The sequence below is a fragment of the Amphiura filiformis genome, chromosome 15 (genome assembly GCF_039555335.1).
Source record: "Amphiura filiformis chromosome 15, Afil_fr2py, whole genome shotgun sequence".
Taxonomy (NCBI): Eukaryota; Metazoa; Echinodermata; class Ophiuroidea; order Amphilepidida; family Amphiuridae; genus Amphiura; species Amphiura filiformis.
In genome coordinates, this window is record NC_092642.1 from 50,273,697 (window position 1) to 50,417,875 (window position 144,179).

At 36.8% G+C, this 144,179-nt stretch overlaps 1 protein-coding gene across 1 annotated transcript; it reads left to right on the forward strand.

Moving 5' to 3' along the window:
- The first annotated feature begins 27,115 nt into the window (after positions 1-27,115).
- Positions 27,116-117,548, forward strand: LOC140171787 (ethylmalonyl-CoA/methylmalonyl-CoA epimerase-like). Its single transcript, XM_072195116.1, has 5 exons — positions 27,116-27,169; positions 30,300-30,393; positions 33,522-33,577; positions 36,173-36,319; positions 116,890-117,548. Exons 1-5 carry the CDS (start codon positions 27,122-27,124, stop codon positions 117,040-117,042), a joined length of 498 nt encoding a protein of 165 aa, XP_072051217.1. The 5' UTR covers positions 27,116-27,121; the 3' UTR covers positions 117,043-117,548.
- The last annotated feature ends 26,631 nt before the right edge of the window (positions 117,549-144,179 follow it).

Here is a 144,179-nt window from a genome sequence, read left to right on the forward strand (position 1 = left end):
TCGAACACGCGCGATTCCCACTATACTATACTAAACGCAGGTATACGGCCTTTTCGAATAGCTCTTATGTGACCCGGTACTATGAAATTACCTTGCCCGATTTAAGCTATACGCGTGCACCTGCAAAACGTGCATCGTATACCCGAATAGTATACTTCTATGCGATCGTAGCCTTATGTGACCCGGTACTATGAAATTGCCCTGCTCGATTTAAGCTATACGCGTGAAACTGCAAAACGTGCACCGTATACCCGAATAGTATACTTCTATGTGATCGCAGCCTAAGCCAATGTTTATGATAGCAAATCAGTGAATAACAGTGGAGTAGGCCTACATGTCGGCTTCAAAACATTAAATCTCCGATCGTCCCTGAAAAATCGTTTTTCAGTTTATAGCACCTTATGAAAAGGTTCAGTAAATCCAGTACATGTATAATGAGACCTAAGCAGTAGCATCTTAAACATCCCCATCTGACAGGGCACAGTTCCTTAACCCCAATATATTTCTACATTCATATAATGACCTTCCATGTTGGGTACAAAACCTCATCCTCCAAGACTGAGTCTGTAATATCGCTTTACACTTTTTGATGGGGACTGATATATTAGAAAGAAAAAAAATCGCCGCTGAATGATGAAGTGAAAATGTAGAGAAAATAATGTAAAACATTACTTCTAAAGTAGAAAGATGCAATTTTCAGTAGATATCGCTAAAAAATCCTATAACGCGCCCGTCTACGTCTGTGCTACGCAAATTTAAAAAAATTGGCATTAGACCAAATGCTGCGCTGTTAAAATAAAAAAGAAAGGGGGAAAAGAGGTAAAAACAGAGAAACATGCAGATGCGGAAAGTGATGAGTCTGTAATATCGCTTTAAATTTTCTGATGGAGACTGATGTATTAGAAAGAAAAAATTCGCCGCTACATGATGAAGTGAAAATGTAAAACATTACTTCTAGAGTAGAAAGATGCAATGAATCGGGATGAGATTCTATATAAATGCTATCAGTAGATATCGCGAAAAAAAATCCTAAAACGCGCCCGGCTGCGGTGCGCGAATTAAAAGATCGGCATTCGGCCTAATGCTGTTATTTAAATAAACAAACAAAAACAAAAAAAAAAAAAGTGGGGGGAGAAGAAATGCTAGAAGCTGACCAAAATTTAAAACAACACTTGTATGGCAGAGATTATCAGGAACACGAAGGAAAAAAATAAGAACTAAAACAAAAAACAAAACAAAAAATAATAATGATTCAGTGCGCAAGAAATCATAAACCCGCCGTAATTGCTATCTTCAGTAGATAGTCAAAATAATAATCATTAAAAAAATCATTAAACATAACGAAACAAAAATTATATGTTTTTAACAGATTCCGCTGGAGGTATTAATTATTTTCTTCATATGCCCTAAATGCTGTTTTCAGAAGATAGCAAGCAAAAAACATTTAAAAAAAAATGTTCCAAAAAACCTTGCCTGTAGATGATGATTCAGTACGGCGCGAAACAGCAAAACTGCATTGACCGGGGCTGCGCGCTTAGAAAAAAATTCGGCATTAGGCCGAATGCAAAGCTATAAAGAAATGCTAGAATGCCGAAGCTGACCAAAATTTAAAACGGCATTTATATAGCAGAGATTATCAGGAACATGAAGGAAAAAATAAGAAACAAAACAAAAAACAAAACAAAAACAAAACAAAACAAAAAATAATAGTGATTCAGTGCGCAAGAAATAATAAACCCGCCGTAAAACTAAAAGGGACAAAGAAAAAGAGGTAAAAACAGAGAAACACACAGATGCGGAAAGTGATGAGTCTGTAATATCGCTGTAAACTTTCTGATGGGGACTAATGTATTAGAAAGAAAAATTCGCCGCTACATGATGAAGTGAAAATGTAGAGAAAATAATGTAAAACCTTACTTCTAGAGTAGAAAGATGAAATGAATCGGGACGAGATTCTAAATGATTCAGTACGGCGCGAAACAGCAAAACTCCATTGACCGGGGCTGCGCGCTTAGAAAAAAAATCGGCATTGGGCCGAATGCAAAGCTATAAAGAAATGCTACAATGCCGAAGCTGACCAAAATTTAAAACCGCACTTATATAGCAGAGATTAGCAGGAACATGAAGGAAAAAAATCATAAACCCGCCGTAATTGCTATCTTCAGTAGATAGTCAAAATAATAATCATTAAAAAAACCCATTAAACATAAAGAAAGAAAAAAAATTATATGAAAAGATGTTTTTAGCAGATTCCCCTGGGGGTATTTAAAATAATTAAAATTATTTTCTTCATATGCCCTAAATGCTGTCTTCAGAAGATGGCAAGCAACAAACATAAAATAATAATGTTCCAAAAAAACATTGCCTAACACACGTTGTAGATGATGATTCAGTACGCGCGAAACGGCAAAACTGCATTGACCGGGGCTGCGCGCTTATAAAAAAAAAGCTATAAAGAAATGTTAGAATTACGAAGCTGACCAAAATTTAAAACGGCACTTATATAGCAGAGATTATTAGGAACATGAAGGAAAAAAAAAGAAACAAAACAAAAAATAAAAAATAATAATAGTGATTCAGTGCGCAAGAAATAATAAACCCGCCGTAAAAGGAACAAAAAAGAGGTCAAAACAGAGAAACACACAGATGCGGAAAGTGATGAGTCTGTAATATCGCTTTGAACTTTCTGATGGGGACTGATGTATTAGAAAGAAAAAATTCGCCGCTACATGATGAAGTGAAAATCTAGTGAAAATACTGTAAAACCTTACTTCTAGAGTAGAAAGATGCAATGAATCGGGATGAGATTCTAAATGCTATCTTCAGTAGATATCGCGAAAAAATCCTAAATCGCGCCCGGTTGAGGTGCGCGAATTAAAAAATCGGCATTCGGCCTAATGCCGTTATTAAAAATATAAAAAAAAGGGGGAGAAGAAATGCTAAAATGCCCAAGCTGACCAAAATTTAAAACAACATTTGTATAGCAGAGATTAACAGAAACACGAAGGAAAAAAAATAAGAATAAAACAAAAAACAAAACAAAAAATAATAATGATTCAGTGCGCAAGAAATCATAAACCCGCAGTAATTGCTATCTTCAGTAGATAGTCAAAATAATAATCATTAAAAAACCCATTAAACATAAAGAAAGAAAAAAAATCATTTGAAAAGATGTTTTTAACAGATTCACCTGGAGGTATTAATTATTTTCTTCGTAGGCCCCAAATGCTGTCTTCAGCAGATAACAAGCAAAAAAACATAAAAAATAATAATGTTCCAAAAAAAACATTACCTAACACACGTTGTATGATGATTCAGTACGGCGCGAAACGGCAAAACTGCATTGACCGGGGCTGCGCGCGTAGAAAAAAAATCGGCATTGGGCCGAATGCAAAGCTATAAAGAAATGTTAGAATTACGAAGCTGACCAAAATTTAAAACGGCACTTATATAGCAGAGATTATCAGGAACATGAAGGAAAAAAATCAGAAACAAAATAAAAAACAAACAAAAACAAAACAAAACAAAAAATAATAGTGATTCAGTGCGCAAGAAATAATAAACCCGCCGTAAAACTAAAAGGGACAAAAAAAGAGGTAAAAACAGAGAAACACACAGATGCGGAAAGTGATGAGTCTGTAATATCGCTTTAAACTTGTAAGCTGTGGAAAACGTTGAAAAATATTCTTCCATCTAAACCATCCACAAACCGTTCGTCTATTGTTGTTAATGATAATGTTTTAACAAGTGATAATGACATTTCAAATGGTTTTAACGAGTATTTTGCTAATGTTGCAAACAAATTAATTGAGTGTGTTGATGAGAGTAATGACTGTATTCCTAATGTTATCACCCATGGTATCGATGTGAAGCCACAATTGAATTTACCTTGTATTTCGCATGATTTTGTAAATAATGATATTCTTAACATGAGTCCAGCGAAAGCTATTGGGCTTGATGATATAAGTTGTAAGCTCCTCAAAATTGCTAGACCTGTCATTGTTGATAGTTTAACATATATTATGAATATGTCTTTGTATACAGGTGTTTTTCCAAACGTATGGAAAGTAGCTAGAGTTGTTCCCCTTCACAAAGGTGGCGATTTAAACAGCACTAATAATTATAGGCCAATTTCCATTCTTTCCTGTGTAAGTAAGATCATCGAAAAGGCTGTTCATAAACATGTTTATACATTTCTCAGTAACCACAATTTGATTAACCAACATCAGTCAGGTTTTCGTCCATTTCATTCAACAGAGACGGCGCTAACTGAAATGACAGATCACTGGTTGAGTAATATGAATTCAGGTAAAATGACTGGCGTAGCCTTTGTTGATTTGCGTAAGGCGTTTGATACAGTCAATCATGATATGTTGTTGAATAAATTACAGGAAATGGGCGCAACTGACCACACAGTTAAATGGTTTCGTTCTTATTTACATGATAGAACACAACGAGTGTCTTTTAAGGAGCTTTATCAAATGAACTTCCTGTAAATTCAGGTGTTCCTCAAGGTAGCATACTTGGGCCACTATTATTCATCATTTTTATTAATAGCATGTGTAAAGTAATTGAGCATGGTTATATTTCAATGTATGCTGATGATACCACACTGTCTGTTAGTGGGGATGATGCTCGTGATATTGCAAGTAAATTAAGGTGTGATCTTGAAAAGCTTATGATTTGGATGCGTACGAATAAGATGTTCCTTAACTCTGATAAGACAAAAATCATGCTAGTTGGTACTAGTGCTAGACTTAATAATGTGCATGCAAATGATTTTTCTGTTATAATTGATGGTAATGATCTTGAATGTGTTGATAATTTTAAATGCTTGGGTGTTGTAATTGATAATCAATTAAAATGGCATAAGCAAGTTAATAATGTTGTTCGAAATGTTTTTTGTAAACTTGCTTTGTTACGTCGTGTTAAACCATATCTTAATGTTGATACTTTAAATGTTCTTTATAAAAGTATGGTTCAACCTCACTTTGATTATTGTAGCTTAGCATGGTATGGTCGTTTTAAAGAAGATTGTCATAGACTTGATGTAATTCAAAAGCGATGTGCGCGAGTGATCTTGGGTGTTAATTACTACACTCCATCTAATTATATGTTTCAAGAGCTAAGGTGGTCACGGCTATCAGATCGTAATGATTATTTCAAAGCTCTAATGATTTATAAATGTCTTAATGGTCTTGCTCCACAGAATTTAAATAATATGTTCAATTATGTGCGTGACAATCACGATCGTGTTACGAGGCAAGCTGCAGCTGATTTGCTAGCTCTTCCACCCATTGTTCATGGTACTGACATTGAGTCTTTTAAATTTTCGTTTAGCTATAGTGGCGTTAAGTTGTGGAATAATATTGACCCGCCTACTAGAAATGCTATTAATGTTCAGTCGTTTAAGACAATGTATAAAAGTAGCCATCTGAAGTAGATTGCATATTCACATGGTTTGATGTTTTTAAAAGTTGTATATACCTATGATTATATGAAATTACGTGCCATAATTGTTTGTATATCTAAATGTGTTTTTATGTATAATTACTATAATTTATATGAGTGTCTTTTAATATTGTTGTAACTTAATTGTATATTGCAGGGCCCCGGTTAGAACAGCTATAAGCTGATTCGGGCATACCCTGGGTAAAGATAATAAATAATAATAATAATAATAACTTTCTGATGGGGACTAACGTATTAAAAAGAATAAATTGGCCGCTACATGATGAAGTGAACATTTAGAGAAAATAATGTAAAACTTTAATTCTAGAGTACAAAGATGAAATGAATCGGGATGAGATTCTAAATGCTATCTTCAGTAGATATCGCAAAAAAAAAAAAATCCTAAAATTCGCCCGGCTGCGGTGCGCGAATTAAAAATCGGCATTCGGCCTAATGCCAAGTTAAAAAAAAAAAAAAAAAAGGGAGGGGGGGAGAAGAAATGCTGGAATGGCGAAGCTGACCAAAATTTAAAATAACACTTGTATAGCAGAGATTATCAGGAACACGAAGGGAAAAAATAAGAACTAAAACAAAAACAAAAAACAAAAACAAAACAAAAATAATAATGATTCAGTGCGCAAGAAATCATAAACCCGTTGTAATTGCTATCTTCAGTAGATAGTGAAGGCAAGAATGTGTTTAGAAACGCTGTGTTTAGAATATGGATGTCAGATATTTAGAAATTGAACACCATCACTGACCAATGTTGGCCTAATGTTCAGAAATTTGACACATGATGTTTAGCTTCTAAACGTGTTTACAAAGTGAAGACAAAATTGTGTTTAGAAAAGTGTTTAATTTCTAAACACTGTTTTTGCAGTGTAGTTATCACGAGTAAAACAGCTATGAGAGGCAGAGAAAATCAACCATGCAGGCTTTGATCGTGCCCAGAAGAGGTATAAAGATTTTCCTGGCTACTCTACTATTACGTTGGAATCTTTGAGGCAGAAAAAGTTAAAAAGCCGAATTTTGGCATTGAAAATATCTACCTGGTGAATTGGTGATCAATGAGGCAGAAAAAGTTGTCAACGTATTTTTGGGAAATTTTCGGGATTTTTGGCCCTTTAAAAATTACCTTGCCCTCTTCACCCCCCCTCCCTCCCCGTCCTGGCTACTCCACTATTACGTTGGAATCTTCGAGACTGATACAGTTGAAAAGCCGAAATTTGGCATTGAAAAATATCTACGTGGTGAATTGGTGATCAATGAGGCAGAAAAAGTTTAAAAGTCGAATTTTGGCATTGAAAATATCTACGTGGTGAATTGGTGATCAATGAGACAGAAAAAGTGGTCAAAGTATTTTTGGGCAATTTTCGAGGTTTTTGGCCCCTTAAAAATTACCTTGACCCTTCACCCCCTCCTTCCCCGTCCGAGAAAGTCCTGGCTACTCCACTATTACATTGAAATCTTCGAGGCTGAAAAAGTTGAAAACGCCGATTTTTGGCATTGAAAATATCTACGTGGTGAATTGGAGATCAATGAGGCAGAAAAAGTTGAAAAGCCGAATTTTGGCATTGAAAATATCTACTTAGTGAACTGATGATTAATGAGGCAGAAAAAGTTGAAAAAGCCAAATTTTGGCATTGAAAATATCTACGTGGTGAATTGGTGATCAATGAGGCAGAAAAAGTTGTCAAAGTTTTTTTTGGCAATTTTCGAGGTTTTTGGCCCCTTAATAATTACCTTGACCCTTCACCCCCTTCCCTCCCCGCCCGAGAAAGTCCTGGCTACTCCACTATTACATTGAAATCTTCGAGGCTGAAAAAGTTGAAAAAGACGCATTTTGGCATTGAAAATATCTACGTGATGAACTGATGATCAATGAGGCAGAAAAAGTTGAAAAAGCCGCATTTTGGCATTGAAAATATCTACGTGGTGAATTGGTGATCAATGAGGCAGAAAAAGTTGTCGAAGTATTTTTAGGCTTTTATCGTGAATTTTAGCCATTGTCCCTTAACCCCCCCGTCAGAGAAAGTCCTGGCTACGCCACTACTAGTTGAAAAGGCCGATTTTTGGCATTGAAAATATCCAGGTGGTGAATTGATGATCAATGAGGCAGAAAAAGTTGTCAAAGTATTTTTGGGCAATTTTCGAGGTTTTTGGCCACTTAAAATTACCTTGACCCTTCACCCTCACCCCCCGTCAGAGAAAGTCCTGGCTACGCCACTATTACGTTGGAATCTTCGAAGTTGAAAAAGCCGATTTTTGGCATTGAAAATATCTACGTGGTGAATTGGAGATCAATGAGGCAGAAAAAGTTGAAAAAGCCGAATTTTGGCATTGAAAATATCTACGTGGTGAACTGATGATCAATGAGGCAGAAAAAGATGTCAAAGTATTTTTGGGCAATTTTCGAGGTTTTTGGCCCTTAAAAAGTACCTTGACCCTTCACCCCCCTCCCCGTCCGAGAAAGTCCTGGCTACTCTACTATTACGTTGGAATCTTTGAGGCAAAACAAGTTTAAAAGCCGAATTTTGGCATTGAAAATAACTACCTGGTGAACTGATGATCAATGAGGCAGAAAAAGGTAAAAAGCCGAATTTTGGCATTGAAAAATATCTACGTGATGAACTAATGATCAATGAGGCAGAAAAAGTTGAAAAAGCCGCATTTTGACATTGAAAATATCTACGTGGTGAATTGGTGATCAATGAGGCAGAAAAAGTTAAAAAGCCGAATTTTGGCATTGAAAATATCTACGTGGTCAACTGGTGATCAATGAGGCAGAAAAAGTTGTCAAAGTATTTTTGGGCAATTTTCGAGATTTTTGGCCCCTTAAGATTACCTTGACCCTTCACCCCCCTTCCCTCCCCGTCCGAGAAAGTCCTGGCTACTCCACTATTACATTGAAATCTTCGAGGCTGAAAAAGTTGAAAAAGCCGAATTTTGGCATTGAAAATATCTACGTGGTGAACTGGTGATCAATGAGGCAGAAAAAGTTGTCAAAGTATTTTTGGGCAATTTTCGAGATGTTTGGCCCCTTAAAATTACCTTGACCCTTCACCCCCCCTCCCCCGTCCGAGAAAGTCCTGGCTACGCCACTATTACGTTGGCATCTGCGAAGCTGAAAAAGTTGACAAACCCGAATTTTGGCATTGAAAATATCTACGTGGTGAACTGATCTGAATTTTGGCATTGAAATATCTACGTGGTGAATTGATGATTAATGAGGCAGAAAAAGTTGAAAAGCCGAATTTTGGCATTTAAAATATCTACGTGGTGAACTGATAATCAATGAGGCAGAAAAAGTTGAAAAAGCTGAATTTTGGCATTGAAATATCTACGTGGTGAATTGGTGATCAATAAGGCAGAAAAAGTTAAAAAGCCGAATTTTGACATTGAAAATATCTACGTGGTGAACTGATGATCAATGAGGCAGAAAAAGCTGAAAAGCCGACTTTTGGCATTGAAAATATTTTCGTGGTGAACTGATGATCAATGAGGCAGAAAAAGTTGAAAAAGCTGAATTTTGGCATTGAAATATCTACGTGGTGAACTGATGATCAATGAGGCAGAAAAAGTTGAAAAGCCGAATATTGGCATTGAAAATATTTTCGTGGTGAACTGATGATCAATGAGGCAGGAAAAGTTGAAAAAAGCCGAATTTTGGCATTGAAAATATCTACGTGGTGAACTGATGATCCATGAGGCAGAAAAAGCTGAATTTTGGCATTGATATATCTACGTGGTGAATTGGTGATCAATAAGGCAGAAAAAGTTAAAAAGCCGAATTTTGGCATTGAAAATATCTACGTGGTGAACTGATGATCAATGAGGCAGAAAAAGTTAAAAAGCCGAATTTTGGCATTGAAAATATCTACGTGGTGAACTGATGATCAATGAGGGGCAGAAAAAGTTGAAAAGCCGACTTTTGGCATTGAAAATATTTTCGTGGTGAACTGATGATCAATGAGGCAGGAAAAGTTGAAAATGCCGAATTTTGGCATTGAAATATCTACGTGGTGAACTGATGATCAATGAGGCAGAAAAAGCTGAATTTTGGCATTGATATATCTACGTGGTGAATTGGTGATCAATAAGGCAGAAAAAGTTAAATAGCCGAATTTTGGCATTGAAAATATCTACGTGGTGAACTGATGATCAATGAGGCAGAAAAGTTGAAAAAGCCGAATTTTGGCATTGAAAATATCTACTTAGTGAACTGATGATCAATGAGGCAGAAAAAGTTAAAAAGCCGAATTTTGGCATTGAAAATATCTGCGTGGTGAATTGATGATCAATGAGGCAGAAAAAAGTTGAAAAAGCCGAATTTTGGCATTGAAAATATCTACTTAGTGAACTGATGATCAATGAGGCAGAACTAGTTAAAAAGCCGAATTTTGGCATTTAAAATATCTACGTGGTGAATTGATGATCAATGAGGCAGAAAAAGTTGAAAAGCCGAATTTTGGCATTGAAAATATCTACGTGGTGAATTGATGATCAATGAGGCAGAAAAAGTTATAAACCCGAATTTTGGCATTGAAAATATCTACGTGGTGAATTGGTGATCAATGAGGCAGAAAAAGTTGAAAAAGCTGAATTTTGGCATTGAAATATCTACGTGGTGAATTGATGATCAATGAGGCAGAAAAATTGAAATGCCGAATTTTGGCATTGAAAATATCTACGTGGCGAATTGATGATCAATGAGACAGAAAAAGTTAAAAAGCTGAATTTTGGCATTGAAATATCTACGTGGTGAATTGGTGATCAATAAGGCAGAAAAAGTTAAAAGCCGAATTTTGACATTGAAAATATCTACGTGGTGAACTGATGATAAATGAGGCAGAAAAGTTGAAAAGCCGAATATTGGCATTGAAAATATTTTCGTGGTGAACTGATGATCAATGAGGCAGGAAAAGTTGAAAAAGCCGAATTTTGGCATTGAAAATATCTACGTGGTGAACTGATGATCAATGAGGCAGAAAAAGTTGAAAAAGCCGAATTTTGGCATTGATATATCTACGTGGTAAATTGGTGATCAATAAGGCAGAAAAAGTTAAAAAGCCGAATTTTGGCATTGAAAATATCTACGTGGTGAACTGATGATCAATGAGGCAGAAAAATTAAAAAGCCGAATTTTGGTATTGAAAATATCTACGTGGTGAACTGATGATCAATGAGGCAGAAAAGGTTGAAAAAGCCGAATTTTGGCATTGAAAATATCTACTTAGTGAACTGATGATCAATGAGGCAGACCATGTTAAAGTGCCGAATTTTGGCATTGAAATATCTACGTGGTGAATTGGTGATCAATAAGGCAGAAAAAGTTAAAAAGCCGAATTTTGACATTGAAAATATCTACGTGGTGAACTGATGATCAATGAGGCAGAAAAAGTTGAAAAGCCGAATTTTGGCATTGAAAATTTCTTCGTGGTGAACTGATGATCAATGAGGCAGGAAAAGTTGAAAAAGCCGAATTTTGGCATTGAAATATCTACGTGGTGAACTGATGATCAATGAGGCAGAAAAAGCTGAATTTTGGCATTGATATATCTACGTGGTGAATTGGTGATCAATAAGGCAGAAAAAGTTAAAAAGCCGAATTTTGGCATTGAAAATATCTACGTGGTGAACTGATGATCAATGAGGCAGAAAAAGTTGAAAAAGCCGAATTTTGGCATTGAAAATATCTACTTAGTGAACTGATGATCAATGAGGCAGAACAAGTTAAAAAGCCGAATTTTGGCATTGAAAATATCTGCGTGGTGAATTGATGATCAATGAGGCAGAAAAAGTTGAAAAGCCGAATTTTGACATTGAAAATATCTACTTAGTGAATTGATGATCAATGAGGCAGAAAAAGTTGAAAAGCCGAATTTTGGCATTGAAAAATATCTACGTGGTGAATTGATGATCAATGAGGCAGAAAAAGTTATAAACCCGAATTTTGGCATTGAAAATAGCTACGTGGTGAATTGGTGATCAATGAGGCAGAAAAAGTTGAAAAGCCGAATTTTGGCATTGAAAATATCTACGTGGTGAATTGATGATCAATGAGACAGAAAAAGTTGAAAAGCCGAATTTTGGCATTTAAAATATCTACGTGGTGAACTGATGATCAATGAGGCAGAAAAAGTTGAAAAAGCTGAATTTTGGCATTGAAATATCTACGTGGTGAATTGGTGATCAATAAGGCAGAAAAAGTTAAAAAGCCGAATTTTGGCATTGAAAATATCTACGTGGTGAACTGATGATCAATGAGGCAGAAAAAGTTGAAAAAAGCCGAATTTTGGCATTGAAAATATCTACTTAGTGAACTGATGATCAATGAGGCAGAACTAGTTAAAAAGCCGAATTTTGGCATTTAAAATATCTGCGTGGTGAATTGATGATCAATGAGGCAGAAAAAGTTGAAAAAAACGAATTTTGGCATTGAAAATATCTACTTAGTGAACTGATGATCAATGAGGCAGAACTAGTTAAAAAGCCGAATTTTGGCATTTAAAATATCTACGTGGTGAATTGATGATCAATGAGGCAGAAAAAGTTGAAAAGCCGAATTTTGGCATTGAAAATATCTACGTGGTGAACTGATGATCAATGAGGCAGAAAAAGTTGAAAAGCCGAATATTGGCATTGAAAAATATCTACGTGGTGAATTGATGATCAATGAGGCAGAAAAAGTTATAAACCCGAATTTTGGCATTGAAAATATCTACGTGGTGAATTGGTGATCAATGAGGCAGAAAAAGTTGAAAAAGCTGAATTTTGGCATTGAAATATCTACGTGGTGAATTGATGATCAATGAGGCATAAAAAATTGAAATGCCGAATTTTGGCATTGAAAATATCTACGTGGCGAATTGATGATAAATGAGGCAGAAAAAGTTGAAAAGCCGAATATTGGCATTGAAAATATCTACGTGGTGAACTGATGATCAATGAGGCAGAAAAAGTTGAAAAAGCCGAATTTTGGCATTGAAAATATCTACTTAGTGAACTGATGATCAATGAGGCAGAACAAGTTAAAAAGCCGAATTTTGGCATTGAAAATATCTGCGTGGTGAATTGATGATCAATGAGGCAGAAAAAGTTGAAAAAGCCGAATTTTGGCATTGAAAATATCTACTTAGTGAACTGATGATCAATGAGGCAGAACTAGTTAAAAAGCCGAATTTTGGCATTTAAAATATCTACGTGGTGAATTGATGATCAATGAGGCAGAAAAAGTTGAAAAGCCGAATTTTGGCATTGAAAATATCTACGTGGTGAACTGATGATCAATGAGGCAGAAAAAGTTGAAAAGCCGAATATTGGCATTGAAAAATATCTACGTGGTGAATTGATGATCAATGAGGCAGAAAAGTTATAAACCCGAATTTTGGCATTGAAAATATCTACGTGGTGAATTGGTGATCAATGAGGCAGAAAAAGTTGAAAAAGCTGAATTTTGGCATTGAAATATCTACGTGGTGAATTGATGATCAATGAGGCAGAAAAATTGAAATGCCGAATTTTGGCATTGAAAATATCTACGTGGCGAATTGATGATCAATGAGACAGAAAAAGTTAAAAAGCTGAATTTTGGCATTGAAATATCTACGTGGTGAATTGGTGATCAATAAGGCAGAAAAAGTTAAAAAGCCGAATTTTGACATTGAAAATATCTACGTGGTGAACTGATGATCAATGAGGCAGAAAAAGTTGAAAAGCCGAATATTGGCATTGAAAATATTTTCGTGGTGAACTGATGATCAATGAGGCAGGAAAAGTTGAAAAAGCCGAATTTTGGCATTGAAAATATCTACGTGGTGAACTGATGATCAATGAGGCAGAAAAAGTTGAAAAAGCCGAATTTTGGCATTGATATATCTACGTGGTAAATTGGTGATCAATAAGGCAGAAAAAGTTAAAAAGCCGAATTTTGGCATTGAAAATATCTACGTGGTGAACTGATGATCAATGAGGCAGAAAAAATTAAAAAGCCGAATTTTGGTATTGAAAATATCTACGTGGTGAACTGATGATCAATGAGGCAGAAAAGGTTGAAAAAGCCGAATTTTGGCATTGAAAATATCTACTTAGTGAACTGATGATCAATGAGGCAGAACAAGTTAAAAAGCCGAATTTTGGCATTGAAATATCTACGTGGTGAATTGGTGATCAATAAGGCAGAAAAAGTTAAAAAGCCGAATTTTGACATTGAAAATATCTACGTGGTGAACTGATGATCAATGAGGCAGAAAAAGTTGAAAAGCCGACTTTTGGCATTGAAAATAACTACGTGGCGAAGTGATGATCAATGAGGCAGGAAAAGTTGAAAAAGCCGAATTTTGGCATTGAAATATCTACGTGGTGAACTGATGATCAATGAGGCAGAAAAAGCTGAATTTTGGCATTGATATATCTACGTGGTGAATTGGTGATCAATAAGGCAGAAAAAGTTAAAAAGCCGAATTTTGGCATTGAAAATATCTACGTGGTGAACTGATGATCAATGAGGCAGAAAAAGTTGAAAAAGCCGAATTTTGGCATTGAAAATATCTACTTAGTGAACTGATGATCAATGAGGCAGAACAAGTTAAAAGCCGAATTTTGGCATTGAAAATATCTGCGTGGTGAATTGATGATCAATGAGGCAGAAAAAGTTGAAAAGCCGAATTTTGACATTGAAAATATCTACTTAGTGAATTGATGATCAATGAGGCAGAAAAGTTGAAAAGCCGAATTTTGGCATTGAAAATATCTACGTGGTGAATTGATGATCAATGAGGCAGAAAAGTTATAAACCCGAATTTTGGCATTGAAAATAGCTACGTGGTGAATTGGTGATCAATGAGGCAGAAAAAGTTGAAAAGCCGAATTTTGGCATTGAAAATATCTACGTGGTGAATTGATGATCAATGAGACAGAAAAAGTTGAAAAGCCGAATTTTGGCATTTAAAATATCTACGTGGTGAACTGATAATCAATGAGGCAGAAAAAGTTGAAAAAGCTGAATTTTGGCATTGAAATATCTACGTGGTGAATTGGTGATCAATAAGGCAGAAAAAGTTAAAAAGCCGAATTTTGACATTGAAAATATCTACGTGGTGAACTGATGATCAATGAGGCAGAAAAAGCTGAAAAGCCGACTTTTGGCATTGAAAATATTTTCGTGGTGAACTGATGATCAATGAGGCAGAAAAAGTTGAAAAAGCTGAATTTTGGCATTGAAATATCTACGTGGTGAACTGATGATCAATGAGGCAGAAAAAGTTGAAAAGCCGAATATTGGCATTGAAAATATTTTCGTGGTGAACTGATGATCAATGAGGCAGGAAAAGTTGAAAAAGCCGAATTTTGGCATTGAAAATATCTACGTGGTGAACTGATGATCCATGAGGCAGAAAAAGCTGAATTTTGGCATTGATATATCTACGTGGTGAATTGGTGATCAATAAGGCAGAAAAAGTTAAAAAGCCGAATTTTGGCATTGAAAATATCTACGTGGTGAACTGATGATCAATGAGGCAGAAAAAGTTAAAAAGCCGAATTTTGGCATTGAAAATATCTACGTGGTGAACTGATGATCAATGAGGGGCAGAAAAAGTTGAAAAGCCGACTTTTGGCATTGAAAATATTTTCGTGGTGAACTGATGATCAATGAGGCAGGAAAAGTTGAAAATGCCGAATTTTGGCATTGAAATATCTACGTGGTGAACTGATGATCAATGAGGCAGAAAAAGCTGAATTTTGGCATTGATATATCTACGTGGTGAATTGGTGATCAATAAGGCAGAAAAAGTTAAATAGCCGAATTTTGGCATTGAAAATATCTACGTGGTGAACTGATGATCAATGAGGCAGAAAAAGTTGAAAAAGCCGAATTTTGGCATTGAAAATATCTACTTAGTGAACTGATGATCAATGAGGCAGAACAAGTTAAAAAGCCGAATTTTGGCATTGAAAATATCTGCGTGGTGAATTGATGATCAATGAGGCAGAAAAAGTTGAAAAAGCCGAATTTTGGCATTGAAAATATCTACTTAGTGAACTGATGATCAATGAGGCAGAACAAGTTAAAAAGCCGAATTTTGGCATTTAAAATATCTACGTGGTGAATTGATGATCAATGAGGCAGAAAAAGTTGAAAAGCCGAATTTTGGCATTGAAAATATCTACGTGGTGAACTGATGATCAATGAGGCAGAAAAAGTTGAAAAGCCGAATATTGGCATTGAAAAATATCTACGTGGTGAATTGATGATCAATGAGGCAGAAAAGTTATAAACCCGAATTTTGGCATTGAAAATATCTACGTGGTGAATTGGTGATCAATGAGGCAGAAAAAGTTGAAAAAGCTGAATTTTGGCATTGAAATATCTACGTGGTGAATTGATGATCAATGAGGCAGAAAAAATTGAAATGCCGAATTTTGGCATTGAAAATATCTACGTGGCGAATTGATGATCAATGAGACAGAAAAAGTTAAAAAGCTGAATTTTGGCATTGAAATATCTACGTGGTGAATTGGTGATCAATAAGGCAGAAAAAGTTAAAAAGCCGAATTTTGACATTGAAAATATCTACGTGGTGAACTGATGATCAATGAGGCAGAAAAAGTTGAAAAGCCGAATATTGGCATTGAAAATATTTTCGTGGTGAACTGATGATCAATGAGGCAGGAAAAGTTGAAAAAGCCGAATTTTGGCATTGAAAATATCTACGTGGTGAACTGATGATCAATGAGGCAGAAAAGTTGAAAAAGCCGAATTTTGGCATTGATATATCTACGTGGTAAATTGGTGATCAATAAGGCAGAAAAAGTTAAAAAGCCGAATTTTGGCATTGAAAATATCTACGTGGTGAACTGATGATCAATGAGGCAGAAAAAATTAAAAAGCCGAATTTTGCATTGAAAATATCTACGTGGTGAACTGATGATCAATGAGGCAGAAAAGGTTGAAAAAGCCGAATTTTGGCATTGAAAATATCTACTTAGTGAACTGATGATCAATGAGGCAGAACAAGTTAAAAAGCCGAATTTTGGCATTGAAATATCTACGTGGTGAATTGGTGATCAATAAGGCAGAAAAAGTTAAAAAGCCGAATTTTGACATTGAAAATATCTACGTGGTGAACTGATGATCAATGAGGCAGAAAAAGTTGAAAAGCCGACTTTTGGCATTGAAAATTTTTTCGTGGTGAACTGATGATCAATGAGGCAGGAAAAGTTGAAAAAGCCGAATTTTGGCATTGAAATATCTACGTGGTGAACTGATGATCAATGAGGCAGAAAAAGCTGAATTTTGGCATTGATATATCTACGTGGTGAATTGGTGATCAATAAGGCAGAAAAAGTTAAAAAGCCGAATTTTGGCATTGAAAATATCTACGTGGTGAACTGATGATCAATGAGGCAGAAAAAGTTGAAAAAGCCGAATTTTGGCATTGAAAATATCTACTTAGTGAACTGATGATCAATGAGGCAGAACAAGTTAAAAAGCCGAATTTTGGCATTGAAAATATCTGCGTGGTGAATTGATGATCAATGAGGCAGAAAAAGTTGAAAAGCCGAATTTTGACATTGAAAATATCTACTTAGTGAATTGAATGATCAATGAGGCAGAAAAAGTTGAAAAGCCGAATTTTGGCATTGAAAAATATCTACGTGGTGAATTGATGATCAATGAGGCAGAAAAAGTTATAAACCCGAATTTTGGCATTGAAAATAGCTACGTGGTGAATTGGTGATCAATGAGGCAGAAAAAGTTGAAAAGCCGAATTTTGGCATTGAAAATATCTACGTGGTGAATTGATGATCAATGAGACAGAAAAAGTTGAAAAGCCGAATTTTGGCATTTAAAATATCTACGTGGTGAACTGATGATCAATGAGGCAGAAAAAGTTGAAAAAGCTGAATTTTGGCATTGAAATATCTACGTGGTGAATTGGTGATCAATAAGGCAGAAAAAGGTTAAAAAGCCGAATTTTGGCATTGAAAATATCTACGTGGTGAACTGATGATCAATGAGGCAGAAAAAGTTGAAAAAGCCGAATTTTGGCATTGAAAATATCTACTTAGTGAACTGATGATCAATGAGGCAGAACTAGTTAAAAAGCCGAATTTTGGCATTTAAAATATCTGCGTGGTGAATTGATGATCAATGAGGCAGAAAAAGTTGAAAAAACCGAATTTTGGCATTGAAAATATCTACTTAGTGAACTGATGATCAATGAGGCAGAACTAGTTAAAAAGCCGAATTTTGGCATTTAAAATATCTACGTGGTGAATTGATGATCAATGAGGCAGAAAAAGTTGAAAAGCCGAATTTTGGCATTGAAAATATCTACGTGGTGAACTGATGATCAATGAGGCAGAAAAAGTTGAAAAGCCGAATATTGGCATTGAAAAATATCTACGTGGTGAATTGATGATCAATGAGGCAGAAAAAGTTATAAACCCGAATTTTGGCATTGAAAATATCTACGTGGTGAATTGGTGATCAATGAGGCAGAAAAAGTTGAAAAAGCTGAATTTTGGCATTGAAATATCTACGTGGTGAATTGATGATCAATGAGGCATAAAAAATTGAAATGCCGAATTTTGGCATTGAAAATATCTACGTGGCGAATTGATGATAAATGAGGCAGAAAAAGTTGAAAAGCCGAATTTTGGCATTGAAAATATCTACTTAGTGAACTGATGATCAATGAGGCAGAACAAGTTAAAAAGCCGAATTTTGGCATTGAAAATATCTGCGTGGTGAATTGATGATCAATGAGGCAGAAAAAGTTGAAAAAGCCGAATTTTGGCATTGAAAATATCTACTTAGTGAACTGATGATCAATGAGGCAGAACTAGTTAAAAAGCCGAATTTTGGCATTTAAAATATCTACGTGGTGAATTGATGATCAATGAGGCAGAAAAAGTTGAAAAGCCGAATTTTGGCATTGAAAATATCTACGTGGTGAACTGATGATCAATGAGGCAGAAAAAGTTGAAAAGCCGAATATTGGCATTGAAAAATATCTACGTGGTGAATTGATGATCAATGAGGCAGAAAAAGTTATAAACCCGAATTTTGGCATTGAAAATATCTACGTGGTGAATTGGTGATCAATGAGGCAGAAAAAGTTGAAAAAGCTGAATTTTGGCATTGAAATATCTACGTGGTGAATTGATGATCAATGAGGCAGAAAAATTGAAATGCCGAATTTTGGCATTGAAAATATCTACGTGGCGAATTGATGATCAATGAGACAGAAAAAGTTAAAAAGCTGAATTTTGGCATTGAAATATCTACGTGGTGAATTGGTGATCAATAAGGCAGAAAAGTTAAAAAGCCGAATTTTGACATTGAAAATATCTACGTGGTGAACTGATGATCAATGAGGCAGAAAAAGTTGAAAAGCCGAATATTGGCATTGAAAATATTTTCGTGGTGAACTGATGATCAATGAGGCAGGAAAAGTTGAAAAAGCCGAATTTTGGCATTGAAAATATCTACGTGGTGAACTGATGATCAATGAGGCAGAAAAAGTTGAAAAAGCCGAATTTTGGCATTGATATATCTACGTGGTAAATTGGTGATCAATAAGGCAGAAAAAGTTAAAAAAGCCGAATTTTGGCATTGAAAATATCTACGTGGTGAACTGATGATCAATGAGGCAGAAAAAATTAAAAAGCCGAATTTTGGTATTGAAAATATCTACGTGGTGAACTGATGATCAATGAGGCAGAAAAGGTTGAAAAAGCCGAATTTTGGCATTGAAAATATCTACTTAGTGAACTGATGATCAATGAGGCAGAACAAGTTAAAAAGCCGAATTTTGGCATTGAAATATCTACGTGGTGAATTGGTGATCAATAAGGCAGAAAAAGTTAAAAAGCCGAATTTTGACATTGAAAATATCTACGTGGTGAACTGATGATCAATGAGGCAGAAAAAGTTGAAAAGCCGACTTTTGGCATTGAAAATTTTTTCGTGGTGAACTGATGATCAATGAGGCAGGAAAAGTTGAAAAAGCCGAATTTTGGCATTGAAATATCTACGTGGTGAACTGATGATCAATGAGGCAGAAAAAGCTGAATTTTGGCATTGATATATCTACGTGGTGAATTGGTGATCAATAAGGCAGAAAAAGTTAAAAAGCCGAATTTTGGCATTGAAAATATCTACGTGGTGAACTGATGATCAATGAGGCAGAAAAAGTTGAAAAAGCCGAATTTTGGCATTGAAAATATCTACTTAGTGAACTGATGATCAATGAGGCAGAACAAGTTAAAAAGCCGAATTTTGGCATTGAAAATATCTGCGTGGTGAATTGATGATCAATGAGGCAGAAAAAGTTGAAAAGCCGAATTTTGACATTGAAAATATCTACTTAGTGAATTGATGATCAATGAGGCAGAAAAAGTTGAAAAGCCGAATTTTGGCATTGAAAAATATCTACGTGGTGAATTGATGATCAATGAGGCAGAAAAAGTTATAAACCCGAATTTTGGCATTGAAAATAGCTACGTGGTGAATTGGTGATCAATGAGGCAGAAAAGTTGAAAAGCCGAATTTTGGCATTGAAAATATCTACGTGGTGAATTGATGATCAATGAGACAGAAAAAGTTGAAAAGCCGAATTTTGGCATTTAAAATATCTACGTGGTGAACTGATGATCAATGAGGCAGAAAAAGTTGAAAAAGCTGAATTTTGGCATTGAAATATCTACGTGGTGAATTGGTGATCAATAAGGCAGAAAAAGTTAAAAAGCCGAATTTTGGCATTGAAAATATCTACGTGGTGAACTGATGATCAATGAGGCAGAAAAAAGTTGAAAAAGCCGAATTTTGGCATTGAAAATATCTACTTAGTGAACTGATGATCAATGAGGCAGAACAAGTTAAAAAGCCGAATTTTGGCATTGAAAATATCTGCGTGGTGAATTGATGATCAATGAGGCAGAAAAAAAGTTGAAAAAGCCGAATTTTGGCATTGAAAATATCTACTTAGTGAACTGATGATCAATGAGGCAGAACTAGTTAAAAAGCCGAATTTTGGCATTTAAAATATCTACGTGGTGAATTGATGATCAATGAGGCAGAAAAGTTGAAAAGCCGAATTTTGGCATTGAAAATATCTACGTGGTGAACTGATGATCAATGAGGCAGAAAAAGTTGAAAAGCCGAATATTGGCATTGAAAAATATCTACGTGGTGAATTGATGATCAATGAGGCAGAAAAAGTTATAAACCCGAATTTTGGCATTGAAAATATCTACGTGGTGAATTGGTGATCAATGAGGCAGAAAAAGTTGAAAAAGCTGAATTTTGGCATTGAAATATCTACGTGGTGAATTGATGATCAATGAGGCATAAAAAATTGAAATGCCGAATTTTGGCATTGAAAATATCTACGTGGCGAATTGATGATCAATGAGACAGAAAAAGTTAAAAAGCTGAATTTTGGCATTGAAATATCTACGTGGTGAATTGGTGATCAATAAGGCAGAAAAATTTAAAAAGCCGAATTTTGACATTGAAAATATCTACGTGGTGAACTGATGATCAATGAGGCAGAAAAGGTTGAAAAAGCCGAATTTTGGCATTGAAAATATCTACTTAGTGAACTGATGATCAATGAGGCAGAACAAGTTAAAAAGCCGAATTTTGGCATTGAAATATCTACGTGGTGAATTGGTGATCAATAAGGCAGAAAAAGTTAAAAAGCCGAATTTTGACATTGAAAATATCTACGTGGTGAACTGATGATCAATGAGGCAGAAAAAGTTGAAAAGCCGACTTTTGGCATTGAAAATTTTTCGTGGTGAACTGATGATCAATGAGGCAGGAAAAGTTGAAAAAGCCGAATTTTGGCATTGAAATATCTACGTGGTGAACTGATGATCAATGAGGCAGAAAAAGCTGAATTTTGGCATTGATATATCTACGTGGTGAATTGGTGATCAATAAGGCAGAAAAAGTTAAAAGCCGAATTTTGGCATTGAAAATATCTACGTGGTGAACTGATGATCAATGAGGCAGAAAAAGTTGAAAAAGCCGAATTTTGGCATTGAAAATATCTACTTAGTGAACTGATGATCAATGAGGCAGAACAAGTTAAAAAGCCGAATTTTGGCATTGAAAATATCTGCGTGGTGAATTGATGATCAATGAGGCAGAAAAAGTTGAAAAGCCGAATTTTGACATTGAAAATATCTACTTAGTGAATTGATGATCAATGAGGCAGAAAAAGTTGAAAAGCCGAATTTTGGCATTGAAAAATATCTACGTGGTGAATTGATGATCAATGAGGCAGAAAAAGTTATAAACCCGAATTTTGGCATTGAAAATAGCTACGTGGTGAATTGGTGATCAATGAGGCAGAAAAAGTTGAAAAGCCGAATTTTGGCATTGAAAATATCTACGTGGTGAATTGATGATCAATGAGACAGAAAAAGTTGAAAAGCCGAATTTTGGCATTTAAAATATCTACGTGGTGAACTGATGATCAATGAGGCAGAAAAAGTTGAAAAAGCTGAATTTTGGCATTGAAATATCTACGTGGTGAATTGGTGATCAATAAGGCAGAAAAAGTTAAAAAGCCGAATTTTGGCATTGAAAATATCTACGTGGTGAACTGATGATCAATGAGGCAGAAAAAGTTGAAAAAGCCGAATTTTGGCATTGAAAATATCTACTTAGTGAACTGATGATCAATGAGGCAGAACAAGTTAAAAAGCCGAATTTTGGCATTGAAAATATCTGCGTGGTGAATTGATGATCAATGAGGCAGAAAAAGTTGAAAAAGCCGAATTTTGGCATTGAAAATATCTACTTAGTGAACTGATGATCAATGAGGCAGAACTAGTTAAAAAGCCGAATTTTGGCATTTAAAATATCTACGTGGTGAATTGATGATCAATGAGGCAGAAAAAGTTGAAAAGCCGAATTTTGGCATTGAAAATATCTACGTGGTGAACTGATGATCAATGAGGCAGAAAAAGTTGAAAAGCCGAATATTGGCATTGAAAAATATCTACGTGGTGAATTGATGATCAATGAGGCAGAAAAAGTTATAAACCCGAATTTTGGCATTGAAAATATCTACGTGGTGAATTGGTGATCAATGAGGCAGAAAAAGTTGAAAAAGCTGAATTTTGGCATTGAAATATCTACGTGGTGAATTGATGATCAATGAGGCATAAAAATTGAAATGCCGAATTTTGGCATTGAAAATATCTACGTGGCGAATTGATGATCAATGAGACAGAAAAAGTTAAAAAGCTGAATTTTGGCATTGAAATATCTACGTGGTGAATTGGTGATCAATAAGGCAGAAAAATTTAAAAAGCCGAATTTTGACATTGAAAATATCTACGTGGTGAACTGATGATCAATGAGGCAGAAAAAGTTGAAAAGCCGAATATTGGCATTGAAAATATTTTCGTGGTGAACTGATGATCAATGAGGCAGGAAAAGTTGATAAAGCCGAATTTTGGCATTGAAAATATCTACGTGGTGAACTGATGATCAATGAGGCAGAAAAAAGTTGAAAAAGCCGAATTTTGGCATTGATATATCTACGTGGTAAATTGGTGATCAATAAGGCAGAAAAAGTTAAAAAGCCGAATTTTGGCATTGAAAATATCTACGTGGTGAACTGATGATCAATGAGGCAGAAAAAATTAAAAAGCCGAATTTTGGTATTGAAAATATCTACGTGGTGAACTGATGATCAATGAGGCAGAAAAGGTTGAAAAAGCCGAATTTTGGCATTGAAAATATCTACTTAGTGAACTGATGATCAATGAGGCAGAACAAGTTAAAAAGCCGAATTTTGGCATTGAAATATCTACGTGGTGAATTGGTGATCAATAAGGCAGAAAAAGTTAAAAAGCCGAATTTTGACATTGAAAATATCTACGTGGTGAACTGATGATCAATGAGGCAGAAAAAGTTGAAAAGCCGACTTTTGGCATTGAAATTTTTTTCGTGGTGAACTGATGATCAATGAGGCAGGAAAAGTTGAAAAAGCCGAATTTTGGCATTGAAATATCTACGTGGTGAACTGATGATCAATGAGGCAGAAAAAGCTGAATTTTGGCATTGATATATCTACGTGGTGAATTGGTGATCAATAAGGCAGAACAAGTTAAAAAGCCGAATTTTGGCATTGAAAATATCTACGTGGTGAACTGATGATCAATGAGGCAGAAAAAGTTGAAAAAGCCGAATTTTGGCATTGAAAATATCTACTTAGTGAACTGATGATCAATAAGGCAGAACTAGTTAAAAAGCCGAATTTTGGCATTTAAAATATCTACGTGGTGAATTGATGATCAATGAGGCAGAAAAAGTTGAAAAGCCGAATTTTGGCATTGAAAAATATCTACGTGGTGAATTGATGATCAATGAGGCAGAAAAAGTTAAAAACCCGAATTTTGGCATTGAAAATAGCTACGTGGTGAATTGGTGATCAATGAGGCAGAAAAAGTTGAAAAGCCGAATTTTGGCATTGAAAATATCTACGTGGTGAATTGATGATCAATGAGACAGAAAAAGTTGAAAAGCCGAATTTTGGCATTTAAAATATCTACGTGGTGAACTGATGATCAATGAGGCAGAAAAAGTTGAAAAAGCTGAATTTTGGCATTGAAATATCTACGTGGTGAATTGGTGATCAATAAGGCAGAAAAAGTTAAAAAGCCGAATTGTGACATTGAAAATATCTACGTGGTGAACTGATGATAAATGAGGCAGAAAAAGTTGAAAAGCCGAATATTGGCATTGAAAATATTTTCGTGGTGAACTGATGATCAATGAGGCAGGAAAAGTTAAAAAAGCCGAATTTTGGCATTGAAAATATCTACGTGGTGAACTGATGATCAATGAGGCAGAAAAAGCTGAATTTTGGCATTGATATATCTACGTGGTGAATTGGTGATCAATAAGGCAGAAAAAGTTAAAAAGCCGAATTTTGGCATTGAAAATATCTACGTGGTGAACTGATGATCAATGAGGCAGAAAAAGTTAGAAGCCGAATTTTGGCATTGAAAATATCTACGTGGTGAACTGATGATCAATGAGGCAGAAAAAGTTGAAAAAGCCGAATTTTAGCATTGAAAATATCTACTTAGTGAACTGATGATCAATGAGGCAGAACAAGTTAAAAAGCCGAATTTTGGCATTGAAAATATCTACGTGGTGAATTGATGATCAATGAGGCAGAAAAGTTTAAAAGCCGAATTTTGGCGTTGAAAATACGTGGTGAATTGGTGAGGAAAAAGTTGTCAAAGTATTATAGGCATTTTTTCGTGAATTTTGGCCCCTTAAAAATTACCTTGCCCTTTCACCCACCCCCTCCCCATCTGAGAAAGTCACTATTACGTTGGAATCTTCGAGGCTGAAAAAGTTGAAAAAGCTGAATTTTTGCATTGAAAAATATCTACGTGGTGAACTGGTGATCAATGAGGCAGAAAGAGTTGTCAAAGTATTTTAGGCATTTTTTCGTGAATTTTGGCCCCTTAAAATATACCTTGCCCCTGTCTACGCCACTACTATGTTAGAGTTTTTGAGGATGAACAGTTGAAAAGCCGAATTGTGGCATTTAAAAATCTTTCTGTTGAATTAGTGATCAATGAGGCAGAAAAAGTTGTCAAAGTATTTTCAGGCATTTTTCGTGAATTTTGGCCCCTTAAAATATACCTTGCCCCTTCACCCCCTCCCGTCAGAGAAAGTCCTGTCTACGCCACTACTATGTTAGAGTTTTCGACGATGAACAGTTGAAAAGCCGAATTTTGGCATTAAAAATATCTTTGTTTTGAATTAGTGATCAATGAGGCAAAAAAAAGTTATTTTTAGGCATTTTTCGTGAATTTTGGCCCCTTAAAAATTACCTTTCCCCTTCAATACTTGTAGATAATATAGAAAAACATCTCTATCTCTGGGATACATAAATGTCACTCTAAGATTCTTGTCATTGCATGCTAAAGTTGACAAAAAGTTCACACACAAAACCAATGGATGACGTCATAACCGTGGCAGATTTCGATTCCACCTCCCTCATCTCCATGGACTTCCCATGTGAAATGGAAGGCCCACTACAAAATAACCACATACATACAAGTTTGATTTTTGTAATAAAATTTGCACACAATCATGATAATGCTAATGCATAAGTATGTATACAAGACACTAGTTTTTGCTTTTTATATATTTCAAAAATAAAATCTCCATCTGAAATAAAGGTGCACTATACATTTAATGCCTCCTTTGTTTTTCAAACATCTGCCTCTTGTTCCAAATTTCATGTTTTAATTTGCACAGAAAAGCAAAATTATTTGGTAACTTCCCATCAGCCGGCCAACCCCCCCCCTATTACCCCCACCCCACCACCACCCAAAGAGCTTGAGACGCACATTCAGACAAGCAGTATTTAGTTTGGCTTTGTTTATGCATGTAATTTGGATTAATGCCAGGCGGTCCTTGGATGACACACCCCCTTTTATCTTTATTTTGGAACATGATTCTCTCACCAAATGCCCGAATAAAAAGTTGGAAAAAAAATGACTCAGTAACAGAATTAAGCTATCAGTGATTTGCTTTGGTTGCTATCAAGATGGCAAGACGATTTGTTTTTACAAAATGTAAGATACTCATTGACCAATGTTGACCCCCACATTTGTACCCTTTTCTGAATGTCACTGATAGCTACTGATTGACCCATAGTATTTTGAAAGTCATTGACTGATCATCCATGGCACTTCATGGTGATCCAAATATGATATACAGGACTGCTGCAACTCAGCATATCATGCATGATGAGAGGCAATGATATAAAATTGGATCGATTGAGCCCATATTTATTGGTCGAGCTATGAGTTTTAAAATATTGGACGAGACGTAGTTGAGTCCAATATTTTTAAACTCATAGCGAGACCAATAAATATTGGGCGTAAAGCATCCAATTTTATCATTATTATGTGTTGGATCCAATATTTTCACACACTTGGATTCATCAAAACATAATAATGGGCAAAGCTGTTCAGTGGAAAATACATGTATGTACCAAACAAGATTAATTCATGATAAAGAAAAGACACATCAACTCATGTAGAATTGTTCCGCAACATTTTCGTTTCATGTTTATATATTTATTAAAAATTCATTAGGACAAATTAAATAACAAAAATTAATGTACAAGATATAAACGTATCATTTTAAAGCAAATTAACACACAATACATAACAACAATATTATAAAGTAGTGGAAAAACATTAATCACAATTATATAAAAGCAAATTACGATGAAATTTGGCAATGCTCATCAGAAATAGGTAAACTGTCACCAAGAAATGGTACACAGTCACATTAGGTGACTGTGTACCATTGCGTCTTGTTCCTACGAGGGATGTTGCATAGTATCCAAAAAGAAGAAGAAAAAAAAGAAGAAATGGGATGGGACTTCAATAAAACAAAAACAGTTATGTATTGCACTGGAAGAAACTAAGACCGAGAGAAGTTTACCAATTTGCCCCTTTTTCTCATACTAGGGGCCTATACTTATTAGTGTACTAGTATTCATGCTGAACATGTAAAATATAATGTTAATGTACACTGTCACTTCCGGGTTCAGTCGACGGAATTCCCTTAGCCTCGTTCTGGTTTGTTTGGGATATCCCCAAAATGGCGGCTTGCATCAGTCGTGATATTTTCAAAACACTCGGCAATTTAGTAAGTTTTCTGTGTGATTTAAAGAAATGACAAAGCAGAATTGCAGCAGTAATCAAAAATTGGAAGTTTGCGCCTTCTCCACATACAACTTTGAGCTTGTTTAGTTTTAAATACGGTGAAATATCGTACATGAAAATTTGGTTGATAAATATTTGCCAAATTTTGGGTTGTCGAATTTGGAACCATATCAATAATCAAATGTACATGTATTTTTGCAGGTGGTGGTCGCCGTGCATTCTCTAAATTCAGTAAATTTTCATCGTCAACCATGTAATTGAATGGGATTATGTTGAAATTTTAAAACGCTTGAAATATCACAAACAAATATATAGGCTTATGATAAATAAATAATATAAATACAAACTAAAACCGTTGGGGTTCGATAATGAACCCCACAAAACTAACGTCCGAGTATATGGAAAATGCCATACGGCCGAGCGGTTTTGCCGGCTCTCTCCGACCATCATGCCACCCGCCGCCTGTATTTTTGTCAGAATGAAAAATGAAATGGTCTATCGCCAACAGGTTTATATGATAGTGACATACATGTACATTTTTTGTTATCATGGATAGAGGTGTGAAATCTGTGAAACAGAGCGAAAGTAGACTACAGTATTTTGCAAAGACCTTTCCCAGACTGAGTAGTATAGCTCGAGATACTCTATCTAAAATACAGGTTTACATTTTACTATCTTACATTATCTTGCTGTATTTCAGCTAGAGCGCCATATATGTAGAAAACCTGTTTTTTTTCTGAGAACAATACACACACGTAATCTTTTCATGACTTCAGTGACGCGACCTCGATGGCTATCATTTCAACCGATAGCTTGGTTGCCATACAGGGCCCAATGTCATGTATGAATAAAAACTTCTTCCTCAAGTTAATTATTGTCTCAAAAATATGAGGATATTGTTATTGACATATTAGTGACACATGTGCTATATTTCTTCATCAATTCATCATGACTGTACTCACAAAAAACATCATTTTGTGTCAATTTTTCTCGAGTGATCGTCAGACATCACACGGTCCCCATTGTAATGGGTGATCAACAGGTGTAGTGCTGGGCTCACATGTTCAAAAACCGGAAGGGTATCACCATCAGTTTGCAATGACAAGTCGACCTTTGCAAATCGGGAGATGGATTGATTTGCCCAGCACTGGATTTTCCCATTAGTATTTAATGAGTGGCGCTGGTCGGTCGTCAAAACAACTTTGATGAAGCAAGGTTGCAAAATTAAACGGAATCATAATATGGTCGGAATTTGTACTTCAGCACTTGTGTTTCCGGTTAAAAGCAAGCAAATACTTCAGCTAAGATATATAAATGTTAGCCTAGCTAAATTGTAGACAAATTGGACAATCTAAAAAAATATTTTGATGCATTTTAAAACTGAAGACGATATGATGACTGAACGTGTTTATACTACTACCCTCTATCTTCTATCCACACAGTAACTATCGTGTCGTTGTGGATAGTAGATAGATTTCTCGATCAAAGTGAAGTAAGAGAGAATTGAATAGATGCGTGTTCGTCACAAAAGAAATCAACACAACAGAAATTAGCATCTCATGAATGCGCAACAAATCTTTAGAAATAAGAAAACCCACTTTTATGCAGAATTGGCTCATGTCTGGAGTAGTACCACGTCAGTTCCAATAATTACTGGGCGCGACAACATGATCGGCCCCCAGGATCTATGGATGGTACAAATGCGCTAAACACACACATTTTTTTCCCCTGTTGAAGCTAAAAAGGTTAATTCCCGGGTTGATTATGGTTGAAATTTTAAAAAATTTGTCTTTAAAAGCGTATTAAAATTATCACTTTTCAAGCTAACATGGTCATATATGAGACTAATTTGGTCAAAATAATACACACAGGCATCAATTTTGGTTTGGCCCCCTCTAGATTGTGACCCCTACAATGTATGTGCGGGCCCACTTGCCCCTGTGGTAAATCTGACCCTGTCAGATTAGATCATTCTGTTGAAGAAGGCTGTAGTGAATTTAGGAGGTTATTTTTAAGAAAGTTTAATTTTCCATATTATCAGTATTGGTCCGAGTATAGTCCCACCCGCTTTTTAGGGTGAAATTTTTCACAATTGGGGGTGGGATTATACTCAATTTAAAAAACTCAAAAAACCAACCTAGATGCTAGATCATTCATGGTTGACCTAATAAAAAAATAAAAAAATTTCAAGATGTTTTGTATTTTTAATATGAAAATTGATAATTTGTATTCATGTCATAGGGCCTACTCTATTAATGATTTCAAAATCCATTGAATTTGAATGCATTTTGAAATCATTAATAGAGTATGACATGAATACAAATTATCAATTTTCATATTAAAAATACAAAACATCTTGGAATTTTTTTTTTTAGGTCAACCATGAATGATCCTAGCATCTAGGTATAGGTCCAGGGACACTCCAAAACCGAAAAAAAAAACACCTTTTGGGCTGGTTATCAATTTTGAGGTTTTTACATATCTTAATTATAAAGATATTTTGCTCCACAACACCGTTTTCCCCAATGAAATTGGACATGTTCCTAAGCGAAGATATTGAGTTCGTAAGTTATGGTAAATTATAAAATTGGAAATTGAGATATTGGCCTATAAAAATATTAATGACAATGTTGAGAGTAGGAATTACCTTGAAAATCTCTCAAAAAATACAAGTTCCAGTTATATTCCGGTCTGAAACTATCAGACAATATTTTTAACATTAATAACATCACCAATTCACAACAAACCCAAATTGTGAAAAAATCACCCCAGGCAGATTTTTGGCTATTTCTCCATTTACGATCCTGCCTAAAGTGTCTCCTTTTGACAGGACACGTCACATATATATGGTATTTTTATTCTGCAGAATATTTCCTATGAAGTACCTTGCTGCGGGCCTTGCTGCCTTTATTTATGTGACAAGCTTTGGCAGCAGCAATTAGTGCCAAAAAGGCATTTACACTGCAGAAAAATAAAATTGATTCTTTTGCCCTGATCAGTCTGTGATGAATTGGATGCTAAGGGGCAGTTTTAATATGTATGTATGTGTCACTATGATTTGAAAAACACAATGATATGATTTCAATATTTCTGAACGTTTGTTTTTATTTCAGAGGAGGCCGTTATTATTTTGTAGAAGCTATGGTTCAGGGAAGCCTTGGAATCTAGGTAAACTCAACCATGTAGCGATTGCTGTGCCCAGTCTTGGTAAGTTTAGGTAAACTCAACCATGTAGCAATTGCTGTGTCCAGTCTTGGTAAGTTTATGTAAACTCAACCATTAGGAATTACTGTGCCCAGTCTTGGTAAGTTTAGGTAAACTCAACCATGTAGGAATTACTGTGCCCAGTCTTGGTAAGTTTAGGTAAACTTAACCATGTATACTAAAATGCAGAAAACCTTTGACGAGCGCGTATTGTAAGGATACATCGTGTATATACTGCGTTGCACGCACTTGTCTCTGATTGGCTGCTAAGGCGATATGTTGTTGCTGAGTGGAAATTTATGAATGAACTGTGCGCCGTACGCGTTGTTAGCGCCGAATTTGCAACATCACGGTAGTCGCGCTTGTAAAAGGTTTGCTGCATTTTAGTATAACAATTACTGTGTCCAGTCTTGGTAAGTTTAGGTAAACTCAACCATGTAGCAAGTGCTGTGCCCAGTCTTGGCAAGTTTATGTAAACTCAACCATGTAGCAATTACTGTGCCCAGTCTTGGTAAGTTTAGGTAAACTCAACCATGTAGCAAGTGCTGTGCCCAGTCTTGGTAAGTTTAGGTAAACTCAACCATGTAGTAATTACTGTGCCCAGTCTTGGTAAGTTTAGGTAAACTCAACCATGTAGCGATTGCTGTGCCCAGTCTTGGCAAATTTAGGTAAACTCAACCGTGTAGCAATTGCTGTGCCCAGTCTTGGCAAGTTTAGGTAAACTCAACCATGTAGCAATTACTGTGTCCAGTCTTGGTAAGTTTAGATAAACTGAACCATGTAGCAATTGCTGTGTCCAGTCTTGGTAAGTTTAGATAAACTCAGCCATGTAGCAATTGCTGTGTCCAGTCTTGGCAAGTTTAGGTAAACTCAACCATGTAGCAATTGCTGTGGCTAGTCTTGGTAAGTTTATGTAAACTCAACCATATAGCAATTGCTGTGCCCAGTCTTGGTAAGTTTATATAAACTCAACCATGTAGCAATTGCTGTACCTAGTCTTGGTAAGTTTATATAAACTCAACCATGTAGCAATTGTTGTGCCCAGTCTTGGTAAGTTTGTGTAAATTCAACCATGTATCAATTGCTGTGTCCAGTCTTGGTAAGTTTGTGTAAACTCAACCATGTAGCAATTGCTGTGTCCAGTCTTGGTAGGTTTATGTAAACTCAACCATGTAGCAATTGCTGTGTCCAGTCTGGGTAAGTTTAGGTAAACTCAACCATGTAGCAATTGCTGCCCCCAGTCTTGGCAAGTTTATGTAAACTCAACCATGTAGCAATTGTTGTGTCCAGTCTTGGTAAGTTTAGGTAAACTCAACTATGTAGCAATTGCTGTGCCCAGTCTTGGTAAGTTTATATAAACCCAACCATGTAGCAATTGCTGTGCCCAGTCTTGGTAAGTGTATGTAAACTCAACCATGTAGCAATTGATGTGTCCAGTCTTGGTAAGTTTATGTAAACTCAACCATGTAGCAATTGCTGTGCTCAGTCTTGGTAAGTTTATATAAACTCAACCATGTAGCAATTGCTGTGCCCAGTCTTGATAAGTTTATGTAAACTCAACCATGTAGCAATTGATGTGCCCAGTCTTGGTAGGTTTATGTAAACTTAACCATGTAGCAATTGCTGTACTCAGTCTTGGTAAGTTTATATAAACTCAACCATGTAGCAATTGCTGTGCCCAGTCTTGGTAAGTTTAGGTAAACTCAACCATGTAGCAATTGCTGTGCCCAGTCTTGGTAAGTTTAGGTAAACTCAACCATGTAGCAATTGCTGTGCCCAGTGTTGGTAAGTTTAGGTAAACTCTACCATGTAGCAATTGCTGTACCCAGTCTTGGTAAGTTTATATAAACTCAACCATGTAGCAATTGCTGTGCCCAGTGTTGGCAAGTTTATGTAAACTCAACCATGTAGCAATTGCTGTGCTCAGTCTTGGTAAGTTTATATAAACTCAACCATGTAGCAATTGCTGTGCCTAGTCTTGGTAAGTTTATATAAACTCAACCATTTAGCAATTGCTGTGCCCAGTCTTTGTAAGTTTATGTAAACTCAACCATGTAGCAATTGCTGTGCTCAGTCTTGGTAAGTTTATATAAACTCAACCATGTAGCAATTGCTGTGCCCAGTCTTGGTAAGTTTAGGTAAACTCAACCATGTAGCTATTGATGTGCCCAACCTTGGTACATGTAGTGCAGTACTGCCAAACCCAAACACACACAAATACACCTTGGCATCTATAGCTGTGGACCTTTTTTTCTTAATTTTTTAAAATTTTGGATTTATAAAGCGCCTTTCTCCAGATCTTAGAGGACTCAAAGCGCTGTAATTTCGCTGCAATGGTGAATCCTCACAATCAGATCGCATCAACTAGGCCAGTTATGGCGAACTACACACACCTATCCGCATTTAGATTGTAACATCCACCAATTATCTGTGCAGCTCCCCAAATTCCATTGGGTGAAGGAAGTTTTGATAACCAAACAACTAATCACCGATTTTTGCGATACAGGAGGAAACCGGAGATCCCGGAGAAAACCTGCGAGAGCGAGCATGGAATCGGGATAAACCAAGTGCACATGAGTCCTTGGGCGCGCCGGGCTTGAACCCGGGACCTCAGTGGTGCAAAGCGAGGGAACTACCGCTGCGCTAACTTGCCCTCCCTACATTGTACTTGAAGCTTGACATTTAATTGGCAACATGGTCAAACACATTTTTGCATAAGTTTAGCTACCCTTTCCAAGTAACATCTGCAATTAAGGTACCCTTTTCCCCATATTTGTTGGTTTTGATACCCTAAGCGAGATAGTCACGTATCTCGCCCGCAGTGGCGGCACCAAGATTTTTTTGCTGCAAAAATTGCTGCAAAAAGTTGAAATTTTCGTAATTTTGGGTTTTTACTGGGGCATCTGGGAGGGCAAGAGTTCTGACTGGGAGGCATTTTTGATAGCGATGTCATACCATCAACTGTGTCACAGGTCAATAGGTCAGTGCCTGATCAGTGAGCCTGATGATGTGTCTTGGATGAGACATGATGCACGATACTGTTGCTAATAAAAAAAGTAAGTCCAGATGAACAGATTTAATATTAATTTTATTATGTTAAATCCCACTGTTTGTTTACTTTGTTTCTACAGAAGGGCAGACAAAATTATATAGAGATGTTCTAGGTGCTAAAGTCAGTGAACCAATGGTGAGTAAGCTTTATCCCCTATCACTAATTGTCTCCCTGGTATTTATCACCAATTCTTGAAATACATTTTTAAAGGATGTCTTCAGCAATCACAACATTACGCCTTATAAAAATAATTATCAAGCACAAATCATGTGGTTTTATTTCAAACAAACTCATGTTGACCATAAAAATGAATAAAAACAGCTGGCTCTCAACACACGATATGCAAAATTCCCACGTTGAAATTGTCTAGTGCAATGACCTCATGGTTACTTGTGCTCAATTGTTGTCAGCCTTCATTGTATTACTGGAACGTCATTGCACTGGACAATTTTGGTGCCCGGGAACTTTGAATATCACATGTTGAGAGACGGCTGTATTAATTCGTTTTTTATGGTCAATATGAGTTGGTTTCAAATAAAACCGCATGATTCATGCTTAATAATCTTATTTTCAATCATATAAGACACAATGTTGTGATTGCTGGAGACATATTTGCAATTGTTTACACATGTCTTAACTTACAAAAAAAATGGAATCGGGGAAATTAGTTGTGTTCGTCAGGTCAACAGAGCAAATTTTGACATAATGTCATATTCAGACATTAAAAGTCCACTATAGAACTCCATGTTAAATGGCCAAAATAGCCAGTGAGGTTTTTTTTTTTGGTTACCATGTTATTTTGCCTTAAAATGGACAGAAACTTTTCCTGACAGTGTTACTAATATTACTATTCAGCATCTGGAGTAAAGAATAACAAAATTAAAATTTGAGGGAAATCATATATTATGGCTTCATGTTTTCTGTGTGCAGTGGATGGATGCATATCTTGCAATAGAGAGGGTGGGCCATTTTAAGTGTACCATTTTGAGTATTCTAATTGAATTCTTTTAAGGGGCTGGAAAGTCTCAGAAATGCATTATATTAGGTAAAAGTGCTGTAGTTTCTTTTCAAGACAACTAAAATTGATTCACACATGATACAAGTATAGATTTTTGAAAAGGGAAAGAAGAGTCAAAGGATCTAAATAATAAACACAGATTTGGTGAAAAAATAATTTTTTGGAAAAAGTCTCAAAACATATTTTGGCCCATTTTTTTGCAACCAAATTATTAAAATGAACTCATTCAGAATTTAGCCTTTTTCTTAATCTTTAGACTATATTTTTGGATGGTTTCCATTGTCTTAGTTTTGGAATTATTAAGGAGTTTTGGCACTTTAAATCATTTCCGAAACTTGACACCCTCCTTAAAAAGATTATGGTCTGGAAACTCAATAGTTTGTTCTAATGTTAAAGGTGAAACACATTAAAGTAAAGTTATATGTGACATTAAGGGGAATGAGTCACTTGTCTGCAATTTTCAATTAGAAGTTTTTTGCATCATTTTCTGGCAGTTTGCAAATGCTACATTTTGATGCATCTGGTTACCGAGTTAGGAGCAATTTTTCAATGGCTGAAAACAATATAAAGCAAAAGAATTTGAACACTGTTTTTGGCAATATCTCAAAAACAATATTAGCAACATCCGACTCATTCCCTTGATCATGTCACATATATCAATGGAAAGCTTATGATTTCAGGATATTAAAAAACAATTTTCCCAATATTTTTGAAGCTCTCTTGTACAATAAGATCCTTTCCAGGGTCTATGGTCAAACTTGGGGGTACTATTATAACCCTGGAGAGCCCAAATGTGCACATTTATTTAAATGCTCATACTTTTAAACAAATGCATCTCAATAATTAACAATGAAGTGCCTGTTAACGCGGCTGTGTACTCTAGCCATTGTTTCATTCTCAAAATTGAGTTTTTATGATATGTTTGTACCTTGTTATGTTTTTATAAATACAAGGAATGAAAATCCAGATTTGTAAACTCCAACTGCAATATTTTAAGGATTTTATTTCACTATTCCACTCGTGTTTGAAATTGAAAAGGAAAGAAAAACTCAATCAATACAGCATCTATAGGTAAGCAAATATGATCATCGTAAAAAGCATGATCGACTCAAGAAACGGTTTTCTCATTTTTTATATTTTGGTCTATTTCCGATTTTGGGCATCATTTTGTGCAAATAGGCGTTTTGAATTTTAAAAAGTTCATTTTGATGCCTTATATGGTCAATATCTCAAAAAATAAGGCCAATATCAAAAAATAAAAAATATCGTTTTGGAATGGAGCCTCAAGATTGAGCTAAAAACAAAATAAAATATTTTGGAAAGAGTGTTTTTTGTTATGATGTACCTAACAAATATTGCCAAAAACTCACTTTTTGTGATTTTCTTCAAAATTGTTGTTTTTACCCCAAATCTGTATTTATATTAAGATTTATTGATGTCTTGCCTTCATAAAAATGTATACTTTTATATGTTTTATGCGAATAATTACAAAGTTATTGCACTTTTACTACATGCATGTCTGAGAGTACACAGCCACCTTAAAATGTTGATCATTACAGTAGCCTTTTGTGAATACGCTCAATCATCTGGGAATCGTAAAACGAGAGAATAAATTGTAATCTGGTTGACTAGATTGAATTTATTCTCTCATTATAGTAACTTGTGATATTTAAGTGTATGACCAGTATTGAATTGTTATGTGTATTTCGTAGGACTTGCCAGAGCATGGTGTAACAGTGGTGTTTATAGAACTTGGTGAAACCAAACTAGAATTACTTCAACCCCTTGGTGAGAAGAGTCCAATAGCGGGATACCTAAAGAAGAAACCTGCTGGAGGAATGCATCATATATGTATAGAGGTAGGGTACAGTAAGAGAACAATATTGGCTTGGCGCTTTTGAATACCCTCTGAATAGGGTTGCACAACTTCAGTTTTTTTGTAGTCAACTAGTTGGCACCAACTTAGTCATGACTAGTTGAGGTATAGCAGTATTATAGTGGTATGGTACAGTAACAGAACAGTAACTGGCTCAGTGCTTTTGAATACCTCTGAAATAGGGATGCACAATTTCAGCCTTTTTTGTAGTCAATCAGTTTGCACCAACTTAGTCATGACTAGTCAGCTCCAACTAGTCATGACTAGTCTAATTTTGAATAAAGCCTTGAGTTACCTTTCATACCCAAAATGTAACAAGCAACTGAGGGGCTGAGGGATACTGCTGGCAAATGTGGCATTGTAACCATGGTAACTGACAATCATGAGACATGGTAAATACAATTAGCCTTTTCAAGATACATGTATGGCGGGCACAATAGGATGGCGCTGCACGAAATGGGTAAAGTCTTTTGAAGATTGAAGATTGCCCTCCTTTTGTGTACGCCATACTTCGAAAAGGCTAATACGACTCTATGAATATAAAAAAATGTCAGCAACATTTTTATGTTACAAACTCTTTGCATCATCATTGTCTTACACTACAAGATTCCTATATTGGGGCCGCCTGTACAGGTACACCATCATCAAGGTACTGGTCTGGTACTGTGCAGTACCAGTGTAGTACCAGTGCAGTCCCACTGTTGGTGGGTCCTGTGCAGTAACAACATTGGTCATTTATGTAGGTACTTTGTGTGCACCAGTCAGGTACATTTGTACCTTGGCGACTGTGTACCTGTGTAGGCGACTGCAATAAGAATCTTGCAGTGTACTAAATGCATCTTGAGGACACAATGGATATTCATCATTAGTTGAAGTCATAGTCATAGTAGAAAGTTGCAATTACTGCAAATAGTTGCGACTATGACTATTGGCGATATAGTCATGCAACCCTACTCTTAGCCTCAAATGTGTAGCTACTGGTGTTTCTTGCTTTCTATCTGAAGAACTGAGCCAGTTGTACAACATAGTTATTTAAAGATGTGTGACCAATGTAAGTGAAGTTATCATGGTCATGTGTCATCAACTTTCATTTGCAAAGTGATGAAAGTGATACAATTAGTGGTAGGCTGTACAGCCTCCCCCCAAGCATTTTGACACCTTTAAAAATTTGTTGAAAAATGAGACAGCGCCGGCCAAAAAAACTACGCATAAGGGGTTACTTGTGACTCCCCCCCCCCTCTTTTTCACTCTTTTGACAATTATGGGCATTTTCTTTGGTGTTGGTTGGATTCTAATGATTATTTACATGGTTTTGGGACCCCTGGATATATTTATGCAGTTTTTACAAGAATTGTATGTTTTGATGTAAGTTTTAAAGCTAATGCAGCGCTGTTCAGCCTAAAAGCTGTTACGTATCCTGAAATTTCATCATTTCTTATTATCAAATTATAAGTTATTATAAATTACAGCATCTGTCCAGCTTTGAACTCTCATGCTTATTTCAATTGTATATGCGTAGTACCCATTTGCAAATGTGTATAAATAGACGCTTCCATTGAATTGCATGTGATCCAAAGTTTGTTGACCCCTGTATAATCCTATGGACAAGTCACCCCTATATTAAGATGTAGTGCTACTGCCACACCGAATGTGATAAAAGGCTGAAAATGTCAAAATATGGTTAAACAAAAATGGTTGCTAAAGGGGTTGTTAAAGGTAAAGCACCCTCACAGCCATATTTTACCTAAAACTGCACATTTTAAGGACACCAAAAAGTTTCAGTTCATAAAGTGCATAAATGGCTTTCCTAGACCTAAAACTATGTAAGTATATAGATACAAAAAATGCATTTACATAATTCTTGATGTGACAAAAATCTAGAAAATAAAGGTTAAATCTGCCCCCCCCCCTCCCCTTGGATTTTGTTTTCAGGATCAAATTTTGGACAGGGTGTTTTGGAGAAAATGATGGGCACTTGTCAAATCCTGGGGGGGGGGGTGGTTGGTCATGTATAGGAGCAGGTTAAATGGAGCATCTTTTGCTCACAGAATGACTTTCCAGGAATGTGAAGCATGCAAAATATTACTATTTTTAAAATTTATTTGGTCAAATATGAGGATAATTGGAATACTGGAAGTATTGAAAACTAATTCTGCCTTTTGTTACAATGCTCCTGATTGGTTAATTACACAATATAATCATTAAAAGTAACCAATTAAAATACAGCTCTTAGATCTCTTGGCAATTTTAAGCTTAATCCCCTTCAGCCCTACTGACTCTTCTTACCATATATCTGATTGGCTCAATACATGCTATAACCCTCTTTGTAACCAATCAAAATTGTTCTTACAGGCTGATAATTCATCTGGTATTGCCCATGGGGTTAATCAGGGGTCTTGCAAAAAAAGCACATCAAAGTCAGTAATCATTGGACATATCAAAATTTCCTTTATTACTATTAAGTTTATTACTGAGTGTAATGACCTCACATCACTATACATTACTATAGGAAATAGCCAGTTATACTATGAATTGGATGCTTAATTGGTTATAGTATGGATGTATACTATAGGAAATACATATTTAGTTTTATCAGTGTAAGGATGTTGTCTATTCATGGTCTTCTGGTGACTGGTCCTTCATCAGGAGTCACAAGGGCAGAGACCTTTTAAAGCAATAATGTGTGATTTGCATAAAGAATAGATTCCTATTTAAATGTTTGTTTTTATTGATCACATTATCCCCTTTTAATTTCGAGCCAAACAAATAAGCAGGGGTAGCGCGAGCACAAAAAATCAACCGGTCCAATTTAATTTTTCTGGACCCTTTGGTACCTGCAAAACCAACATTTAAGGGGTCCAATGAGAATTTAAGGAGTCAACCTGTCTGACATTCTAAACTTTGGAACTTGTCAAATATTCCAGTGAAATTATTAGTGTTGTTGGCCTATGGTGATTTGGAAGATTTCAAGTACTGATCTTTTTATTTTTTTACTTTTGATCGACGATTAATTATTCTTATACTGATTTGCGCCTCCTTGCATTGTAAAACTAAGGAGTACATACAGTTTTTATCGGACCCTTTGGTCACTTTCAACTTGTGATTTAAGGAGTCCAAAATGGCCAAAATCAGAAAATACGGAGTCCCTGGACGCGCAAACTCCTTAAATGCGACCCCTGCAAATAAGGTATAACAAAGAAAATTGCGATTTCATTCCAGCGCCTATGTTGCGTGTACCGCTCGCCGATCATATTACATGTAATATTGCACGGAGCATCGCGCTTGACATGTATACACATAAGCTGACATCCACGGGACATGTTAGCAAGTATTCGATCGGCGAACTCTGAATAAAACCGGGTCTCCCCGGTTTGAATATAAAAACTTAAATTTTACTGTTATTAAAGCACTTCAGGCTTAGTCTTTTACGTAGTATTTTAGTACACCACTGGACATTATAATTATGCAAAAAGTAGAAATCCAAGTAAAATTGATGGCGTCGCTGTGAAGCAAATCACACATTATGGCTTTAACACCTCCTTTATCAGCCTTTTTTACTTTGGCTTTTGTTCAGGCCCCTGAACCCTTGGGCCCCTAGACTATCCACCCTGTCCATCGCTTGCTATGCCCCTAATTTTGAAATGTTGCTTTCTTTAGTGATCAGTGAGTCCATCTTGGTTTTCCTCCCATAATGTAGACAGACAGGTTTCAAAATGATTGGTGACCAAAAATGCAGAGATCGCCGTGCTCTCCATATTCTCAACACTTACCAGTTGCACATACATAAGCATAGGGAAAATGTGCATTTTTTTAGAGCAAAATGCGTGTGCTAGTTTTCAAAAATGCGCAATTTGCTCTCTTTTTCCAAAATGTGTGAATTTTCTCCCCAAAAAGTTTGGATTTGCAATATTTAAAAATATTTTTTTTTAATTATACTTTTTTCTTCTTTAATTTCTTGCTATTTTTTGCGACGGCCTATTTCCTATATTTTTCCAACATGGATAATTGTGTTGCAGATCATTATGGATTCTTTGATATTAGTGAAAACTTGCAAATGGTTATTTTAGGAAAATCTTAAAATTTGCAGTCGGATCTATAATGCGCGATTATACCCAAAATGCGCAAATTTCGGCACTTTTTGCGCATCACACATTTTCCCTGACCTTACACATACATAATGATTATTTATACCACTGCAATAAATGAACTTGAAATAATGAAAGGTCAAAATACATGTATTTCTTAAAATTTGTTAAATTTTTTGTTGTTTGTGATGAAGATTTGTGCTAAATGTCAACGAGGTAGGGGAATCTTAGCATGAGGTATATTAGCAAACATCGCGCTCTTCTAGGAATTTATACTTGTGCTAATTTATGAAAAAGCATGAGCTACTGTGATCAAAATAAGAGATAGTAATCAGTGGTGTAGCCAGGTTTTCGGAATCGAGGGGGTTGGGGAGGAGCACAAACTAGTTTTAACCGATGGAAATATTTTTTTCATGATGGAAGTTGTGAATTGTTGACCCCATTGTTTTTTGCCCAGTGCACTCAAGAATCTTCCAAAGTGGGGGTGGTGCAGAGCAGAATTTCAATGCACGTTTATATTACGTGGCAATGTAAACAGGGAGATTGGGGGAACTGAGAGCAGGCCCCAGTGGCTACACCACTAATAGTATTTATGCTAAATCATTCTTATTATTTATTAATCATTAAAAATTAACACAAAATACCACAATAACTGTACTTAATTTAGACATGTACAAAGGTCTATTCTGCTTAAATATGATATTATTTTGTACAGTATCATTGCATGCCCCTTCAAGAGGAATGGGTCTTTAAGCAATTTATCCCGGGCAATTTATGTAACCTCAAAGTGTTGCAACATATATTACATACCTATATACATGTATTAAACTGTGGCTACATCTAGAACATTGCCCTAAAAATGAGGACATAAAATTCAGGGAAAGAACAGAAAAACCAACAGCATACAGAGTTCTATGCAGTATGGAACTATAAGAGTAAATGGCTGCAGAAAATAGCATATGTGTGTAAATGTGCGATTTAAGAACCTCTTTATATACATGTAGATAATGAGTTTGATCCCATGATGCTAGTCAGTAACCTGTTCCAGGTGCTAGGCATCACATAGCAGAAGGTCCTGCATTCTGCAGACTTGATGGCTTTTTGATAGTAACATACTTAAGCAAGAGGGTGATAGGCCTATCATACATAGAGCAGGCTTTCTCTAGCAGGGTATCGAAAGGAGATACAATCAGAACTGGCGAATTCTTAAAATGGTCTGCCAAAAATCACTTGCCCCCCTTTCAACATGCCAACAAATCTTCCCTCCCTTATTGTGCCAAAAAATCTTTGCCTCACTCCCCCTCTACCAGTCTTACTGCCATGCATTTACACACGACAGATTTTTGGGAACCCAAATTTAAAACCTATAGACTGAATCATGATACGACAAGCAGGAAAGTTTGCTTATTAGGCCATTTTTCTACATGTTTTTAGGGTGTAATGTCAAAGGTGTGACCACAATCTGTGCTAAAAATTGCTTTCCCCACTTTTCACCTGCTAATAAATGATCTTGCTCCCTTCCCACATGCGTGAAAAAAAAATCCCACATGAACCATCCAGAATCAGACAAAACTTTGGGTACACATAATTTTTGCACCCCCCTTATTGCATAGCACATGCAGCTGCATATCCCTGTTGGTACCAGCTATAAATCATATAAAGACTGTGTCATTGACATACAAACATTAATTTTTTTCTTTAAATCATGTTAACAAAAACACACTTTTCAGCAGTTGCTTAGTGTGCATGTTTGAATATCTATGAGCTAATCGCTTCAGGCTAATTTCTTGTGAGTGAGCCCTCTGCTGGCCAACAACTCACCAGCAAATTCATATGCATGTACTTTATAGACAATTTCCTGTTTATGGCATAGGAAACCAGCTCAGTGGCCTAGACAAGGACGTTAAGTTTGCAATCTAGTTAGAAAATGCGCACCAGGCCTTAATGAGTTTCATATCTAATTGAAAAGTCAATGACAACTCATATGAACAAAGCGTTCCATCAGTCAAGGCTAAATTCTATATGTTAATATGTTTAACTCTATACTCACTATGGACCACTATGGTCTCAACCCTATGGCATAGTCCAGTAACCTCAATTAAACAATCATAGTGCAAAATTTGACCTCAAGTTGAAGAGTATGATTTTTTGTACCCAAATTTTCAAAGGTCATTCAATGAATGTGCAAATGTATTGGGGTTCAAGAACTGTGCCCCTGATAGATGAGCATGTTGTGAATCCTAGTGACTGAAACGTGATCTGCTTATTTGTTTGTTTTTTTTGTCTTAAAATTCCATTTTGTTATCTCTAGAATTTCTAAACTACAGTTATATTTATTTAAATGCATGTTTCATGCAGAATTCATAATTTATCTTAATAAGGGGAGATTTTGACATTTGTGGCAAAGATTGTAAAAATATTGACTTTTGTACATGCGATGATAAGGGTTAGTTAAAACAACGTTATGTCCTGTTTTATGTAGTAATCAAATTGGAATTATTTCCACAAAAACTAAAATGTCATGGAGGAATTTGATAAATGGATGTACTGTTGGAAATTATATTATTAAAGTGAAGTTGAGAAGCAATTATTTTCATATTATTATTAATGTTAGTGTATTTTGGTCTTGTGGTCTTTCCCCTCATTTGTGTTGTTTTCAAAAGTTTGTCCCTTTTCTCCTTCACACATTATGACATATACTGCCAAAATTAGAAAGTCAATATCGACTGCTCATTGCCAGAAGTGAGTAAGTAATAGCTGCCATGTGTAGATAAAGAGAATATACTGTGTGTAAATTGCCAATTGTTCACAGGGCAGCTATTGCACTTACTGACTTCTGGCACTGAGCAGTCGTAATATTCCTCAGTTACCAGCTTATAATCAAGCTTGCTTGGGTACCCATCTGCTAAAGCCAAAAACAAGGTTCGTCTCTTAAACCTGTGCACATAAGTAGGTGAAAGCTTTCCTGGCACATAGCCCTGCGCTGAGTCTTTTTTACAGGCTTATTTTTTAGCTAGAAAGTAAAAAATGGCAGCATAGCGGCCAAAAGAAAAAAACGGGCTAAAAATTATCCCGCGTAGCACTTAGCTTGTAGAAAATTTGTAATGAATAATAAAATAAATAAATGAGAGTTGTCTAGTTAGATTTGTAGTTAGCTAGACTATGTTTAGGATCTAGTGTTGGGTTACAAAAAAAGGTTAGGTACATGTATGTATAGTGAAAATCTTACATCAGTGATGCTTCTCCATTTAGGTTAGTTTAATGATCTTCTCACTTACTCCTCACCACTGCGGCCCGGGTTCAATTCCCCTTGGTACCACATGTGAGTTTGGTTGCCGCTCCATGCTCGTTCTCGCAGGTCTTTCTCCAGGTGCTCCGGTTTTCCTCAGCTCCTTTATCTAAAATCGGACTTCTTCCCATATCCCTGTCCCGTAATATCCTGTTAGCATCCCTTGAATTTAGTAGCCTCTGAGTACTATTGGGTTTTGCCTGGCTTCGGTTGAATGTTTAAAATAAATTTTAAAATATTGTCATTTCTGTGATGTCACAAAAACATGAGCTTTTCAGCAATCAGCATGTTACTGGTGGAAATCGATGTATTTAGGTTTGAAGCATCAGGCAGGCTGTACAGCTTTAAAATTGTTTAAATGGTAGCTAGTGTTGGTGGAATGCCATCAGTCCGTTCAGGTATCATTTAATTAGTAATTTAATGGAGGATTGATGAAATGAGTGATTATAAGAGTAATATAATTTTTATGAGTTTGTAGAGCTGCAATATAGGATTGGTTTACCGGGGTATTGGTTGTTAGTTTGATTCGTACGCTCATTGTTTCTGTCATCCGCAATCACTAGGATATGTTCATCTATCAGGGCACAGTTCTTTAACCCCAATACATTTGTACATTCATTGAATGACCTTTGAAAATTTGGGTACAAAAACTCATACTCTGCAATTTGAGGTCAAATTTTGCACTATGATTATGTAATTGAGGTTATTGGACTATGCCATTGGGATGAGGCTCTTGTGGTCCATAGTGTTAGTTTGATTCATACGTTCATTGTTTCTGTCATCCACAATGGAAAAACAAAACAAAATGAAATGAAAGCACATAATTATTGTGGAATGTGATCATTATTGAAATAAATTCTTTGAGATTTAAGGTTTTTTGAGGTATAGATATTGTTGTCCCTGCGGATGAGTGCAAAACGTGGATAATAAAATGAGCACGGTCTGTATGTAGGGGTGCATGTGTAATTACCTGCAAACGTGGACCTACATTAGGATACACACAACCGTGGGCACACCTGCAACTGTGGATGTCTGTGGTTGCTGGCTATAACCAGGACAAAGCAAATAAAAATGCATTTAACTTAGAAATGTTTTTACTTTTCTGACTTTATTCTTGTATTTTTATAATATTTGCTATTTACTGTTTTCATTGTAGTGCTAGAGTATAGTACTCTAGTACCGTATTCTAACAAGTATGACGGGCATATTACTTTACTTATCTACTTGTTAATGTTGAAATTAAGACTATAGCTCTGATTTTCCTTCTGTTGGGATATTTTTATCCAATATTTCTCAACTTTATATGTCATGCAAACATTTTATCATAAAGCAAATTCAGAAGCATTGAGGTATTCAGAAACTTTATTTTGAGGACATTGTTTTTTCTGTACGTTTTACTTTTTACTTATAAGTTCCTCATTGAACTAAGCAGATGAAATAATATATAAAGGATTTGTACTTGAGTGTCCTTCTGAAGGTATTAGTTAGTGTAAAAGTGCAAATTGTGTGTTTTATATATAGCAGTCCAATTAGTTAATGGGCGAGGTGCTTGACTATTATGTGTGACGGTTTTAGTTTAGCCTTGGCTGTATCAAATACTGTTCTTGTTTAAAAATTGAGCCAGCTTGAAATTCCCCTGTCCAAGGAACTTACAGCTATTTGTCCCATTCTATCTGTACACAATTCAGGGCCTGGTTCTGGCTGCGATGGTTTATGTACATGTAGGTCGATTAGGGCTTGCACTGATCTCTTGAATGGTTTATGAAGTGTGCAGCTTTGTGAGTCTGGCAGCACACTATAAAGATCATCGTCATGAGGTTGGGTCACAGTATAGTAGGGCAATAAATAAGTCCAATTATTTATTTATAGCAAGCCTAAGTTGTAGATATTATACCCGTACTCTTTGCAACAGATTACTGCTAATATAGATATCATCTACAGAAAAAATGTCATTTGAATGAACATAGCCTTGTCAACATCAAGATAGACTGCCTGATGCCTGTGTGCGACTGTGCGTGCGTACACATCCACACCGATGGAGGTGAATCCAATTCACTCTGATTCACTCTGATTGGCTGGTATTTTCGATAATGTCTTTGATTGGTTTGATTGATCAGTATTTTCGATCACCTACATTTTGTGTTTTGAAATTGTTATATAGTGTAGGCCTATACAGTCTGAATATTCACCAAAGTGTTTAGACTAGGAGAGCCTGGACTCCCACCATATTTATTTTGCATGTATAGCTCTGGATATTTTTTCACCATATGCCCATCAAACCTTGAATTGTGCATGTATATCTATGTGTAAAAGCACTGTAAAAGCACTGTCCGTTATAGCCCTTTTTGTTAAGGTGCAAAGTCTTATCTCATTTCAAGATGTGCACTTTTTTTGGTACCCATGGGTGACAACCCAATATGGTGGCTTTCCCTGTAGCATTATGACTATCTGCACTCTCCCATTATAACCTCCTTGATCTTCTCTCAAACCCAATTTTCAGTTAAGAAGTGACCAGCATCACTATGGACCACAATGGCCTCATCCCAATGGCATAGTTCAATAACCTCAATTAAACACTCATAGTGCAAAATTTGACCTGAAGTTGCAGAGTATGAGTTTTTGTACCCAAATTTTCTAAAGTCATTCAATGAATGTACTAATGTATTGGGGTTAAAGAACTGTGCCCTGCTGATAGATGAACATGTTGTGGATCCTAGTGTATGGCTTCTTGGACCTCTCTGTTAGGCCAAGGAAAGTCGATTTTGAGTTTCCCGTCACCCGTCCTCACTTCATTTTCTGACCCTCACTTGAATTCATTATTGTGATTTTCCAAAAAATACTGATAAAAATTGGTTATATTTGCAAAAAAATTATGAATATCCCTTTATTTTTTGTGGAAAAATCAAAATCAAAACATGCATTTTGTTGTCAACCTTGCAGACTCTTTTTAATATACTTTTGAATCTCATTTGGGCTAAACATCCATCTTCAAGTGAGTGAGCGGCAAGTAACAACACATTTTACATGCGTGATGGTCATATAATGAAAGGCAGAAAAATAATGAATAATGAAAAAGTTACCTCACTTGTTTTCAGAACTTATGTGACGGGAAACTCAAAATTGACTGTTAGGGGTCTTATGTTTAAGTTTACAGCACAAATGTTATCCTCATATTATAAGGATACGGTGGCTCAGTGGTTACGGCCTTGGACTCATAATCTGAGAGCTTGCGTGGGTTGGAGTCCCTGTCCCACCACCGTGTTGCGCCCTTGGGCAAGGCACTTTACCTCGCTTGCCTCACCCCACCCAGATGCAATGGGAAGCTGTTAAGGGGTAGTCACAGTCGTTGTACTGATGAACCCTACGCCATTTGTAGGCTGCAAACGTGGTTCCGACATATTCTAATGACGGCGGAATAATTGTAAAGCACTTTGAGGCTGTTTACGGCATAAAGCGCTTTATAAATATCTACATTTTATAAACAACGATATAGACTAACACGTAGCATAGAAATTCAAATCAAAGTAGAACAAGTTGCAACTTGTATTTTGATTTATGCTGGTACTACACATCCTTATGTATAATTCATTCAATATTCATTGGGAAAGGTCAGTGCCATGTTAGTCAGTGTAATAAAAAGACTAACTCATCCAATGTGACAGGCTCACATTCAGAAAATCCTGGGCCTGTAATTTGGTATAATTGACCATGACACAAGACTGATGTGTAATTAGCTACTCAGTCAAAATGCTCATTCTATTTTCATTTTTGGCCATTGGGCGATTCAATTTAAAATACATTCTCCCCCTGTGGAAGAATTTGGAAATATCTTCCACAGGGGGAGAATGAATTTCAAATGGAATGAACACATTAAGCAGCTCCATTTGAATTTCATACACTCTCTAAGAAAGATTCAACCTAAATCTTCTACAGAGGGAGAGTGAGTTTCAAATGGAGCTGCATAATATGTTCATTCCATCTGAAATTCATACTCCCACTGTGGAAGATATTTCCAAAATCTTTCACAGGGGTAGTGTGGATTTTAAACGGAATAGACAAATTGACCATGACACAACACTGACTGTATAATTAGTTTTTCAGTTAAAAGGCCAATTGTATTTTCATTTTGGCGATTTTGCTTTTTCTGATTTCAATTCTTGTTACAAGTTTGATAAAGCAATGGACGCCTTCTGTATACACTATGGACCACAATGGCCTCATCCCAATGGCATAGTTCTGTAACCCCAATTTAACAATCATAGTGCAAAATTTGACCTCAAGTTGCAGAGTATGAGTTTTTGTACCCAAATTGTCAAAGGTCATTCAATGAATGTGCAAATGTATTGGGGTTAAAGAACTGTGCCTTGATAGATGAGCATGTTGTGGATCCTAGTGATAGCATTTTAAGATTGGACAACTATGAAGAAAGTAATCACTTTCATTTATAATTCATTGGAATGATAATATTTCAAAATTGTAATTGAAAGAAAGGTAATATAGTGACAGGAATACAATAGATAGAGGACAAACTAGAAAAATTTAAGACTGCATAACTATATGTTCTTGACCTTATAATCAAGCATTATCAGGCTGTCACTCCTTAGTCTTTAAGGGTTTAGTGTTAAGGCATTTGTGGCTTCGTGTTGATTAATCATCTAGAAAGCTTAAAAAGTAACCATTATTATTTCCAAATGGATCATTAGCATGTGTAGCTATACCTAGTCTCAGGCCATTAACTTTGCCCTGGGTAAAATTACTCGCCATCTTTGATGTGTTAAGGAAATTATGTAAAAATATGCGACCTTGATTACAATGGACTATTCCTGTTGAAATTCACACTCCCCCTGTGGACGATTTTGGAAATTTCTTCCACAGGGGGAGTATGTTTTTCAAATGTAATTGGTCAGGGTACATCCTTTTGAAACCCAAACTCCCCCTGTATTATGGCTTTACCTATATCTTCCACAACGGGAGTGAGTTTTTCGAAAGGAAGTTACCCAACCATCTGTTTTATTTGAAACTTATACTCCCTCTGTGGAAGACTTTAGCTAAATCTTCCACAGGGGTAGTGTGGATTTTAAATAGAATAGCCCAATCCATGGCATGTTAGTGCTTTCACTATCTTGTTGTATTTTGATATGAACTTGCAATAAACTCTCTGCCTAGAAACAGATGTAGAAAAAACAGCATAATTGTTATATTTAAGGTCATTGTGTGTTGTACACCATTGCACTGGCTATAGAATTACTACATTTTCGTTCTCTCCGTATCTTTGTGTAGCGAGCTAATTTGCAATCAAAAAAGCAGATGACAGCGCAAGATTGATTACCAAGGACACGGGGTAAATGGTAGGCCGCGTAACTGCGCATGAGCGGAGTCATTTAGCCAACGATCGTCGTCATCGTTTTGCTTCTTTAATCACTGTTACTAATCTCCAATAGAATTGTGTTTATTGTGTAGGTTTGTATTGTGGCCTAAGGGCATATGGGTCCTACATGCTTGAGGCAAAGTTCACAGACCTAACAAGACACAAATAAGCAAGTCATTAGCTGGGTGCTCAATTATCATACCCACATTTGATTAGGTCAGTATGTTTGAAGAGACTTTGTGTATAAGTCAATGAACAGAGACTCTTGGGGATGATGTCAATAGGGGGATAGGCATGATGAAAAAAATGAATTGAAAAGCTTATAATATATGTTGAGACTATAAAATATATTGTATATTAGGCTGTGCATGGTCCTGTTGGTCATGTTAGTCATAACCGTTACTGCAATATTTATGATGAATTGAATAATTTGAATGTTTTATTGGAGAATACCAAAGTATGTATTATTGTTGTCTCTGATCTTAGGATTGAAGTTGGAGATTAAACATATTTTGAGTCATTCTGGATTAGCTGCAAAATTTGTCAATGTTGATTTATATCGATGGCAATATTGAATTTTTTGAAATTTATTTGTATTTTAGAGTCCAACAATAATTAAAGTAATCATAAGAACCAGAATTTCAGGACCAAAACGGGCATATAGCAAATACAAAGTCCATCTTCTTTTACTTAGAAACCATCACTCCACTGAATGCAGAGCATATGAAAAATAACCAAGAGACCCAAAACTTCAAGAAACATACATAAATAAAAAGACCATCAACAAATAATGACAAAGGTAGCTAAATATTTTGGATGCTTGTTATAAGTCATTCATAGGCTTTGTAGCAAGGATGTACCTCAACACCAGTGGCAGGTGCCTACAAGTCATAGTCTGAAAACCCAATATAACATTACATGCTACATTATGTGAATGATACTTTGTGCCACCTGTCTCAATCAATTGTTAGTTATGTTGCTATCTACAGAAGATAACTCGCATATAACATTTAATTACATGCTATTTACAGTAGATAGCTCATATTAGAATATAATAACATGCTGCATTATGCATTATGTTGCTTTCTACAGAAGATGGCTCATATTTTAATAAAAAATATTAGCTTCTACTATCTGCATTGTGTGAATACTACTGTCTGCTTTTTGCAATTAAACAATTATGTTTAGAACAATACATGCTACATTGAGTGAATGCTACTGTGTGCTCGTAACCTACCTCCATTGATTGTTACAATTATGATGCTATCTGCAGAAGATAGCTCACTTAGAACACTACATGCTGCATTGTGTGAATGATACTTTGTGCTACCTTCCTCCATGGATTGTGACAGTTATGTTGCTATCTACAGAAGATAACTCACATAGAACAGTTACATGCTACATAAAGTGAATGCTACGGTGTGCTGCCGGCATCCATTGATTGTGACAGTTATGTTGCTATCTTCAGAAGATAGCTCACATAAAACATTGCATGCTACTGTGTGCTAACTGCCTCCATCGGTTGTGACAGTTATGTTGCTATCTACAGAAGATAACTCACATAGAACAGTTACATGCTACATAGAGTGAATGCTACGGTGTGCTGCCGGCATCCATTGATTGTGACAGTTATGTTGCTATCTTCAGAAGATAGCTCACATAAAACATTGCATGCTACTGTGTGCTAACTGCCTCCATCGGTTGTGACAGTTATGTTGCTATCTACAGAAGATAACTCACATAGAACAGTTACATGCTACATAGAGTGAATGCTACGGTGTGCTACTGGCATCCATTGATTGTGACAGTTATGTTGCTATCTTCAGAAGATAGCTAACATAAAACATTGCATGCTACTGTGTGGTCCATCGGTTGTGACAGTTATGTTGCTATCTACAGAAGATAACTCACATAGAACAGTTACATGCTACATAGAGTGAATGCTACGGTGTGCTACCGGCATCCTTTGATTGTGACAGTTATGTTGCTATCTTCAGAAGATAGCTAACATAAAACATTGCATGCTACTGTGTGCTAACTGCCTCCATCGGTTGTGACAGTTATGTTGCTATCTACAGAAGATAGCTCACATAGAACAGTTACATGCTACATAGAGTGAATGCTACGGTGTGCTGCCGGCATCCATTGATTGTGACAGTTATGTTGCTATCTTCAGAAGATAGCTCACATAAAACATTGCATGCTACTGTGTGCTAACTGCCTCCATCGGTTGTGACAGTTATGTTGCTATCTACAGAAGATAACTCACATAGAACAGTTACATGGTACATAGAGTAAATGCTACGGTATGCTACCGGCATCCATGGATTGTGACAGTTATGTTGCTATCTACAGAAGATAACTCACATAGAACAGTTACATGCTACATAGAGTGAATGCTACGGTGTGCTACCGGCATCCATTGATTGTGACAGTTATGTTGCTATCTTCAGAAGATAGCTCACATAAAACATTGCATGCTACTGTGTGCTAACTGCCTCCATCGGTTGTGACAGTTATGTTGCTATCTACAGAAGATAGCTCACATAGAACATTACATGCTACATAACGTATTACTATGTGCTACCTGCCTCCATCGATTGTTACAAATGTTGCTATCTACAGAAGATAGCTCACATATAAGAACATTACATGGTACATTATGTTGCTATCTACAGGAGGTAGCTCACATGCTATATTTTCTGGGACACCCTGTAGAACATTGCATGCTTCATTATGTGTGCCAGTTATGTTGCTATCTACAGAAGATAGCTCACATAGCTCACTACATGCTACATTATGTTGCTATCTACAGAAGATAGCTCAGAAAGAACATTGTATGCTTTATTATGTGAATGATACTTTGTGCTACCTGCCTCCATTGATTGTGATAGTTATGTTGCTATCTACAGAAGATAGCTCAAATAGAACATTACATGTTACTATGTGCTAACTGCCTCCATCGGTTGTGACAGTTATGGGAGCGATTACCAAATAGGGTGCGACTCTACTAGTCTCATTACAAGACTACCCAATCCCAACCCTAATCCCTAACCCTAAACTGTGTAAACCAGGACTGAACTCAAGTCTAGCAAGTTGTACCCGGTTTGGTAATTGTACCCAGTTATGTTACTATCTATAGAAGATAGCTCACATAGAACATTACATGGTACATTGAGTGCATGCTACTGTGTGCTACCTGCCTCCATTGATTGTGAAAGTAATGTTGCTATCTACAGAAGATAGCTCATATTCGAATATTGCGTGTTACAATTATAGTTATTGTAGTTGAAATTCATACACCCCAATGGAAGACATGACCTTAATCTCCCACATAGGGGTGTAGATTTCAAATGGAGTCACTCATTCAGGTAACCCATTCTCCATTTACACTCCCTGTGTGGAAGATTAAGGTCATGTCTTCCATAGGGGGTGTATGGATTTCAACTGGAATATCCCATTATCACTTCCAATTTGACACATTGCTGTTCTTGTCTTTAAAAAAATGCTTATTACTTAGCAAAATAAAATAGAATAAAAAATGCAAATTACTTAATTCTTGAGAAATCAGGGACCTCCTGATTTTCCTCATTATTTCACACTGTGATATTGGGTTGTTGGCTCATCGAGTGGAGTGGGAATTAATTCCAAGTTGCATACAAATTTCCCACTATTTATATGTTATGTTACCTTGGCAACAATAAAACAGGTGTTAGAAATGGTATAATTTTATTGTATGTATTGTATGCTAGGTCAGCAGAGGAAAAATTTGTTAAACATTCATTCTAACTCTCATATATTTTAATGAATAAATTCATGAATGAATTCATGCAGCTTCTATGGAACCATGGGCGTCAATCCTGGGGGGGGGGGGGACAGGAGGAGACATGTCCCCTTCACCTTTTCCCCTCAAACACCTAAAAAGTGTAGATCTTTGGGGGAGTGAAATGTATATCTTCAATACAAAAGTTAACATTTTCATATGTTGGATGGCTTTTCATCCAAGCTACATACACTTTAAGTACATATCATTAGATTTATGAGATTTACTTCAAGGACTTTTAAACGTCAAAAATATAATCTGTTAATAATTTGTGATAAAATTTGTATTATATCGCATATTTAAAATTGATATCAGAAGGACTATCATCGTATTCAGAATGCAATTTGGTATGTCTGTTGTGCTCTCAGGTCCCACAAAAATATGTGTAAACGTTGCTATCCGAGCCCTTAAGAAGTTTTTTCTAGCATTTGTATACCATGAATGATATGAATAGTTAAATCAATGAGTAAATAAAAAATAAAGAAAAATGACACCTGATGAATTTATTCATAAAAGGAAATATCATAAATTTGCTGGAGTTGCAGTTTTGGTAAAGAGATAAATTTGTGTTTGGAAGGATTTTATGATCAGTATTAAAAAGTATATCTGGATCACTAAGAGGAGCCCTTAAACCTAAATTAGCAAAGTTCTGGAAACAATGGGGGTGGTGTGATTGGATAGGCTAAAAACAGGGACTGCTTTTTGAGGAGAGTGAGAGCAATCACTCTCTACTGCTCTCCTTAAATCTGATGTAGGAGAGTGATTTTTCGCTCTCCTTAGTTGACCATTCTCTCTTTACATTCTGTTGTATAAATGCTCTAAATAGCTCTCCTTGAAGGCTCCAGAAGAGCTATTTCATTCTCTCCTGCAAATTCCAAAAGACATTCCCTGGATAGGCTGAAATACACTGTTTGTGCAACCCCACATAGGCTGATTTAGCAGGTTAGTTATGGGAGCGCCATGTGACCATAGACTGTAGAGATGATGCTGTGTGACCAACCCTAGCCCTGCATATTTTATTAACTCAAAATGGTTAAGGGGGTACTACACCCCCTGGTCAATTTTGTACCTATTTTCGCATTTTTCTCAAAAATTATATCGCATTGGTGACAAGTAAGATATGTATATTATAGGGGCAAGGACTACAACTACTGCACAATTGTTTTCTGTGCTAAAATAAAATTGCGCTATAATTTTTCAGAAAAATGCAAAAATAGGCATAAAATTGGGCACGGGTGTAGTACCCCCTTAATTTCTTTATTACCATATTTACCTGTAAATATATGTACCTGTAACAATTAAGAACCTAAATCAAAATAAAATTAATTTATGCAGGAAATTTTTTATGCAAGCATACGACACAAGATGGCGCCTTTGTGTCGTGGTCGTCATTTTATCACCAAGCTTCATTTAGATTATGCATTTTATTGTTCAATCTTGCCTGTATGAAAAATGACATGTCATTAGGGCCATTTTGTACTTGATATCGTTTCACTAGGATCCACAACATGCTCATCTATCAGGACAAAGTTCTTTAACCCCAATACATTTGTACATTCATTGAATGACCTTAGAAAATTTGGGTACAAAAACTCATACTCGGCAACTTGAGGTCAAATTTTGCACTATTATTGTTTAATTGAGGTTATTGAACTACGCCATTGGGATGAGGCTATTGTGGTCCATTGGTGCGACACAATGCCTGTGTCTCGGGCATATAACAATAGGATTCACTTGATTGGTATAGATTTGTGTAGGCCTAGTCCGTTGGTTTTGTTATCAAGGTCATAGATCGCATGCAACGACTTGCATATATGCAAGTAAAAGGCACAATACGTTTGGTACAAACCGTGACTTGGTATATGAACCTGAACGCACATAATACTGGTTGTGTTTAAGGTTTTTATTCATGGATTAAGCTAGATTCCTGCAGAGGTTATCTTTTGTTTTATGTGCCCAAAAATCCAATAGATATTTTCTGACATTTGTTCTTCAAGTCAGCATTGGTGTGTAAACTACAACCCTGATATGGGTGCTGAAACATATCACATTCATTTAACTGAAAACATTTTAATGTTAAAAATGTAAAAGAAGTTGAACACTTCATTAATGTGTCCATATGTTTCATAGGTTTGCTCTGCATGACTGATGATTGCTTGATCTCTTGAGATTTGCATTTTAAGTCTATGTTGGGGATACTCAGTTTGGTTTGGGTAGAGTGGTACCCCTGAGAATCAAAGAAGAAACTTTCACTCATCAGTATACCTAAAGCCCAAATTTCTGACAAATTTAAAACTAATTAGCACAGTTTTGTCAAATTTCCAAAAATGTCAAATTTTGAATATATATATGTTGGCTGCAATAAGTTAAATTTGGGCTATTGTCTGCAAATTTGTGAAATATGCATGTATACATATACCAAAAATAGACCTCAGAAAAGGGGTTATGCCCCGGAGGGGGGGGGTACTCAAGTTTGCTTTGGGTAGAGGTGTGGCGTTGACAATTTGAAAGTGGACCCATCAATATATCAATTTTTCAAGAAATGTCGACCCATTGATATACCAAGATTCAAAATTTTCAGCCAAATTTAACACAAATTGTCATAATTTTTACACCTTTTCCCCCAAATGTTTTAGGAAATTTCAAACATTTTGGCTACAGTGAGGCAAAAATGGACTATTTTCTGCAAAAAGTGAGAAGATCTGGAAAAAAGGACCCATCCATATACCAAAATTGGCATAGAAGAAGAGGTCATTGATATACCAAAAGGCCAAAAATGCTACCCATGTTTGCGGCATGTCTCTGTATGGTCATTTCTTGTGAGTCTATACTTCTGATTATATTATGTTGTTATATTTTATTTGAAATAAATTTGATAATTGTCAACGTAATTGAGTTCTTCAATTGTAGTTATGTTTTGAACCATTGCAAGTTAATCCCCAAAAGACAGAATGAGGCATAAATAAAACTGTGTTTCCACAATATTGACTTTTTCCTGTTGTTTAAAATCAGAGGATCAAGAAATTTCAAACTAAAATCTCAAACAGGTAAAACATGTCAACTTAATATGGCCGGGTAATATCATGAAAATGACTGCTCAGTGCCCGAAGTTGGTAAGTGTAATAGCTGCCATGTGCACATGCCATGTATATAGATGAGTACAATATATTGTGTGTAAATTGCCAAATGTTCACAAGGCAGCTATTACACTTGCTCACTTCTGGCACTGAGCAGTCGATAAGTTCAAAGGTGATTAGCCGCTAGGTAGCCCATGACTCGGTGAAAAAATGCATAGTAAATTGGCAGTAAAGTTGGATGTATTTGATAAGCTTAATATCTGGAGACCCAATTCTGTGGCAGAAGAAGGAATGGTTACAACTGATAATTGTAAATATTTAAGCTTACTGAAATTGAAATGTCCTTCTGTTGTTGACTGATCATATCCTGCTATATTGGTATGAATAAGGTTATCTACCCCGCTTCATGCCCCCTGTGGACTACTTGTTCGGAATGTTAAGCTGAAAGAGCCAAGTAATGGCAAGGTCTGGCAAGTGGGCTCAACTAGTATACTAGCTCAGTTTGCCGATTGTGACGCCCTCTATCCTGACCGCTATATGCTCGCGGGAAGTGCAAGCTTTGGCTATCTCGAATAGGGCATTATGTTGCCGCTATGCTAAACCATATTATAGGCCAAACACTCACTTGTATAACCAAAAGAAAGGACATAGAGATTGGGCTATTCCATATTTCCATTTAAAATCCACACTACCCCTGTAGAAGTTTAGCTAAAGTCTTCCACAGAAGGAGTATCAATTTCAAATAAAACAGACAGTTGGGTAACTTCCATTCGAAATACTCACTCCAGTTGTGGAAGATATAAGTAAAGCCATAATACAGGGGGAGTATGGGTTTTAAAATGATGTACCCTGACCAATTACATTTGAAAAGCATACTCCCCCATGGAAGATATTTCCAAAATCTTCCACAGGGGTAGTGTGGATTTCAACTGGAATAGCCCATTAGAGGTGCCTTTGGTAATGACCCCTTTCTTGAATAGACTCTTACAGACAGGTGGATCCAGGAGTTTAAGGATACTAGCGATCATGCTTCTCAAAATTTCATGAATCGGAATGCAATCATCCATTATGAAAAGAAAAACAGCTTCAATGGGACTTGAACCAGCAATCTGTTACTTCCATTCTCCATTGAATACAGTCGTGACACCTTACTGACTGTGCCAACTAGGCAGTTGAAAAGGAGAAATAGAATATAAAACATAACCCTAAAAATGTTGTGTTTATTCCTTTGTTTACATAAAAATAACAAATTTTGTAAAAATTGAATGGCCACTTTAAATAGTATGAATGTTAGAGAAGACATCAAACAAATAATGTAGGCATTATAATATGATGACGTTGCATAAAACACGGATATCTCTGTGTCGCACAGGTTTTTTTTGCAAGTTGCGTTCAAGTTGACCGAATACACAAATCGGTAACATTATCATTTGGATCAACAAATGATATTTCAACAACATATGATCACATTCTTTCTTTGGAGTGTTTGGACACTGTCACAGACTATTCTAACTAGGCTACTTGTTTTCTATAATTCCTTACAATTCTATCTAATGATGTCACTGGTAGAATTATTTTCTCAAATTTGGAGGTAGTAATATTGTACAAAACAGGTTTTTTCCTGTGTCATGCTGCCTCATCTTTATGTCCTTAATACCAAAGCCCACATTCTCATCACACAGATGCAGGGAAATGATGCATGAAGCTTCCATAAATGCCTTCATCTTCATCTTCTTGTGATGGAGAAGAAGATGATGATGATGATTTGCCTTTTTCTTCTTCATCTTCTTGTGATGAAGATGACGATGAAGATGACGATGAAAATGATGAAGAAGAAAATGAAGATGATGATTAAGATGAAGATATAGAAAAAGATGAAGAAGATGATGACGATGAAGAGCACAGCATGACGGAACTACATCATAGACACCAGACACTGACTATATGGACATATTTTAATATTTTAAAAGTATCCCATTATGCCAGATTTGATACACTATCTCACTACGTTTTATAGAACATGTATGTTTAGCACACGGTTGTTTGATGTATAGATGGCTTCATTATTAACTAAATGCAAACTATAGATGGTGCTATTTATCCTGAATCATATTTCTTTATTTGCAAGGGGTAGGTGATTAATACTGCCATTAAAACAGCTGGAATAGGTGAAACAACCAACAAGGAAATTTTATAAACATATTTTATCAAACAATAAAAGGAGTTGTTTGTATTAAAAGCTTGAAAGAGTAATTTCCAGTAAATAAATAGCGCCACCAATTTTGTCATTAATAGATATATATAACACCCAAAAAAAGGTAAAAAAATGCTATAAAAGTGAATAATTTTGTAAAAGAGGAAAATTAAAGTTGATAATGACTCAAAAGGAGAGGAGAGGAGAGCGTGGCCTAGCGGTTAAGGCATAGGACTGTGAACCCAAGGGTCAAGGGTTCGAATCCCAGGTCCGGCTCTTTGTGTCCTTGAGCAAAACACTTCACTCTACTTGCTTAGTGCTTCGGAGGGCACTTTAAGCTGTCGGTCCCGTGTACATGCATATTTTCTCACATTAATGTAGTGTGCACGTTAAAGAACGTCCCAGGCTATTCGAAAAGAGCAGGGGATCATCCCGGTCATGTTGACTGTACTTCAAAATACACTCATCTACTCTAGGTTCCAGAGTAAAAAATAAGTACAGCTTGTCTGTACGCAGTGCAACAATACTCATACATATGAGGGAGGCACTTATAAGGAAGAAGAAGAAGAAAAGCGTCTGTATACATTAGCATGATATCACATTTAGCTGTTCAGGCCTAAGATTTGGTTGTACATGATGTTTTGTTTGAAAAACTAATAAATGATCCCATCAAACAACCGTGAGCAGCATCTCCAAAAACATAATTGTCATGAATGACTTACTATTCCGAACTAATGTGATTCATAAGATATGTTTGTTTGATTATTCAACTTTGAGCTTTATCCTTCACTTCTGAAATCAAAATGAACATTTTCTTTTCATTGTCACATTTCCTTTAGGATAAAAGCCACAATCAATATTTCATTGTCTTTGACATTCTACAACTTCGCAATCTGTTACAAAAGATTTGAAATTAATGTTGTTGAATATTTTGGTGTTAAGCATAATGAACAGTTTTGACAATGCCATCCATATTTTTTGACATTTTCAGAGCAACCAGTATCCATCATCATTTGCCATCCCCTTATGTTGAAGAACTAGAATAGATACTTATAGCAGTGAAATATGCACATAAAACATGAGAGTTTGCAAACAAATGTTTGAAATGAAGACACGTTTTAAATATAATCATTCAAATCAAAAATCTCCACTTAAAGGAGTATTTTGTGACTCCAGCATCCTTTTTTTATGGTATATCCACAAAAAGTTTATACCCAGTTGATTCAGAATTATTATTTGCAAGTTTGCATGATTATGTATAATATTACTTGTTCTATAGGCCACTGTGCTATCATGTTGCTCGTTAAAAGAAAACAGAACTTATACAAATTTGAAGATATTTTTGCTAAGTGAATGAATCTGCAAGATATTTTTTACATGCAAATATTATGTAGCTAGAGGTTTAATTCCGGTGGTATAAAAATCTCTACTTTTTTTGAAAAATGTGGGGGATGAGGCTATGGATCACAAAATGCCCCTTTAATATGATTCTATAGTGAAGATCAGTTTTTGGATTATTTATTTCTACATTAATTTCCCTCAAAATAATTACAGGAGCATTGAGAAAAGAAACACATTGATGTTTAAAATGTTAACTCTTTCCACGCGGGTGTCGACTGCAGGCGACAAGTATCCAAAAAAAAAAATTCAAAATTCAAAAATTTCAGAATTCCACATTTGGAATCAGCATGAAAAATGCATTAAAATGAGTACAAACAAGCATAGTATTGGTTCAGTGGTTCTTAAGATAGCTCTTGATATTTCGACAAAATATCTCAAAACTTGGACGTTGAAGCTTATGGCTAGCACGCAGAGCATTAAGATTCTAAGGAATTCAAATGATATCTGGGTATAATGTATTATTTTAATGCATATTATACTGAATGAAGTTACCAAAGACCTTTACAGAAATGAGCCAATTTCTTCAGAACATGTTTCACACCAGTCGAAAGTTATCATTGGTTAAAATACAAAGGTGATGCTAAAGTATGTCCTGTAGTATATATTTATTACTCATTGTAAAGCGCTGTGTTCTTTGTAGATCGCTTATAAATGCTTGTTAATAGAATAGAATAGAATAGAATAGAATAGAATAGAATAGAATAGAATAGAATAGAAAGATAAATGTGGTAAGAAAACGGGTTTTCAAAATTTCTGTCAATTATGATGCCTAATGGCTCACTTGAACATGTTCATTCTAAATATAATCTCATAGGTGTGACTCTCTGGCACAGTGCACTGCACCCATACCTACTTTTGAATCTGCCAAATCAGCCTGATTAGGTGGTTTGGGCATTTCCATTTCACCAAGTTCATCCTCAGTCCTTATTTAAGGTTACTATCTTCCTTTGTGTTGTATAATAAATTATATAAATAATAAATCTTGGATTTGAATAGCACCTTTTTCCAGATCTTATAGGACTTAAAGCACTGTAATTTTGCTGCCATGGTGAATCATCACAATCAGATCGCATCAACTAGGTCATGGCCTGTTGCAGTACAAACCTATCCGCACTTAGATTGTAGCATCCACCAATTATCTGTGCAGCTCCCCAAATTCCATTGGGTGAAGGAAGTTTTGATAGCCAAACAACTAATCACCAATTTTTTGAAAGCAGGAGGAAACCGGAGATCCCGGAGAAAACCTGCGAGTGAGCATGGAATCGGGATAAACCAAATGCACATACAGTCCTTGGCCACGGCCGGGGCTTGAGCCTCAGTGGTGTAAAGCAAGGGGACTACCGCTGTGGCAGCGCGCGCTCCCTACAGTTATATAGTTATACAGAGGGCCAGAGAATTCACGTTATCATAATAAAAAAACTATATTTAAACTAGAAATCAAAGACATCTTTGAGTATAATTGTAGTGTAATGAATGACTGACGTTTTTAACCAATGATTTTTTTCGGTGATCCATCAAAAACAAACCTTAATATCAATTTTAAATTTAGCCCAAAGTGTGTTAAAATATGGATAAAAAACCCTTCCTCTTTAAGTGACCGTACAGACTTTTTATTCAGCGTAAAATATTTGATGTAACATATCTACGTTATTTAATCTAGTCCCATTCTATTTCCAGTAATGTTTAAGTTCTTATGAATGTTTGTTTAAAATTAATAATATATTTCTACCAGATATTTATATACACAACATATTATCGATTTTACGTCATCAAACATTCGTTAGAACTTCAGCATTACTGGAAATAGAATGGGACTTGATTAAATAACGTAGATATGTTACATCAAATATTCTATGTCAAATACACGGAGTCTGTAGCGGCACTTGTAGTCAAAATCGTTTTTACTATGAACCTGCTAACCATTGTTGATGCCATTTCAGATACATGTGCCTTAATTCTAGCCGCAATTTGTGGCCCTCACAGACTTAGCAAGCGCGTATCGCGAGCAATTGAATGCATAGCGTTCAACCGAGAGCGTAGCGTGCAACCTCTCTGGATAGTACTGTAAAACACTTCGCAGGTACTTCATTTCGCGAATTGAGAAAAAGCAGGATTTTTTGAGGGTTTTAAATTTGCGAATCTAGAAGATTTGCTGTTAGTTTCAATGTAAAATTATATATTTTGCAGGGATTTAATTTAGTGAAATTCGTGAAATTAAATACCTCACAAAATTTAAGTGTTTTACAGTATACTAATAGCAACAGCCCGAAAGTAGTGCTACCTTAATTCATGAAATGTTAAAATGGTGTCACCTGAACTCCTTGTATTAGAATCAAAAAGGCCCATTAAGAAAATTGCCTAATTTACATGAAAATATCTGATTTTGTGTACAGGTTTGGATTGTAGCAAAAGAAAATAAACATATGATTGAAGAGATATATTTGAAACAATTATACTAAAACACATCGTTTCATGCCACAACATTTTTTTGTGATTTCAATAGAACCACCATTTTATGGCATGTAATTTTTGAGAAATTGATACATTTACTTGTGAGGCCTAATGGGAAAAGAAATAATTGTCAGCATGAAATGTTAGTGATTCCATGTCATTCTTGAAATTTGTGAAATTTTCATTTGCGTGAACATTTCATGTTCTACAGTAACATATTGGTGTATTTTATGTATAAGAAAGAAAACTAGATTTGTTTGTTTGTTTAAACGGACGCTTCATGTGGAGACACGCTTGGGCCCTGATGGGACCAGGCTCAAACAAAATGCTCAAGCCAGACTAAATTTAAGCATGCTGGCTTGTATGGAAAGAGAAGTGAGAAACAGATTTGAAGACAACGAACAAGGAAAAGAAGGCCACTCCAACAATCAAGTTAACAATTTTAATGTCAGCCTTTGGGTCAAGAGAAAGGAAGTGCCTAATCCAATCTCAACTGCCTTAGTGGTTACCATAGGGAAAAGAAAGGATCAATATTTATGGAATAGTTCACCAAAACTGTGACCCACACCCTTGCCATTTGCAGTAGAAAGTAGGAAAATGTAAAAGAATAAATTACAAATCAGTTGAATCATATATTGCATGACATCTTAGAATGGCAGTAATGGGTTATTCAGTTGAAATACACCCCTATGGAAGACATGATCTTAATCGCCCACACTGTAGGAGGGGGTGTAAATTTCAAATAGAGCCACCCATTCAGGTAACCTGTTTTCCATAGGGAGTGTATGGATTTTAGCTGGAATAGCCCAATTCGGTGGTTTTACACAAAGATTTTGAACCTGGAATTTGATAACATATATTTTAGTTTCCTTAACCTTATGTTTTTTGTCCCAGGTTACGGTATTTTATCTAAATTTCATAGAACTATTTCATGCAAATCTATGGCTGCATTGTACACATCAGACATTGAACTGAACCAAGGCCAAATTGTCTTGGCATTGTACATGTAGTACTAGTTTTGATAAATATCTGCGGAAAGACGGAAGAGCTGCCTTTTGTACAATATTTTTTGTGGTGATCTACATGTATCGTTCTACGTACTCTGCATCACAAGCAATAATTGCAAAAGCAATTATTGTACTCTAAACTTGTCTGATCTTAATACTTTGCTAACCATATTCAGGGTCAGATTTACCATTGGGCCAGATGGGCCAGGGCCCCAAAATTTCCATGTAAATTATGGGCCAGAATATGGTAAAATTGCAAAATATTGCACGCTTCTTGTGCATGTAGGCCTACTAGCCCCTTATATAGAAAAATTCACCTGACCCATTCCATGTCAACTCCAGGGATGTGCACCGCAGCACCTCTTCAATTTTTTTCTTTTTCTGTGTGGTGGTAGATATTGATGAAAAGTAAAATTCGAAAATTTGAGCTTCATACTCCATTTAATTTTCCGTGGCATCAATTTGAAATTTAGGGGGTCAGCGTAAAAAATGTTAAAGGTACTAGCGAACAACGTTTTGGAGGTCCATAAATGTATAAAGTGAACCATTTACAACTTTGAAAAATGTATTCTGATGGTACTTATTTGTGTCCCAAAATTCAAATCTGGCATCAGAAACTTGTAACTCCTTTACTTTAAAAGATATGGGGCCCTCAAAATGCAACTGTCATCCAGGACCAACTTTGGGGGGGGTCAAAACTCCAAAAGTAAAAATAATTTGTTTGTCCATTTTTCTCCCAGCTCAAAATATTTGGTAGGACATTACTCTTATCAATATTAAGCCTACCAAATACTTTTAGCTGAGCAAAAAAATGGACCCATACAAAACCCCAATTGTACATTTTTGTAGTTTTGACCCCCTGAAGTTGGTCCAATGTCAGACATTTTGAGGGCCCATATCAACTTCAGGTATGTTGAAGATATGTCCTACAACATTTCTGATGATATTGATTTGGGAATTTCTACACAAATAAGTACAGGATACATACTTTTCAAAGTTGTAAATGGTTCCTTTATACATTTATGGACCTCCAACATCGCTCTAGCATGTACACATTTTTACGCTGACCTCTAAATTTCAAATTGATACCACGGAAAACGAAATGGAGTATGAATCTCAAATTTTCGGGATTTTACTTTCTCATCAATATCTACCACCACACAGAAAAAGAAGAAAATTGAAGAGGTGCTGCGGTGCACATCCCTGGAGTTGACATGGAATGGGCCACCTTCATTTTGGGCTAAAATAGTCTGAAGCTGATGCAGTCTAAAAACAATAGTCTGAAAAATTTTTTGTGTGCAAATGTCCTAGTAAAAACTATGCAGGTCTCCCTTCTTAAATGCACCCGCCGACACCGTCGATCTTATACCTAAACCAAAACTTGGCCACTTAAGTGCACATGCCTTCCTAATGAAGAGTTTGGGGCCTCCGAATTTTGGCATGGCCCAGCCCCCCCAAAGGTAAATCCGGCCCTGGCCATATTTTCTCATAGGGGATGTGAAATGTATTTTGTACCCTAGGGAGTAAATATCACATGCCAGATTTTTGGAACACAAATTTCTAACCTTGCAATTTTTCAATATGCAGTGAGCAAGAAAGTTTGCCTAATACTTTTTAGTTGTTTTTGTGTTTTGATTCAAAGTAAAGCATATCAGAAGGCAGCTTTGGTATTTCTTTATGAATACATAAAGTTTTGCATTCACAATATAATTATGCAAGAAGAAATGCTTTGTTATATACAAACTGGTGAACAACATGCGAAATAGTTGTTGCCAGGTTAACTTTTTCTTCATTTTTGTGGGGGACGTGCCTGGATGGTTAGCTGCCATTATCTACGTGTCAATGTTGCTGCTGGCAAAATTAATCTTTAGGAATTTAGGATAATTACAAATGTGTAAGTTAAAAAGTTAACCTTGTAACACTTTTTTTTTTTTTTAACTTGTTTGTTTCCATGGGCTACCAAACACAGTAATACATTTAATTTGCACATCAACTTCATTGCATTTATGACTGTGGAAAAGACCTTTCTTTTGTATAGAACAAGAAATTTTGCTTTTTTTTTGCTTGTTGTATCACACATTTTTAAGGACCAAGCATTACTTAAAGCAATAATGTGCAATATCCACAAAGAATATTATTTTCCTCAAAATGTTAGTTTTTCGCTGATTGCATTTCATTCCAGCAAAGTGGTATTACAAAAAACAAAACAAAATCATGCGTAGCTTTTTTCACAACTAAGAATCACAAAATCAAATATATCATAGCTTTAGCTCTTAATGTCTCTGTATCAACCTTTTTTCCTTTTTTTTTTTGTAATAGGTACCGTTTAACATTAAGTGCCCCTGCGGTCAGATGTTAATTAATGTTGACTCGTTAATCTAAATTCATCTATGATTCACATGGTGATTTTGACCTATTTACAAGCATGAATACCTTAATCCATTTACCAATCCCTTAGTCTCACTGACTAACTAAATCAATCAGGGAGGCAAGCTTTTAATCAAGATAAAAGTATCGTAGTGCTATCTTACCTAACTTCAGTCAGTGTATGCTGTCTCGAGGGATACTTCAGATCCCTATCACAGTCATATCTACACAGGCTAAGTTCAGTACTGTGCTGGGTTGTGTTGTGTGCATTTGACGTTCCATGCTATACTGACATAGTGTACGGTAATTAAAGGCACATTTCTACATTTCGAATTCATTTTTTAGTACCAGGGGTGTAGCGAGGGAGCGATTGCCGAATAGGGTGCAACTGTACTTATTACAAGACTGCCCTATCCCAACCCTAAACCCTAACCCTAAACTCCGTAAACGAGGACTGGACTCATGTCTAGCAAGTTGCACCCTATAGTGTAATTGTACTGTAGCGAGAGGGTGGGGCCACCCCCGTCACCAAAAGCCCAAAAGGTCCACTTTTCAAGCATAGCAAGTGAAAAAATATAGGTTTCTATGCTTTTATGTCAAAAAAAGTTGAAATTTGCCCGAACATAGCGAGCGAATATATTAGGTTCTTAATGCTTTCTTGATCAAAAAGTCCATAATTTGGGGAAATGGTCCACCGTTGGGGGAAACAGGTCCACTTTTCAAAATCAGCACCCCCCCAAAAAAAAAATCCTGGCTATGTCCCTGTGGGGTACATGCCTATTTAACATGAAATACCAAATGAGGGTTCCAATAAATGACATGCTTATTTTGATAGAACAGAAAATTGTGAGATCGTACACACAACTCAAACCGGGAAGGTATGTTGGTCTGTGACGGGGTTTGGCCCTCTTTTATGTTAACACAGTGTTGTGTCAAACTCTTTCTGATGTGCCCCAACCCCAATAAAAGGTATAATTGCAATTGTGATCCCAGCTGGGGGGGTCTGTGAATGCACTAAATGACAATGTGATCCATGTGACAAGCCCAGTGGGGGGCCCAGGTTGTTCAGTTCCCCTGAATGGAGTCTGATTAGGAGCAAATTTGGATGTTTTTAACTTTTTCCCCCCGAATCCCCTGTGACGAACAAAAGTGGGGGCCATGGCCCCCTGCCCCCCCCCTTTGCGCACGCCACTGGACAAGCCAACATGATTTCTCCTTCTCTAAATTTTGTGTATGTAGGGTCTCTGTAAAATACCGGGTAAAATACAATTTGTGAAGAAAAATCTCTGAATGTCCCTTAAGTCAACACTTTTCTCTTCTCGACCTAGTCTTCTAGATTTGTTGGATAGAATAATGTTTGATGTTGATATCTTGTGGGGCAATAAACTTTGGAAGTGACGGGTATGTGCCTACCCGACATGACATTAGGAAATAAGGGCTATCCGCTATCGGTATGAAATGTTGTTTTAAAAAGGGCGGTCATTGGGTATAGCAAAATTAAAAATGGGGTCATTGGGTATAAAATGTTGAAAAAAAGGGGTCATTTGGTATAGAATTTTGAAAAAGGGGGTCATCTGGTAAAGAGTAGTGATGTCAATGCTTTTTACCGGTTGTGCTGCAAGCTCTGTGCAATTAACTTGACGCACACCATTTGATACTGTTACCAGCAAAATACGCACCTATGTCACTACCGAACTTGAGGTGAACCAATGCATAGTGAGGTTGGATTGTACGGGAATGGCCCATTAGTCCGAATATATTTTATGATACCTATGTTTATTGTTTAACTACAGCAGTGCCTTGCCGTTGTTATGGAAATTGAATATGAGTAAACCATATTACTTGCTGATTGTATACAGTTAGTGAATATGATTGAGACCCAAGTATCTGATTGCTCATCAAATATACAGATGTCTGCTAAAACCGGAAACAATTAAAATTTTGGTAACTTTTTATATATATATATTGTTTTTGGAAAATGAACTATCATGTGGAGAATAACGCCTTGCATGTTGGATTCGGCAGTATCATGTTTATAGGGTATGTGTTAGGATTAGAGTTATGGTTAGGTATTGGGTTAGGGTTAGGGTTATGTTCAGGGCTAGGATTAGGGCATAAGTTAGGGTTAGGTGAAGTTTAGGTTTAGGGTTAGGATATAGATTATAGTGTTAGGGTTTGTCTCTGTTATTGGATTTTCGGACTAACAATCCTTCCGAGAAATCCGACTATCGACCTGTATCCAAACTGTACACCTGTTATAATTAGAAAGTCGTGTTTGGGATACTAACATCATACCCAAGATGTCAACAATAGCAATTAACAGCTATATAGGCTAAAGAACTTTGTAAATACAAGTGAGATAGTTAAGGTGAACAAGATGTCCTTAACCTTTGTGGAAGAGTGTATCATAAGGTTTAATTGATAAGGAACTGTAATTAGTCCCCAAGGAATTGTGGGTACTGACAAGTGTTAAGCCCCTTAAGTTGGTTACAGGAAAGTTTCAATCAGGCAAGGAAAACCCACAAGTTAAGTTTAGAGACCTCAGAGGAACTATTTAATACTGTAATGTCCTCCAGTGTATGGAGCAATTCCTTCTATGATTAACTGAATTAGTGTATAGAGGGTTGAATACATAGGCTCAATGTGAAAATGATGTATGCAGGTGATGAGTAGGCTGGCAGGCAGGGATATATTGCGGTAAAAAGATAGGAAGAATTTTTTTTTGATGTAGTGTTCTTGCGTTCAGAGATTGAAATTTTCAAATATTTCTCACCAAGGCTTGATTTTGGTTTAGGTGTAGCTGGCATTCTGGAAACTGACCCGAAAGTCCGGTGGGAGGGTCTCAACTTTGGTTTGGGTGGGGATGTGAAGCCGAAACTCCAAAAATCTAACTGACTTTAAACCAAATTTGATGAAAATCAGACCCAAAATGATAATACAAATTTTTGGAAAATTTTCGCAAGAAACAGGTGGTATGCGCAGTGCATTCTCTAAATTCAGTAAATTTCCATCGTCAACCGTGTAATTGAATGGGATTAGGCCCCTAACAGTCAATTTTGAGTTTCCCGTCACATTATTTCTGAAAACAAGTGAGGTAACTTTTTCATTATTCATTATTCATTATTTATCTGCCTTTCATTATATGACCAACACACATGTAAAATGTGTTGTTACTTGCCGCTCACTCACTTGAAGATGGATGTTTAGCCCAAATGAGATTCAAAAGTATATTAAAAAGAGTCTGCAAGGTTGACAGCAAAATACATGTTTTGATTTTGATTTTGACACAAAAAATAAAGGGATATTCATAATTTTTTTGTGCAAATAAAACCAGTTTTTATCAGTATTTTTTGTAAAATCACAATAATGAATTCAAGTGAGGGTCAGAAAATGAAGTGAGGGCGGGTGACGGGAAACTCAAAATCGACTTTCCTTGGCCTTATTTTGAAATTTTAAAACGCTTGAAATATCACAAACACATAGGCCTATGTTAATAAATAACATAAATACAAGCTAAAACCGTTGGGGTTCGATAATGAACCCCACAAAATTAACCGAGTATATGGAAAATGCCATACGGCCGAGCAGTTTTGCCAGCTCTCTCCGACCATCATGCCACTCGCCGCCTGGCAAGAAAAACACTTTATTTTGACTGTTCGCAGCTCCAAAAGACTCCCTTTCTTTTACTTGTTCGCAGCTCCAAAAAACCCTCTTTTACCGGTACAGCGTCAGCTCCAAAGAAACCTCCATTTCATTACATGTACATAAAAAATAACAGAAATACATGCAGAGAATATAAGCAACTTTCAAAAATATTAAATACTCACTATATAATTATAATAACCTGTTTCTGTATCAAGTTTGTGTATTTTGTGCAAGAGTATATTTATCATGCATACAATATGCATAACTGCAAATCACTGTTTAAGCCGTACTCTTCCACTGATTAAAAAAAATGATCGGCTCATCTGTCAAAAAGTAAAATCTTCCCGAAAATAGATTCACCCAAGAGTTTAAAGAGAAAAGAAAGTATTTTCTTTTTGTAACAGAAAAGAATCTGATTCACAGTTCTCTTTTCGTATCCCTTCTGTTCATAGTCCGGTCTGACTGCCTGCTGAGGCATATTGCCAGGCCAGGCAGAATGTTGCCTGCGCAGGCAACATGGACTTTGGTAACTCTTCAGAATTTGGCAGACTAAGCCCTAAATTGTTCATGGTGATTTTATAAAATATTGGGGGCAATTTTACTTTCACACACATGAGCTTCATATAATTTGACAATTTTTCACTGGGCGGGAGGAAAATAATCTAAATAACAAAACAATTTCTTACAGTTTTGTGAGGAATAGTGCCAGGCCAGGAGCATGTTGCCTGCGCAGGCAACATGGACTTTGGTAACTCTTCCGAATTTGGCAGACTAAGCCCTAAATTGTTCATGGTGATTTTATAAAATATTGGGGGAAATTTTACTTATACTTTCACACACATGAGCTTCATATAATTTGACAATTTTTCACCGGGCAGGAGAAAAATAATCTAAATAACAAAACAGTTTCCAACATTTTTTTGAAAATTAATTAAAATTGATGACAAAATACCACTGTTTGTTCATTATCTGATAATGGCATGGAAACATGGCATGTTGCCTCAGGGGATCGACGCTAAGTCAGGTACCGCGTGAGCAAACTCAAAAATAGCGCACTCTTGTGACGTACCTAAAAGAAACTTGTAGCGTAAAGATAAGCGATGTCGCCAGGTCTGTACGCTGTACCGGCGTCAGCTGAATTCAAGTACGCTTAGAGAGCACAGGCATGGAAAATTCCAATCTGTGTATTAATAATCTAAGGTTAGATGTTACATATTTTACCTACTTCTTTACTCTAAACTAAGAAATAACGGCCTATTAAAGGATGCTCATTTCAATTATAGCATTGCATTGTGGGATACCATGTTGCCTGCACAGGCAACATGCTGCCTTATCAGAATAACCATGTTGTTTAATTTCTAATCATGATTGTTCTGCATGTAGTCACACTAAAAATATTAGTGATTCTTCATAAAAAATCATTGTAATATATATATATATTTTTAATTTAATTTAAATCTCAAAATTGATCATCCATGACAATGACCATATTTGTGTTATCTATGCCATACATTTACTATAAAAAATAGAAATTATTGTATGGAATATATTTTATGATACATATTTTTATTGTTTAACTACAGCAGTGCCTTGCCGTTGTTATGGAAATTGAATATAAGTAAACCATATTACTTGCTGATTACAGTTAGTGAATATGAATGAGACCCAAGTATCTGATTCCTCATCAAATATACAGTTGTCTGCTAAAACCGGAAACAATTTAAATTTTGGTAACTTTTTTTTATATATTGTATTGTTTTGGGAAAAGGACAAGTCTGTTTCGTCTCATGTGGAGAATAACGCCTTTCATTTTAGATTTTACAGTATCAGGTTCGAATTGTGCATGTTAAATCCCGCGGAACGCATATACACACATTGAAGGGTGATTTATGCGTCACGACCGCATAAACACCCTGATTCGAATCTGCCACTACGAAATCCAACATGGCACTACTCTTAACTTGAGACAACACACACTATAGCTGTACCGCTCCGGGGGGTGTTTAGGTGGAGTTTCCCTGTGTTACTCTATCCTGTTACAGCACCCACACACACTATTACAGTGTGAAATTTATGTGACAGTCACTACGCATATCGACTGCTCGGTGCTAGAAGTGGGTAAGTGCAATAGCTGCCATGTGTAGATGAGTACAATATATATGTGTAATTTGCCAAATGTTCACAGGGCAGCTATTGCACTTACCCACTTTTGGCACTGAGCAGTCGATATCTGCATTACGGAAGGATTTTTTATTAGCTTCTTCCAATAACATGATATATAAACTGAATATATTAAAATCAGGCCTTGTGGTTCAAGAACCGCCCTTCTGGCAGGGACACTATGGGCTATTCCAGTTGATAACCACACTCCCCCTGTGGAAAATTTTGGAAATATCTTCCACCACAGGGGGAGTATGTTTTTCAAATGTAATTGGTCAGGGTTAATCATTTTGAAACCCTTACTTCCCCTGTATTATGGCTTTACCTATATTTTCCACAACTGGAGTGAGTTTTTCAAATGGGAGTTACCCAATTGTCTATTCTATTCAAAATTCATACTCCCTCTGTGGAAGATGTTAGCTAAATCTTCCACAGGGGTAGTGTGGATTTTAAATGGAATAGCCTAATTTATGCACCATTACATGTAGTTTACTAATCTAATTGCTTCAAGCTATACCCTCTTCACACCCCTGGATGTGCAGAATTCTAAACAAGAAGGCAAAGACTATTTTCTATTCATGACATTTTGCCTGTCCAGGGTTTTAATGTAAATTATTTTAATATAAAAGTGATTGTCAATGTATTAATAATAGTTTCAAGTATTGGCTGTTGTTTCTGCAAATGTTCAATAACTACTCATGAAAATAGTTGACATTTAGGAAGTTGTTTTTTCTTGTCTGATATTATAATACACTTGATTCAATTATTTCCGTGCGATTTATTTTCACCTGTGCGGAGTTTAAATATTTCACTTGTGAAGGCTCCAGTTAAGGACTTTGAAACTAACTTTTCAATAGTTTGAATTATTTATTCATCTGTTTGGGTTTTCTTGTTGTCATCTCACTCTGATTTGGAGGGCTCCTGTAAGTGTGAATATAAATGACCTATGGAAATTATCACTTCAGTATAGTAGTAAATTCTGCTTCCGTGTGTTTATATTTTGTTGTTTATTGAAGAAAGGTATTGTATTAAGGCGAATGGGATGCAGGAGCCATATTTTGCAAGTTTTTACCATTTTACTAGAAATACTTAATACATAGATCTTATAGCTGAGTTGACCTCAATGTTTATCAACAAAGGCAAGGGACTGGTATATCGATGTGCTTGAGTGAACTGCATACAACCACTGCACTGTTCAATAGCCGTATTATGATGTGGCTGGAGTTTTAAAAGTTTTTAAAAGCACAGGCCCTGAACAAAATATGATGCACGCATACTGCCAGGCAAGGAACAATGGGAATTGTGATGATGCACGCACATACTGTCAGGCAATGACGTCAGAAGTCAACTCATCTATAGAAAATGAGTCAAGGATGCTAATTATCACATTCATATTTCCATAGGTTATTGCGGTTCTTGAGTTAAGGCCAATAATATATCAAAACGAAAGTTTTTGACATTTTCTACTTCCAAAGTCAAGCATATAGGGTGAAAATGACCCCCCCCCCCCTTATATCATGCTTTGGGATTTCCTTTATACCATTCCTCTTGTGTGTCAGCTTTATTTGTCTCAATATTTGAGTTCAAACACTGCTAGGTCCTACTCCACTCCAACCTGCCTTAATGGTGGCCTTGATATGAGGAAGACCAGTGTTTACTCTATTGCACTTGAAGATGCTGTTAACAATACTTGTTGGCAAATAACGTAAAGACTTGTTAGAATATTAGCGTGATTACGGCTAATGCATTTGATAATACAGGATGTAGTACTGTATACGTGGTAATTTTCGCGAGGGTTTTATTTTCGCGAATTTCGCGATTAGAGCTCCAATCACGAAAATAACACCTTGCGAATATATGCAATAATGTAGTAGACGTATAGGGAAGGACTAGCCAATCGCGAAAATAACATTCGTGAAAATGTGTCTCTCACTCCAAATCGCGAAAATATCTGTACGCGAAAATTACCACTTATACAGTATATACAACACAAGGAATATTTTATCCTACTGTGGATTTTGTTCATTTTGAACAATGTGTGACACGATCATGGGAAATGAGTCGGATGTCGCTAATATTGATTTTGAGATATTGGTAAAGAAAGTGTTAAAATTCCTTTATTTTATATTGTTTTCAGCGATTGATAAATTGACGTAACTTCACAAAAAAAATGTCGTATCAACAAGGGATTTTCAGTTTCTGGAAACTCTAAAATGTCCTCTTTAGAAACATAAGTAAAACTCATTTGCGACCAGGGTCGACATGTGACTCATTCCCCTTGATCATGTTACAATTACAAGTAAAAGTGAAGATGTTTTACTCAACCACTCGTGTAGTGGTGAAACATCACTAAAATGTGAGTAAAACACCTTCTTTTTTACTCAACCACTTGTGTAGTGGTGAAACATCGCTTAAATGTGAGTAAAACGCCTTCTTTTTTTTTACTTGGAATTGTTCAAAATTAACAAAATCCACAGTTAAAATTAATAACCCTAATGAACTTGTTCAAAGATTTCTAACCTATTCTTTTTGCGATTAAAATATTTTTTAAAGGGACATGCTAGGATACAGGGTGTATCAAAATGATTGGTACCGAGACATGTGACATTTTCAAAAATATATCAAAAATATAAGATTGCTAACTAATATTGTTTTTGTACTATAAATAGAAAGGGGCATATGTTAACTTATTGATCTAATAATCTGAAGATGAAAGGTTGATGCATCTGGGAGATATTGTCAATTAAACGAAGATCGGCGTAATCATGGTTTTACTTATACACAACAAGATCAATATGTTCACTGCTTGAAATGTATATTGCATACATGCTCTTAATTCAAGTCAATAAGGTATTACGGCTTTGACATTACTCTCAACCAATTAATATTGATTAGAACACATCTTGAATGAAGAAATAGGCAAGGAAAAAATAAAATATTTCCAAGATCTTCAACATAAATATCATTTTCGACAGGTATTTGTAATAAAATAGAGCGCAACAGCTTGAAAATGGTGCGCTACGGATCCAGCGTTACGATGAAAAGTGTAAAACACCTACTTTCCTTAATAATCATGTAACTTCTGAACCGAATGTGCTATCTTTAAGATCTAAAATTCTTAGAGAAGATAAAACTACTATCATTTCAAATATGTAAACAATTAACCCCAAACTGGTACAAAACATAGTAAAAAAAATCTGCAAAAATGAAAAGTTGTCGGTACCAATCATTTTGATACACTCTGTATTACAGGCTGTCTCTTGGTTCTCTCTAATATTTGATAAATCGTGACATCATGGAAAAAGGTCTATATCGTTCACTGTGTGTATCAATGCGTTGGTGAATAAAACTGGGATTCCAGGTTTTTTTTTACTGTAATTTAACCATTTTAGGTTTAGTCGTGCACAGGGTATTAGTACACCATTGGGTTTTACAATCGTGCAAAAAGTAGAAACTTGAGAAAAATTTATGATGTCGCTGTGAGAAAATCCCACATTATAACTGTAACTGAGGTTCGAGTTGCAATAGAGGTTACTAGTATTCCTCCTTTTGCCAGCTTTTGGGTACAAATCAATTTTCAGTTTTTTGCATTTGCGCATCAAGGATCAAATACTAAAAGCACCCAAATATGGCCTTAATCTACAAGATGCGGACATGTGAACGTCACAGAAATAACCTCTATATGCATGTGGGAGCATGTGTGGCCGAGTGGATAAGGCGCCCGACTCATAATACATAGGTTGTGAGTTCGAGCCCGCTTTCGTGCCAACGTGTTGTGTCCTTGGGCAAGGCACTTTATCCTCATTGCCTACTGGGGGGATTGGGTTGGGTTGGATTGGATGTTTGTATAGTTGTTTGTTTCAATGTTGCAATATTGGCGCTGATTAAGCTGCTGCCTGCAAATTGCATTGTGTCTGTTTAGTTGTGTTTACTGTACAATTCTAGCAATTTGACCTGCGGGTCACCATTAGAGTTTGAAATAAAACCTTCCTTTTTTTTTTTTTATGTTAGCTTTATTGATGGTCCATAAACAATGACCATGCTATGAAGTATATATATAGCAAGGTTCAATGCATGATAGTACAATACTCGCACCATTGGAAAGCGTGATTTTAAGTTGTGGGTGTGTTCTTTTAAAGTAGGAGGATCAAGGCTGTTAAGTATACTGAAAAATTAAAGTTGGTCCTAGCATTTCTGCCAAAAGTTGCATTCATAGGTATTTAATTAACATTTGTCAGGGTTTATTGTTATCTACTGAAGATAGCATGTTGCTATCTACTGAAGATAGCATATTGCTATCTACTGAAGATAGCATATTGCTATCTACTGAAGATAGTATATTGCTATCTACTGAAGATGACATATTGCTATTTACTGAAGATAGCATGTTGCTATCTACTGAAGATAGCAATATAAAACAAACTTATGTTCTACTAATCATTATGCTAGAAGTACTATCTACTGAAGATAGCAGTAATACTTGTGTCTTGTTGAATGCCGAGTTGGCCGAGCGGTTACGGCATTGCTCTGTTGGCCGGGAGAATATGATCTACGAGAGTTTGAGCATTGGCCTTGCCTTGGGTGAAAAATTTCTTTTCTCAAAATGTTCCTATGGTTGCGGGAATCCTACAACTGTTCAGTTTCTTTGCAGAATAAAATTGTAGAATTTCTTCCTACCCCTATACACTGCTTAGCACATGCAAATAAATGAAGTGTGTGTGTGTGTGTCCAACGCCTCGTGGTTCGGAATTCACATAAAGCAGTTGGACCCATGTACAGGAAGAGCCATCCCTGTGCATGTTAAGTGTCAGAACTTTTCGAAAATAGAAGGGGGACCATCCAGATGCTGATACCTGTAATCAATCCTAGGTTCCAGAATCGTGCATAGGTACACTATGCATGTGAAACATGTGCAATAATACCACAGAATTAGAGAAGGAGAACCGGGACTCCCTATACCGCCACGTACAATCGCGCTGTCAGCTATGGGGAGAAAATTGGGGTATTCGGGTCCTTGCCGACGGTCTTGGAGACGAACGAAAACAATTCTGCGTCTCATCTGAAGCGTCCTGGTACTTTCGCGTGCAGGTCGCATCAAGTGCGTCTCTCAAATGCGCCCATCATCCATGTCGCTTGCATGACAACGAATGCCTCGAGTGCATTCCGAGGGAAACCGAATACCCCCAATTTTTGCTCCATGCCTGTATCAAGATGGCGGTCGAGTCCTGGTTCTCTGGTTTTAATTCTGTGAATAATACTCAAAATTGATGTACAGCACATTTATAGGAAGAAGTAGAAATAACTGAAATTAATGTTTTGTTAACTTTTAAACTAGAAATTCTAATATATTTGATAGGACATAGAAGTCATTTAATCAATATCAAACTGATTGTAACGCTTGGTGCGTTCTGTCTCACATTGTTTGAGCTCCATTAACCAAACATTTTTATTCCAAGTTTTGAGTCTGGGGTGATGAGAAAATATGAGCTTTCATCTGATACCAAAATCTGCATTTTGATGGGGTAAAATGGGAAGGGGCTACCTTTAATCAGAAATTGCTATCTACTTGAAATATTGCTGATAGAAACATTTAGTGATGAAATCCAAATTCAACCGGCAGTTGACCGCTGGTTCTGCCCAGTCCGGCCGGTTTTCATTGTTCAGAACAATAAAAATCGGACGGAATCGGGTGGAACCGGCTGTCAATCGCCGGTCGAGTTTTGATTTCATCCCTTACTGACATCTAAATTAAAATTGCTATCTACTGAAGATAGCACTAATAATCATTATATAGCCATTTAAATTAGACGGCCATCTATTATAATTACCACAGTGACTTTAATTGACATATTATTATCGACTGATGATAGATATTATAGCAAAATGTAACATTGTTTAAAAAAAATAATGCTAAGATTTTCCATTAATATTACATTAAACTAAAGACTCTCAAACTGATTAAAGATACATCAAAATTCTAAAACAATGGCTCGATGTTACTTTAAAACCTCTTAACTACAAACACACATTGAATGGAGGTACCTTGTGTCACAAACCTGTATGGGTTCTGCAGCGTACAGTGTTGCCTATTTATTTCTAGCTGTGGCTCGGCAGAAAGCATATGGACATACTTACAGATGGTGCATGAACAGACCAAGTTTCCAATGCCAGGGAAGAGGCACCCACATTACCAGTTCGTGTACATTCCTATAGTACAGGTATATCACTTCGGACAGTAAACAGTCAGCAACATCAACTTTGTAAAATCATATTTTAAAATTTGTTTGCAAACCACCATGTGACAGGTGATGGAACATACATGTACACACAAAATAAAAGAATGGAGGTTACTTATGAGGTAGAAAATAAAGTGCGTCAACATTTAATGTAGAAAATGTTGCCTTACAGCAAACTGAATCAGGATGTGTAGAAAGTAGAAAATAAACTGAGGTGACATGTAGAAAATATTGCAGTACAGAAAACTGAATCGGAAAAGTAGAAAATAAACTGCGTCAACATTAAATGTAGAAAATATTGCAGGTTACTTATAACATGTATAACTTACAAGGGCATTTCGTGATCCACAGCCTCATCCCCTCACTTTTCTCCTAAAAAGTTGAGATTTTTATACCACTGGAAACCTCTGGCTACATAATGTTTATGTACCAAAAATTTCTTGCAGATTAATTCGTTTAGCAAAAATATCGTCAAATTTGAATTTCGTTCTGGTATACCAAAACGAAATTACAACAGTGGCCTATGGAGCAGTATAATACACATAATCATGCATAATTCGCTAACGGAAAATCAGAATCAACTGAAATTTTGGGAATAAGCTTTTGTCGTGGATATCTATTGATAAATGTCATAAAAAGAGGATCACAAAATCCTCCTTAAAATCTATTAAGTCTATTAAGTTTATTATACACTGTGCAGAGGCCCTTAATGTTTGGCTTTACACAGTATACATCACTCATGATTTTAATCATTCACAACTACAAGAGGAAGTGCACCTTACCCTAAGAAAAAGAAAAAACGGTTATTTTGGTGCAACCCAAAACTACTATAGTCTGTGTAACTTCCTTGAGTCAGTAATTTAGATTTTGTTTTTTTATTGTATCTCTAAATGTAATGATAACATAACATAACATAGAAAACTTTTGGTGCGCTGTTCTTTATGACAAGCTTGTAGCGCTTACAAAGAAGTACACCAGGCACAAAAAGAAACTCGTCAGTTATATTCTTCCTTGCTGTTCAATAACTTGATAATTTTGGATTATTCTGAAATAATACATTTTGTTAATTGGACTTTGCTTTCTCATTTGACACCCTGTTCGTGAAAAACGAACAAGAATTGACCAAGATATGCGCCTCCAAGGCCTCAAACCCCAAAATCAAAAGTTGCATTTTCAATGATTTTTAATGGGAACACACAAGCACCACGGGCCAATCAATAAAGCACACAGTGTAACAGGCACAATTGAATTGCTAAAATTGCAACTTTTCATTTTGGGGTTTGAGAGTTTGAGGCGCATATCTTGGTCAATTCTTGCTCAATGTTCACGAACAGGGTGTCAAATGAGAAAGAAAAGTCCAATTAACAAAATGTATATTTCAGAATATTCCAAAATTATCAAGTTATTGAACAGCAAGGATGAATATAACTGACAAGTTTCTTTTTGTGCCTGGTGTATATAAAAGTATATAATTTCAGAAAGGAAATGATGCCAGGAAGCCAACTAGCATAACAGATATCTGCACAAATTAACTGTTTTTGAGAATTTTTTTAAAGTTTTGTTTTACTTTATTGACTTGAGGAAGCTATATGGACAATACATTGTGGGCCAAAAACAACTTTACCCAATTTCAGAGGGTGGTTGCTCGAATTGTAGAAGAGCTGTTCATGATATTGTTACATATTCTAAATGTATATCTTTCTAAAAGTATGTGATGAAGAAATGAAAGCAAAAGAAGCTAAATTAACAAAATGGTGCTAGTTTTACGTCCGATGGTAAAAAATGACTTTGTCCACACGTAATTCAATGGGATGTGTCCGATTGCTAAGAATAAGGCATGCATATGCGTTAGGCATACATGTAATTGGTAAACATGTTTGGCTTGTCTTTGAAAAGTGATAATTGTTTTACATGTATGAACGAAATACAATCGATTTTAATCCCCATTTACTTGTTATGTACTCGAACTTCGCTCCTGTCATTGACCAACAATTTGCATAAAAATGACACAATTACAAAGAGTTCACCTGGCGCAATTTTTGAATTTTAAATAGCCTTCGTGCATTTTGTGACTGCGTGGCGTATTTCTAAATAGGTTTGCAAGCTGTCAGATAAGGCAATTCACAACACAAGAGAGGAATTTTATGGCAGAGGTATACTTAAGAACAGAAAGCTTTTTGGAAGGGCAGCGTCAATTTCGGATTTGTTTCCCGAATGTAAGAGTCCAGCTAAAACCTACCATAACTCTATATGCGAACAACTTTCACAACTTCGGAAGTGTGATGAATAGATGCAAAGCATGAAACGGACGCCCAAGAACAGACCGTTCAGCTGCAAATATTGCAGCGGTTCAAAGGGAACTTGCAGCTAACCCCAGAGTCAGGTCTCGACGCAACAATTTGCGGAACATACCACAAACGCAATAAGTGTAATAACTTCTTTCTTAGACATATTGTAGATAGCATTTTGTAATGACAAAAAGTGAGGTCTGACGTTACAATAATGCTTTGCGCATAATTGAAGAGAATTGTTTTTATATCTTTGCGGCATGAAAGTTGCATATCATGACGAAATATCGTAGCTTGACATTCAAATTGTTCATGTTTGATTTATTTGATTGTGTTATATAAAATTGCTGAACAAATATGTGCGTATAGTGAGTGGTTCTCATTCTCTATCGAACTCGCTATTGCAGTGATGCGACCGCGACAGCCAGTAGGCCTTCAAGCGTGGACAAAGTTAATTTTGACCCTTTGATTTAAAACTAGCGTCACGCTTTTTATTCTAATACATTTTGAATAGTTTTTCACCAAATACTCTTAAGAAGATGTTTTTTACGAATATGTGAAAACAATTTTAAACAGACTTTTCAATTTTGAGATATGAACCTTTTAAATTGGGTAAAGTTGTTTTTGGCCCACACTGTACTAGTATCTTTTTTGTTGGGAAAAGTAATTAGGTTTGGAAAAGCACACAATTTAAGGTGTTGTTTTTATTTGAAATTGTGTAAAAACAATTTTCAGGCCAACCTACCATATTTTTGGCAAAGATAACAACAATGTAACAATTTTTCTGTATATGCTCATATATATAGCAAGGTGCTTTATCTTGCTTGTCTCACTGCACACAATGAGGACAAGGCAAGTTAAGGGGGTAATTGTAACACACCACAGCAAACTTTGTTCGATTTGGGATCAAATGTAAATACTTCTTCAATACTTATACTAGTTAATGCTAGTTAATCGCTTGTTGAGAGAGAAGTTGGACTCAATGCGGGGTGTGCATTGGATGCATTAGCAACATTCAGCGCAATTGCATTATTGTATCTAATCTCTCTAAAGTAACAAGGGATCTACATTTATTAACCTGTATTATGCACAACAAAAGAATTTCTGCTATTTTTTATATCAAACAAAATACTAAAAATTTCGGAAAATTTGACCAAGATCAATGTACCCACCTCCAAGAAAATAAAGCAATCATGCAAGGCACGAACACACACCATGTACATGTAGTACACTAAACTGCATTAGACTTTTCGAGATATGACGAACACAATAGGATGGCGCTGCATGAAGTGGGTAAAGTCTTTTGAATTTGACGGGTTTTACCCAGATAGAAGACTGCCCTCCTTTTGTGTACGCCATACTTCGAAAAGGCTAATGCTAGTGAATTATACAATATTTATGCACTGACCATATTTTTCTAATGGCTTTTCTGATTGGCTATGTGGTTGAGAGTGACTATGAATTGTAATTAATGAACTATTTTATCAGAATTAATCGACTAATTTACCAGAATTAATGGTAAAATGTTATTAGTTAACCATTTTCATAATTTACAACAATTAATAAGGTTCGGCCAAGCATCTACCGATAATTATAAGATCAAATAAATTTGCCTAAACTAAGAGCTAAAAGAAGGACATTATGTGAACCTGGCTGGTTGTGGGCCTAAGGCTGTGATCACATAGAAGTATACGGTATACGGTATTCGCTATACGATATACGCTCATTCGATCAGGCTGAGTTCACATAGCAGTATACTATGTGAACTCCGCCTGATCGAATGAGCGTATTTCTTATAGCGAATACCGTATACAGTATACTTCTATGTGATCGCAGCCTTATGGATACCAAATTCCCGGTGGGGTCACTCCCTGGCAGGGGGGACACGTAGGACCGTTACCACAAGTACAAATTACCCCCTTTCGCAGTCGATTTCAAGGACAAATCATGAAATTTTACCCCTTTTTACTCCAAAACAAGGACAAAATGGTACTCTGAAACACCCCTATTTTTTAGATTCCGAGGACACATTTCCTATTTTGACCCTATTTCAACATTTCAAGGACAAGGCTTTTATGAATGTTTTTTTCAGTAATTAACAGGGCATCACTGAATTCAAGTACATGTAGTACCCCTTGCATATAAATTGCCTATTGCAAAATTTCTGTGAATCTATGCTAAGGCTACGCACAAACCGAGAACAATATTGATCATGGGATGAGTACGAAGTAGGAAACCAAATTTATTCCTTATTTATCTGGCCAGCTATCCACGGGATCGGGAGAAAATAATAACCCCTTTTTTCAATTTCGTGGACATTTGTGCGATAAAACATCCCTATTTTTCCAATTTCACAGACAATTTTGTCCACGGACAAGCCCTAAAAATTACCCCTTTTTCCGCGATTTTGGTAACGATCGTGCGGTCAGTATTGCAAGTTGAGTGACCCCACCGGGACCAAATTGGTGAATCAATGCATTATCGACATACTTGATACCCTAAATACTATGCTCTCAACCAAAGGAGTTATTTCTAGCAGCCCAATTGGGCTTATAAAGTGGGCATTTGGCAACCATGCCCATAAATTCCCTGCTCTTTGATGTGTAATCAACATGAGTGATACGTTGACATTTGATATCATAACTTTGCCATGCTCCATCAATCACAATACATTAACTCTCTTCACGCGGGTGTCGACTGCAGACGACAAGTTTCAAAAAAAATTTAGAAATTCAAAAATTTCAAAAATGTTAATTTTCATGACCATATTTGGAATCAGCATGAAAAATGCATTAAAATGAGTACAAACAAGCCTTGTATTGTTTCAGTAGTTCTTAAGATAGCTCTTGATATTTTGAGAAAATATTTCAAAACTTCAACTTTTTCTGTTGAAGCGCATGGCTAGCACGCAGAGCATTAACATGCAAACCATCAGTGTACTATCCTTCCCGTTTCTAAAATCCATCTCAAATTCCAAGAGTGACTTTAAGAACCACTAAACCAATACTGGGCATGTTGATACTTTAAAATTTTTTCATGCAGTTGTCAAACACGATCCTAATGCTCTGCGTGCTAGCCATGCGCTTCAACGGAAAAAATTTAAGTTTTGAAATATTTTCTCAAAATATCAAGAACTATCTTAAGAACTACTGAACCAATACTAGGCTTGTTTGTACTCATTTTAATGCATTTTTCATGCTGATTCCAAATATGGTCATGAGATTTTAAATTTCTGACATTTTTGAATTTTTAAAAAAAATTTGAAACATGTCGTCTGCAGTCGAGACCCACGTGAAGAGAGTTAAAAATGTACCATGAACTTTTTTAAAAGAAATGACCTGCTCCTTGCTAACTGGCTAGTGTTAATGCAGTACATGCTGGCCATAGGCTTCAACATAAAAAGTCAAGTTTTCTCAAAATATCAAGCATTATCTTAAGAACCACTGAACCAATACTAGGCTTGTTTGTGCCCATTTTAATGCATTTTTTATGCTGATTCCAAATATAGTCATGACAATTTACAATTCTGACATTTTTGAATAAAATTGTTGTCTGCAGTTGACACCCGCATGGAGAGAGTTAATGTCGTTGTTTGTTTATGGCATGCACAAAATAGTCCAATGCTAGTCATGTTTGTACTTATGTGAATGTCCTGTCTCAGGAAAAATGCACATTTTGGCATTTGTGAGGGCAGCAAGGCCTGCTAGGGCACCAAGGCAATCACATGCCAAAGAATACGTTCAAAGTTACACATTTTGAGGGGCAAAGGCAAAGGCATGGGGCACCCAAGGCAATTGCCTTCGGTGCCTCTGGTTATTCCCTGCAGTGTCTATGTTAAACATATTTAATTTATGGAAAATGGTGCAATTTTAACTTTTTAAAATTGATCATGTTACCTGCAGTATCTATATCCACATATCTAAATGCTATAACGTATCTTAAACAAAATATGAGAAGAAAAAAAATATAATTTTATCAGCTTTAAAAATGAAGGCAGTAAATAAGAAAGCTTTTTTTGTACTGAACATAGTGTATACATCAGTAATTAGAAAACCATACAATCATAAGAAAATATGGCCTTGCCAGTGTATAGAGTGTCCCAGTAAAAATAGGTTGTAACAGTAGTGAAGCAAGCATGACACTCTTATCATGGACAGATGAAATATCACCTAGGTTTCATTTATCATTGAGGTATAGGACATTTTATTTTTTTTGGAGAAGAGCAGGTAGGGCAACTACTTGATCATATTTCTACATTTTCATACTACATACTCTCAAAATTTCAGACAAATATCATCGGACATTTTTTAAAAATTGCATTTTTATTACCAAAATGGAGGTTATAGCGCCCTCAATGGGCATGCTCTCCATAGAACTTCATGTAAAGGGGCGCAGCACTAATTCAGCGCCCATAGGATAACGTGTGATTTCGCCTACTTCAAGCGCCATTTCTGGCGTCCCTGCAATACTTGGGAAAATAAATTTGGTATCAAATTAAAGCTCTATTTCTCTAGATTCCAAAACTTTTGTCGGCATATATCGATGACCATTGACTTTTTTCGCTAATTTGCGGTGCAAAAAAAAGAGCTAAAAATATACTAAACTCACCACTCACATTTCAAAATCGGGTTTTCTCTTAATCCGCCACAGAGAATTGCTTTTGAGATCAATTGTCCAGTTTTTATCTGCATGTTATCATTAAAGACACTTGTCGAATTCATATGAGCCGATATTGAGTGATTTAAAGTGAACATGTCGGTAGATATGGTCGCTACAATCTCATATTCACTATGGACTATATTAGCGAATTTCGTTGTTACATAAAATGCGGAGTGATTTAGTGTTGCGCCTCTTATAAGGTGTTTAAAGTTTTCAAAATCCACATTTATTACTCGTTAAGTAAACTAGAGAAAATTTGAAGCAAAACACCGAAGATTTCATGTCACTGCGACATTCCGTTCAAGAGAAATGATGTTTTAAAGATCAGCGCCGAAATGCCGAAAATCGATTATTTCGACTTTTCCTCCAATATGCGAAAGTTTATACAAAACTCACAAAATTAGTGACAGACGACAATTTGAGCACGTCTTTGAACCAAGATTAATTTCTTTTCTAGATTATCAGTGTTGCCATTTTCTTTTGGAAATCATTTATTACTGAGTCTCAAGTATAAATACCCCCCGCTCCAGTGGTAACAATTATGATCTTTTTGCGGCGGCCTACTGAATATTCAGCAAAACGGCTTCATGCAGATTAACAATGTCTATTAACCTTAAAATCCATTTATGAGCCTTTTGAGGATTTTTGGACGCATTTCTAGACTTTGAAGGCGCCTACTCGACCAATAAAGTGTTTTTTTCCAATAATTTTTCATGAGGATGACTTTTTGTAATCTTTGTTTATCATCATGATGGAAATAGAACACATTTTGTGAAGCGCGTCTCTTATTTTGCGCGAAGAATGTAAAAGGAACGCGTTCATAATGACGGCCGTTACAAGGTGTTTAAAGTTTTCAAAATCCACATTTATTACTCGTTAAGTAAACTAGAGAAAATTTGAAGCAAAACACCGAAGATTTCATGTCACTGCGACATTCCGTTCAAGAGAAATGATGTTTTAAAGATCAGCGCCGAAATGCCGAAAATCGATTATTTCGACTTTTCCTCCAATATGCGAAAGTTTATACAAAACTCACAAAATTAGTGACAGATGACAATTTGAGCACGTCTTTGAACCAAGATTAATTTCTTTTCTAGATTATCAGTGTTGCCATTTTCTTTTGGAAATCATTTATTACTGAGGCTCAAGTATAAATACCCTCCCCCGCTCCAGTGGTAACAATTGCGATTTTTTTATGTAGGCCTACTGAATATTCAGCAAAACGGCTTCATGCAGATTAACAATGTCTATTAACCTTAAAAGCCATTTATGAGCCTTTTTGAGGATTTTTGGACGCATTTCTAGACTTTGAAGGCGCCTACTCGACCAATAAAGTGTTTTTTTCCAATAATTTTTCATGAGGATGACTTTTTGTAATCTTTGTTTATCATCATGATGGAAATAGAACACATTTTGTGAAGCGCGTCTCTTATTTTGCGCGAAGAATGTAAAAGGAACGCGCTCATAATGACGGCCGTTACAAGGTGTTTAAAGTTTTCAAAATCCACATTTATTACTCGTTAAGTAAACTAGAGAAAATTTGAAGCAAAGCACCGAAGATTTCATGTCACTGCGACATTCCGTTCAAGAGAAATGATGTTTTAAAGATCAGCGCCGAAATGCCGAAAATCGATTATTTCGACTTTTCCTCCAATATGCGAAAGTTTATACAAAACTCACAAAATTAGTGACAGACGACAATTTGAGCACGTCTTTGAACCAAGATTAATTTCTTTTCTAGATTATCAGTGTTGCCATTTTCTTTTGGAAATCATTTATTACTGAGTCTCAAGTATAAATACCCCCCGCTCCAGTGGTAACAATTGCGATCTTTTTATGTGGCCTACTGAATATTCAGCAAAACGGCTTCATGCAGATTAACAATGTCTATTAACCTTAAAATCCATTTATGAGCCTTTTGAGGATTTTTGGACGCATTTCTAGACTTTGAAGGCGCCTACTCGACCAATAAAGTGTTTTTTTCCAATAATTTTTCATGAGGATGACTTTTTGTAATCTTTGTTTATCATCATGATGGAAATAGAACACATTTTGTGAAGCGCTATTGCAGGGACGCCAGAAATGGCGCTTGAAGTAGGCCGAAATCACACGTTATCCTAGGGGGCGCAGCACTAATTCAGCGCCCCATAGGATAACGTGTGATTTCGGCCTACTTCAAGCGCCATTTCTGGCGTCCCTGCAATACTTGGGAAAATAAATTTGGTATCAAATTAAAGCTCTATTTCTCTAGATTCCAAAACTTTTGTCGGCATATATCGATGACCATTGACTTTTTTTCGCTAATTTGCGGTGCAAAAAAAAAAGAGCTAAAAATATACTAAACTCACCACTCACATTTCAAAATCGGGTTTTCTCTTAATCCGCCACAGAGAATTGCTTTTGAGATCAATTGTCCAGTTTTTATCTGCATGTTATCATTAAAGACACTTGTCGAATTCATATGAGCCGATATTGAGTGATTTAAAGTGAACATGTCGGTAGATATGGTCGCTACAATCTCATATTCACTATGGACTATATTAGCCGAATTTCGTTGTTACATAAAATGCGGAGTGATTTAGTGTTGCGCCTCTAAAGACCAGAATAGAAAAATGGCCCTAAAATAGAAACGCCCAATCTTTTTTCCCTCAAATTTAGTATATGATGTATATTAATGCAAGTGGTGTCGTTGTTGCTTTTCTGAATTTATTTATATAATGTCCACTCCAAACCAAGGTGTATACTTTGACTTTGAAGTAACACATTATAATAATTTAATTTCAAACAAATGAGGATAATATATTAACTGCCAGCAGTTTACAGTTTTGTATTCAATTTTGAAAAACATTGAAGCTACAAACCTCATGTGCAGGTGGTGTCATGTAAGTGCTGTCTTCAGTAGATAGCAGTTTTTGTTTGAGAGCCAAATGTACAGTGGTGGCACCATTATTTTTTTTGGGGGGGGGGTGAGGGTAAAGGATTATATTTGCACACCATGTTATAAGTAAAATTGATACATTTGTTGTACTTTCTGTGGATAATTACACTTTTATCTGCAGCAAACAGTAATTGTGATTTTAGTGAAAAACATACGAGTGTTATTACTGTCTCCAATAGACATAACTTGTGGTATTCATCAATAAAATAGACATTTCACTTTTGTTTTCATTTTCATTTTATTTCTTAATTCTGCAGTACACAATTTGCCATTATTTAATGTGAAGAATGTGAATTGTGTGAATGTTAGAATGTTCTGATTGGCTGATTGAATCACAGCTACCGTATCTAAGTATGCTGATTTGGTATACACGCTCATGTATATTAATGTAACCTCTAATAATATTTAACATGCCAGTGATTACTGTGATGGTATATACATTAGTGAAGTACTTGGTAAAGCACTGTACACTTGATGGCATATCTAGTTTAATGATAGGGATGTGGCATTAGTTCTATCTTTAGTAGGTAGTGATTTTGATTTTAATGGCAAATTTGTAACTTCAATTTGTAGCAGATGTTAGCACCAATTTAATGTGAATAGTAATAGTATACAAATACTACATGGTTTAAGGTGGTACTACACCCTTGGCCAATTTTGTGCCTATTTTTGCATTTTTCTCAAAAATTATAGCGTATTGGTAACAAGTAAGATATGTATATTATAGGGGTAAGGACTACAACTTCTGCACTGAAAATGTGTATTTCAGCACAGACAACAGTTGTGGAATTACAATCAAAAATGAGGGAAAACCAATATTTGATCAATAAATCAATAACTACTTGTCTTGAGTCACTGAAATTCCAGTGTACTAACTGGATTCCTTGCCCCTATAATATACACAACTTTTGTTACCAGTGTTTTATTGGTTTTTGAGAATAATGCAAAAATAGTCACAAATTTATCAAGGGGTGTAGTACCACCTTAAAGGCAATAGGGGCAACTATTTTCCCTAGGTACTGGCTACAGACCTACCACCCTAAACCCAAAGGGTGAGGGGTGGTAGCTCTGTAGCCAGTGCAGAGTGAAAAATAGTGACCCTTTTCCCCTGAAAATACCATGTAGAATTTGTTTTATGACACCTCATGCATATTTATGAGAAAATGACACCAATTCATAACATTTTTATAAGAAACTAGGCCCACTTGTGCTACGGACTTACATGTACCTTTCATGTTTTTTTAACTTGAAGTTAAGCTTCGGATTCGAAAGCTCCTCCTGTTGTGCATATGCGATTCCCTTCTCAAAATACGTCTTGAACATCTTCACAAGCTTTCACAGCTTTATGAATCATACATTGGGTGTTTTGAGCTTCCTTTTACGGAATTACCAGAGTAATTCGGCAATATCTGATTTACTGATGTTCAGACCATTTTCTGGGAATTCTTGTTGGATTTCCACACTGGCAATTTGATGCAGGATAAATGCCGAGTCAGTTTGACTGTGGTACAAGTATATTCACTTACTCACTGCCAGCCTTGTCATTAGCTTCAACTTTATGGCTGTGTGCACATTATAGATTGTCCCAATAAAATGGAACCCTCACATTGTCAAGCATAAACATTAGTTAATCCACAGTGTCTTAGTAAGAGGGGTCCACATTGATCCAGTGCCAGGGGAAAGGCCTCCTTTTCTCTTAAAAAAGGGGGGGAAGAAAGGCAAAAATAAATGATACCAACAAAATTGCCAGGTGCCAGGAAATAAAGCCAATTTTTTCAGCCTCCACTTACAAACCTGGATCTTATCTCCAGAAGATAGCACTGTAAGTCATGTGAAAGTATTGCCCTTATTAACGATAACACAGAACTGAGACGTCAAGGGATCTTTTGGACAGCAGAACTGTAGGCCCCGCCAAGTTCTGTGACCCTGTCATGGGTCACTAACCAATCGCCGCCGAAAAAAAGAGCAAAAATCAGACGGCTTGAGGAAGCATCCAGGTTATGATGTGAAACGTCACCAATCAAAAAATAGTAAGTCCAGTTGACTAGATTTTAATTATCAATTTGATATTTTATATACCTGGATAACTGAGAATATACACAAATACACCTACTGAAGATAAAGATTGCTATCTACAGAAGATAGCACCGGAGTCATGTCAAAGTATTACACCTACTGAAGATTACAAATAACGATTTACTATCTACTGAAGATAGCATTGTAGTCATGTGAAAGTATTACACCTACTGAAGATAACAAATAAAGATTTGCTATCTACTGAAGATAGCATTGTAGTCATGTGAAAGTGTTATGCCTACTGAAGATAACACATTAAGATTGCTATCTTCAGAAGATAGCACTATAGCCATGTCAAAGTGTTATGCCTACTAAAGATAACACATAAATATTGCTATCTTCAGAAGATAGCACTATAGTCATGTCAAAGTGTTATGCCTACTAAAGATAACACATTAAGATTGCTATCTACAGAAGATAGCACTATAGTCATGTCAAAGTGTTATGCCTACTAAAGATAACACATTAAGATTGCTATCTACAGAAGATAGCACCGGAGTCATGTCAAAGTATTACGCCTACTGAAGATTACAAATAACGATTTACTATCTACTGAAGATAGCACTGTAGTCATGTGAAAGTTAACACCTACTGAAGATAACAAATAAAGATTTGCTATCTACAGAAGATAGCACTGTAGTCATGTGAAAGTATTACACCTACAAAAGATAACAAATAAAGATTTTCTATCTACAGAAGATAGCACTGTGGTTATGTCAGAGTATTACACTTACCAAATATAACCCATTAAGATTGCTATCTACAGAAGATAGCACTGTAGTCCTGTGAAAGTATTACATCTACTGAAGATAACACATTAAGATTGCTATCTACAGAAGATAGCACTGTAGTCATGTGACAGTATTGCCCATACTGAAGATAACACATTGGGAATGATTGCTATCTACAGCAGAAGATAACACTTGTAGTCATGTGAAAGTGTTATGCCTACTGAAGATAACACATTAAGATTGCTATCTTCAGAAGATAGCACTATAGTCATGTCAAAGTGTTATGCCTACTAAAGATAACACATAAAGATTGCTATCTTCAGAAGATAGCGCTATAGCCATGTCAAAGTGTTATGCCTACTAAAGATAACACATAAATATTGCTATCTTCAGAAGATAGCACTATAGTCATGTCAAAGTGTTATGCCTACTAAAGATAACACATTAAGATTGCTATCTACAGAAGATAGCACTATAGTCATGTCAAAGTGTTATGCCTACTAAAGATAACACATAAAGATTGCTATCTTCAGAAGATAGCGCTATAGTCATGTCAAAGTGTTATGCCTACTAAAGATAACACATAAATATTGCTATCTTCAGAAGATAGCACTATAGTCATGTCAAAGTGTTATGCCTACTAAAGATAACACATTAAGATTGCTATCTACAGAAGATAGCACTATAGTCATGTCAAAGTGTTATGCCTACTAAAGATAACACATTAAGATTGCTATCTACAGAAGATAGCACTATAGTCATGTCAAAGTGTTATGCCTACTAAAGATAACACATTAAGATTGCTATCTACAGAAGATAGCACCGGAGTCATGTCAAAGTATTACGCCTACTGAAGATTACAAATAACGATTTGCTATCTACAGAAGATAGCACTGTAGTTATGTGAAAGTGTTATGCCTACTAAAGATAACACATAAAGATTGCTATCTTCAGAAGATAGCGCTATAGTCATGTCAAAGTGTTATGCCTACTAAAGATAACACATAAAAGATTGCTATCTTCAGAAGATAGCACTATAGTCATGTCAAAGTGTTATGCCTACTAAAGATAACACATAAAGATTGCTATCTACAGAAGATAGCACTGTAGTCATGTGACAGTATTACATACTGAAGATAACACATCTACAGAAGATAGCACTGTAATCATGTCAAAGTGTTATGCTTACTGAAGATAACACATTAAAATTGTTATCTGAAGAAGATAGGACTGTAGTCATGTGAAAGTGCTATGCCTACTGAAAATAACACATTAAGGGGGTACTACACCCATTGCATTTTTGTGTTTTTTTTTGCATTTTGTGAAGAAACGAGAAAAAAATTGGACAAAGTGGTATGCAACATGAAGGGGCAAATCTTCTCGTTCTATTGGTGGCATCGTTCTATTCGTTCTATTGGTGGCATCGGTAGAGTTGTTTAGCGTGGCAACACTGGTGATATACCAGATTCAGGCGTGCTTGCCTTTATAATTCAGCAATTTTTGGATAAAAACAATGGTATACTGGGAAATTTAATGCGTTTCAATACATGATTTGTTCAACTTTGTGTATTTATACAGCACCCAAACCGGGACCCAAACCTGCTTCACAGATTTGGCGCGCAGGGCACTCTATCCTTTCTACCTCATTGGCCCATACTGAAGATAACACATTAGGAATGCTTGCTATCTACAGAAGATAGCACTGTAGTCATGTGACAGTATTACCCATACTGAAGATAACACATTAGGAATGCTTGCTATCTACAGAAGATAACACTGTAGTCATATGACAGTATTGCCCATACTGAAGATAACACATTAGGAATGCTTGCTATCTACAGAAGATAGCACTGTAGTCATGTGACAGTATTACCCATACTGAAGATAACACATTAGGAATGCTTGCTATCTACAGAAGATAGCACTGTAGTCATGTGACAGTATTGCCCATACTGAAGATAACACATTAGGAATGCTTGCTATCTACAGAAGATAGCACTGTAGTCATGTGACAGTATTACCCATACTGAAGATAACACATTAGGAATGCTTGCTATCTACAGAAGATAGCACTGTAGTCATGTGACAGTATTGCCCATACTGAAGATAACACATTAGGAATGCTTGCTATCTACAGAAGATAGCACTGTAGTCATGTGACAGTATTGCCCATACTGAAGATAACACATTAGGAATGCTTGCTATCTACAGAAGATAGCACTGTAGAACATACACCAATCCTGATCCTTTAGTTTGACATAATTGGCCGTAGTGTAGGCTATTCATATTTAAGTAATTAACAGGGGTGTGATTTTTCGGTTTCGGATTTTGGGATTAAACAAAATTCGGATTTTTTTCTTTTTGTCGCTTTTGGAGTGGCCCTGGACCAAGAGCTAAATGCTTAACAGAGATGTCACATTTCCGGAATTTTCAGTTTCCAGATATGAGAAAATCTCCAATTTTAAAATGAAAATTCCGTAGAACCTTGACTGGATGATTTATAGACACACTGTACTGTGCAAAAATGGTGATGCAATTTCTCATGTGTATGTGAATGATATGATACTGGAAGTATGTATTCACAGATAATAAATGTTTTTATACTATAAACATGATAAAGTGAAGTATTTTAACAGTTTCTCATTTTTGCATTTTACCCCATGAAATTGCATCTCCAGTGGTGCTCAAGTGTGTAAAACCCCCTGGCTTCGGGGGGCTTTGCCCCCTTGACCCCCACCCGGGCGTTGCCCCTGGACCCCACCAGGGGCCCTTAAAAGCGGGCCCCTGGACCCCCCGCCACAACAGGCGAGAGCTCCGCTCGCTGCGCTTCGCAATTTCATTGCCTTGGTTTTTTTTTTAAAGCACCAATCACACCCCTGAATTAAGTAGTGAACATAGTGTAACCATTCTATAAATGGGGTGTGTTAGGATAGCAAGCTGCTCTTTTAGATAAGCCCATTGAAATTTGCTGAGAACTTTTAACATGAAAAATATGTGAACTTATCAATGATGTGTGACATTACATCCAAGCTGATGCTTAAGACAATGTTGTTGAGAGCTTTTAATTAATCAAAAAAATATGGACACTATTGCATGGATGGTGACCCATCGTTACGCAACTAAATCTTGTTCAGTAAGAAATCGGCAAAACCTACTATCATATTAATAATATTTTAAAAATGCCTGTCATGGCACACTGGTAATTAGCTCAGTGCATGTTGATGAGAGAAGGAAAAACTAACGGAAGCTAATATTAGCATAACTAAATGAGGAATTATCAATAAAAGCAATGAAGACGAGCATTTGTCAATTTTTATTTTGAGTATAACAAGCATGGACATCCAAGTGTCACGCTAGCTACATGCACCAGCTGGGTCCCGCTGGTTGTCATTTGAAACAAAGCGTATACAACGTGTGGATGCAATCAGACATACAGCTATTTAATGGCACCCTTGTGCGTCATTAAGCGCTCTGGTAAAAATAAGAAACTACTATAGAGTCATAAGTAGATTGCTTGATTAACAGTTGGCTTTTGGTAAAACAATTTACTCCAAGAGACAAGATGCGTCGCCTCGCTCGAGATGCGTCGCCTCGGCTCGATTACAAACACACAGGCACACATGGTCAGTTAATTTATTATTCATAGAATTGATAGGTTTTTAAAAGAGACACTAGGATCCACAACATGCTCATCTATCAACGGCACAGTTCAGTCACCCTAATACATTTGTACATTCATTGAATGACCTTTGAAAATTTGGGTACTTAAACTCGTACTCTGCAACTTGAGGTCAAATTTTGCACTATGAGTGTTTAATTGAGGTTATTGAACTATGCCGTTGGGATGAGGCTGTTGTGGTTTATAGTTAGAGAGTGAAAATATGTTGTGTGTATGAGGTGGGAAAGAGATTTTAGTTGTTAAATGGTACAAGATTGATGTGTTTAATTATTAATGGCAATTAAATATGTGACAAAACCTATGGCATGTAACAATTAACTCAGGGTATTTACTGCTGTGTGCTCATGATATAATGGGCAATTTTGAGTGATGGCATATATTAAAATGCCGTTTGGATGAGCCAGACTTTTACTGTGAATTAAGTATGTCGTACAGAGGTCAAAGGTCAAATAATTGCTTTCATGAGTTGTTGAAATGTTAATAATATTATGAATATTATATTATTTCCCATTATAATATGAACGCATTTTTGCATGTAGTCTTTTTTATACATTTTGAGAGCGTACAGAGCGTAAACACAGAAGTGTAATTCTGATTGGCTGATTCAATTGTCTGACGATCATCACAACAAACTGATAATCTGATTGGCTGATTACGCTTCCAAGTGTTTGCTGTTGCAGAGCAACCCTCTTGAAGAGAACGCAAAGCTCTGCATATGTCACTCATTAACAAGGTGCTCATGTCAATCAGAGCAAAAGACTGCCATACTTTTCTGGAAGCTAGTATAATGGGATCTAATAATAATTCATAGCCAAATGGATAGGCCTACCAAATAACCCACACCCTCCCGGACCCGCCCACCACGGCACACACCCAATGGACAGATAGATGCACCCATGTACACCTACTGAAGATAACACATTAAGATTGCTGTCTACAGAAGATAGCAGATCATAGCACTATAGACATGTGACAGTATTGCCCATACTGAAGATAACACATTAGAAATGATTGCTATCTACAGAAGATAGCACTGTAGTCATGTGAAAGTATTATGCCTACTGAAGATAACACATTAAGATTGCTATCTACAGAAGATAGCACTTTGATAATGTTAAAGTGTTATGCCTGCTGAAGATAACACATTAAGATTGCTATATACAGAAGATAGCACTGTGATTATGTTAAAGTGTTATGCCTGCTGAAGATAACACATTAAGAATACTATCTACAGAAGATAGCACTGTAAGCATGTGAAAGTATTATGCCTACTGAAGATAACACATTAAGATTGCTATCTACAGAAGATAGCACTGTAGTCATGTGAAAGTAATATGCCTACTGAAGATAACACATTAAGATTGCTATCTACAGAAGATAGTACTGTAGTCCTGTGAAAGTATTTTGCCTACTGAAGATAACACATTAATATTGCTATCTACAGAAGATAGCACTGTGATTATGTTAAAGTGTTATGCCTGCTGAAGATAACACATTAAGAATACTATCTACAGAATATAGCACTGTAGTCATGTGAAAGTGTTATGTCTACAAAAGATAACACATTAAGATTGCTATCTACAGAAGATAGCACTGTAGTCATACTACATACTCCATAGCCAAATGGCAGACCTTCATTTCTAGAAACTGGTGGAGCTCTATTAATCACTCTCCCGACTTTATCGGGAGCTCAACAAGGATTTCAATTTACAATGTCCAGCATTTAAAATATGATATTTTCAAAAACCAGGAGCTTGATAAATAGCACTCCTGAAATGTTGTCAGGAGCTCTCCGAGGAGCTCCAGAGCTATAGAGCTCCTTAAAAACGAAAAACATATAACCCACACCCACCCACCCCTGCACAGTGCACACACCCAATGGACAGACAGATGCACGCTTGTACACCCCCACACACCTGTTTAACATATATGAACAAGTAAAATGATATAATATCATACACAACCCTTGACCTCAGATATGCTTTGAGGAACACATTTTGATTATAGCTGCATCTTTCGTTTCCTGTGGATAGGTCATCCTATTGTGAGAGAGGAAATAGCCTGCTCATATACAGAATAACTTCATCTCATAGAGAATGCTTTAAATAGGTCTAATTCTTTATCAACCTTGGCAGTGTTTTATATTTAATTTAGGAGTATTCAGATGGTAGGAATCTCTAGAGATTAAAAAAGGCTCAAGAAATATTGATTTCATAAATATGGTATAATTGCGGCACAAGGCCAACTAGTAATGCTCTTTCCCCTTGTAATACAGGATCTAATTTTGTCTTGTCAGTATCTCTGGAAGATACATTTTGACTTGTCTCACTCCACCTTGGAGTAAAATTGGGCTGTTCCATTTAAAATCCACACTTCCCCTGTGGAAGATTTAGCTAAAGTTTTCCACAGTATAAGTTTTGAATAGAATAGACAATTGGGTAACTTGTGGAAGATATCGGGAAAACCATAATACAGGGGGAGTATGGGTTTCAAAATGATTAACTTTTACCAATTACATTTGAAAAATGTACTCCCCCTGTGGAAGGTGTTTCCAAAATCTTCCACAGGGGAGTGTGGATTTCAACTGGAATAGCCCAACATGCTTGATTGATGCAAAGAACTATATTGAGGGGCTTGTATTGCATTATGTAACACAAAGTATATAAATAAATCTTTTGGACGTTCTTTATTATACAGCACAGATAGATGCAAGCAAAATACTATGAGTCTAGCATCTTTTTTATTTGGTACACTCGAGAGTGACTATCAATTCTCTTCAGTTAAATAACATCGTTTGAACACTTTCTATGCCTATTATTAAACTCAGCTGTAGAACTCAACTAGATAACAATAGAACATGATAGATACCCTGATGAAGAGGACGACCTTATATGGCCAAGTTGCTACGGCAACCACGATTGATGCATGGGATAGTAGAGTACGTTTGTCGTTTACCAGGTGGTAGTAGCAGAGGAAACCCTGAGGGCATATGGTCAGGGTACGAGAATAAGCGCTGCGATGGCACCAACAGACCGGCGAACGATGAGTTAAATCATCAGTGGGCTTTATCAGTTGACGCTACTAATTATAGTTTAATTGAGCCACACCCATATAGGTTGTAGAATAGATGGATGAGTGGGGATGGGAAGCGCAATATTTGTTATTAAGTGGTACTGCGGGAAGTTGAGATTTTAGGGTTTACTAGGCATGTTTGTGCATGAAATGGTTGGTTGGGAAAACCAAATGATGTGATGTATCTTAAAGGTGTATGACCAAAATTGATAGCCTCATCCCGGCTACACTTTAACCCATCAAAATGATGATTTTGATATCTCAAAATGATGATTTTGATATCTCAAAATGATGATTATGATATCTCAAAATGATGATTTTGATATCTCCAAATGATGATTTTGATATCTCCAAATGATGATTTTGATATCTCCAAATGATGATTTTGATATCTCCAAATGATGATTTTGATACCAGGTAAAAGCTCATATTTTTCTCATAACTCCAGTGAAATTTCAGGTGTGAAATTCGTTTAGGCAGTATGAACAAACATAGATTTTGGTGGCTACCACCCCAGAAGTTGTGTACATACTGTTCTATGAGCCACTGTGACACACATGGTTTGCTTCTAGAAACCAAACTGCTCAAGCAGTTGAACTCAAAACTTGGAATAAGAATGTTTGGGTGATAGATCTTAATATGAGGTAGAAAGCACCATGTGTCAGCACCATCTGGTCAGTGATGATTACCCACCTTTAAGAATCATTGCCCCAATGGGCTATTCCAGTTGAAATCCATACATCTCTTATGGAAGACATGACCTTAATCATGAGCTATCCAGTCAAATGGGGTATTAAAATTTGCAGAACTAAACTGGTTTTTTTGTTGTTGCTATTTCAGTTTTCAAATAGGATGCATAGAATTTGAGTTATTGTCTCGTAATAAAGGGGGTAAATACTTTTTGTGATGTGTTTAGTTCGATATAACAATAATAATAATAATAATAAAATGGCATTTATCCACATTTTCTGGATGATCGCAAGTTGACCTCAATGCTGAGTGTGAGAGATAACAGGCCCGGGCTGATCCCCTGCTCTTTACGAAAAGCCCTGCAACTTTTACACGTCCAGATATTCAGGCCTTGTCTTTTGAGGCGAGTGAGAGTGATCACTCACCAACACCCACCTAAAATGAAGCTGAGGAGAGCTTTTTATCACTTGCCTACATTTGGTGTAATTATAATACAATTGATTAAAATCACTCACCTACAGCTCACCTAGCAAGTTTTGAGGTACATATGACCACCATTTTATGTGACTCTCCTAACAGCATGCCATGCACCCACTGGGTCTGCAAGTTTAGGGCCACAATGAGTGGGATAGAGAAATGAGAAAGCTCATGATCTTCCAACCTTCCGACTGCTATAGCCTAGCGCACCAAACTGCACGACCACCCTCTACCTCTAAAAAGGGTTAAACCCATATAATTAGTTACACTAGCATCCAGTACTTGGACTTGCCTATCCTTCTTTGACAGGATAATTGATGTACTTGAATAAATAGGTTTGGATTGCTTCTGAAAGCATTAATTGAGCATATATATAACCAATTAAGCCTAATTTCCACCGGACCATCTGATGAGCGAATATGAAAAAAGTGGTACTATCCCTTTTTTCACAAGGCGAGCAATTTGCCAGCTTTGAAGACGGTCAAACTGCTCTTCCTCAATTTGGTTTTTGATGAGATGGTGACCAGTGTTAATATAGAGAGCTCAAACTTGTTTAGTAATTACTTGGTATTAATTATTCAATATTCATCTACAAGCCAGGACTGTGATAGTGTAAAATTAGAATACCGGTAGCTTAGTATAAATGACATATCAGGCTTCGTATTGATTATCATAGATGTAGTAATGGTTTAATTGGAGTTTAATTTAAACCAAGTAAGATGGGTAAATTGGATATAAAGTGGTAGTGATGAGTCATTGAGCTGACAAGTATGAGATGTAGATGAAGATAATTAATCCTATGTATTCAGCGTAATACCTTATTTATGATGACTTCTGCAGCCTACTCTGACTGTCATAACAAGAAATTCATGGTGAATTTTTTTCCTAAGGCCTGGTTCAGGTTTTTTTTTATCCAATGTGGAATACTTTCAAATAGCAGATAGACGAGGTTTGCTTGTTCTCTGTTGGCAAGGGGCAGTCTTCAGTGAGTGAATGGCTCTTTTCAGAGCCACCAAACCCTTTTACATTAGGAACAGTTTTCAGTGAACGGCTCTTTTAGCAGATAGGCGAGGTCTGCTTGTTCTCTGTTGTCAAGGGGCAGCCCTCAGTGAACGGCTCTTTTCAGAGCCATCAGTAGGCAAGGGGCGGCCTACATGTCTCATTCTTAGGTACTTTGTACTGAAGAAGTCAGAGCTACTCCTGACGAAAGCTTGACAGTTTTAAACTTGTCCGACATGCTGAATCGTGTTATATGGTCTCATATCATGCGGGTAAGAACCAATAAGATCGCAGAAACTTTCTCAAGTGTTTAAAATATTCATTAGATAAAAATTTCATGAAACAGACTGAATAGTGAATATTGGACGTTGTTTATGAAGTGTGAATCAGCCATAAGTAGGAGCTCTTCAATATGAAGATCCACAACCACTTCTCGTCTTGGAGTACTCAAGGCATATTTATAACGCCATACAGTGTGCTGTATAAATATATCAAAGAGCACAAGACCTTTTTAAGGTTTTAAAGACTGCCATGCTTGTGTGTCACTCTAGGGAGGGAACTTGCCTGTATGAAGGATCTAGTAAGTCCCAATTGGGCTCCTAAACAATTCCGTTGGCAACCGTTCATCCAGTAAGGTGATTGGCCTGCCTGATGGATGTTATAAGACCATGCACACTAGGTCAATTACAGGATGCAGCTATATCAATGTTGACCCATCGAACATGTTCATCTATCAGGGCACAGTTCTTTAACCCCAATACATTTGTACATTCATTGAATGACCTCAGAAAATTTGGGTACAAAAACTCATACTCTGCAACTTGAGGTCAAATTTTGCACTATGATTGTTTAATTGAGGTTATTGAACTATGCCATTGGGATGAGGCCATTGTGGTCCATAGTGATTCCTACCGGCCAACCATCGTCATATCTTACAAAATATGCTGTATGATTAGTATGTATGCATGACTCAGAACATGTAAGAATAAAATGGGTACACATGGGTATTAGTGTTACTTTGTGATCATACAATCATAGATGAAATCTATGAAATTACAAAAACCGCTTTGCTGTTTTTCAGAAATTATTCACACTGGTAATTATTATAATTAATTTTTAAACATAACCGTCATCATTGTGGAGTGGATTTATCCCTTGGCTAAAACGATACCCTAAACAGGTAAACGCACCTGTTTTCACACCAAACAGGGATTTTATTCCTTGCATCAAATTTCATACCCTAAATTTCATTTCCAGCGTATTAGCAATTGCAATTTTGCCACCTTTTTTCCCAATTTTTCATGTTTTTGACACCCTAAACACGATACGCAAGCGTATCGTGCCTAACGATGAAAAAACTACGCTTTTACGCGTTTTTATTATCGCGGATGGTGTACAGGCCACAATGGGAGTGACCCCCCTGGGTCAAAAATATGAATCAAATTCTGGACTCGCCAACGATTTTTAGTAACGTCGCGACCCGTTCACCGGGTCTTCATCAGACTGCGTAGAGACTTGACTGATGGTTTGATCACATGGTGGTAAACGGGGGGGTAGTAGTTTAACGGTGGGGTCCCAGTTGTGTTATAGCAGGAAATGGAGACCCGTTCTTATTGAGTGCTGGCTGCTTGGTTCTTTCTTGGATGACTTCTTTCACTCCCCTCTCAAACCACCTCTACTCCTTATCGAAGATTATGATGTTGTCAGCATTCCCGAGTTGGCATTGAATTGGTGGCCAGAGAGTTTTGAGTGGGTGAAGACTGTGGAGTCCTGGTTTTAATTGGAGCTTCCTCTCCAGTGCTGATTACCATGAGCAAACCATCAGTCAAGTCTCGATCTGCACAGTCTGATGAAGACCCGGTGATGGGTTGCAACGTTACTAAAAGTCGTTGGTGAGTCCAGAATTTTATTCATATTTTTGTCCATTTTATACTACTAGATGACTCAAAACATTCATAACCTTGTAATCAAGTAGGGATGTTATATGTGTCTCAAAGAGCCTGGATGTTTTCTATATTTTTGACAAGTCCAGTTGCCAGATGATTTTTTAATTACATGCATGAACTATGCAAAGTAAAGATTTCAGATACAATTAAAAGAGCTATGGTACTGAGGCATGGTACATGGGTAGAACACACACTATACTACAAAATTACGGTTGCGTTTTGGCAAATTTCAATTTGCATAATTAATTAGGGCCACTTATTAGAAAAGTTGATTAGGGCCCTAATTAATTATGGAAATTTGCCAAAGGCATCCATGGGTTTTATATCTTATTTTGTAGCCGATCTGAACATTTTACTTTGTATAATTCTTGCATATATAATTAGAAAATAAGGCCTACCTGACAACATTGCATAACAAAAATAAAAGAAATTTGTTGCCAACTTTTTGGTTTCGCGCCATTTTGACAGGCCATATTTTGGTAACCGAATATCCGATTAAAATAAAATTTTCAGTCTTGTAATCAGGAGAGAATGGACTCACATATTTCAAAAAAAAAAAAATCTATATCCAATAGCGTTACCTTAAAGCTAGCATTATAAGTGTCTCCTTAACTAATAACAAACGGTGCCCACTGGTATCTTGGAGGCATTGTCTTTTTTAAAGACATTTCTTGTTACCCATTTTTTTGGTCAAATATAAGACCCATTTCTATACAGAGGCCCAGATTTTGGACCATATTTAACACAAATTTCACAACTTCTCAAAATTTTTGTATGTATTGGGAAATTTGAAATTTGCTGATAATTTTGCCAATTTGCATTAAATTTGGCCAAAAAATTAGACTTTTGGTATAACAGTGGGTCCAAATTTCTTGAAAAGGTTGGAATATGGATGGGTCCACTTTGAAATTCTCAGCAGCACATCCCTCAAACTTGAGTACCCTGGGGTCACAAATACATTCCTAATAGTAATACCAATACTACCTGGTCACGGTATTGTCGGCAAAAATGACTAATATTCGAATAGGAGGCCCTATGTCACATGGGAAAACACGGTAAATCGTCCAAAAGCGACAATTTGCTGGAAATTGCGGGAAATGATGCTAAATTGTGATCAATCACTATGAATCGTGTTAAATTTTGATAAATCACAGCAAATTGAGGTAAATTTGACAAAATTGTTTCAAATTTTGATCAAACGGCTAAAGTCGCCAAAAATCACCATGAAATCTCCAAAGAAAGCTTAAAATCTGCAAAATGGATGGAAATCACTAAACTGCTGAAAATGATGCTAAATTGTGCTAAATTTTGATCAACCACAGCAAACTGAGGTAAATTTTACAAAATTGTTTCAAATCTTGACCAATCTGCAAAAATCGCCAACAAATTTGCTAAAAAAGCTTAAAATCCACAAATTGGCCATATATTTAGCAAAAATAATGTGCGATTTTCCCATGTGACATGTGGCCTAATAGGGAAGCAAATAGCAGGGCCAGACGCAATCAGTATGTTTGTTTAATAACCTATTTCAAATAATCCAATATTACCTTATAAAATGATTTCACATTTTCAGGTAGAATATTAATTCATTAACACCAACCACAGTGCTATGGAATGATCAATTCTAAAAATAGATTTCCCCAGTTTTCCTCTCCCTAATTGCATAAAATCAGAAGAACGTAATTTTTGCTCGAGGGAGAACAATTTTTCATTCATGAAATGAAAAAAAAAAATCAAGGAGTTTACATACAAGACGTCCAGAGGGCATTGTGTAGTTGGCTTGCAAACGATGGTATTTTTACTGTATATTTGATAGCGCTCAGCTGATCATAATTGATGTTGTATCGTGGTAAATTATCGCCAATGTACATGTATTAGTATTATCCCCGAAGACAAGCTTGAATTATTTATCAAACTGGGGGACTAGATGTGCCCTGTTGAGTTCACAGATTTGTATGGGTAGGGAATGGACTTCAGACTGTTGAGTATGTTATTCAGAAGTATTCATTTATCAGGGGTCCTAAGGATAGCACCCCTAATCCCGGGCCCCTAATACTCTCTAAATGTAAAAGAGTGAATTTCCACTCTTTCAAGGAGTTGAATGAAGAAAAACCCGTTTTTTAGTGGAAAACACTCTAAAATGAAAGAAAGTACATTTTCTTTAGGCAATATTCACTCTTTTGAGAGCATACAGACTACTTTTTTTCAATCCTTTTAGAGTGAAATGTTTCCACTCAAAAAGGGGTTGTCCTCCATTTCATTCTCTCACTCTTTTTTTCCACTCTTTCCACTCAATCCCCTTGTTTTGTTCGTCATATGATGTCTCTTTTTTTGTGACAGAAAAGCTCATTTTTATTGGCAAAATGTGCAAGGACAACTAAATACTTGAGTAATCTTTGTTCAAAAAAGGGGACTTTGAGACCCATCTTCCCAGTCAACATGGTATCACTGCCTTACATGAATGCATGTGTAGCTTTGTGAATAGGTAGGGAATGGACTTCAGACTGTTGAGAATGTTATTCAAAAGTATTCATTTATCAGGGGTCCTAAAGATAGCACCCTTAATAGGTATGGTAGGTTAGAGACCCCTTAATTTTGAATTTTTTAGGACATTATGATGCCCCTTTTTTATGACAGAAAAGCTCATTTTTATTGGCAAAATGTGCAAGGACACTTAAATGGGCTATTCCATTTGAAATCCACACTACCCATGTGGAAGATTTTGGAAATATCTTCCACAAGGGGAGTATGAATTTTAAATGGAATTAGCACATAAGGCAGCTCCATTTGAATTTCATACACCCTCTGAGAAAGATTCAACATGAATCTTCCACAGAGGGAGGGTGAGTTTCAAATGGAGGTGCCTTCCATTTAAAATTCATACTCCCCCTGTGGAACATATTTCCAAAATCTTCCACATGGGTAGTGTGAATTTCAAATAGAATAGCCATTTGAGTAATCTTCTTTCAAAAAAAGGAGCACATTGAGACTCTTCTTCCCAGTCCACATGGTATCACTGCCTTGCACATATCTTTGTGACATTGTTGATAATAGTCTACTGGGTCTGAGTTTAGAACCAATTTCATTTCATGTTCATGTAGGGTGGAGTAAGGGACCTGGGGTTATGCATGAATGGGTTCAAGCCCATCCAAACCCATGGGCATCAATTCTGGGAGGCCATGGAGATCTGTTCCCCTCTCCACTTTTTGGAAAAACTAGCAATTATTTGTTCTTTTCAGCCACTTTTTGACAATTTAGGCCAAATATCCCCTCACACTTTTCAAGACAGATTAATGCCTCTGTCCCAACCCAAGCACGCCCTCCTTGTCTTTGTAAACCATTTATCAGTGACATTGTGGCCCTGTAAGTATTCAGCTTCATGTGCAGGGAGAGGCCTTGAGCCCCATCCTCTTCCCTGCTGGAGGGCCCATCAAAATATGTCAGTTTATTTAGATGTCTGCTGTGGAAAAGTTTCCTTTTTCTCCCTTTTGGAGCAGTGATGTACAAGCAAAGTTTCCAGGGATGGGTAAAATTCCTTTGCAACCATTTGTAATTTTACTTTTGAGCCCCCTGGTACACCTTTGGTATCCCCTCAAAACATAAATCTGATTATGCCACTGTAAATATGGCTTTGGAGTTACCCCTTTCCATGAGTGGTCATGCCAGTGGAGGCTTTCCATGAGTGGTCATGTTTGATTAAGTTTTTTTCTTAATAAATTGTGACACAATCTGGTCCATGGGGGCCAAAGGCGGCAAATTTGAAACTTAGATAAGGGTCAAAATATGAGGTAAAAACAATAAAATACATAAGAAAATAGACATCAAAAAACTTCATAACTTAAGACCCATGTATGCTAGACCTTTGGTGTTTTCAGTATAAAATGATAAACTAGTAGTACTATAGTATGTAGAATATAATAATTACAGTAACTCAATTTTCAAAATGCCTCCTTTGGCCCCCATGGACCAGATCATGTCACAATTTGTATTATAATTATTCTAAACTTAATTTAATTAAACCATTGATAATTCCTAAGTAATAATTATGAAATTAAGGTGGTGATTCCCCCGGGTGATTCCATTTGGAAATAAAATTGCTCTGCATTTATGGAGAAAAAAACCCCCATAATATGAGGTAACTTTGGAAATTCAATTCAATTTCAGATGCTTCCAACCATAGCAAAAAAAAAATCTTGTAACCTATAAAAAGGACTATAGCCAATGTCAGCCATACTATCTAACTTTTCCATGGACAGCAGCACAAATTGTATAAAACCATGGACACTCAACAGGCTGTGAACTGATGACCCGTGAAGATCACTAGACTTGATCAGTCCAATGTTTTTGTGTATTATAATTGACAACAATTTTAGAGAAAAAAAAGTAGGAAAGGTCAACTGAAATAATAGTTTTCTATAGCAGTGTACAGTTGTTGATCACTTCTTTTTTTAATGTGTGGAAATGTACAGCGATGATGGTGGAAAATTACATGAAAATTTAGGTCAAATTATGGATGAAATTGTCAGGATTTTCTTAAGGAAGATCTTAGCTATGCTTTCAAGTGCTACTCCAAATTTAACAGGGCTCAAATAACTGCAGCATATTTATCGTAGGTGCAGACCTGCCAAGCCATTGGGTAAAATGCCCCTCCCCCACCACCACAACATTTAAGTTCCACTAAAAGGAAGTGCCACACCCCCAATAAATCCTGGCTATGAGCCTGCTCAGTAAGGTATAATGTGTATACAAAATGCAAACTTCTATTGCAGGCTGGTTCTCAACCACTTTTGGAACACCACCCATTTCTTGAAAGTCAGGGCCACTCTTAGCCCATGACAATGTGTTGCAGGTGCCAACTGAATGCAAGAATGTGACAATTGACCAACTTAAATTCCCCAAGTCATTTTACCACCCCACTGGGCCACTGGTCATTGAACAGGGGGTATCATGCATGACCATAAATATAATGTAAAAGGGTCTTTTTTGTGATCAGGCACTGTACGAACAAACATATCGTGAATAGGGTATCTAAAACAAGCAAATTTAAGCAAAAGGATATATCTTGCACAACAAATTTAGTTTAGGGTCTTTTGAAAAAATGAAGCATGACATAAATGTTCTGGCCATTTTGAATTGGTGTTTCTCCAGTTGTTATGAAGGGTTTATGGTCAAGAAAATGAATGATTTACTTCTAGAGGGGATATGCCAATACTTTTCTAGGGCCCAGTTAAGGGCAGGAAATTGCACTTGTCATACTTGTTTAGGGTGCATTTTTAGCCCCCGCAAATATTTGTTTAGGGTGATTTTTGAGACTTCATGACGTACCCCTTTATTGCCAGTTGCCTGCTAATCCACATATTTTGAGCTGGCAACTTAGAATAGGGTACCAATGATCTGTGTTGTGGAACTCTACTATAGTTCTTAATCAATCCTCATCCCCTGTTATAGTTCTTAATCAATCCTCATCCCCTGCTATAGTTCTTAATCAATCCTCATCCCCTGCTATAGTTCTTAATCAATCCTCATCCCCTGCTATAATTCTTAATCAATCCTCATCCCCTGCTATAGTTCTTAATCAATCCTCATCCCCTGCTATAGTTCTTAATCAATCCTCATCCCCTGCTATAGTTCTTAATCAATCCTCATCCCCTGCTATAGTTCCTAATCAATCCTCATCCCCTGCTATAGTTCTTAATCAATCCTCATCCCCTGCTATAGTTCTTAATCAATCCTCATCCCCTGCTATAGTTCTTAATCAAAACCCATCCCCTGCTATAGTTCTTTATCAATCCTCATCCCCTGCTATAGTTCTTAATCAATCCTCATCCCCTGCTATAGTTCTTAATCAATCCTCATCCCCTGCTATAGTTCCTAATCAATCCTCATCCCCTGCTATAGTTCTTAATCAATCCTCATCCCCTGCTATAGTTCCTAATCAATCCTCATCCCCTGCTATAGTTCTTAATCAATCCTCATCCCCTGCTATAGTTCCTAATCAATCCTCATCCCCTGCTATAGTTCTTAATCAATCCTCATCCCCTGCTATAGTTCTTAATCAATCCTCATCCCCTGCTATAGTTCCTAATCAATCCTCATCCCCTGCTATAGTTCCTAATCAATCCTCATCCCCTGCTATAGTTCTTAATCAATCCTCATCCCCTGCTATAATTCTTAATCAATCCTCATCCCCTGCTATAGTTCTTAATCAATCCTCATCCCCTGCTATAGTTCCTAATCAATCCTCATCCCCTGCTATAGTTCCTAATCAATCCTCATCCCCTGCTATAGTTCTTAATCAATCCTCATCCCCTGCTATAGTTCTTAATCAATCCTCATCCCCTGCTATAGTTCCTAATCAATCCTCATCCCCTGCTATAGTTCCTAATCAATCCTCATCCCCTGCTATAGTTCTTAATCAATCCTCATCCCCTGCTATAGTTCCTAATCAATCCTCATCCCCTGCTATAGTTCCTAATCAATCCTCATCCCCTGCTATAGTTCTTAATCAATCCTCATCCCCTGCTATAGTTCCTAATCAATCCTCATCCCCTGCTATAGTTCCTAATCAATCCTCATCCCCTGCTATAGTTCTTAATCAATCCTCATCCCCTGCTATAGTTCTTAATCAATCCTCATCCCCTGCTATAGTTCTTTATCAATCCTCATCCCCTGCTATAGTTCCTAATCAATCCTCATCCCCTGCTATAGTTCTTAATCAATCCTCATCCCCTGCTATAGTTCTTAATCAATCCTCATCCCCTGCTATAGTTCTTAATCAATCCTCATCCCCTGCTATAGTTCTTAATCAATCCTCATCCCCTGCTATAGTTCTTAATCAATCCTCATCCCCTGCTATAGTTCCTAATCAATCCTCATCCCCTGCTATAGTTCTTAATCAATCCTCATCCCCTGCTATAGTTCTTAATCAATCCTCATCCCCTGCTATAGTTCTTAATCAATCCTCATCCCCTGCTATAGTTCCTAATCAATCCTCATCCCCTGCTATAGTTCTTAATCAATCCTCGTCCCCTGCTATAGTTCCTAATCAATCCTCATCCCCTGCTATAGTTCCTAATCAATCCTCATCCCCTGCTATAGTTCTTAATCAAAACCCATCCCCTGCTATAGTTCCTAATCAATCCTCATCCCCTGCTATAGTTCCTAATCAATCCTCATCCCCTGCTATAGTTCCTAATCAATCCTCATCCCCTGCTATAGTTCTTAATCAATCCTCATCCCCTGCTATAGTTCCTAATCAATCCTCATCCCCTGCTATAGTTCTTAATCAAAACCCATCCCCTGCTATAGTTCTTAATCAATCCTCATCCCCTGCTATAGTTCCTAATCAATCCTCATCCCCTGCTATAGTATACAAATATTGACTGCTATGAGGGCATGGTTAAAATTATAGGCCCAAGGTGATCTCAAAACCATGACTATGCCCGAGGCGTATAGCCGAGGGCATAGTCACGGTTTTGAGATCACCAAGGCCTATAATTTTAACCATGCCCAATAAAAAAGCAGTCAATATTTGTTTTCTATACCAAATCTTAAGATTCTTGTCATCTGTTTGGTTAAAAGCATCGATTTTGGGAAGAGAAATTAATAGTTTCAATGCGAACGGCACACAGATTACAATCTGCGATTTCTGCATAATTATAGCGCGTGAAAACATTAACGCGTCGTAATATCATTTTACGCTGGGAAAAGCGCGCAGCTTGATCGTGACGCATTGCGTGACCGGTCCATAGTTCATTTCCATGGACTGGTCCATAGTTCATTTTGCGGGCATAGTTAATTCAATGACTGCACTTTCAACCAATCAGATGACTGGAATCTATATATGAGGTATATAATTCCTAATCAATCCTCATCCCCTGCTATAGTTCTTAATCAATCCTCATCCCCTGCTATAGTTCCTAATCAATCCTCATCCCCTGCTATAGTTCTTAATCAAAACCCATCCCCAGCTCTAGTTCTTAATTAAGGCTCAGCCCTGCATAGTTCTTAATTTTTGTAATTTATAGAATTGGTAATATTTTGTAATGCTGAAAACTCTATAGTAACATATTTAGTTGTGAAGATAGTATGCATTCTACTAGACTACCCTGTAGTCCACTTGCCCACTTGTGCATACTCTGGATATTGTATTTAAGCTTAAAACTCTGATTTAATTAATGTGTGCACAATTGATAGATTTTCACATCTGATCTTTTCAGTCACCCTACTCCCTCTCTTTGTTAGCTTCCCAAGTAGACTACTGACTTTGCCTTGCGGTTAAGATTTTTAACACAGGGTTCTATGGAGAGTTAGGCCAATTTCTGGCCTAACTAAAATTGGCCATGATGTAATGCATCTTTAAATGGATCTGCCTTGTGATTGGTCGCCCATATCTCGCTATGGTTTAAATCTTCTGGGCACGCGCCTTTACCATTAACTACACCGTACACAACTGTCTGTGATATTTGCGGTGCTTTTGTGTTGACGCGAAAGTTAATCTCTCATCAAACATCTAGCGCGTCTTGTACTATACATGCTAGTACTTGTGGTTAATGGACTGATAAACAAGTATGCTTGACAGTGTGTTTTTAGAGAGCAAAGTCCAGGGGGTAAAGTTCTGCTTACAATTCAAAGTCCATAGTCAAATTTTTGGGGTTCAGTATTAAAGTGAGCCATTATAATTATGCAAGATAATGTTGCATTCAATTACTTTTATTGTCACTAATCATCTGATATTTTTAACTCTTTATGACCATTTTACTATTGAATACTTTAATTTTAATAAACATCGGTATAATTTTGAGTTCAACGAAATGGGTTCATCATGACTAATAATAACATATTTTTAAATAAAATTCGACTATGGCATAGTCTAGCATTCTACAGGCTGTATCAAAATGATTGATACCCATCAGTTTTTGGTGTTTATTGGCAAGCCTGCTTCTTCAATATGCAAACATTGGATCTTCTTGAAATGCCCAGGATTTATAGTATTATAAACATAATACAATATTCATCTATAAATAAGGTAGCTCCAATGTTTCATTTTGATGTGACAGTGTTGTCCATAATGACTGGAAGGCAGCTGATGGGTACCAATCTTTTTGATACAGTCCGTATACCCATTTTGTCCTGTGCATGGATTGTCCCTCATGGTAGATTTGCTACTTGGAATGAATGTACCAAAAACAGACTACATCCCTATAAAATACCAAAGTGTTTGGTCAACGTAATTTCATTCAAATATTTCAGTCTTCTGTGACTGATTATATTTCCTGATTACGATCTCCCACTTTCCCCATTTTAAACAGCTAGCCCCAACCCCACCTTTGAACACACAATGACTTCTGGGTCATAATAATTAGCCAATTGTGACAAAAAAGGGATAAAGGAGAGGTCAAGGGGTCAAACTATTCAAAACTTTATAGCCAAGGAAATCATTGCTTAGTTACCATGGTAACTCAATCAGTTTTGGTGATTTGAATTTCTGCTATTTTGGTGGTTTTGACAAATTCAAATTGAATTGATCAGGTATGAGTAATTTTATGGCACTGGAGTATGGAGTAATTTCTAGGGTCTATGGAGTCATTGAGACCATATACTTAGGCATTAGTCATGGTTGGTTATGCTTATGATTTTTTTTTAATTTCAAAAACAAATTAAAAATGTATATACACCCCTATACACGCACACCCCAACACACACATCCACCCCCATACATAATTGTAAAGGCCTGTTTTCCAACTAAAGGCCCTTTAAATCTGTGCCACCGCTTGATATATCCGTCTTTGGGAAAGGAAATCTACTTTTTGTACTGGTGCGGGTGGGTGTGGGGTGTGTTTGCTTGTGCATTTGTAAACACCCCACCCCCACCCACCTGGATATACACCCCTACGCATGGACATACACAAACTGTGGACTGTTTGAGACCTGACCTTATACTGGCAAATAATATGCTGGTGGGGAAAAGAACCCGAGAACTTCTGCAGTTTGTGTATGTCCATGCTTAGCGGAGTATATCCAGGTGTGGGGGTGGGGTGTGTGTGTGTGTATGGGGGTGGGGTGCTTACAAATGCGCAAGAAAACACACCCCACACCCCGGGCCACACTCCCTCCCACCTGCACAAAAAGTAGATTTTCTTTCTCAAAGAAGGAAATAGGCCTATGCCTCTTTAGAGGCCACCAACCTGTTTGACTTGTAGTCTGCCCCTAGGACTGCACTAGGCAGTGCTGCTCCGTGGAACTTCATGATGGTCCTCTACTCCTGGATTCCCACTAGAGGGTGCTGCCCATCATGATCGATCATATTGATTTTACCACCCCTAACATTTCCCCTAGCTCAAACAAGTGGCTGGTTTATGAAAATTCATATCTCTGCAAGTAAGTTTGCAAACATTTTGCAAATTAAATATATATGCTATGTCTTTTAATAATATGCAGTAAAACAAGCAATTATGCAGGCACAGGATTTTTAAATTGTGTTTTAGCCTGCTTTTTTTCATTTAAATTTTTTTTGACCTGTAAAAGGACCCCCGGAAGCTCTGGCGTTTTAAAAGGCCAAGGAATCCAATTTTGAGGGGGCAAATTTTGATAGTTTTGCATAATCTCAGAGATTTTTCCTTCCACGGGACCTTCCAATTTCCCCCGAATGACCAACAGAAGTTGGGGGGATGTGCCCCCCTGCCCCCCTTTGCACACGCCACTGGGCTGAGCACTAGAATTACTGCTGTGCACAGGTTTGAGAGACAAACCTTTTTGGGGCCTTTACTTACTATAATATGTGACTTCAAATAATGTATTCATTTTGTTAGTCCATCAGTCAAATTTGACATGAAATAATCTACATATTTCCATGAAAATATTCCAAAAAACACAAGGAAGTGAAAACGAAAATTTGCAAATCAGTGACTGTACAATTTTGTCTGTTATTCAAGATATTTTTCCTATTTATTGAATTGAATGATTGGTGGGTATTCAGTTATAATATGACTGCAAATCCATGCAGATAGAGTGGAAATTCCCCTTTCTTTGCCAAACGACCCTGAAATCAAATGTTTGAACTTAGGTTTTTTGGGAGTGGGCTATGAAAATTTTTAGTTATACCACTTTTCTTATAAATGAGCAAGTTCTTAAACCAAATGATTTCTTCTTTTGGCAAATTTATCAGGATCATTCATAATCGTAATTCATTACTTTAAGGGTAGACGAGCCTGATATTGATAATCGAAGCAACCAAAAAATTTGATTTTTATTATTCTAAATAAGTATTATTGAAAAATAACACTTCGATGTTTTGCAAAAGTTCATTCTAAAAATCATACACTTTGAAATCTTGTTTGATTTATTGTTGTTAATGAGTTATGTACATTTTACACAAGTGTTGTTGTCATGTCAGCCCTCTTTACAACATAACTCAAGAACCACAGGACTTACAAAAGTATATCTGTGATATTTGAATTCTTCTACATGCTTGCTATGAAATGATCGATGCAATTTTTGCCAAAGCTCACTACCATTCACAAGATGCTAGAACTCTTTGCAGATGATGCAATGTTATAATTTGTCTTTCTTGAATTTGGATAGTTTCCTATTTTGTGATATTTTTTACATGCATTCCATGTATTTTTTATTCACAATTCTCTATAACTGTGACCTTTGTAATTTGCCCTGAACATGTAATCACCTGTTAATAATTTTATGGTAACAGTAATTTTCTTGTAATTATATTTTCGTAAACTTGATATACATATATATAGACAAGTCGCATATGTAACCCAGAGAAAATCCCCTTACTAAATCAATCTTGCTTACGAACCATTGTCGATATAGTACGACACAGCCCAACGAATGACCATAGTCATGCTGCGCTGAACAGGGAATCACTGATGCGTAACAATATAAAACCAAACAGGCTAGCCTTGACTCTGGATTTCATTTGAATCGAGGAGTAACTTCAAATCTTCCCAGCATGCATTGCAGGTGTATACATTCTTCATCGCTATTTTGTGCAGTCTTTGCCAGAAGTAATATATAGCATTGTTATATATAGTGGACATTAGAATTATACAAATACAACATGTTTGAGGGAAGTAAAACTACAGGTCCCAAGGTGTTGGATGATTAGAGGCAAACCTCAAAATAAGCAGATCTGGACCAGGAGCCACACATTTGGAAAAAGCAGCTCCTGGGTCCTGTTATTATCTAGTGAACCCAGGAGCCATTTTTAAAAAGCTAAGAGTCATTTCAATTTCAATTGTACACATTAAATACAAAACCTGCTTTAACTTACTACCAGGCTCTATTTTGACAAAAATGTAGAGCCTAAAATATGATTTTGTTGTGAACCAGGAGCCAAAATGTTATGACCATTGGGTAAATGGCTCCTGGGTGCCTGGTTATTTTGAAGCTTGATTAGAGGGAAGTAGTCAAATCATCCAACACTGAGGACCGGTAGTTTTGAATAATTCCTCAAAATGAAACATGTTGTATTTATTTTACTATACCTCACACACCGACACCGCCTGGCTAATAATTATTTGGTGGAGCAGAGACACTAAAATGAATACACGGGATCGATACACGTGAATTGCTATGCACGATTTTGACAAAAATCTTCGAATACTGGGTTAGAAATTGATGAATATCTCCCAAAATGAATTTTTCAAGAAACCAGATGTGGTCTCATACACTTGAAAATATGTGTTGAACAGATATGATAGTCGCTAGAATGCGCTTTGAAAATTGGCCGTGCGCTTTGAACTCAAAATCTGACAATTTTATATTGCGTTGGTCCTGTATGGACTTATTGGACTACAGCGTGTAGTACAGCGGCACTCACTGTAGGCAGTATAAAAGTCGATGACCATTGACCTCAATGGGGTATACAAGCTTATTCACGCACAACCAAGATCGATTACCAGGCTATTGTGAGTAGCCTTAGTTATGTCCCTCGACTAATTATTAGTTTTAAAGAGCTTTAAAGGTTTGAACCAAATGGCTAATCGTGGCTGTGGATTCAACCTACCATGGCGATTCCTGCCATGAAGATATAGGGTCGGTGACACTGTGCCTCATAAATGTTCCACTATCACAGTAAAAATGTAAACAAAAGTCAAAAATCAAAATGTAAAAAAAGTCAGCGTGCGGGTATGGTCAATAAACTTAATATTTTGCTTTCCTGATTTTATTGGAGGATTGGAGTTCAATTAATTCAGATTTATATTAGGGCCTATTCTAATTTTTTTCTTTTTATTACCCCATAACATTTTGTTTCATAAAACATCAAATTTGTGTGTTGTTATCCATTGGTAATCTCGGCAAAATAACATTTCCATGATAAACGCATCTGCATAATTGCTGTTGTGTAAAATATAAAAGTTGATACAAAATTTTCATAAATTTTGCAAAATTTTAAACATTTTTGTAAAATTTGAAGAAAAGTTTGAAGAAAAATAATGAAAAAACGGGGTCATTCATTGAGAGATTATTAGAAATTTCCCCAAATTTTTTGAAAAATAAGGGATCTTTTGGTGACAGGAAAACAAAAATGGTGGTCATTGGGTGAGAGGGAGTTCAGTAAAACAAAAAAGGGGGTCATTGGGTGAGAGGGAGTTGAAAAGTGGGGGTCACCTATTTTTAGTGAGTGCCCCCCCCCCCCGGGTATTAGGGGTGTGGAAGGTTTTGTTGAAGGGTGCTGTTATTGATTTGGATGTCCAAGGTCTTTGGTGACCAACCTATTGCCATGGATTTTGACAATACCGATTTTGCATGCTACATTTTAGCACGCTTGAATTGGATTCCCTAGGCATGATGGGACTTGTGAATGCTTCCCCTGGAAACTGGTAGCAATGAATATTCCCAGTACCGTGCTATTATTTGCAGCGTTACAGTGGTTGTCCACGGACAAAAGGCGATCAAATGTATTTACAGGGCATGGGAGGATCAGAACAAACTAAGTGACCACAAAAATAACAGGGTTGATATAACAAGCAATGAACCTTAAAAAAATGGATATTTGAACACTTTTGCATTTAATATTACGTGTCAGTTGATATACCTAACAGAGTTAGTGTACGAGTCAGTTGATATACCTAACAGAATATGTATTTTTGAATTTGCATGTATGTAATTAAGCTCAGTATCTGGTGAAGTACAATGACACAGTTAGTCGTAACTGATGAGGGATTAAATGAAAAAAAAAGAAAATGTCAGTAACATTTCTGGTATTCCAAATCGCTACAAAAACATGCTGAAGTCTTTAAAGATATATACAAAAGTGGTAGAATGCTTAAAGATGCTTGGTCAGGTTGGCAGCCTCATGCTCCACTTTACCTCATCAAAATTAAGATGAAAGCTCATATTTTTCTCATGACCTCAGTGAAATTGTAGGCCTGGAATATGTTTCGTTTAATCAGTTCGAACAAATTACATGGTATTTTGGTGGTTACCACCCGGAATATGTACTAGTTCTATGGACCGCTAGGATACACATGCTTCTAGACTTTTAGAATCCAAATTGCAAGAGCAATCCTGGGGAGCAATGAACTCAAAACATGGAATAAGAATGTTTGGGTGTTGTGCCCCAATTATAGGTTAATGAATGCGTCTTACTTGTTGAGAGTGAAATTGTACAAAATAATGCACACGTACTGAGATGTTGATGCGTCTAATGCACAAGCCCCGAAGGGGGGAGTCGGGGGAGTGCATTAGATGTGGCAACATCTCAGTACAAGTGCATTATTTCTCGAGCAACAAGTAATGCGCATTTATTAACCTATTTCATACACAAGAAAAAACCCTGTGATTTTGCTAATTTTATAACAAAATTGTCACTAAAAATGTTGGAAAATGCAAGCAAATATAAATGCATCAACCCGCAAGGAGAATGGATCAATCCTATGTGATACGAACGTGTGCGAAAGCACTGCGCGGAGTGCTCGCCCATGCGAAATTATATAATATTAATGCACTCCGCATATTTTTCTAACAGCTTTTCTGATTGGCTATGTGGTTCTAACAGCTTTTCTGATTGGCTATGTGGTTGTAAGAGTGTATGAATGCGTGGTAGAAAACACAATGTGTTGCATTGGGACCACAATCTAGTCACACACCTTTAATTAAGTTTTTAAGTTTGCATGTGAAAATTAAGGCATTACATGTGTTTTAATGGTGTTTGAGGCTCACACACTCTGCAGGTAATGGGAGGTAATGCCGTTGAATTGTTGTTTAGTGGAATAAAGCACACATACTGTAAAGAATATTATGATATGATGTTACATTACATGTTCATTGTTAGGTGCAGACATACATCATTTGAAATATGATATTTAATTAGTATTACTGCAGCACTTAGAATATAATGGCTAAGATCTAGGAATTTGATGGAATAATTAGAACTCAATGTTTTTCGCCCTTTGCATAGATCCGCCATCTTGTTACCAAAACAAGGTTCTCCCTGCAACCGCATGCGCAAAATGTGCATTTTTGTTTATCACGCCTTTTTAGCAACTCGCCAGAAGGCTTTTGCAAATGTATATGGTAATTAAAGCATGCGTTTGACAGAAGTACGCACACACAGCACGCACATTACGGGTAGAACTTCGTTTTGAGATGACCGTGCGATCGGCGAATAATGTGGAAGAATTTTGCTTCTGATTTTGTACTCCGGAAGAAAATTTTATTTGAAAATGATGCAGTATGCATACTGTAAAAACTTGATAGTTAGCATATGCGCTTACTATCAAGCACTTTTGAAAACATGAAATTGTACCATAGTCCGGCCCTTTACCAACTGGGCTCGATAGTATGCACATATGCTAACTATCAAGTTTTTACGGTATTCTAAAGCTATTCCAATCTAACCTCCCCCCACCCTGTTTTTATTTTCTGACTGCAGGTTGACAGCATCACTGAAGCCTTAAAGACATTGAGTGCCAACAACATTCAGGCCATAGACCCCGAACCTAAGATAGGAGCACATGGCAAACCGGTAGTATTTCTGCATCCCAAAGACTGTGGAGGTGTTCTAACAGAACTTGAGCAAGCTTAGATCAAAAGATGCTTGAAGAAAGTGATTTGGATTAACAAAGGGCTTAATGGGTATGGACGAAGTCCTTGCTCAATTTGAAGAAGCGTATAGACTGAAATAGCCCATCTTGGCTCCTTTGTGGCATTGATAAATTTGCTTTTAACATGTTTAAGGGTATACGATGTATTGTTGGTCGAAGCAGCAGAAAAAAATGTAGTTCACAGCATCTTGCAAATGGTAGTGAGCTTTAGCAAAAATTGCATTGTATATGATTTGTAGAATGAACTTTTGCAAAACACCAAAGTGTTATTTTTCAATAATATATTGATTCAGATAATGAAAATCGACTTTTGTGGCTGCTTCGACCAACAATACCTCGTATACCCTTAAAGTATTTATGATCTTATATCATATTTGTACACAGATTTTGAGAAGGAGAACCAGGGGACTCCCTATGGCGCAACATACAATCACGCCATCAACTGTGGGGAGAAAATTGGGGGTATTTGGGTCCTTGCTGACATTGTGTGGATAGAGAGTTCCCGTGTTTTCAAGCGGAACGGACTACAATAGTGTTTATAACGTGATCCGCACCGCCGTATTCCTCATTCCTTTGATTTGGTCAATGACCCTATTGGTGCTACATTCTACAAAATAACATTTGCTAATTATTGCGCGAGTGTTGGTATTCTGAAAATTGTAAACGGAGTTTAGGTTTCCCTCCAAGATGGCGGGTAACCCAAAACACGGGAACTCTCTATTCTGCGTCTCATCTTTAGCGTCTTGCAATAGACGTGTTTCACTATGAAACGTGTCATGCCTGTATCAAGATGGCGGTCGAGTCCAGGTTCTCCTTCTCTAATTTTGTGTATAAGTATTATTGGCAATATACATGGATATATTGAAAACAATATATTGTCACCCTGCTACGATAATTGCCTAAGTCATTTTTTGTAATTTTGAGGACAAAGTACAAAATGTGGTTCAAGCATGCATCAGTTATGTAATCACACTAATTATTTGTAATTATTCCCTTTAATTTGCCTCATTATCATTTATAAAGATTGGCGAATTAATATGTTTAAATGCTAGAACCATATTTTGCACTTTGTTCTCAAAATCACAAAAAAAATGACTTACGCAATTATCATAGCAGGCTAACAATATTAATGTAGACAATTGTAAATGTTTTCCAAGAAAACCTGTGCTTTAAATTCATTTAATTTAAATGCTGATAAAACTTGTATTTGAGTGTTGATGTACCAGCATATGGAAGAAATATCTACAATTAGGGGTTCATTCATAGGATTGAGGGCATGATCGCTCACGGCTCACGCCTCGGGCATAAACAGCGATCATGCCCGAAATCCTATGAATGAACCCCGTTCATACATACCCAACATTCTTAGCAATTCAATACAGAAAATAATAAGGGTTTACAAGTTTAAATAACATTTCCATACGGTTTTCCTTCATAAATTGGAAGCAAATGAGTAGGCCTACTTGCAGGAAACAGCTTGGCTCATGAGGTCAGCGGCCGGGAGTCAACGCGTGATCTGGCGTCATCTTTTGCGCTCCGTCCGCGTGAGATGGGCGCGCTGACATGCGCGTGTACGCAACACTAGCAAATCGTGGATCGTGTTAATTGGGTTCCAAAGCTGCGTGACGCAGCTTGTTTATGCCCTGCGTACTGGTCATAAACGGTATTTATGACCAGCAAAAAAGGCCGCAAATCCAATCAGAAACGTTGTTATATCGTGAGTATGTATGAACAGCAATTAATTTTAAGCCATACCCATTGCATGGTTGTTTGATGTGATCATTTGTTACATTACATAATTTTCAATCCTATACTTTTACAATACCAGCAGCTATCACACTAATTTTTCATCTTTTTCTGCCTTTTTGGGGTAATTTTTATTCTGTCAACTGTATATTTGTGTTCAAATTGAGGATGCTATTTACACATATTTTAAACTTAATTGGGTCAAATAATATGAGTTATTCCTTTCATGTCATGATAAAAAGTAGTTTGAAAGTTTCCTTGCTATGATGCCATTGTACAAGTGTCTACCCCTTGTAAAGAATTCAGGCATGAAATTATTTTCAGGCTTTTGCCTGAATTCAGGCAGTTTTGTTGTCCAAATTTACACATTTTCATTTTTATTAAGCCTGTTTTGGCCCTTTTAAGGCCGAATTCACACTCTTTTTCAGGCAGTTTTGAATAAAGCCGTTCTCATGCCTGAAAGATGAAAGCAAGATTTAAGATAAATAGCGCCATCAGTGTTTAACTTTGCTTAAAAATGACTACAGTTCTACATGCCATCAAACAACCATGACTGTGATGTGACTTTTGACAAACAAGCAATAATTCAGTCACCTTAAGGGGGTACTACACCCCTCGATAAATTTGTGTCTATTTTTGCATATTTCTCAAAAACTGATAACACAGTGGTAACAAAATTTATGTATATTATTGGGGCAAGGAATCCAATTACTACACTGGAATTTCAGTGACCCAAGACAAGCAGTTTGTTATTTATGATAAGAAATAAGGTACCGATAGGATGTACCTCATTTCTTATCATAAATAACGAACCGCTTGTCTCGAGTCACTGAAATTTCAGTGTAGTAATTGAATTCCTTGCCCCAATAATATACATAACTTTTGTCACCAATGCGCTATAATTTTGAGAAAATTGCAAAATAGGCACAAAATTGGCCAGGGTGTAGTACCCCTATAAAGTACAAACTAATATTGTACATGAAAACTAATGTTGTACATGAGCCTCTGCTGGTCATCTCAACTCCCCAGCTCATCTCTCCATGTTATATAGGTCAGGTGGCTTGGTTCAAAGTTATTAACACCTGCAATTACTTTGGTCATATGGTTTTACACTCTCATACGACAAGATAATATTGTTTTAATTGCAATGAGGCGTATATAGGACGGGGTAGTGTAGTGGTCTTCTCACTTTTGCCGATCCATGCTCGTCCTCGTAGGTTTTTCTCCGGGTGCTCCGGTTTTCCTCCTTCTATCGGACCTCTTCGGTTGGCAACCCTTTAATTTACTAGTAGCCTCTGATCCATTGGCGTACGCAGGGGGGGTGTTACGTGTGTGAAACACCCCCCTTGGATCTGTCAAAAAAAAAATGAGGGAAAAGAAAAGGCAAAGAAAGAGAGAGAGAGAGGGGGGGGGAAGAGAGAGATAGAGAGGGAGGGAGGGAGATAGGGGGAGAGGTGGGAGATGAGCAAGGCATAGGGGACATATCACAATAATATCATAGGCCTATAGCCTTAACAACCCCCACACAAATGATCTCACCCCATAACCGGTATTGACCGGTAATATGTAAATGTGTTGTTGATACATGTCAACCCCCCCCCCCCCATCATCACACCCCTGGCAACGTACGTACGTTAAGGTTTTAATCTACCAAAAAAACGTTGACAACGTAAAGAAATCAGCAAGTTTAAAAAAACCCACCTCGCTCACTTTTTGAAACTTGGTCCCATTTGTAAAAGGTATTAATTTAAACTTCATCATATTTATATAAATTTAAAACATTTCCAGAAGTGTAGTAGGCTTGTAATCTTGTTGGAAACGCTGTATTCTGTTGAAATAAAATAAAACACTGATTTCCTGTTGGTATTCAAAATGGGACCAAGTTTCAAAAAGTGAGCCGAGGTGGGTTTTTTAAACTTGCTGATTTCTTTACGTTGTCAACGCTTTTTTGGTAGATTTCTTTTCTTTTTATGAATGTAACCAAGCAGCTCCAAGCTTGGAAAGTCATCAGGTTACAAAGTGCTCCATAAAACGAAAAATAGATGTTTGAAGTTGCTGTTCATGATTTATGACAATAAATAATTAAACAAAACTTTATCAGTCGTTTATTTTTAAAACTTGCTCAAATCACGCGTGACTGAGGCGCATACACAATGATCAATATATATTTTAATATACTTTAATTATTCAAGGCAACGTAAATATGTACAGAAAATGTAAATATAAACAGCACACACCCAATGTTGACAATGCCAGAGAGATACGGAGAGTAAGTCCGATTTACTTCCAAGTTGGAACTGGTAAATGCGCATATATTTAAGCCTATACTACGGAAGCGTCTAAATGGCCCGACTAGGCAAGATAATCGTGTTTGAATGTTTGTGGTTCTTTATAGCCCTGCGGGCCAACCTAGTTGGATATGCCTATTAAGCGGCGGTTATCTGCGATCTTTAAGTGGTTTGTGGTTTTAATTTCCCTTATCAAGCACTGGCCTCTATCGGGAGCTAATGTATAGTTTAAGCTTGTTGGATATCCATATTTCGTGGTTTGTGGTTCTTCGTAGCCCTGTGGGGCAATCTAGTTGCAAATACAAATTTCGCGGTTTGTGGCTCTTCATTTCGTTTCATTTCGTTTATCGCGGTTTGTGGTCTTAATTTATTGGATATCCATATTTCGCGGTTTGTGGTTCTTTATAATCTATAGGCCTGTGGGCAATCTAGTTGGATATCCAAATTTCGCGGTTTGTGGTTCTTTGTAGCCCTCTCATGGGCCAACCTAGTTGGATATGCCTAGTAAGCGGCGGTTATCTGCGATCTTTAAGTGGTTTGTGGTTTTAATTTCCCTTATCAAGCCTGCCCTCAATCGGGAGCTAATTTATAGTTTAAGCTTGTTGGATATCCATATTTCATGGTTTGTGGTTCTTTGTAGCCCTGTGGGGCAATCTAGTTGCATATCCAAATTTCGCGGTTTGTGGCTCTTCATTTCATTTCATTTCATTTTATCGAGGTTTGTGGTCTTAATTTGTTGGCTATCCACATTTCGCGTTTTGGTTCTTTGTAGCCCTCTTGGGCAATAAAGTTGGATATCCCTATTAAGCGGAGGTTGTCGGCGATCTTTTCGCGGTTTGTGATTTTAATTTCCCTTATCAAGCCCTCTATCGGCAGTTAATTAGTTTAAGCTTGTTGGATATCCAAATTTCGCGGTTTGTGGTTCTTCATAGCCCTGCGAGGCAATCTAGTTGGATATCCAAATTTAACGGCAGTTGTTGGCGATCTTTCGCGGTTTGTGGTCTTAATTTGTTGGATATCCATATTTCACGGTTTGTGGTTCTTTATAATCGATAAGCCTGCGGGCAATCTTGTTGGATATGCAAATTTCGCGGTTTGTGGTTCTTTGTAGCCCTGCGGGGCAATCTAGTTGGATATCCCTATTAAGCGGCGGTTGTCAGCGATCTTTCGCGGTTTGTGATTTTAATTACCCTTATCAGGCCCTGCCCGCTATCGGGATTAATTTATAGTTTAAGCCTGTTGGATATCCATATTTCGTGGTGTGTGATTCTTTGTAGCCCTGTTGGGCTATCTAGTTGGATATCCAAATGTCGCGGTTTGTGGTTCTTTATAGCCCTGCGGTGAAATCTAGTTTGATATCAATATTCAGCGGCAGTTGTTGGCGATCTTTCGCGGTTTGTGATTTTAATTTGTGACAATTTATAATATTTATTGCAAATATAATTTCAGATTGAACTGTGAACAGAGCCAATGATAAATGTGTTTTAAATAACGAAGATGTCATGATAGTCAGGCATGGTGAAAGCATCTGGATGGTGAAAGTAGGCCTAGGCCGCCTAAATGAGAATAAAAAATAAGACATGTTTGTTTGATGAAAAAAAAATAATATCATAATAGCAATGGATGTTCGAGATGGTGTTATTATTGATTTATGATAATACATTGGTTAATAAAACATTAAGAAAAAAAGTGGTGGGAAGTTTCAACCTGAGCAAAAATTCATAAGTGGATTAGAAGTCCAGGACCTTAACACGCTTCGCCACGGGGCGACCCGTTATAACGGCGTGTGAAAGTGGAGTATTTATTAATATAAATGTATGCTGTGGTCCGGAAAGAATAAAAGAATTGCGAAAAACTTGATTTTTTGGCGAATGGGATCCAGAATTTGTATGTAGGGTATCCAGGAATATACTAGGGTATATTTGAAAGTGAATCTCAAAAGGTAGTGACAGTGACAGCCATGTATGGCTGTAGCAGTGACGAAAGATTGTGGATATCAGTATGATTAGCTATGATTTTCCACTAATTTTGGCTATGAAATACCGCGTGAAATAAAGCAAGAATGTTTATTTATTATCAAACAATCGGATTGACTGTATGATTGGTGTAACTTTTTGAATTAATGAGTTATTAAAATATTACACTTTGGATAGTAAATACGATTTAGCATGGTTTTAGATATATTTTGTACCCAGCGAAAAATATCATAGAACAATAGCGTTTTGTTCGTGTAAATATAGTCCCGCGGTGCATCTTCTTATTCTTCTTTATCAGTCGTTTTTTTAAAACTTGCTGGTCATGCTACCGCGTGACTCTAATTGTTAATTGACATATATGTTTACACCAACACCCCAGCAACGTACTTAAAAGTTTTAATTGTCAACCCCATCATCACGCTTTTGCACTACACCGCATTGCGCCGCGCCATGTTACGGTATCAGCTGAAAACCGTTTGCAAGCTATTGATGATTTTTACTTTGTAATCTAAATCTAATCGCTTTTCAAAAGAATATGTTAAAATAAAGCATATTTGCATTGAAATTATGCACCGAATGGCTTCAATTGGACCTTCATTTTGCAACATTTCTGAGGACGGAAAACTTGTTCACGAAAGGCTTCACAGACCGTCATTTCACGAGTTTTTCGGCTTTTTGAAACTAATATTTTACACGCTAATAGTGCCAAAATGGTCAACCAAATCGCTTCAATTACGTCTTCATTTTGCAAAAGTTCCCCCCTCAGACACCCCCATGCATAGTGGATAAACAAGTGGCCATATTCGCTTTCGACATTTACCAATTTGTGTTTAACATAAATCATAGGCCTAAAATTAAAGGGAAAACTTGTTCACAAAAGGCTTCGTGGACCATCATTTCACAATTTTTCGGCTTTTTCAGACTAAAATTTTACACACTAATAGTACCAAAATGGTCCACCAAATCACTTCAATTAGGTATTCATTTTGCAAAATTTCCTACTTGGGAGGGGGGCACATCCCCCTCAGACACCCCTCGCGTCGCTTTTGCGCTTATGACGCGAGGCAGCCATTTAAATTTTTTTTTTTTTTTATTCACACCCCCCTTGAAAAATTTCTGCGTACGCTACTGCTCTGATCCCAGGGGGGCCACTGAAGTTGCACAGTGTACACACATGCATGACCAGAAAAATGCAATTTAAGGATCCTTTTCAGAGAATGAATGTGAATCCTGTTCAGGGGGTTAAAATGCCTGTTTTTAAGAAAAAGGGTAGTTTTTAAACTTGTAGTTGGTGCGTTTAGGGGTTATTTTAATGATCCTGCTATTTCACAAAGTGTGTTTCCCTGGTGTGTTTACTCAGCTTGACATCGCCAAAACATAAATATAAGAAAATTACAAAACAAAGCATGTAATTTAAGGGTTTATTTTATCAACAAACCTGTGAGGGTGGTACCTTTCAGATAAAAATCAGAGTATATCTTTCAGGTACAATCCTGTTTAGGGGGTAACTTTTGTTGCAAACCGAGCTAAATTCCTGTTTTGGGGTTTTTTTTGCTCAAAAGGGCAAATCCTGTTTATGGTATATTTTGAAAATATCTGGTCATGCATGTGTATAATGTGAAACTTGAGTGGCCCCCTTGGGCCTCTGATCACTATTGGGCTTTGCTTGGCTTTGGCCAAATGTTATAAAATAATAAAAAATTTCAAACTGAAGTCAGCCTTTGTGCTTGTATTGTACAATTTACTGATTCATACACAAAATGCAAGATAATTTGTATCTTTAAAATGTTATTTATAGGTCCTACATTAATGGTGCATACACAACTAGTAAAAGTGAATTCAATATTGCCTGTGGGTTGGAATATTGAGAAATGAAGGTGGAATTGATGCTGCAAATCTCATAAACAACCACACAAGTACACTGAAAAGATTAATTTGTCAAAAAAGTGGTCTAATTTGACAAATTAAAAATTTGTCATTGCATATGAAATATTTAGCATTCAAGGTAAAACTGTTGAAATGTGCTTGGGATGTCGAGGAAACAATTTAAAAATTAATTTTCATCATTACAAAATATTTTATAAATATTCATTTTGTAATGACTAATTAATGAATAATTTGTAAAATGACAAATTAATGAATGACAAATATATAGTATGACAAATAATTTTAGTGCATGATGGTTCAAAATGGTAAAGAGATTTTTGGGACACCCTGTATATTTCAATTTTAGATATTTTTTATGAAAGAAATGACTCATGTGGAATTCACAACAGATTTGCCACATTTTTCTCATAATAACTGGTTTTGCAAGAACAATAATGACTTCAATGTGTTTTGGAGGTAGCAAACATGATTAACATTATGACTCAAAAATATGAACTTCATGTAAAAAAAAATAATAAAGAAGATGTGTTCATAGACAATAATGGGCCATTCCATTTAAAATCCACACTACCCCTGAGTATGAGTTTTGAATAAAATAGATAATTGTGTAGCTTCCATTTGAAATACTCACTCCAGTTGTGGAAGATATCTAGGTAAAGCCATAATACAGGGGGAGTATGGGTTTCAAAATGATTGACCCTGACCAATTACATTTGAAAAACATACTCCCACTGTGTAAGATATTTTCAAAATATCAGGGGGTAGTGTGGATTTCAACTGGAATAGCCCAATAATAGAAGCAAGTGGGTATGTTTTGTTATTAGTGGTGCATTTGGTAATTGTTAAAGGGCTATTAGTGATTTGGCAGACCATAACACCCAAATGGGCTATTCCAGAAACTGAAATTAATCAAGCAAAATCAGTCAGAACTTGGATATATTAAAGACTTATTAAGTCGTCAGTTTCTCATAGGTTAGTAAAAAGCATTTACAAAGCTGGATTTTGCAGAAAACCCCATTGAAATTGAACAACCAGTTCAAAAGATATGAGCAATTAAAGAGTTTCCAAAACCAACAGGAAACAAAAGGAAATATTTCCTTTGTTTGGCTATATCTCAATTCCAAGTTCCGACTGATTTTGCTTGATCGCATCACATATGGGAAAATCAAATTTTCCCATGTCTTCTTGAGGGGTTATCGTCCTTGGCAATTGCGAGCCCCAGCATTCTGTAAAACACCTCTACACTTTTGAATATGAGAGTCTGTGGTCATTATTTTTAGAATCCAATTGAATTTTCATAGCTGATTGATCATTGATTATCAATTTTCATCTATCGATTATCCCCTAACACCATTTCAAACACTGCTTACCAGTGTGCTAAATAAGACCGTGATCATGAACTCCTTAGGAAGGATACTCTATGTACTGCTGGCTATATTCATTCTTTTGTTTTTCTTATATCATTTGTATTATTAATCAGAGGTATCAAACAGTGGCGTAGATTTCTTTTTGACATTGGGGGGGGATGAAGTTGGAAAAAAAATCTTGAAGTATAGTCAATCCAGCACCCTTTGGCGACAGAATTAGTTTATAATTTTTGCTTTTCAAGCTAAACTGATGAAATATGGTGTAAAAGTAGATTAAATGCGTGCGAGCGCATTTAAAATTTGCACTTTTGGGGCTAAAATGGGCAAATATGAGGTTAATTTGGTCAGAAACCCATTATCAGGCGTCAACATTGGGGGGGATGATTGTATGGACCATCCCCTGGCAAAATATTGGGGGATAAATCCCCATCCCCCATCCCCGGATCTCGCCTATGGTATCAAATCTGTATTCATTAGGGGTATCGCCAAAAATGTCTGGAAGCACCGAATATTAAATAAATACTAATCTATTTTTTTAGAATGTTACAATATGGCTACAATTATGATCAAGTTCTCCTATTAATACTTGCTGATAATTTGCCGATATGTTTTCTACAGAAATTGTTGAATTTGCCTTTAACATGTTTAACGCAATCTAAGAAGATGATCTTGATACAATATAGAATCAGAACTGGTAGATTGATGTGTAGATTGCAGCAGGAAAGTAGTAATCTCAGCTAGATCTCAAGTCTGGATTCTGACAACAGACTTACCGGGCAGTCTTATCAACAAAGTCAATGTTATCATTTCGCTGTGTCATCCTGGACTCTGTAAATGTGTGGGGGTGAGGGGTGTGTGTGTGTGGGGGGGGGGAGGTGGGTGTAGGGGAGGAGTCAGTGGGTAATTGTACTCAAATGAGGCCATACAATGTATGATAACTTTGTTATCTATTATTTATATTAGCTGAAGTGGGTAGCAGTTTACAGAAAAATTGCACTTTAAATGCAATGAAATTGGTCCATTATCAGAAGGTAAATATCAGTTTGCAGTTGATAGATAAGAATGCTAATTTATGTGCAATGTCCATCATAGATAGTTAAAAACTGAGCATAGAGGCCATGATCTAGGGGCCAACATTTTGAGAGAAAAAATAATAATAATGATAATAATAAAAAAAAACCATGTGCACCTTCCTTTGTCCCGGTAGTACGCCACCATTGTACTAATTTTGTCTCATGTTTTAGGACTCACAACAAATTTTTGAGCACTTCCTGCACATTTGTCCTGGTAAAATCATTTGAGGATAATCAAGCAACTTGAACAGTGGCGGAAAATGGAATTTCGGTGGGGGGGGGGCAAAATCAACAAATTTGGTGCAAAATTGCTGCAAAAAGTGGAATTTAAAAAATGTTTAAGTTAAGTTTTTACTGGGGGGGGGCAAGAGTTCTGACTGGGGGCATCCCCCATTCCACCACATGGTGCCGCTACTGAACTTGAAGCAAGAATTCTTTAAAAAAAATTCGGTTGACAGTGGTGGGGGAGGGGGATATAGCACTTTCGTAGAGCCAGGGGCCAATCATGTTGCAATGCCCAGGGTAAATTCAGCCCTGTGTTCACTTGTTGGTTGCTGGTACATGTAATCCATATTAAGTTAAGAGCCTGAACTATTCAGTAAAATCTGATAAATATTTATGACTTTAACGATAAAATCAAATGCAGCAATAACGGTATGTATGTGCCATGATTCATCAGTTTTTATTTTCACTTAAATGAATTTCTGTAAAGTATCAAAATGGGCAAAGCAAAATGAGATGTTATGATAACTTGGTAAATTGCACAGTTTATGTAAGTTTGTATTTACAGTATAGCATAGTGTTATTCTGGCAGTTGTATTATTACATATGAGGGTCATTCAAAAAGTTCTACCTCCATCATCACATCTCTGTTATATCTTATGTGCCAGGATATTGAAATTACCCATGATTATACTCTTTAATCTAAGCTATAAAATGATGATGTGTTGTTGTTGAGATATGTTGGTGCAGATACAGATTTGGTATGTCGGAAACAGTTAAAAACTGAAGCTAAAAGTTTAGTAAGCATCATATTGTAGCTTTGGATAATCGCCATAAATATGTTTTTAAGATGCGGTTGTCCATTTGCTTACTAAGGATAAATATTTTGTTCCTATTGGAGCTCCCTGACTTACTTTGGGACTTCAAAACAAAATAAAACATGTTTTATATGAGAAGAAAACATACAGACAAATTTTGGTGAAATTGGTCAGCTTTTGACTAGACCAAGTTTAAGGATAATTCGTAATTATCTCCGTATTTTAAGCAATGGATGCATCTTGACGTAGAAATAATATGATCAGTTTGTTAAAAACCTTGTATATACTTACAAAATACAAAAACTGTGCATATGGCTTATTTGATTTTAACTTATAAACCAATCAATATGATTTGAACCAACAAATGCTCTCCCAATCAAAGTCAACAGCCTATGGAAAAGGGTAAATATGAAGGCTATTCTGAACTTGTATTGGTTTTGTTGTACAAAAGACACGCTACCCAGTAAAAATGTATTATCTGCAAGCTTTAGATATTGATGAAATTATTTGAACAGAAATAAAGCAATTTAATCATTTTCAGAAATGAATCTGTAATGATTTCCACATAGATGTAGGCAACCTTTTTAATCAAAAATCTAAACAACCAAAAATCACATTCAAATAACATTTATTTTGTAGCCAAGACTAGTGTATAATCATGGGTAATTTCAATTTTCTGGCACGTAAGATAACAGCGATGTGACGATGGAGGTAGAACTTTTTGAATGACCCTCATATATATTCCATAAAATGGATGTTCAGTTTAACTGATATCATCATATTGAAGGAGCATTTTGTGATCCACAGCCTCATCCCCCACATTTCTAAAAACAGTTCAGATTTTTATACCTTTGGAAACCTCTGGCTAAATAATGTTTTTTGGCAAAAAAGTTCTTGCAGATTCATTCGCTTGGCAAAAATATCATTAAATAACAAAATTACAACACAGTAAGAAGCTTATGGAGCCTATGCACAAGTCGCAAAATCAGAATCGACTGAATAAATTTTGGGAATAAGTTTTTTAGAATGTCTGAGAAATTTGAATTTAGAATCACAAAATATTCCTTGGCACACCTGTCATGTGTGGGTCTTATGTTATGTTGGAGATGGTTGATTGGTTCTCCCATTGGTTTGCTGGGCGCGGTGGTTCGCTGCATTGGTGGAATCAAAATCATTAATCCACTCTGCAGCTTCAACACAATAAACAAACAAATTCAAAATTGGTAGGGTGATAGCACAATTTCAAGGGTCTGTGGTGCCTGATGTGCCATATAGTTTTGTTTCTTGTTATATGAATATTTATTAAGCGTCGCGCAATTTGTTAACGCCTACAAATACGCTTACGATACGCTGACGCTTATCTGCATCGCGGCACATCTTATGGAAACACCACGGAAACACAAAAACCTAGTGGTCAAATGGCTCCGTTTTAGCTGATAAAATGTGGGGTTTTTCAAGTTCTTTCCCCCGATTTAAATATCAAGTTATGAATGGATTTCGCTCAAACTTCTCAAGGGGCCATGGATTTACCCGATGTTTATGTAATGTAGGGTAGAAAAATAAAAACTGCCGCATTCTCCTGCGAGATTCGATGAAAGTGCAAAATGTGACCACTTTAAACTTCAACGGCCATTATTTTAATGTTCATTTTCTCGGTAAAATGACAATTTAGGTACACGATAACTCAATAAATACAGCATCTATAAGTAAGCAAATATGATCATCGTAAAAAGCATGATCGACTCAAGAAACGGTTTTCTCATTTTTTTATATTTTGGTCTATTTCCGATTTTAGGCATCATTTTGTGCAAATAGGCGTTTGTGAATTTTAAAAAGTTCAATTTGATGCCTTATATGGTCAATATCTCAAAAAATAAGGCCAATATCAAAAAATTAAAAAAACATTTTGGAATGGAGCCTCAAGATTGAGCTAAAACAAAATAAAATATTTTGGAAAGAGCGTTTTTTGTTATGATGTACCTAACAAATATTGCCAAAAACTCACTTTTTTGTGATTTTCTTCATAATTGTTGTTTTTACCCCAAATCTGTATTTATATTAAGATTTATTGATGTATACTTTTATATGTCTTGCGCGAATAATTACAAAGTTATTGCACTTTTACTACATGCATGTCTGAGAGTACACAGCCTCCTTAATACAAACTGCATAATAATCTAGTTTGAATTTATGGTGTTTTACAGTAGGTACTTCATCTTCAAACTTGATTAACCATGTGCACAACATTATTAGAATCAAAGATTTCCTGCTATTTAAGGTATTGATGACAAAACTACTGTTTCTGACAAAATATGTCAAAATATTTGCATGTGTCATTTGTTTCCCCAGTTCACCCCAGTCTATTCTAATACAGGCTTGATTCATTTGAAAATATTGTTCAGATTAGGCCTGGTTCAAACTTTTTTTTTATGTATTCGATGTTGAATGAAAGTTCTTCAATCTGTATCAAGTCATTGTTATCTTTTATTGAATGTTTGACAAAATACTATCACCACTAAATATTTGATGGCAGTTACAATTTTATCAACAAACATTTGATAGAAGATATCAATAATGAATACTGTATTCATTCCAATAAGCGCCCATGCCCCAATAAGCGCCCACCCAGGGTATTTTCAATTTGCTAAAGGGTACCATCAATGTTGAAGTGATGGATAGACGTCGATACAGTGATATAGCTGGAGGACTAGAAGTCCTGTGTAAACTTGCAATACATTTTCTGCATCAGAAAAGCTACTAGAACGTCTCAGGACCCTTTTATAACACAACATAAATTTGTCTCTAATAAACGCCCCTTACAAAAAAATTTGTAAACTAGGTAAACAATAAGCGCCCACCCAAAATGACTTTGTTAAGCGCCCTGGGCGCTTATTAGAATGAATATGGTACTTGCTGTATTTGGTATTTGATGTCAAATTTGGAGTATTAATCAGCATTTATACCATGTATACTGTTGAACTGGGGCATGGGATGTCATGCCAGTCCCTGCTGACCCAGTACTTTATTAATTTGCTGTATATAGAAGTAGTGATATAACAGGATTAATTACCATAGCATTTGGTTTACACTATTTTTGAATATATTGCCCTACACTAAATGGTAAGCCGTACAGGGATAAAGACCTGAATCGTAATTCTATAGAATTTTCACATCATGCTGATCACCCGCACCTGTAAGGTTAGTGTCTTTGAAAAGAGTGGTATTGTATTCAATCTATGATTGCAGACATATGCATGTGATGAGTGCATCCAGCTTATAGTGCAGGGCAATACATTAAAAAATAGTGTAAACTGTACTAAACTCATTGCTATGGTAATTAATCCTGTTACATATCACTACTTCTATGGCAAATTGGGAAGAATTTCTTTCACAAAACAGTAGCATTTTTAATTTTTAGGATTTTGTTAGGAGCATGAACCACAAGGTCTTGTCAGTTAGAATCTGGCCAATTGCAATTTGATTTTTCAATGTTTATGCACGCAGGTAAAAATGGTATATGTCAGAACTATTTCCAGTTCATTGCGCTGAGGAGCAGGGTGCACGCGAAGCAGCCTTCGATCGCGCAGCGCAAGACTGGTGGATTTTGTAATGTCAGATAGGGCCTGTCACAGTTCCTCAGCACTGAACAAGTGGTAGTACATACCAATCTATCACCCATAGTACTAATGTCCTTTATCGAAATGAAACCAAAATGTAGAAGAACACTGTAGCAAAAGGTATGCAGTACCCCATCATGCATATCTGCACTATAACAATTTCCCATGTCTCAGTTGCATTTGTGCATTGGGCACTGAAACATACTGCATTGGTGCATATTCAATCACTAGGATCCACATCATGCTCATCTATCAAGGCACAGTTCTTTAACCCCAATACATTTGCAGAGTCATTGAATGACCTTTGAAAATTTGGGTACAAAAACTCATACTCTGAAACTTGAGGTCAAATTTTGCACTATGATTGTTAAATTGAGGTTATTGAACTATGCCATCAGGATGAGGCCATAGTGATTTGTGCATTGGGTACTGAAACATACTGCATTGATGCATATTCAATCGCCAGGGCTAACTAGATGGCCAGTATGGAATATTACTTAAGCTTTTACTCTCACAACCAAATTACAAGTTCTTATAGCATAGCAGTTTTATACCAAACTGTCATTTAAGTGTCATAGGACTAGTTCTCAAAAGCTGAAGTGCTATGTTCACTAAGCTTGTGTTTCAATAGCATCTGTTGACATGTGCATTGGTGGATGAGTGATTGGCCTGGTAAGCACAGGTATTCAGTAATGTATCATGTTGGCATCTCCATCAAACCCAGATAACAAGTTCATGACCGTACTCATCATACAAACTTTCACCCTGTGGATTGTGATATAATCACTACCCAAATACTATAGTGTCAAAATTGCCTGTGTACATGTCAGTAGAGGTTAGTGAACTTGGGGTGAGTGAATGAGTTATTGTCGTGGTGTGTAGTGATGTATAGCATAGCTTGGCAATCTCCATTACCTGATTAGTAATTCATCTGTAACTATGTACCTCATTTGCACAGCTTAGTGACAAAGTCGTTCAGTAACCTAATGGCTGCCATATAAAACAAAAGTCAATTAATTGACACAATTATTCTCCTATATATTGTTTAATGTTTTATGTAGAGAAGTGTACTGTATCCATGGAAGCGGTAGAAGACCTGATGATGGATATGCCACTTTTTAGGTTTTAAAAGACAATATTTCTCTGTTTTTGTTTAGTTAAGCTCCTTTTGGGGCCTTTAAACCCACATTTACTTGCTATTTCAGGCTTTTTCATCAGTTTCATATGTGTTGAGGCTTTTTCATCAGTTTCATATGTGTTGAGTGGTTCTAGTGACATCTCTGTGAAGAGCACACACATTCTTTTTAAGGAGTATGTATACCTTCATTATATTTCCCCCAAAGTGAATTCCTGAATTCCCATCACCAGATTATTTTCTAATGTGCTGATATAGTATGGAGAGCCCTGAGTTTATGATTTGTAATCAGTCCAGTTGGTGAAATGGGCTATTCCACTTAAAATCCTTACACTCCTGTAGAAGATATAACCTTTAATAATCTTCCACACAGCAGGGTGTGTGAATTTCAAATATAAACCTGACTGGTTTGAATTCTACACCCCATGTGTGGGAGATCAGGGGCCTGTACAAAGGGGGTGGCATGTCCCCCCCCCCCCTCCCCCACACTTTTGTCAGTCAGTTGGGTGGCTAGAATACTTTGGTTGGGGGAAGTGCACCCAGTCGAGGAAGAAATTCAAGGTTTACCTATTATGGCAAACAAGCAAGCCAAAAAATGTTGGAACAGTCGGGGGGAATCAAGGCCTGTGCCCCCCGACATTTGAAAACCTGTGGATGCCACTGTGGGAGATTAGATTGTAACTTTGTTGTAACTTTAGGCAGAGTGCACTGCACCTCATGCTCTGCATTTAGCAGTGTCCTCATCCATAATCTTGCTTATTAATGTTTTTCATTAAAAAAATAGTTGCTTTTCTCATTGTATATAAAAATATATTTTTATTTTTATTTTGCTATTTTCATTGTATACTGTTGCATGATGTCCTGGGGGTCTTCAAAAAACTTTGTATGGGGATGTGCCACACAGTTTTTCGGATGCTGACTTTCTCTATACCTACTTTTTGCTGTTTTTGCAACCTTCCAGTATACCAATTTTCCACAAAAAGCACCCAAATTTGTCCAAATTGGGTGCTTTTAAGGGCACTTTTGCCAAATGCAAATTGGGTGCATCAGGTCTTCACTGAAAACCCACACATCGATATACCGGGGTCCGAAGTCACGGAAAAGGTACCTAAAAACCATGGTACATCCTTGTACACCTTCACGAGCATGATGTATAGAAAGATACTATTGATTGATCATGTCTTCCACAGGGGGTATATAGATTTGATTGGAATAGCCCAATACATGTACATCATACACCATAAACCATATCTCAGGCTGTATAACACCATTCTCCCTAGAGGTAGATAAGAAGTTATGACAACTGCTGCAATTAATACCCCCATCTCTTCTTCTCCCTCCTTCCCCGTTATCACTATTTACAGGCTTTTATGGTATAACAAGCATATTACCCAATTTCCAACCCCAAGCTTGTTTTCACTAATAATGTTTACTGTAAAACTTCTTTGAGCATTACTTTGGGGAAGCTTTTCAGTACAAGATATAATGTGGGTTTTTTTTTATTGAAAAACATATGCATACTTAAGTTTTACTTTTTTACATCATCATGTTTATTTAATTTTTTTAATTGAGTACAACATTTGTAATTCTTGACAGACTCTCTCTATTATAGAAGATGGATTGAGAATTTTTATTAAGATCATGTTGTGGTTCTTCTTTCCCTGTGTATTTTTATTAGTTAATTTAGAGTGAAAAGCATAGATTTTACTAGGACATTTGCGCGCAAGGCATGAGAAAAAATTTCAGACTATTTTAGCCCATAATGAAGTGAATTTTGCTATATAACAGACCAGTTTTGCAATTTTACCCTATTTTGGTCCAAAACATGGGTGTTTTCGGGCTAAAAAGGAAGATGCACAGGGCAATTTTTGGGGGCCCAAACAAAAAATTTGAGGGCCCTGGGCCTTGGCCCATCTGGCTCAATGGTAAATCTGGCCGGGGGGGGGGCAAATTTGTGAGACCCCCATTTTTACCTAATAGGTGATTGCCAATAATGATATCGGACAAATAAGCCCCAAAATAAGCCAGAATTTTTTAGGGCCATTTGGGCCTAAATGTTTGAGGGCCCTCACAAATTTTTGTGGGCCCAAATTTGGGCCATTGGTTTTAACCTATGAACCCCACAAAAAAGTGAGAAAAATGGTAAATTTTTTGCGGGCCTTTTGGGCCCGCCAGATCGGTATCTTTTGCGGGCCCTCACTGATTTTTGGGAGCCGAAGGCCCTCGGGCCCTCCTTATTTCGAGGCCTAGTGACCATCACAAGAGGCAAGTTAGAGTGACAAATTCACACCTTCACCTGGCAGCCTTTCTATATTAGTGTCTTGTTCTCCCTTGATATATTCCACTGACTGGTCAAGTGTTTAGTAATACATGGTTAATATAGACAGCACATGGCAAGTCCCAGCTGAGAGACAGGAATACATCGGAATTGTCTTAACTCTTTCATTGAGAAAGTCGCACCTTTTGAACAATATTTTAATGGATGTTGTGCGCAGGGTTTCTTTTGGGTACTGGATTTCTCAAATTTGGACTTTTGGGAAAAAGTTGTTTGCATGATCCAAAATTGACCTTTTCACCTCCACTCATATATACATTTTCTTTAAAAGTAATTTTTGAAGGTAGATAATGCATATTTTATTCTGAAATGTGTTTTTTCTTGTGGATGACAAGGGGCAGGGTAATTACTTGGCCATTGTATATCCTTGTCGCCAAGTTATCAGGAGTACAGAACAAAGTTGTTCAAGTGATGCACATTGTTTACTGTGCTGCATCCATGGGTCTAGTAGTACAGTGATCACCCAGAAGACCAATGCAGTCATTGGACATCGACAAAGTGGCATATAGGTTCAATGGTAAAGATGCATGGGACCAATGAGATATGGATCTTGCATGGTCCAAGTGAGGAAGAAGACTGAGTGGTTCATGGATAACACAGTAAACAATGTGTATCACTTCGGGAGGGCGGGTTAGTTTAGTGGTCTTCTGACTCACTTCTCACCACTGAGGCCGGGATTCAATTCCCCGCGGTGTCACATGTGAGTTTGGTTGCCGATCCATGCTCGTCCTCGCAGGTTTTTCTCTGGGTGCTCCGGTTTTCCTCCTGCATCTAAAATCGGACCTCTTCCCATATCCCTGTCCTGTCATATCCGGATGGTATCCCTTGAATTTAGTAGCCTCTGAGCACTATTGGGTTTAGCCTGGCTTCGGCCGAATGTTATAAATAATTTTAGTAATAAAATTTAGTTCCTACAATGGCATAGAATTCAAAAATGATCTATAAGGCCTATAAATGGTTATAAGACATATAAAGGACTGGAAGGGTCAAAGAACAACAGCAAACAAATCCAGTAAGTGGACCAGTATGCTGGGCAACAAGGTGAAGAAGTTCCATATTTTGTAAATTCAAAAATAGAAAGTGACATGTCAGTTTTTTTTATTTAGAAAAGCAAACTGAGAAAAGGGCCAAATGACATGAATGACAATGGGCCCAAACTGACATGGATCATTCATATTGACAAGTGGAGCTAGAAATGCCAATGCCTTTATGCGTTACGTATTTAAAACGCCCAGTCAGATGTATTTTACACCTGCCAAGCACAAGTCATCCAATTTCGAAAATTGACGTCGAATGTACACTCTCATGAATATTGATTGGCAACATTTTCCAATATGTCAGCGCTCAAATCGGACACAATAGAACAATAGACCATTCAGTGCGTTGCTATCAATGAATACAATTGAACTGTGAAGATAGAACCAATGACTAAATGACCATGAGACACAAAACGTGCAAAGGACTAATAACTAAGGATCACCTTGCCTAGGCCTTAATATGGGTCAGTGTGTCATAATAAGGCCATTTAAGGACACTATCATTAATGATCCAAGGATGTGTTTTGTGTTGACACTTCACATGCTGCAGTGAAAACATCTGCAAACATCAATATGAATACAAATTATGTATTGCACAAGGCCTTACAGATAGTTAATATTTTTTAAGACTGTGGTTTAAGGTGATGCCGAACTGGCCCGTTGACCATTTGAAGTTATTTGACTTTCTGAAGTTATTTGCAGTTCTCCTGGTGAAATTGTAGTGTTACTATGAGGGTCATTCAATAAGTTCTGCCCCACCTTCGTATCTCAGCTTATGCACATAGTAGCCCCTTCATTTCTCAGCTTATGCAAATAGTAGCCCTTTCATATGATTATAACCTAGGGACTTATCTAGAAAATATTGTTTTAATATCTTCATACATTTCTGGACTAAGTAAATATTAAAATCAGGACTTGGTGTCGCTGAAATGGGGAAAATCTGTACATCTATTGATCTACACACACCAAATTGAAGTGACCATAAAATATTGTTTGGTCACTTCAGATGGCTCAAATTGAAGCTCACAGGGGTGCTCGGGTGGGTAAAAGGGTGTCCAGGTGGATCAGGGGTGGCCTGGTGGTTCAAGAGGGTGTCCAAGTGGGTCAAGGTTTTCCAGGTTGGTGAAGGGGTGTCATGGTGGGTGAAGGGGTGTCAGGGTCAGTCAAATTATTTCATGGTGGGTCAAGTGATATCATGGTGGGGGTGAACGGGTGTTAGTGAGGGTGCAGGGGTGGCATGGTGAGTCAGGTGGGTCAAGAGGTGTCGGGGTGGGTCAAGGGGTGTCATTGTGGGTCAATTGGTGTTGTGGAGGAGGGGTTGTCAGGGTGAGTCAGTGGGTGTCAAGGGGTATTTGAGTGGGTCAAAGGGTGTTCAGTTAGGTCAAAGGGTACGGGTGAGTCAAGTGGTATCAGGGTTAGTCACATTGTACAGTGTCAGGGCATTTTGAGCATGTCATGGTGTGTCGGAGGGTGAAGGAGTGTCATGGTGAGTGTTGTCAGGGTATGTCAAGGGGGTAAAGATGTGTCATGGTGGGTCAATGGGTATTTTTGTGGGGGAAGGTGTTGTCAGGGTGAGTTAGAGTGTCAAGTGTGTTCAGTTCAAAGTGTGTTCAGTTAGGTTAAGGGGTATCATGATGGGTCAAGGGGTTGGTCATATTGTAAGGTGCACATGCTAGGGTCGATCAAGGGATGTGGGGTTAAGACATGTCAGGGATGGTGAAGGAGTGTCATGATGAGTGTTGTCAGGGTGTGTCAAGGGGGTTAAAGATGTGTTATGATGTGAAAGGGTGTCAGGGTGGGTGGGTCAAGGGTGCCAGGGTGGGTCAAGGGTGTCATGGTGAGTCAAATGATGTCATGGTATTCTAGGGGTGTCATGTTTGGTCAAGGAGTGTCATGCTGGATCAAGGTGGGGGAAGGGTGTCAGGGTTAGTCAAATGGTGTCTGATGGGGCACAAAGTGTCCTGGTATGTCAAAAGGTGTCAAGGGTCAAGGGTGTCCATGTGGGCAAGTGGTGTCCAGGTGGGTCAAGGGGTACCCAGGTGGATCAAAGGGTGTCAAGGAGTGTCAGGCTTGGTCAAATTATTTCCTGGTGTGTCAAGTGGTATCATGGTGGGAGTGAAGAGGTGTCAGGGAGGGTGAATGGGTGGCATGCTGAGACAGATAATTTCGGTCAAGGTTGTCAGGGCGGGCCAAGGAGTTAAGAGGTGTCATGATGGGTCGAGGTGTCATGGTGGGTGGGTCAAAGGGTGTTGTGGTGGTTCAAGGGTGTCAAGGTGGATCAAGGGTGTCATGGTGGGTCAAGAGTGTCATGTTGGTTAAGGGTTGTTATGTTGAGTCAAATGGTGTCACTCTTGGTTCATGGGGTGTCATGTTGGATCAAGGTGTCATGGTGGATCAAGGGATGTCATAATGGGTGTCGTGGTGGGTCAAGAAGTATCATGGTGGGTAAAGGGTGTCAAGGTAGGTCAAGGGTGTCATGGTAGGTCAATGGGGTGAACTTGGGATGTCAAGGTGAGTCAAGGGTATTAGAGTGGGTCAATGGTGTCAGGGTGGGTCAATGGGTGTCATGGTGGTTCAAGGGGTGTCAATGTGGGTCAAGGTGTTGAACTTCGGATGTTATGGTGAGTCAAAGGGTATCAGGGTTGGTCACGGGTGTCGGTGTGGGTCAAGGGGTGTCATGTTGGTTTAAGGGGTGTCATGGTGGGTCAAGGGGGGGGGCCTGGTGGATCTATCTGCCCAGGGTAATCATGAAAATAGGTGGTTGTGAAAGAGGCGAGACTTTGAGAACCTTGTTCCCAGTTTCGATGCCCCAATTCATCCGTAACCTGTTGAGTTCAAAGAAGACTATGTCAATAGACTGCTGACTGACTCAACTTTGTGCCAAGGTGGGGAAAGGGGTGTCAGGGTAAGGGGCTGTGCAATAATTATGAGGCCCCGGGGTAAAATTTCAAACGGCTCGCCAAAATCGCTTGCCCCCCCCTCGGCCTGCCAAAATCGCTTGCCCCCCCCACTCTCGGCTCGCCAAAAATCTTTGCCCCCCTTTGAACATACCAAATTTTTGGGATTCCAATTTGCAAACTTGAAATGGTCTATATGTATGTTGCGAGCGCAGCGAGCAGGAAAATGTGCATATTTAAGCGTTTCCGTACTGTTTTCCTAAGCCTTCTTAGAGCGTTTTATTAAAAAGCGCCCGTGAATGTGTGCCAAAATCGCTTGCCCCCCCCCCTCTCGGCTTGCCAAAATCTGCTTCCCCCCTTCGCTCGCTAAAATTTCTTGCCCCCCCAATTTTACCCTCCCCAGGGCTCATAATTATTGCACAGCCCCTAAGTCAAATTGTGTCTGGTGGGTTGCATGGTGTATGTGTGGGTAAAGGTAATTATGAGCCCCCAGGGGTGTCATGGCTGGACAAGGGGTGTCGTACTGGGGTATCATGGTGTGTCAAGGGGTGAACTATGGGTGTCATGGTGTGGTGAAGAGGTGTCATGTTGGGTGAAGAGGTGTCATTGTTTGGTCATGGATGTCATGTTGGATCACGGGTGTCATGTTGGATCAAAGGTGTCATGGTGGATCAAGGGGTGTCATGGCGGGCCAATGGTTGTCATGGTGGGTCAAGGGGTGTCATGGTGGATTAAAGGTGTCATGGTGGGTCAAGGGGTGTCATGGCGGTCAATGGTTGTCATGGTGGGTCAAGGGGTGTCATGGTGGATCAAGGGTGTCATGGTGGGTCATGGGGTGTCAGTGTGTGTCAAGGGGTGAACTATGCGTGTCGTGGCGATTCAAAGGGTATCAGGGTGGGTCACGGATGTCAGGGTGGATAAATGGTTGTAATGGTGGGTTAAGGGGTGTCATGGTGGGTCTTAGGACGTACTGGTTGGTCAATGAGTAGCATGATTGGTCTGTCTGCCAAGGGTAATCGTGAAAATAGGTGGTTGTAAAAGCAGGCGAGACTTTGAGAATCTCCTTGTATATTATTAGACTTCCCAGTTCCGATGCCCCTTATTCAACCCTTCATGCCTTTTGAGTTTAGAGATGACCATATGCTAATAGAATGTTGGCTGACTCAACATACACGTACAGGGTGGCTCTTCGTTCTCTTAGTCTTAAGAATTTTCTGACCGTTGATTTTTTTCCCTTCTATCAGAAATTACTCTACTTTAAAGATCCTAGATGCGATGCCCCTTAATAATTTAACATGTTAAAATGTTAAACATCCGTAACATTTGAGTCCATACTCCATAGACGACTTTGCCATTGCTGACTTGACTGACTAAACATACAGGGTGTCACTTCGTTTTCTTAGTTCTATATGCTTTAGAATTTTCTGACTATCATCTATAACCTTTGAGTTCATAAACGGCTTTACCAATCGACTGCCGAATGACTTCATAGTATATAGGGTGGCATTTTAACTTTTGGCATACAATTTTTACGAGTTTATCTACGTTCACGTTGTGTTTTGACCATCAATTTTTGGCCCCACATATATGTGGGGCTCATATTATCATCCAAATGGTTGCCTGGTTGTTTGTTTCTTTGTTGCTTTCTTTGTTTGGCTGGCTCAGCAAATTCGTTAATCCACTGTGTAGCTCCAATGCAATAACCGATTAACTTCAAACTTGGTATGGTGATAGGATGGTGGCCTGATGTGCTGTTTAGTTTTGTGTCATGTTATTTGCTTATTTATGAATATTAATGAACTTATTTGCATATTTTACCTACATTTTCATTAATCCACTCTGCAGCTTAAATGAAATAACCGATCAACTTCAAATTTGGTTTGGTGATTGGATATATGGTGGCCTGATGTGCTATATAGTTATGATCATGTTATTTGTATATTATGAATATTAATGAGCTTATTTTCCCTAACATTTTCATTAATCAGCTCTGCAGCTTAAACGCAATAACCGATCAACTTCTAACTTGGTATTGTGATAGTAGGCCTAAATGGTGACCGGGTGTGTTGTATAATTTTGTTTCATGTTAATTGCATATTTATGAATATTAAAGAGCTTATTTGTTTAAGTATAAATCATCAGATATATAAAGTTTACTTCAAGTACTGTTAAATATCAAAAATATCAATTTTTAATGATTTGCCATAAAATGTGCATTAAATTGCGAATTTCAAAAAATCAAAATTATTTGATATCAGAATGACATTCTTCGTATTCAGAATGCAATTCGATATGTCTGCTGTGCTCTAATGTCCCACAATAAATACTGTCCAAACGTTCATACCCCAGCCCTTAACCATGCCCCTCATATAGCAGTCAATATTTGTATACATTTGTACTACTGCATAGAGTATGAAAATAACCAAACGCACGCGAATTAAAATGCGTATTCACTTTTGAGCACCGAAAGTGCGTCCATTTTGATTCACTTGTATAGTAAGATACTCACGGGAAGATGTTAGTGGTAGTATTAATCTTAGTTGACCCTATTTGCGGTAAAGAGCGGTATTTTACCGAAAATCACGACACTGTTCAAATGATGATAACGTTTCATACTGATACGGCCAAACGGAGAAGCATGCATGTGGAGGAAAGAATTTGACCTTGACAATGCCTCACTTATGTTATATAAAACGTCTATGGTATGCGGACAATTTAATTGGTTTCCAGGTTTGAACGGAATCAAATCAACTCGTAGGTCCTACATTTAAAATAAGCTAAGACATTTTGAAATTGCAATATTTCGAAAATGTTCGCAAATTTTCAGTGCTAAAAACGCCGGATGAATGGCACTAATTTTTTGGAAAACACTCTTTCTTAAACCAAATTTTCATGAAATTGGGGGCCATCCGGGGGCCATCAATAATCCAAAATGGCTAAATTGCACACCGCGAAGTCTAAACTAAAAGGACCCGAATTTGCCGCGCATCCCCTTACACCCATTTCCACCACTAGCCCCCCTGGAAACCCCCTTTCATATGTATTCAAGTGTATGTAAAGTCTCATATTAACCTACATGTATGTTTTATTTTTGAGCATTTACAAATTAAAGGTGCATTGTACTATTTTAAATGTTAATTTATATGTGAGATTATAGCCGGGGAGCCGGAGTGGGGACTGCCCCCCCCAGAAGATGTTCAGGGATAAAATGGGGACGACAAGGAGTAGTGTTCTAAAATGACTAAAAATGTGACAACAAATTGACAAATGGGGACAAAAATTTGGCTTTGCCCCCTCGCACTAAATTCCTGGCTATGTACTGTTTCCCTCCCTTTTGGATATCGAATGGTTTTAGCGGTAATATGAACCTGTTCAGGGTCGGAAATTTGGCGAGAATCCATTCTCACAAAGATTCTCGTCAACAAAATTGCAAGAATCTAAATGGATTCTTGTAAATATTTCAGTTTATCATACAAAGAATCCGTGGATTCTTGCAAAATTCCACTGGGAGAATCCAAAAGGATTCTCGCACTTGGTTGCGAATTTCTGACCCTGCTGTTCACCCCAACCTTTTCGCTATAGTTTATTAATTTATTTATGCTATTTTTATAAGTCCAACAAACAAATAAAATATAGAAAATAAAAGGAATCAAATAAAGCAACAAATCATATTTGTTGATAATATTTTCATACTTAAACTTGAAGCACACGGATTTTCACAAAGTATACTTTGATTTATAATAATTGTTTGAAAATATGGTTATCGGTTTTTCGAACCACCCTACTATGATGACTGAAGAGGAATGAACGCCAAGGTAGCAAGTGGCGAAGCTTGGCGAGTAGCAAACGAGTTAGGGAGATAGATTCTTGGTAATTTGCTGACACTATGAGGTCTGCTAGTATTTCATCTCATTTTGATCACAGTCAGAGGGAATGTTATTAGCTGTTATTTGAGTCCGTCCGTACATAGCTATTCGGACCAGGTACATATTTAGGTTACAGATCTGGTTCTACATGATGTCCAGTTTCAAACAACAACATAATAGGTTTTGCTGACTTAATAGCATGGAAAAATAATACTATAATAGTCTTACGATCTGGACGATTTTGCGTACTTGGATATAATAATTATGAGGAAAAAAACAGGCTAAAATGGATAATATAAAAGGGGAGAACGATTTGATGGTACTACTGCATAGACTATGTAAATGACCAAACGCAAGCGAAGTTAATTAAAATGCGTTTTGAACACCGGTTTAAACGAAAGCGAATCTATTTTTGTAGTAAGACACTCACGGGAAGATACTTGTGAATTGCACCCGGGATTGCACTGATACTTTTTAAAAAGCATAAAATGTTGGTGAAGTGGTAGTATTAATCTTAGTTGACCCTATTTGCGGTAAAGAGCGGTATTTTACCGAAAATCACGACTGCTCGGATGATAACGTTTCATACTTGATTAGCTATATACTTGATGCGGCCAAACGGAGAAGCATGCATGTGGAGGAAAGAATTTGACCTTGACAATGCCTGACTTATGTAATATAAAACGTCTATGGTATGCGGACAATTGAATTGGTTTCCAGTGAAAGGTTTGAACGGGGTTTAAAGTAAGACATTTGAAAATGTAATTTTTTGAAAATGTTTGTAAATTTTCAGTGCTATAAAAACGATGAAAAATTGCACTTTTTCGTGAAAACTTTGGAAAACACCCCTTCTG

Excerpts from the sequence above, each read along its gene's own strand:
- LOC140171787 (XM_072195116.1), top strand. The coding sequence starts at position 27,122 with ATGGCGGCTTGCATCAGTCGTGATATTTTCAAAACACTCGGCAATTTA. Across the intron at positions 30,394-33,521 it reads GATTGCTGTGCCCAGTCTTG|AAGGGCAGACAAAATTATAT; the intron begins GTAAGTTTAGGT and ends TTGTTTCTACAG. Across the intron at positions 33,578-36,172 it reads CTAAAGTCAGTGAACCAATG|GACTTGCCAGAGCATGGTGT; the intron begins GTGAGTAAGCTT and ends TGTATTTCGTAG.